This window comes from Camellia sinensis, chromosome 7 (genome assembly GCF_055761805.1).
Source record: "Camellia sinensis isolate YWXY chromosome 7, ASM5576180v1, whole genome shotgun sequence".
Lineage (NCBI taxonomy): Eukaryota > Viridiplantae > Streptophyta > Magnoliopsida > Ericales > Theaceae > Camellia > Camellia sinensis.
The window spans coordinates 116,307,463-116,451,641 of record NC_138967.1 but is presented as its reverse complement, the minus strand read 5'-3'; the positions used below and the strand labels follow the sequence as shown (position 1 = coordinate 116,451,641).

The 144,179-nt window shown below is 40.9% G+C and overlaps 2 protein-coding genes and 1 long non-coding RNA gene across 3 annotated transcripts; 1 reads left to right on the top strand and 2 right to left on the bottom strand.

The window, feature by feature from the left end:
- Positions 1-40,119: 40,119 nt before the first annotated feature.
- Positions 40,120-41,485, bottom strand: LOC145794754 (uncharacterized). Its single transcript, XR_014334695.1, has 4 exons — positions 41,417-41,485; positions 40,886-40,969; positions 40,730-40,794; positions 40,120-40,583 (listed from the first exon to the last, which is right to left on the bottom strand). It is a non-coding gene; the product is annotated as an uncharacterized LOC145794754 (long non-coding RNA).
- Positions 41,486-71,447: 29,962 nt separating this feature from the next.
- Positions 71,448-74,906, top strand: LOC114256014 (uncharacterized). The gene is made up of 6 exons (XM_082881036.1): positions 71,448-72,065; positions 72,171-72,506; positions 72,609-73,051; positions 73,829-73,952; positions 74,109-74,346; positions 74,692-74,906. Exons 1-6 carry the CDS (start codon positions 71,448-71,450, stop codon positions 74,904-74,906), a joined length of 1,974 nt encoding a protein of 657 aa, XP_082737162.1.
- Positions 74,907-87,560: 12,654 nt separating this feature from the next.
- Positions 87,561-140,519, bottom strand: LOC145796054 (uncharacterized). The gene is made up of 5 exons (XM_082881035.1): positions 140,048-140,519; positions 139,628-139,891; positions 138,947-139,168; positions 88,125-88,372; positions 87,561-88,052 (listed from the first exon to the last, which is right to left on the bottom strand). Exons 1-5 carry the CDS (start codon positions 140,517-140,519, stop codon positions 87,561-87,563), a joined length of 1,698 nt encoding a protein of 565 aa, XP_082737161.1.
- Between the last annotated feature and the right edge of the window lie 3,660 nt (positions 140,520-144,179).

Here is a 144,179-nt window from a genome sequence, read left to right as displayed (position 1 = left end):
ACATCTTGTCTTGAAAGTCCCTTGTGCTGGAGGACTCTAAACTTTCGCAACACTCTTGTGTTAAAAGGCTACAGGCCTCTGTAACATAGGTCCCTTGTGCTAGAGGACTCTAAACTTTGGTAGCACCCTTGCTTGAGATGCCTCTCTTACCTTGTCTTGTTTTGCCACTGACGGTTTACCGTGTGGATATGTTGCCGGAATGTTATCGTTTGTAATATGTTGATGCTAGTAAGCACCCCTTGAAGCTTTGAAGATTTGTTAGATGGGCAAGGACCATCCCTTGTTATTTAAAGTTTTTGACTTGTATTGTTTTGAGAGGACTTCGGCTGTTATTCATGCAAACCCTTTATTATTTATACCATTCACTGAGTATCCAAGCTCACCCTCTCTATATATATGTAGGTGATGGGCAAGAAGGCGGTAGATGTGATTCTGGAGCTTATTTTGGATTTTGATTATGTCGGCTTAACCTGTAATTACGTCGGCAGTCTTGAAAATTATGCTTCTCGATTTGTAATACTTGTATGTTACATACGTCGGCTTGAGAAGCCTTTTGATCAAGATGTGTGTTTTGTATACATGTTATGTCAGCCGTGAGGATGTCGGCAATCCTGAAGATTTTGCTTCTAGCTATATTTCATGTATTTGTTCATGTCGGCTTGTGAAGCCCTTTTGTTAATATGTAAGATGTAATTTGTACTGTGCTTCGTTTGTAATTGTGTTGTAACCCATCTGCAGATGATTGCTATTTCATTTAACTTATTGTAGACGCCCCCGCGGGAGGCCTTCGTGCCACTGTTCGGACTCAATTTGTGTCACGGTTCTTAATCTCAACCAAAGAGTCCAAATCCGGCAAATCGTTTTGAGAAACAGATTTTTTGAAAAAAAAAAAGTGCCAAACATGGACTGCTTTGCCAGATACAGAGTCGCCACCTAGATATTTTATTTTGGGAAATTTAGGAAACCCTGACTCGGTGCCAAAGGCCACGTGTCCGTCATCACCAAAGTTGCCTCGGTTCGGGAGCTTGGGTACGATTGGGGAAGGTCAGCTATGAGCACCCCCTCTCGCCTGACCCAAAGATCGGCCTCTACTAACCATGATATCCAATTTTGAAAACGTTAGGTGTTCTTATTCCGGTTATTAACCTAGAATTACTATGTTATGCGCACAGCAAACAAGTATAGACCAAATTGCCTAAATTGGAACAAAACATAGCATGTTCGTTTTGAAAATGGTTTGCTACTCGCTAACAGGCTAAAATGTAGGTTTTGCCACCCTCAAGTGGGTTTTAGAAAAGATGGTTTTGCCACTATCTAGTAGGCTTAAAACTCACAGTTTTAATGCATTATTTCCAATTTAGGTAATTCAACCTCCATCTACAGGCATTCAAGTAGTTATATCACATAAGCAGCTAGCCTCATGGTAATCATACTGTTATGTCAACACTTACACACATGCGGTATGCTAAAGCATGAATGCTTACCGAGTACTCCGAGCCAAAACAAAAACTAGTTAGTAATCATATGCATGATCCTAGTTTAAGATGGCTAATGCAACACATGCGAAATGCAACTAGAAATGGGCTCGACTATTCTAAACGTGGCATGTGAAATGCTACAACTAACACGTATTCAATTTGGAATTGAAACACAATGCAGTTAGCATGATGTGCCGAGCCTGGTGCATGCAAGACAAATGTATGAATGCACGCATGCATAGCATAAGGTATGCTAATTTAAATATGCCCTAGTCTACCATCATAAGCGGGTAAATAAAAGGAAAGAAAGACGTGGGGTTGGAAGACATACACACACTCACGCACACTTATTACACAATTGCCCTCGCTCGGAGGGTCCGAAAGAATAATACAGTCCGAATAACAAACCAACTATCCTAGCTAGTTAATTATTACAGACCAACTAAACTAGTTAAGCAAATCAACTAATCTAAGAAAGCGATAAACGGCCTCGGGAAAAGAGCCCAATGCAATGCATGCTCGGTTTTGCTCAGAAGTCCACTGCCATGCGCAAGCTGCCTCTGTTTTCCCTACTATACTCCTCTGAAAACTGCCAAAGTCTCAGGATATTCTCATTGGATGCTGGGGAATGCCACCGGCCAAAGGAGATCATCACCGGCTGTGATTTGGTGGTCATCGGCTAAAGATGAATCCATCGGCCACTGATGGATGGCCGGTCGGCACTCTGTGTAGTCGATCGGCCGAAAATTCCTGCTGGACCTGTTTGACAGCAGTAGAGGGCAAAACTTTGCATGGCAATGCAATTCAAGCGAATGTGTGCACCGACACATCCCTTGTCATGTTTGTGACTCAAAGGGATACGGCCCTTGGTTCTCGGACCACCAATCGCGCATTTCAATGCGTGATGGCCCAAGAGACCAAGTTGTGCATTTTCATTTCAAATGTCATGCAATGCACATAAACAAACAAATTGAACTCAACCTCTATCACAAGCAATTCAAGAGGCCAAGCATGCATGCTAGTACAATGCAACCTAAGCATGTGAGCCTAAGTGTGTAACATGGAGATGCAATGCACAATGCTCACTAGGCACGCAATCCATGCAAGCTAATCAAGTATGCAATGTGCAACTCAACCATGTAAACATGCAAGTCATACAAATATGCTAACAACTTGACCAAGAGGATGCATACCCAATGCAAGTGATTTTAAGCATGCAACATCAAACATGCAACCTTTAAGGACACTTAAAAGTGACAAAACATGGATTAATGGCATGCACATAAAGCTCTAGAAATAAAAATGTTATAAAGGAGCCAAACCAAGTAAATAAGGCAAGCCAAACATGCAACAATGGTCCAAGACTTAAGGCAAGCCAAAGGGGAGGTAAACCAAGGCTAGGTCAACCAGGCCTCACAAGGCCAAAGGAACTTAAAATAGGTCTAATGGAGACCTAAACAAAGCTAAGGATGTACTTAGATGGCATCTAAGTGGTCTAAAAATGCAAGCATATTCCAAGGCCTAAACAAGGGGCACAAGGCAACAACCTTTAAACACATTGAAGGGGGATCAAATGCAAGCATATGGGCACATCATGAGGTCTGAAATAACATGTCAAGTGCTTCCAAACCACTGAAACAAAGCAAAGATGGCATGCTAGAAGGGCCAAAGCTTAAGGCATACAAGAGGGATTACGGGGTAGCTATACAAAGCAAGGCATGGATGACTCAAACGACTTAAAACAGTCCCTTAGCACATCAAAATATGCATATAAGCTTCACAAAGCTTGGCCAAAACACAAAAGCATGGTAGTCTAAATGCTATGCATGTATTGAAGCAAATCATGGCATTACATGGTACGTATGCTAGACAAGCGTGGTGTACCAAAACCAACATACAACAATGCTATATTATGACATAATAAGCCTGAAAATCAGTCAAGGCATGGTCAATACATACCCAAACTATATGCTCCCTCAAGAGGCTAAAAATTGCCCTTTTCAAGGACAACAAGGAGAGGGGGTGGACCTCTCCTTCTTGGGACCTCAAGGCACCATCCTCACCACGGAAATCCCTCAAGATTTCAGTGGTGAGGAGGCCCAAACAGTATGGTCCCGGAGCTCACCAAAAAAGGCACAAAATGGGGCTAAACAAGCCTTAAGAGGGGTCAAACAACCTCAAACACCAAAACACTCTTAAACAACTATTTAGAACAAGCAAAAAAAAAAAACTTTTATATTTTATACACCAAGTCTAAAAAATAGTTTTAAGGTAGTCAAAAGAGCTATGCAAAAATGGGGTAAAAAGGGACAAGTTTCTTACCCTTGTAGACCTTCTTCACAAATGAAGCTCCAGTAGCTTCTTTGGCTCCAAACCAGCTCCAAGAACTCCAAGAACACTTCTCTGGCCCTCAGCAACCAAGAAAAGTTGTGATACTATGTGTTTGTGTGCAATAATAAGACTAAACACACACTTAGAGCTAAAGAGGGGGAGAAATAAAGATAGGATGGATACAACACTCAAACCCTAAAACTCAAAGCTCTCTGAAAATGTTGTCTAACCTAGAGGAGGGAGAAGAGCCTCCCTCTTATAGGAGTTCCCTCTTGTAAGGCTTCCAAAACAAGCCATCCAAGAGAGAAATCCCTCCATACACGTGTATGGAGGGGAGCAGAGTGGGTGCCAGCTATCACAGCTGGCACAAAAATATCTGCAAAAGCAGATGAACAGTGGTCGGCCAGCCAAAAATACAATTTGACCAAAATAGATGGCCGGTCGACCATCCATAGTGCCGGTCGGCCAAATATTTGGCTGGTGGCAACAAAACACAGCCGGTGGCTTCAAGCCATAGCCGGTGGAGTGTGGGGATGACCAACAAGCCATTCCCTGCCCTCCAAAGCAAAAACACAAGTGTTTGGTGCAAAACCAGACACAAAACAGTCGAGTCGAGAGATTCTGAGGCAAGGCGTGCAACCGGGGCCTCCAGGAACTCAAGACGAACACAAACATGGATGATCACCGAGTATTCACGTGGTGACGCCCAAGTCTTGAGGACGGTCAAAAATGGGGTGTATACAGTTGCCCCTCTTTGAAAGAACTCGAAAGTCATAACAATGACGGGAGTGAATGTCAAAGCCCAGAGACGACCCATTTTTGACAAGGCCGAAGACTTAGACAAACAGGCAAGACAGACAAGATATGTGCCCGAAGGCAGGGGCAAAATGCAAGACAATGCGCAAAGCCGAATATAACTTATGATCATGTAAAGAAAGCTGTAACGAAGCATAACATGCGACAGTTTTAAGCTAGCATACACCAAACTACACTACAATGCAGAAAGGATGTAAGAGAATTATGTAATTCTCGATACGTCTCACTCGGAGAATACAATACCTGTGCGGTTCGCCTGGTTGTACCAGCTTCAAATGAACTGTACATACAATATCGTGCCTGAAAGAAAGAAAGCTTAACAGGTACAGATATTGTTAGCAGTATGCAAAATGAATACAAAATGATATGCGATATACAAAACTATGTATAGTAATGCAGATGAAAATGCAATGCAATTGAATCATAATCAAATCATGAGCGGTTCAGAACCACACAAATGTCAAATAGATTGATGGAAGTAACAAGTCCGTCTACCATAGAAAAGGTTCCGTAACCCTCAAACCAACATAGGGCGTACACATGCAGAACTATGAGTGATGTAGACGGACACAAGAATAGGTAATTGGGTGGAATGACATAGGTGGGGAAATGACCCGCTGAAGAAAGACCAATGATCCTAATGCTGGATGCAAAAATTACACTACAATATAATATATATAATGGATATGGCAAGCAGCCAAACCAAATCTTGCCGAGGAAAGGCATGGACACACACACAAACCACGTCTAACATAGAACGGTCATACAGAACTATGAGTGTATAGACGTAAAAAGTATGGGCACATACCAGACCAAGCTCAACATGGAAAGGCGCAAGCCCTAGATGGAAGTGATGCAGTGAATGCATGCAAGCTACAATGCACTATTTACAAATATGCAATGGATGGGCGTAAATGTAATATTTGCAGTCAGACGCATGACATATGCATTATTTACAGTGGTATGCATGACATATGCACTATTTACAATGAATGCATGACATATGCACATATGTACTATTTACAATGATGCATGACATATTCATGTTTACAATGATGCATGACATATGCATTTTTTGTTTTGTTGTTTTTGCAATGATGCATGATTTTGAAATGCGAGACAACACGCGGCTTTTGGGATGCATGACAATGCATGAACTTTAAATGCATGGCAACGCGCGATTATTGAGATACATGACAATGTAAATGGACTGTGCACATCAATGCACTAAAGGTCTTGCACCTTCCGAGGATTTAAGGTCTCCTAGATCGTCGTATGTACAGGATGGTGTGATGCGTAAAATAGCGCGATTGAATGCATGCAAAATGCAATGAGATGTGCAAAATAGCGCGATTGAATGCATGCAAAATGCAATGAGATGCGCAAGATAGCGCGATTGAATGCATGCAAAATGCAATAAGATACGCAAAACAGCGCGATGCGTTAGACAACGCGAGTGCACAAGACAGTGCGATGCGCAAGATAGCGCGATGGAATGCATGCAAAATGCAATGAGATGCGCAAAATAGCGCGATTGAATGCATGCAAAATGCAATAAGATACGCAAAGTAGCGCGATGCGTTAGACAACGCGAGTGCACAAGACAGTGCGATGCGCAAGATAGCGCGATGGAATGCATGCAAAATGCAATAAGATGCGCAAAATAGCGCGATGAGTTGGACAACGCGAGTGCACAGAACAATGCAATTGATTTGAAATGCACAAGACAGTGCGATTGACATGTGTATGATACTTACAAGATATGTGCGCAACAATGCGAACTAGATAACGCATAACCAGCGCGCGTTCATGACAAAGCGTCGTAATGCAATGCAAGTAAGGAAACTTTCACATCTTGTAAGGGACAAAAGGATACAAAAAGGATACTCCTCGCACATATTTGAGTGCCACACACAGAAGACACGGTCCAAGGCCAAAACGGAGGCCGATTGAGCTTCGAAAATGCCTTTTCATGTACTATCTTGAGCAATGAAGGCCCCAAACTACATATCTGACCCAAACAAGGTTGTAGGAGGCTCACCGGCCAGAAGGGGGAGTCACCGGCTGTTCATCGGCCATCAAAATACATCACCGGCCAAATATTTGGCCGGCCGGCCAAAAATGTAGCCGGCCGGCCAAAAATGCCTGAATCTGGGCAGTTTTGACTTTTCACCTCGGGTCTTTTAAAATAGGGTTTCAAACCCTATTTTTCTCATTTCTCTCTAGCCAAAAATGCTTCCTTCCTCTCTCTAGGACATTTTTCTTCCTTCGTTCCTCCTTTTTCTTGTGTTTTTGCGCCCGTTTCGTCGTTGGATTCGCGAAGTTCTTCGCGTTTCGTACATTTTGAACCGAACATTTCTTTGTTTCGGTGCTTCTTTTGCCATTTCCACTTTTTGGGGTTTGTTCCCTTCGTTTTCCTCTCAATTCCTATACCTTTTTCACTTCCCGGCTTTTCCGGCCATTTTCCACCCTCCCGGGGTTGACTTTTTGGTTGACTTTTCATATTCTTGCCCGATTTTCACTCCTTCGGTCAGTGTCGCACCACTTTTGACATGGCGGGTGATATTCCACGGGGCGGGACTCCCCCAGAGCATGAGATGGATCCAGAGGCCGAGCTCCTCCCCTTGAGCGTCCGTCCGTTCGACCTGGCGACCTACCGGCCGGCGATTCACATCTTGCCTCCTGATGGACTGCACTAGTTCAGGAGCTTCGAGAGGGGCGTGCCTCCAGAACTTCTCTTGCGCGAGCCTACATCTCATTTGTCCTTCGGCGCTTCCGAGGTAACATTTTTCCCTCTGCTTTGCTTTCCGCAATGTAGAACACTTAGCTGCCATAACTGATTATGCTCTTTAACTGCTTAGCCCAAATGCACTGAGGCACTGTACACTGTAATCGACTGTGAACACACTTGCAACTGTTATCTGTTTGAATCTGAACGCGTGCACACACACTGCACTCGCCCTGAACCACTCAAATACACTGACACGTCAGTCACTGTAGTTCACTACGAGCACACCGGCACCCGATATCTGTTTGAATCTGGAAAATGCGCACACATGTTGTATCTACAACAAACCACGCAAACACACTGACATATCACATGTTGTAGTTCACTACCAAATCTGAATGCTTTTCAAAACTGTACTTTAAGCGTTTCTTCGCCATTGTCTGCTTGAAAACAGAGAGATTCCCATACCGTCCGGGGGTATGGGAATATTGCTGCTCAGGATTAGTATGCAGAGTTACCCGACGCGGTTCACCACATCGTGGACCAGGTCGGCTTCGGCACATTCTGCAGAGGGCTTTCCAGACTGACAACGAGCAGGCCTCTCCTTGCCGCTCTAGCAGAGAGGTGGTGGGACACCACCGACTCGTTCCACCTTTCTGCCATGGGAGACATGACGATGACTCCCTACGATTTCTCGATGCTCACAGGCATCGGGGTAGGGGGTGATCCGATCCCCTTTGATACTAATATGGATGAGTGGACAGCTGCTCAGATCGATCTGCTCGGCAAGGTGCCGCCTCTTGCGCGCCCCGGCTTCGTTCGATATTCCTGGTTCGAGGTCCAGTTTATGGTCTAGCCAGCTTTGACCGAGGAGGCTCCGATGACTCAGGAGGCTGTGGAGAGATACGCACACGGCTTTCTCATGTTTCTGTTTGGGACTACCATTTTCGCCAACCGGGCGAACACTGTGCCTCTCTGCCTGCTTAGTGCACTAGTGGATGTCAGGCAGATCCTGCACTACGACTGGGGCGGCGCCGTTCTGGCCACTCACTATGGGTACATGAGCTCAGCTTCCCGTGGCAGTGGACAGTTGCTCGGAGGCTATTGGCGCGCTTGGGAGGTACATTTTCCTTTTTCTGCTTTACATTTCTGTACTCTGTACACTGTACACACTGTACTTTCTGTTTCATGCTAATCGTATACTGCACAAACGGCACACACATATACCCTACTTTATATTGACTGTACACTGCTCACACTGTACACTCTGCTCAACACACTGCACAGTACGCGGTCCTACAATTTCTGCTTTATTCTGTGTTCTGCTTTATCTGATAACCCTTATGGTATTTGCTCTGCAGTTGTGGGTCTATGCCTACTTTCCGAGCCTCGCCCCAGTGCCAGACGTAGAGACCCCTCTCGTCATCCCATTTTCGCGTCGCTTTGACGTGAGGTGCGTGCGGAGGCCGCGGGAGACATTCATCTTTTTCCGCCGCTACTTTGACACTATTACCCCCACAGAGGAATGTTTTACTTGTGGTTTATTTAAGCTTCGCTTTACATTGTATTGTCAATATCAGTAGATAACAAACTACATGTCATTTACAGACCACTTGGCAGCCTTGGGCTCCATTGCCTGCAACGATTCGAGATCGGTTTGCCAGGGCAAAAGAGACTGCACGTCTTCGGATCCTGCTGGAGGGCCCGATCTGTCGGGCTTGGTACTTGGGTGAGCCTTTCCTACGCCAGACCCTGGGCTTGCCAGAGCAGATAGTTCCAGGTCTGCCTCCTATCCACTTGAGAGACATCGAGAGGTTCACCGCCAAGGAAATGGCCGATTACACGATCGGCTGGAACGCGGAGGGCTTTAGGGGCGAGGACGACTACAGAGAGTATGTCCAGACCTACATTATGCGGCCTCTGAGTGGTGACCGTCGAGCTGAGAGAGAGAGACCCGCGGTGCCGGTAGCTAGGGCAGGAGCATCGATGAGGGCTCGGGCCTGCAGCAGGAGTGGAGTTCAGAGAGGGCGGGGAGCTGGTTGGCCAGCTCTGTCCACGGCGATGACATGCAGAGGGCGCGGTGGGGCGACCTACTAGATCCCTATTGCTCCCCCTCCGCCTGATCACGAGTTGGTCGGTTTCCACGACCTGCCTCCGGTATGTACTACTACATATTGCATTCTGCATAGTTAGTTCATTTCATTTGATTTGATATTCCGCAGAATATTGATGCTTCTTAATACTTTTGCAGGCCTCTTCTGAGTACACTCGCCAGTCCTTGGAGCTGACCGCTTCAGTGATGGGGATGCTCCAACAGAGCCTCGACCTTCTATCCATTTATAGCATTCCGGTATGTCCTTCTGACCACGGTCTCGAGCCATACATAAACTGTTTCGCATGCTCTGACACACAAAACGACACCTGACATACTGCCCTCACAGCATCTGATGCATCGTATTCTGTACTGATAAACTACTCATGGCATTCACACACTGTACTCATACACTGCATTCCGCATTGATACTCTGTTCACAGTATTCACACACTGTCCTCATACACTGCATTCTACACTGATACTCTGTTCACAATATTCACACACTATACTCATACACTGCATTTTGCACTGACACTCTGTTCACAGTGTTCACACACTGTACTCATACACTGCATTCTGCACTAATACTTTGTTCACAGTACACTGATGCATTCGCTTTTTGTACTTTTCAGCATCCCTTCCAGATCCCTGCCGTTGGAGGTGCCCCAGCTGGACCTTCTGTTCCTACTGGAGGAGATGGGAGAGTATACCCCCACACCAAGGCGGGACGCACCCATGTCGGGAATAGCTCACGGGCGCTAGTTCCAGGCGATGACGAGTCTGAGGCGGAGACAGAGATAGAGGCAGAGTCGTCATCGGAGGAGACCGGAGACGGCTCGGACTCGGACTCAGATGACAGCGCTGATGATGCTCCTGGACCTTTGTCCAGGAAGAGGACGAGGACGGACCCCTAGACCCACGGCCTTTTGTCATTAATCCAGACTTTTGCTATTTTTTTTCTTTTCTTTTCTTTTCCTTTTCTTTTGCTTTTGTACCTTTTGCTGGTAGCTAGAGTACCTTGTACTGCCGCAGGCAGATTTTTATTTCCAAAACCATGTACTTGAAAAAGATGATGAAATGAAACAAACTTTTTGTCTGAAAAAGTGTTGCATTTGTACATTTCATATATTGCATCGCATTGCATCATGTTATATCTCAAACGAAATGAAATTGATCTGTTGTCTGAAAATTGAACACTTGCATTGTAATAATCAGATAACAAACCAGTCAACAGCAAAAACAAACCATACCAACCACTGCACATTCTGAACACTCGGCTAATACTCTACTGGGGATTAATCTGCATACAGCTCATAACACAGTGCTCGGTTCATTTTGCACAAAGCGGATCCTGAACAATCAGCCCAAATCTGACAAGACAGACTACGAAGATTGAATTTACTGAAGTTGAAGCACACTCAGATGCGATCCAGAGCCCAAAAGCTTCAGAGAGGCCCATGTTTTTTTTCCTATTCACACTTATTGGGGGGTGGACCCTGCAATTGCGTGAAAGAACCAAACCATGTTTTTGCACAAATATGGAGAATGACACAGCATTCTGAGCACAAAATGATTAATTTTTGAAATTGAAGAAGGTTTTTTCAAACTGGGGTATTGAGTCTACAACTGAACTCAACGAGAAAGACTCAACAGCGAAGACAAAAGGGTAAACAACCTAAACACAACGAGACACACTCGGAAAAGACTCAAAACAAAGGTTGAGGTAAATAAAACAGAAGACACGACATACAGATGCGTTAACGGAGACGGGGGACCTCAAATCACAAGGAGCCAGTTTCTCTGGGTATTGTTTCCCACCCTTTCCTTATTTGTGATTCTCACATCACTCGGCCCTCAGGCTTGGTTTTTCTCTCAAAACCCTTTGGCTCGCTTTTTCTCTCAACTTACACCTCTATATTCTTTATTCTCTCATTTTTATCCCTCCCCAAGATTTTTAATGGATAAATAGGAAGTTGTGGGTTCACGCCCAACACTGTTAGCTCGCGGCTATTTCCTCCGGGGATGTCTGGTCAATGCCCTGGATGAGGCAATGGAGTGTCTTGATCCATCTTGATTCGTGTTTCGCACATGGTTTGATACCTTGTTGCTTGGAGGAATGTTGAGAGCTTTCAGCCTTTTAATGACAGCTTCAGTAATGCCCTTCTTGGCAAGTATGTTGGTGATGGGGGAGAGACAGGAAGCCCAACTCAACTGTGCCCCTAGTTCATCATTATGACCATTTTTTGTTTTCTTCCTAAAACAGTTTTGACCAAAATAAGAGTTAGATTAGCACACTTGTTCGATTTTTGATTCAAAATCATGCAAGTCAGGCTATGAGCACTGAAAATTTTCCTTTTTGGGTCCAAAATGGTCTAAGTTTTGGAAAGATGAAATAGTTTTCGAGAAAATAGTCAACCTTAGTAAAAATTTTCAAAAACTATTTTTGGCAAACGGCCGCCGCCCAACGAGCGCGGAGCTTACTTTTGAGATGCGCAACCTCGGATCGGAGGCAATGGAAAATTGCCCCTTGTTTGAAGGACGCTGCACGGCAACGGAAAGTTGCCCCTGGTTTGAATGGCGACTCATGGCAACGGAAAGTTGCCCCTTGTCTGGATGATGCCGCAGCATATTGTAAACAGTCCTCACTAGTGATGATCACGACCGAACTTTCTCGGATACAGAGAAGACGAAGATGGTCAAAACCAATATATGGACACAGTCACTTTGAAGGTGTTAGGGGCTGGACTTCGGGATGAAGTTGCCTACGTATCACGAACATGGGAATCAAGCCCATATGGTCCATGTTGTCACAACCAAACTGTCGGATTCAGAGAAGGCAAGGATGATCGAAACCATTACATGGACAAAATCGCTTTGAAAGCGTTAAAGGCTGGACTTCAGGATGAAGTTGCCTACGTATCCCAAGCATGGAAATCAAGCCTTACGTAGTTCCGGTTAAGGTACACTCGGGTATTTTAATCTTCACTTCTTAGGCTCTAACTTTTGCCAAGGCGCCCGTTGCGGGTTTTCGACCTTGTGAGCTTCTTTTTTTTTCTTCTTTTCAATTTTTGATTTTTTTGTATATATATTTTTTCTTTTTTGTATTTTTCTTTTTTCTTCTTTTCCTTTTTTTGTATTTTTCTCTTGCTCTAACTTTTGCCTGGGTCGCCCTTCCAGGTTTTCGACCCAGCGAGCCTCTCAAAGGGTAAAAGTGTAACAAGTCCATGCCAAATGGTTTTAAGATCCTGAAATCATCTGAATTCAGGAGAATGGCTGTTGCGGTGATTTGCAGAAGGATCCATCACGGTTGCTTCACACACTTCTTCCGGTGAGATCTGATCTTCTTAATCTGATTTTGGTGCCTCTTGTTCGAGGGCTGCTTCTAATCTGGCCACACAGACCTTACATGGCGGTTGACCGTTGAACGTTCTGAATGGGTTCAAGGTTCGAAAATGAATGGGTTGAATCTTGAGACTGAGAGCGATCCTAGGCTGCACAATCTCAAGAGCGATTCCACACAGGTCTTCACAGGGCCGCGCAAAACATTTGTTTTTGAAAGTTTTTAAGAAAGCGAGAAATCGCTTGCGCCGAAGATAGTGTGGAACCAATTTGGATCAAGCCAGGGTCCTTCTCAGTACTCACGCTAACAAGCATGGTTTCATTCATTAAAGGCTTAGCATGCCTCTCTTTTTCTCAAATTGATCAAAGTTTTGCAAAACTCGAGGAATTTCTTCCTCTTCGTTTTCACCGCAGTGTTAAAGAGGTTTTGAAAAACATAGGTCAATGCAATGATTTTCAGGGCACAAGAGAGCAGGTGGAATGCACGGCCGTTCGATTCAAATCCTTTGGCACAACTAGCTCAAAATTAGCAATAAACATGGAAATATGATAGCCTCAGCTGCTTCATTCAAATTCCCTGATTGTAACTGGCTCCACAACAGAGACAGACTCAAAATAAAAGGGTATTTACAAAACCAAAACGGTGTTCGAGGCAACAACCCTAGAATCACCTGACATCCTATACAACGGGACTGACTCGGTACCACAAGACAGACCCAAAAATAAAAAGACTGACTCAAAGCAAAGAGGCAGACTCAAAAAAAAAACAGAGAACTGACTCAAAACCCAAGCCAGAAGCTACAAAACTGCATTTACAAATGCTCAAAAAGTGCGTGCCAGACGCCACATCCAAAATACACCGAGCGCCGCCCGCAGGTGATCCAACCCCTGATCACATACTCGCAGTATCCTCAAAGTCCAACAGCTCGGTGGTAACAGACTTCGCTGAGGTAGGTGGAAGAATGACCTCATTATCGATCAGATCCTGCACTTCATGGCGAAGACGGAAACAGTTGTCGGTGGCGTGACCGGTCTGTTGGTGGTACGCGCAGTACAAAGCAGCATCATGTGTGAGAGGGAGATTGTTCGGGAGAGGCCGAGGTTCAAGGGGTTTGAGGTGCCCCCTTTCGGCAAGAATCTGAAGTGCCTTAGACAGAGGCATGTAAAGAGCATGAAAGATCCTGCGCCCTCGGGGCAAGTACTTTGAAGTCTGAGTATTCTTACTAGATGTACTAGCAAAAGGGTTGGCAGGCACTGCCTTGGTTTTCTGATCTTTCCCAGGTGCAGGGTTGGGAATAGGAGGAACTGTTCTGGCATGACGGGGCCTATCCCGATTTTCTGACTGACTTGAACTACCCTCAGGTGGAGTGGGGAAAGCATCCTCCACAGTTTTTGCCATAACTGCGGATATCTGTTGCTTGTTCATCCCCCCGGCTTTCAAAGCCTCAACTGCCCGCAGCAGTTGTTCAATGGGATTAGTGTCTGCCTTCATCTTGTCCTTACCCCTGGCCTCAGCCTGATCGAGGGTTTGGGTTGATGTTGATACGTCATTGTTACAACTTGAGACAGCCTCAGGTTGGCTGAGCTCAATCATAATCCGCCCCAGTAGCGGGGGCTCCTGTGGTACAAAATTTCTGGCATATGAGGTGGTTGGTGGCGAAGCCGACATCCCATAAGCAAGATCAGCCACAGGCCTCTGGAGGTCACCGATCATCCCCATTAGTTCAAATGTAGTAGGCTCGCGAGCCTGATATAACTGGGGTGTCCAGACCGGGTGCGCAACCGGTGACCTGGGCGGGTGTGGCACACTAACATTAGCTTCATCCCGCAGGTTGGTTCCTTGATCTAGCGCAGCTGTCATTACCACAATTTCCTCTGAATTCTGCGCCATGGTAAGTCCACTGTACTGAACGGTGATTGACGGCTCAGATATCTGTCTTGCCTCAGCAAGGGAGAACACTGGCTATTCTGTATCAACTCTCTGAACTGAAAGAAAAAACATGTAGCGTTTCAGCCCAACTGAACCGACACAAGGGCAGTTGAATAACTGTATTTTACCACTGATCACTGTCCTCAAAAATCACTGCCCAAAACACTGAATCTGATACCCGCAGATACAACTGATTCCCCAAAACACTGATACTGATGCCCTCGGGCCTGATTCTCAAACTTGCAAACTGGTATATGCATTCCCTGCAAAGATACACTCTAAAGCACATAGCAGATAAGTGAGAACCAAAACACCCCTATGTTGGGGTAGGGTTTCCCTGTCCTATTTTGTCAGGAGCTAGGGTTTCACTACACACGTAGCGGTTTCAAACAACCTATAATCGGGTAAGCAACCTATCCTAGTTTGGAATGGTCACTATGGATTCCGAATATGCACTAGGTCGAATGGTCAAAAGGGGTGCCCCGGTGAAATCGGGGTTTGTGTTCCCATACTGTCAGAGCCCACAACCGGTCAGCCTTATGGAATGCTTTGACAAAGTCTAGCCTCTGGAAAACTGTTCAGGAATGGCAGATGGCAAACATGGTGTCCTAGGCGCACCAATGCACATGCAATGCAAAGAGACACATAAATGAAATCAAAACAGGATATCACGAGTTCGAGTCAAGCTCTCTAAATCCCCAGCGGAGTCGCCAGAAACTGTAGACGCGCCCGCGGGAGGCCTTCGTGCTATAGTTCGGACTCAATTTGTGTCACGGTTCTTAATCTGAACCAAAGAGTCCAAATCCGGCAAATCGTTTTGAGAAACAGATTTTTTGAAAAAAAGAAGTGCCAAACATGGACTGTTTTGCCAGATACAGAGTCGCCACCTAAATATTTTATTTTGGGAAATTTAGGAAACCCTGACTCGGTGCCAAAGGCCACGTGTCCGTCATCACCAAAGTTGCCTCGGTTCGGGAGCTTGGGTACGGTTGGGGAAGGTCAGCTATGAGCACCCCCTCTCGCCCGACCCGAAGATCGGCCTTTACTAACCATGATATCCATTTTTGAAAACGTTATGTGTTCTTATTCCGGTTATTAGCCTAGAATTGCTATGTTATGCGCACAGCAAACAAGTATAGACCAAATTGCCTAAATTGGAACAAAACATAGCATGTTCGTTTTGAAAATGGTTTGCTACTCGCTAACAAACTAAAATGTAGGTTTTGCCACCCTCAAGTGGGTTTTAGAAAAGATGGTTTTGCCACTATCTAGTAGGCTTAAAACTCACAGTTTTAATGCATTATTTCCAATTTAGGTAATTCAACCTCCATCTACAGGTATTCAAGTAGTTATATCACATAAGCAGCTAGCCTTATGGTAATCATGCTGTTATGTCAACACTCACACACATGCGGTATGCTAAAGCATGAATGCTTACCGAGTACTCCGAGCCAAAACAAAAACTAGTTAGTAATCATATGCATGATCCTAGTTTAAGATGGCTAATGCAACACATGCGAAATGCAACTAGAAATGGGCTCGGCTATTCTAAACGTGGCATGTGAAATGCTACAACTAACACGTATTCAATTTGGAATTGAAACACAATGCAGTTAGCATAATGTGCCGAGCCTGGTGCATACAAGACAAATGTATGAATGCACGCATGCATAGCATAAGGTATGCTAATTTAAATATGCCCTAGTCTACCATCATAAGCGGGTAAATAAAAGGAAAGAAAGACGTGGGGTTAGAAGACATACACACACTCACGCACACTTATTACACAATTGCCCTCGCTCGGAGCGTCCGAAAGAATAATACAGTCCGAATAACAAACCAACTATCCTAGCTAGTTAATTATTACAGACCAACTAAATTAGTTAAGCAAATCAACTAATCTAAGAAAGCGATAAACGACCTTGGGAAAAGAGCCCAATGCAATGCATGCTCGGTCTTGCTCGGAAGTCCACTGCCATGCGCAAGCTGCCTCTGTTTTCCCTACTATACTCCTCTGAAAACTGCCAAAGTCTCAGGATATTCTCACTGGATGCTGGGGAATGCCACCGGCCAAAGGGGATCATCACTGGCTGGGATTTGGTGGTCATCGGCTAAAGATGAATCCATCGGCCAACGATGGATGGCCGGTCGACACTCTGTGTAGTCGATCGGCCGAAAATTCCTGCAGGACCTGTTTGACAGCAGCAGAGGGCAAAGCTTTGCATGGCAATGCAATTCAAGCGAATGTGTGCACCGATACGTCCCTTGTCATGTTTGTGACTCAAAGGGATACGGCCCTTGGTTCTCGGACCACCAATCGCGCATTTCAATGCGTAATGGCCCAAGAGACCAAGTTGTGCATTTTCATTTCAAATGTCATGCAATGCACATAAACAAACAAATTGAACTCAACCTCTATCACAAGCAATTCAAGAGGCCAAGCATGCATGCTAGTACAATGCAACCTAAGCATGTGAGCCTAAGTGTATAACATGGAGATGCAATGCACAATGCTCACTAGGCACGCAATCCATGCAAGCTAATCAAGTATGCAATATGCAACTCAACCATGCAAACATGCAAGTCATACAAATATGCTAACAACTTGACCAAGAGGATGCATACCCAATGCAAGTGATTTTAAGCATGCAACACATGCAACCAAAGCATGCAACCATGGAATAATGTAATGACATTTGAATGGCATGCAAGGAAGGGACTAACACTAATTGGATAGCGCTAAACTAGGTCCAAAACAGTAGCCAATGCTATGGAAATGAGGGCCAACACACACACACACACATGCACATGCTAATGGGCCAACACTCAAGCATCAAACATGCAACCTTTAAGCACACTTAAAAGTGACAAAACATGGATTAATGGCATGCACATAAAGCTCTGAAAAAAAAAATGTTATAAAGGTGCCAAACCAAGTAAATAAGGCAAGCCAAACATGCAACAATGGTCCAAGACTTAAGGCAAGCCAAAGGGGAGGTAAACCAAGGCTAGGTCAACCAAGCCTCACAAGGCCAAAGGGACTTAAAATAGGTCTAATGGAGACCTAAACAAAGCTAAGGATGTACTTAGATGGCATCTAAGTGGTCTAAAAATGCAAGCATACTCCAAGGCTGAAACAAGGGGCATAAGGCAACAACCTTTAAACACATTGAAGGAGGATCAAATACAAGCATATGGGCACATCATGAGGTCTGAAATAACATGTCAAGTGCTTCCAAACCACTGAAACAAAGCAATGATGGCATGCTAGAAGGGCCAAAGCTTAAGGCATACAAGAGGGATTACATGGTAGCTATACAAAGCAAGGCATGGATGACTCAAACGACTTAAAACAGTCCCTTAGCACATCAAAATATGCATATAAGCTTCACAAATCTTGGCCAAAACACAAAAGCATGGTAGTCTAAATGCTATGCATGTATTGAGGCAAATCATGGGATTACAAGGTACGTATGCTAGACAAGCGTGGTGTACCAAAACCAACATACAACAATGCTATATTATGACATAATAAGCCTAAAAATCAGTCAAGGCATGGTCAATACATACCCAAACTATATACTCTCTCAAAAGGCTAAAAATGGCCCTTTTCAAGGACAACAAGGAGAGGGGGTGGCCCTCTCCTTCTTGGGACCTCAAGGCACCATCCTCACCACTGAAATCCCTTAAGATTTCAGTGGTGAGGAGGCCCAAACAGTATGGTCCCGGAGCTCACCAAAAAAGGCACAAAATGGGGCTAAACAAGCCTTAAGAGGGGTCAAACAACCTCAAACACCAAAACACTCTTAAACAACTATTTAGAGCAAGCAAAAAAAAACTTTTATATGTTATACACCAAGTCTAAAAAATAGTTTTAAGGTAGTCAAAAGAGCTATGCAAAAATGGGGTAAAAAGGGACAAGTTTCTTACCCTTGTAGACCTTCTTCACAAATGAAGCTCCAGCAGCTTCTTTGGCTCCAAACCAACTCCAAGAACTCCAAGAACACTTCTCTGGCCCTTAGCAACCAAGAAAAGGTGTGATACTATGCGCTTGTGTGCAATAATAAGACTAAACACACACTTAGAGCTAAAGAGAGGGAGAAATAGAGATAGAATGGATACAACACTCAAACCCTAAAACTCAAAGCTCTCTGAAAATGTTGTCTAACCTAGAGGGGGAGAATAGCCTCCCTCTTATAGGAGTTCCCTCTTGTAAGGCTTCCAAAACAAGCCATCCAAGAGAGAAATCCCTCCATACACGTGTATGGAGGGGAGCAGAGTGGGTGCCAGCTATCACAGCTGGCACAAAAATATCTGCAAAAGCAGATGAACAGTGGTCGGCCAGCGAAAAATATAATTTGACCAAAATAGATGGCCGGTCGACCATCCATAGTGCCGGTCGGCCAAATATTTGGTCGGTGGCAACAAAACACAGCCGGTGGCTTCAAGCCATGGCCGGTGGAGTGTAGGGATGACCAACAAGCCATTCCCTGCCCTCCAAAGCAAAAACACAAGTGTTTGGTGCAAAACCAGACACAAAACAATCGAGTCGAGAGATTTTGCGGCAAGGCGTGCAGCCGGGGCCTCCGAGAACTCAAGACGAACACAAACATGGATGATCACCTAGTGTTCACGCGGTGACACCCAAGTCTTGAGGACGGTCAAAAATGGGGTGTCTACACTTATGCACAGCTCTTATGGACTAATCTAATTGTATGTATCGCTTCCGTACTTGTGAGCCCCAGATATTTATACTCTGTTGTGTGTGAATTTTGAAAGTTGGCCTTCGGTAATCTCGGATTACTGGCCATCACGGCACCAAACTATTAGAGGCGGTTTGGGGTCGTGACACTCATTGTGCATTTTATTCTATCACTTCATCATTTTGGCCACTGTTTTTGGAGTAGTTGAGGCCTATCCATTTTCAATGTAAGTCCATGGATCATGTAGTTTGTGTGTCGTTGCATGCTTATCGCATTGCATGTTGTCACATCCTTGTTATTGGTATTGTCGTCGCATGCCTATTACATTTCATGTTTGTACGTTTAGGTTGCATGCTTGCATGCTTCCTAGTTTGCTTTTTGTGACATGCTTGATTAGGTTGCATTGCATTTGGCATGCTTGTTACCTTAGCCTTGTGCATGCTTAGGTTGCATAGCATTACATTTCCATGTTGCATTGTATATGGCATACTTGCATGCATTGCATTGTGTTTGGTTTGGGGTGTCAAACCAAACACGAGGAGCGAGGAACGTTCGCACTTGAAGTGACGAAACGTGCCTCAATCCTTTGTCACCGATGCTCTTGATCCAACATGATAGAGTATGAGGCCTTCATGTGTTTTGTGCATTCATTCCATATTCATTTGCACACTTGGCTCCTTTGGCCATCATGCGTTGAAATGCGTGATTGATGGCCCGAGGGTCGAAGACTACACTCCCTTGAGTTCATAACATGATATGGAGGGTGGTTGTGCAAACATTGTCTTGAAAATGCATTGCCATGCTCTGTTTGTCCTCTGCTGTAGCAACAACAACATTCTACAGGAATAGATGGTCGGTTGACCATATTCAGTGCCGATCAGCTAAATGTGTCTGGCCGAGAGCCCCATTATTGGTCGATGACCAGTTCCCCTTGGTCGATGGACTTTTCACTTGGTCGATGGCCTCTCACGGCACCCAGAAGGTGATTCAGAAGCATCCTTGAGACTTGCATAGTTTTCAGAGGTGCGGAGCTGTGTAAACAGAGGCAGCATAAGCATGGCGATAGATTTCCGAGCGGAGCCGAGCATGCATGCATTTGTCCCTCTTTTTTAGGCCTCTTTACCGCTTTAGTAGCTTAATTAATTTGTTTAATTAGTTAAGTGTTGTGTAATAATTAATTAGTTAGTTAGTTAGTTAGTTAATTAGTCTATTTGTATTATTCTTTCGGACCCTCCGTCGGAATGACGAACTTTGTAATAAGTGTGCGTGAGTGTGTGAATGTCTTTCAACCACACGTCTTTCTCCCTTTTACTTACCTGCTTTCATTGGTTAGTTTTAGGTCATGTTTCAATTAGCATCCTTATACTATGCATGTTTGCATACATTCATTTGTATTGCATGCACCGAGCTCAGTGCATCATACTAATTGCGTTGTATTTCAATTTCGAGTTGAATACATGCATCAAGTGTTACATTTCGCATGCCATTCTTAGAATAGCCGAGCCTATTTTAGTTACATTTTGCGTGTGTTGCATTAGCCATCTTAACATAGCTAGGATTATGCATTGATTTCTAACTAGCTATTGTTTTGGCTCGGAGTACTAGGTAAGCTTTTATGCTTTAGCATCTTGCATGAGTGTGAATGTTAACATGACAGCATGCTTACCATGAGGCTAACTGCTTATATGATATAACTGCCTGAATGCCTGTGGGTGAAGGTTAGATTATTTGAATTAGAACAATTCATTAAAATGCGAGTTTTTAAACCCACTTGATTGTGGCAAAATCATGTTTTCTTAAGCCCACTTGAGGGTGGCAAATCCACGTCTTAGCCTACTTCCGAGTAGCACCTTCAAACCATTTTCAAACAAACATGAGATGTTTTGTTCCAACTTAGGCGATCTAGTCTATACTTGTGTGTTGTGCGCATCACATAGTAATTCTAGACTAATAACCGGAATAAGAACACATGTGTTTTCAAAAACAAGATATCATGTTTAGTAATAGCCGATCTTTGATCGGGCGAGCGGGGGTGCTCATAGATGACCTTCTCCAATCGTACCTAAGTTCCCGAGCCGAGGCAACTTTGGTAATGACGGACACGTGGCCTTAGGCAACGAGTCAGTGTTTCCTAAATTTCCCCAAAATAAAATATTTAGGTGGCGACTCTGTATCTGGCAAAGCAGTTCATGTTTGACACTTCTTTCTTAAAAATTAGTTTTCCAAAACGATTTGTCAGATTTGGACTCTTTGGTGATTTATCGATCTCGCATTGCACTTTGCGGGATTAGATTCAGAACCGTGACATACGAGTCTGAACTGTAGCACAGCATGAAGCCCTCGGGGCGCGTCTATAGCACGTTTATGATTCACCAAATTCAACTCAATTCTTGTCATTGATTACCTTATAACTTGAACTCACAGAATTACAAACTCAAACTCATGAACTTATGCTCAGTTACTCACCTAGGAGCTTCAATCTTCCAAGTTCTAGTTAATTCTTGTGTTGATCTTCAAGATCTTCAAGCCTCTTGTTCATAGCTTCAATTGTCTTCACTCTCTCTCTCTAACCGACCATCTCTCTCTGTCTCTCTCTCTCTCTCTCTAGAGTAATCTCAACCAAGCAGAGAAAAATGAGCTCAAAAACCATAACATGAAGCTATATAGGCCTTTATATAGGATGGCCTAATTAAATTTGATTATGGCTAAATAATAGAGTCTAATTTAATCGTTCTGAATCTAATTATTTTTATCCGAATTGATTTTCAATTAAATTTCACCATAGGCTCTAAAAATTTCGCCAATCGCAATGGCGTAGTCAATTTCTGTTTCTGTGGCCAATAAAGCCTTCAATTTAAATTCTAAAGCAGATAATCAAACAGATTTTTCTACGGCGAACAGATAGAAATTCAAAACCACATATATTCATATAAATGACACTCAAAATCATATCAAACACTAATCATAATCATACTTAAGATTAATTAGCATATTACGGACCAGGGTTATCACAATATAGCTTACTCAGCATTCTATTCTCAACGATTAATTATTAGTAGAGTTATGTTAACATCCAAGCTTTGTTTGGAGCCAATATTTTTTTTATGTTTTTAATGGAAATTTTTTATTTTATTTCCTAGGATTTAATATTAGTTTTTGGAATAAAATTTTTTACACAAAACTCAACCTAATAAAAAAAATTAAAAATAAAGTGGTATTTTGAGAAGTTGGTAAAAAATTATTTTTTTGACTTTTTTAATCTATTTTTTCTTTTGTAAATAAAAAACATAAAAAGTAATATAACCCAAAATAAATAAATAAATTAAAAATTATTATTATTATTATTTTTCCTTCCCAAAAGACTCCAAAATGTCAATTAACAAATAACAATAATACAAAAGAACCATTAAAAGAGCTAGTTTTCAAGCCATGATGTCTCCATTATAAACTCCAAAAGGTGAATACGGAGAGCACAAAAGTCACGTACATAGGAATAACGATAGGGACTTAGAGGGGCCATCTATCCTTTCATGATTTTCTATTTTTTATTTTTTATTTTTATAATAGTAGAAATATCTATTAATTATATTTAGGTCAAGTTTGGGAAGACTAAATAAGTATATTTTTTGACTTTTTTTGTATTATGTGTAGAAAAAATAGAGAGGAGATGTTGATTGATGTGACTCAAAAAAGATAAAAAGATGAAATAAGTGCACTTTTTTAGGTTAGTCAAACTTGGCCTTAAGTTACATAGTTTCATTCTTTCTATATATTTATTTTATTTTATTTTTTACAAATTTTAAGTGGATATATTTTAGGGCAAATTACACTAAAGATCCCTATAGTTTAGGACTTTTGTCATTTTGGTCCATGACTTTTCAATTGTGACACATTTGACTCTGAATTTTGAATCTTGTTTCAAATAAGGACAATTGAAGATGTCATTACTTAATTTCAAGAGCAAAGTCGTCAATTTGATAAAATATAAACTAATTTGACAAAAATAAATGTCAAAAAATATTTTTTATTTTTTAAAAATTATTTCTATCCACCAATGATAAAATTATATAAAATTGATAAATCTTCTACACATTTATTTTTTTTACCAAATGAATTTTTATTATATATTTGGATGATAATCATGTAATGGGTTGTTGTTTTTATTTTCATTAAATTAGTTTCTATTTTTTCAAAAGTCAAATATGGCTAAACTTTGATATCATTATTAAACCAATTCATTAAATCAAAAAATTCAAAACTAAAAGCATTTCATATATTAAATATATCGATTACACATAAAAAGCCTAACAACTATTCATTACATGATCATCATCTAAATACATAATGAAAATTAATTTGGTAAAAAAAATAAATAAATGTGTAAAAGATTTATCAATTTTACATAATTTTATCTTTAGTGGGTAAAAATAAGTTTTAAAAAATCAAAAATATTTTTTTGACATTTATTTTTGTCAAATTAGTTTATATTTTATCAAATTGACAACTTTGCCATTTAAATTGAGTAATGGCATCTTCAATTGTCCTAATTTGGAACAAGATTCAAAATTCAGGGTCAAATGTGTCACAATTAAAAAGTCATGAATCAAAATGACACAAGCCCCAAACTATAGAAACTGTTAGTGTAATTCGCCCTATATTTTATAGATTAAAAAAAAACTAAAGTATTTAGCTCTCATTTGGAACAAGATTCAAAATTTAGGATCAAATGTATCACAATTGAAAAGTCATGAATCAAAATGACACAAACTCCAAATTATAAGAACTGTTAGTGTAATTCGCCCTATATTTTATAGATTAAAAAAAAACTAAAGTATTTAGCTCTTTATATCTATAGCATGGATCGAAGTATAAAATTTAAAATTTTCAACCAATTATAACAATATATATATATATATATATATAGTTTATCATAATTAATGTTGATTACAAACCGTAGTATGTAAAGACGGAAGGAAGGTGGAGTTGGAAAAATGAACTAGTTATTAATCACATTTATTTATTTATTTTTATTGGCAAAAGAAGAGAAACAATATCCATGAGATAAATACACAAAGTATATATAAAGAGGTCTTTTGAGGAGCACTAAAAAAATAAGTTTTTAGTTTTTTATTTATTTTGGATCACATTATCTCTCACAGTTTTTATTTACAAAAAGAAAAAATAGATTAAAAAAAATCAAAAAATCAATTTTTTACTAACTTTTCAAAACACCACAAAGATACATCAATAAAATAGGAAGAGTACAAAAAAAATATCAAAATATTGTAGTACGATTTGAGCCCTGATTTGGCTATCATTTTAGACTAAAAAAAATATATATATAAAATGACAAAATAAACTAAATAAAATAATAAGATAAAATATCACATTCAAATCATATTAATTACATTTTTTTTCTTACAAAAAATTTAAAAATAAAAACCAAACAAAATTTAAAAAAATTTCAACATAAAAAAATTAACTTCCGCAACTAATGTCAAACAACATCAATTAAAATTAGCACCGCGAAACCTATCTAAACTAATATTGGGACAAGCCGGTTGGCGAGGAACCAACCAGAAAGAACAAACAAAAAAGCAAAACACAGAACAGTTCAAAGACGACACAACAATCGATACATCATCAAAGATAAGAACCAGCAGCAAGTTGATTCAAATTTTAATATGTGTAATACTATATAAATAAATAAAAAATTAAAAATAATTATTATATATAATGATATGATTTATTATAATTTTTTTATTTTAAAATAAAATATTATTAAATATAAATTTATTTATAATAATAGTACTATCATGATTCATATATTTCACTTTAATAGATAGATTATCTTATAGTTACTATTATTATTATTATTATTATAACTCAACTCGAATACAAAATATATATATATATATATATATATTTATATGTTTTTATCTTCTTCTTTTTAAAAAAAAAAACTGTTTATATTGATAAAATTAATATTATATTTGATACTCTTTTTTATTTTAAATATTTACTATATATTTGAATTTTAATTGTTACACCTATGCTAAATTTTTATAGGTCTATTACATGGGGGACAAAAAAAAGTAAACAACAACAAATTAACTTTAATTAATGAATTTACTTTCTGTCTACGGTATTGAATATTCAATCTTGACCGTTGATGCACATGATGGAGGAAACATTTAAACATGTAAGAAATCAAATTTTGGATCCACACTTTGTCCCCACTCCCATGTGTGAACCCTTTTATATTTATTTTAAAAAGTTGGTCCCTGTTCACTTCAAAATGATCCATTTATTTGAATTTAAAAATATACTATTACTTTGTTTGGGAAAAAACTGGATAACACAATGTGACAAATTAGATTAATTTTATTCAAATAATATAAAATTAAAAAAAATTAGCAATCATAATAAGATTGGTAGTTACTCAATCAAGTCTGATTCAATGGATCTAACTCTTATCAACCATTATCCTCTTTGTTTAAGAATTCATGCATTTTAATGTCTTAAATTATAAAGATATAGATGATTTTCATCCTCGTCAAAATAAAATATTTGTACAAATTTTTATAATTAAGGAGCAAGACATATAAATTTATAAATATAGATGATAAATTGATATCCCCAAATTGAGGAGGTGTTGGTATATTAGTAGTGGTGGCCACGGGGACAATGGCCCAACCTAATTCAAATTTCTTAGAGCTTGAAAAAAAAAAACAATCTACTAATCAGTCTTATTTTATCAATTTATTATTCAATACTAAGTCCTTAAATGCCTTTAATATTCTCATTAAATATATTTTCTTCTTTACTCTCTTTAATATTTTGCAGAGAACGTTCTCTCTCTCTCTTTCTCTCGTCACACTACACATCGCCACTATCACCACACATCCGCCACCATCCATTGTTGCTCACCTCAACAAACGTCCTCCTCTATCACCATCAACGTTGCTCGTCTCAACCACCCGTCTTACTTCATTGATGCCAATATTAATCGCCTCAACAACCACCTTTATCCTCATCTCTCACCGCTGTCGTTGCTCACTTCATACCACTGTCATCTTCTCTTCTTGCTTGCCCTCGACATCGCCACTACTGCCATAATCATCCATCATCAATCTATTATCTTTGATGATGAACTTCATCGATGGCTTCAGATATAGGTATTTTCAATGTCGATCCACTATCTTCGACACCAATCGTGTACTATACATGGTCGCCATTAAGATCGAGACTTTTTTCAAATATCTTTCTTCATCTCTCCTCTATGTTTCTCTTTATTTTTCAAAGTAGATCTATTGCAAATTGATTAATCAGTGATAAATTTATCAGCCTATCTTGTTATGTATGTATACAAAAGTAGGTGTCTTATGAGTGTGAGCGTGAGTGAATTAGTCAGATTTGGCATATGTAATTTATTAGTCAATCTTGTTCTGTATGTTTGTATAAGAGGAGATGTCTTGTGAGTAAGTGAGTGTGAGTGCGAGTGTGAGTGAGTGCATGAGTTAGATTTAGAATAGACAATGTTTTACAAATAGTGATAAATTTATCACTGCATATGTTTTTGATTAGTTTTTTGATATTGTATTGATCTATAATAGTAAAGATTGATTGTGAATGTTTTTTTGATAATTTTTTTATTTTTTCTCTTCATCTTTCTCCATTATCTTCTCTTTTGCTCTCTCTCTTTTTGTGTTGTTGCCTTTTTTTTTTTTATCAGCAAAAGAAACAACTTTATTGATAAATATACGAACATATTATATCAATAAAGGAAGCAGATGAGTGCAAAGAACATCATAGTGGAACATCGCAATCCCAACTAGATCTGAGTAGGTAGTGGTGGAGATGAACATTGTTTTTGTTAGAGAATGGTCAAAAAAATGTACTAGGAAGTTGTCAGAGATGGTTGCCGGTAGTTAGAGATAGTGGCCGGAAGTGGCTGCCAAAGGTTAGAGGTGGTCGTCGGAAATCATTACAGAAGGTTAGAGGTTGTCACCAGTGACCGAAGGTAATTGCTCTTAGTAATAGTTGATAACGGTAATATTGTGGTTCAATGTTGAATGAGATAAAGTGAGGATATTTTGAGATATTGATAGTTGAAAAAGAAACAGGACTTGTAAGTAAGGCCAAGTTTGGCATCTCCCCAAAAAGTCGAAAAGTCAAAAGTTACTCAAAAAGTTAAAAAGTTATCATTATTCACCAAAAAAAAAATATTTAAAAATTAATTTTTCACACAGCCATACAACTCAACAATCATGTATATTGTACGGCTGTGCAGCGTTTGTTAAGAAAAGTAGCACAGTTTGGGTGCACTTTATTGTTCACCCCGTGGGGGCCCATCATGGGTCCCGTTTTGATAATCTGAACTGTTCAATGTATAGAACTCGTTGAATACTATATGTCTGTAAAAAATCTCATTGGTCGAATATCGATAATTACATGATTAAATCAGTTTTGTATAAAAAAATAGATAACGATTGAAAAAAAAAACAAACATGATCAGATAACTATCGATATCTGATCAACATGATTTTTTATAGGCATATAGTACTCGACAAGTTCTACATATTGCATGGTTTAAATTATCAAAATGGAACCCGTGATGGCCCCCATTGAATGAGTTCTACATATTTAACGGTTTTACAAAACCGTTCAGTGCAATGCCTGAAAAGTAGCTAATAATTTTTTACCATCAATTCAATCCCTTAGATTCTGCGGCTGTACAACACACTTTTCTAATCTTCTCCTACACACTTCTTCATATAATTTTTTAATACACATTTTTTCATAAAAAGTCAAAAAGTTATTCCAAACATCCATATTTTTTTCCTCAACTTTTTAGTCCAAAAAGATAAAAAGTACATTTATTTAGGACACCCCAAACAATCTCTAAATAAGTCCGGTCAACAGGATTGGCCGGTAAGTGCCTCGAAAAAAATAGGGTATACTTCAAATATGTCTTAATAGTTAGACTTATTGAAAATTAGTCATATTAAAACGTCGCTAAAAATAATTTTGTATGTTTATTTTTTGCATATGTCGCGAAACACAATTTTTCAAAATTGTCACAAAAACTTATAATTAGTGATGTTTTTCTATGACCAGTTTTTCAAATTGTCGTTAAAAACTAAAAACTAGTTACATTTTTTTGTGACAATTTTTTTGAACTGTTACTAAAATTTATAATTAGTGACATTTTTTGTGATAAATTTTTGAAATTGTTGTTGAAAATTAACAATTAGTGACTTTTTTAATAGTATAGTATATGATGAAAAATGTCATTAATTATCACAGGACCTATTGAAAAATAAATTTACCTATTATGATCTACACGTAAGTCCTAAAAAAAATAAAAAAAAGAGCAAAATAAAAATAAAAATAAAAGCAAAAACATATAGCCCATACGATTAAGTTGGGTTAAAGGTTCATTTAATTTTCTGATTGCCTTGGGCTAAAAAGTTTTAACTTGATGTAGTTTATAAAATATTAATATTAATATTTATATTATTTAATTTGAATACTACAAATGTAATTAAAGATAAGAAAAAAAATATCTATACTTTATCAACTGCTTAAATAAAAATATTTGTTTAATAGATCATATTTATTTTATAATTAAATTTTCTTAATATTTTAAATTTAACTAATTATTAAAAATATTTAAATAATTTAATAGTCAATCAAGAAAAAAAAATAGTTCAAGTTTGGAATTTAAGAAAATTCTTTTAAGATTTGAAAAATTTAAACTCGATGTCGGGCCTGACCAAATTTAATAGTTCAAGAAAAAAAAAGTTAGTAGTTTGGAGTTCAAGTTTGGAATTAAAAATATTTAAATAACTTAATAGTTCAAGAAAAAAAATTTAAGATTTGAAAATTCTTTTAAGATCAAGTTTGGAATGAGTTGGTTAAACTCAATGTCGGGCCAGACCAAATTTAAGGTGACATATATGCTCTTATTTTGAGAATTAATTATTATAATTAATTTTTTTTTTATTTTTTTACAAAAAGACATAAAAAAATAAAAGAATAATTTGATTAGATGTTTTAATTTTTTGACTATTTTAATTAAAAAGTCAAACATTTCAAACACTCATTTATTTTAGAAAATAGGGTAAAATGTAACATTTTAATTTTTTTTTGAATTTTTTTAAAATATATATATAAATAAATAAATAAATAATATAATTTCAAAAAAGTTAAAGAGATACTTTTTCCATTTGTCCTTTGGGGAAACAAAAAGGACAAAAAGGCAAATCCTTTTTATTTCTATGTAATGTATCATGACTTGGCTTGTACTATGATTGATGAGGTCAGCACTATGACGTCACCTGAAACATGTCATGAGTGAAATAAATTACTTGCAGAGGTGCTAGAGACCCACGACCCCCAACACTTCGTGATCTAGTTGGTAGAATTGTGTAAAAATGATTACAAATTATGAGTAATGTTAGAGATTTCAAATATTTTATCAAAAGTTTTACCAAATGTCTCATATGGGTGTGGGACCCACACAATGTGGGTCCCATGTGGGTCCCACACCCATGTGAGACATTTGGTAAAACTTTTGGTAGAATTTTTGGGGCCTCTAGCATTTTTGATAAATTATAGTTTAATAAATTATAATTTATAGTTGTGAGTATAAGTTGTTAATTTGTTTGGTGTAACTGTGAGATTATGGATTTAAGCAACAGAGTAGCATTTAGTTAATAAGCTATAAAATAGCTTTTTATTGTATGATTATCCTTTCTGCTTTTATATAATATAAAAATGATTATTTGTCATTTTTTTCAGTTTTAATTTTAAAAAAAAAATCATTAATAAAAGTTAATATAATTAGTATCAATTAATATAAAAATTGATACATTTGCTAAAAATATAATGGAAGTATTATTGTCACAATTATTTTTCATTGTAAATTAATTAATATCAATTAATTGCTTAATTAGTATCAATTAATACTAAAATTATTAATTAGTATCAATTAATAATTAATTCATTACAAAAGTTTACAGTATTATTTTATTAATAATTAATATCAATTAATATTGATTTTTTTATTTTTCTTCTGAAATATACAATTTTTTATTTTTTAATTAATATAAAAATATACAATATGAATTTATTAATAATTAATACCAATTAATATTTATTTTTCAATTAATATTGATTTTTTTCTTTTTCTTCAGAAATATACAAATTTTTATATTTTAATTAATATTAATATTAATTAATATTAATATTTGGGTATTTAAGTAATTTTAGGCCCCCACACCAACTGGGCGCTTAAGTCAAAAATTTAAGCACTCCCTGACCAGTTTTTGAGATAAGCTGAGAAATAACTTGATTTAAGTTATAAGCTAGTTAACTTAAGTTGCACCAAACACAATATTTTAGCTTAAATTAAGCTAAAAGCGGAAATAAGCAGCTTATAAGCTCTATCAAACAAGCCTATTGTGAGTGTTTGGGAAATTGTTATTTTAGTAAATTTTTTAAATTTTTGATTATTTTAGGAGGTTAAAATTTTTATATTTGGGAATATAGTTGAGTTTTTTTGTAATTGATGTGATATTTGTGAGAGAAAAAGTAAAATGATTATGGATTTGATGTGACATTTTGTCTGGATTTGTTTTTTTATTTTTTAACTAATTTTGTCTTTTAGTATTTTTTTTAGCAAAAAAAAAAAAAAAAAAAAAACTTCCCAAACACCACCATTGTGAGAGAGAGGAAGGAGTAAGAGAAAAATAAATAAATAAATAAATAAATGAGTGGTTATAAATCAATTGAAGGTTATGGAGGTCCCAAGTGTTATTTAGTACTTATTATCTTAATAACAATTGAACCATAAGAATATCAAGAACATCTTACAAAAGATGGTTGAGACCTATAAGGACTAGCTAGATAAATTGTCATTCGCACTCTGGGTTTAAATGAATAAATTGGTGATAAATTCAATTTAAATAGTATATAAGGTATTACGTCAAACAAATATTTTTTTTTATTAGTGAGAAGTTCATCATTTGTGAGATAGTTTGGTTAAAAATCCTTTAATTGATTTTGGAGGATAATTTGTTTTCAATTTTACCCCTTATTTTCTCTATTGAATTTTTTTATCTGTTGATTTTTCGTTGACTATTTGTTCAAATTTATATCTATCTATTCAAATTATAATCTATCTGTTTAAATTTTTTTGACTATTTGTTTAAATATTTGTGAAAATTTCATTATCTGTTTAATTTTTTTCTATATGTTAAAATAACAATTCATTTTTCTATCTGTTGAGCCTATCTATTCAAATTTTTATTTTTATGCTATCTGTTCACTTTTGGTATCTATTAGAAACATGTGTGGTCTATTAAAAAAATCTACTCTTTTTGTTTCATCTGTTGAAATGAAACAACTCTCTCTTTCTCACCACCACCACCATCTGAGAACACATTCACACTTACACCATTACTGCCAACTGCATCTATCAAACCACAAACAAATTCATTTCCCGATTTCCATAACAACAATCACAACAATAACAACAACAATAAGAAAAGCAAGATCTATAACCAAAAAAAAAAAAAATAGATCAACACATGTAAATCAAATAGTAAGATCTAGACACAGATCTAAAACACAAACACATATATATAAACACACACACACACACACACACACACACACACACACACACACACGCACGCACGCACACACACACACAGTGTTGACATGTTCATAAGCACTGTTGATCCGATGGAGGAACCACAGTGCTGTCGACCATGGTGACACCGAGATTTAGGGTTTCTTCTTCAGACGGTGAACTGGAGATTATAAAGAGATGGTGGTTGGCTAGATTTGTAGCGGCAATTTGACTTCTTCAGCAGTGGCACAAGGTAAAGGAAGACAGCAGAGTCCAGATCTGAATCATCATCATCATTAAACATAGAGAAATAAAGATCGATAATACTTTGATCGATGACAGTGGTGCTTCAATCGACGAGGGTGGTCAATGGTCGGGAAGACAACAATAATGGTAAGGAGGTGAGGAGAAGCAAGAGATAGAGAAGACAAATGATACAAATTTGAGGGTTTGTTTTGGCGAGGATGATGACGGCCAAATAGAAGGACTGTGACAGTGGGACGGTGTTCGAAGTCGCTTTGTTTTGGTTTGTTTATCGTATAACATACATATATATATACATAGGTTGTTTGGCCTTTTTGTATGAACTTGTCATTGTGGACAAAGAAAATCAGCGTATAGCACCCCGAAATAAATGCAATAAACCATCTAAGGCGATAGGTAAATAACAATATGAATTAAGGTATGATGTACTTCTATTACATAAGATTCGGTTGTACAAAAGGGTGACACATACAATATACATTTATAAAATAATACATCTTGAATCTGCAGTATGTGTTACCAAGCAGTAAAAAGAAATAAAAGTTAAAGAGATAATCCTATGCCCTAAAGGCTTATATCTTTCTAAGTCAAGGCTTGGGCACATTAAAGTGAGTCTTAAGCTTAATACAAAGAATGCCCTAGGCTTGTAAAAAAATGAATACAAAAGAATAAAACTAAACTTTTAGCTCCACAGTCCTCCCAAGCTAAGTCACTGGTGGAAGGCATATCAGTAGCACCTGAAAATGGTTTTCTCTAAATAGAGTGAGCCAAAGCCCAGCAGAAATAATCTGACACAATATATAAATCTTAACAAATATATACATTTCTTTGCAATGCATATGCAATGCCCATGTCAAAATGATTTACATTTCTTTCTTAAAATCATGTCATGCTCAATTTATATCACAATTCTCAAATCATATTCTTTACCATAGGAAACAAGAGAGAATTTCTCAAACCGATACAACCTTTCTCGGACATTTTCGTCCACGGGAAACCGTCAAACAGTATCCATGTAAACGTAACCTATACAAGCACAACTATTGTCATTTTACAGATACTTCGTCCACAGGGAATCGGCACCCATGTATTCGTGTATTTTTTGGGATTTTCACCTTAGACGCATAAGCCAACATAATCTGGTGATATACACATTTTTTCAACATTTACCAATTTTTCTCAAAATTATATACATTTACAATGTATTAAATGAGCAACAAATGTTCAATGCACGTGAATGAGAAATTAGTTTCAATTTACCTAATTCTTATGCAATTTCTACAACAATTATAATTATTCTCCACCGATAGCCCAAAATAGATACTTCTAAACAGATATAAAATCTCGAACGCAGATAAGCTTTCCAAAATTTAAAAGGTGAGCGATAATACATATCCAACTCCATCATCTATATTAACATCCATCCAATTTCACATTTTCATCATCAATTCTATTTATTTATACAAAATAAATATTTGGGACATTTAGAGCAGAACCTCTTTTCTTCCAAAATTCAACCCAAATGTCAAAATCAATGATTTGTTCACAACTTAAACTCATTTCCACTCCCATAACCATTTTCCGTACAACCGTTTGAAAAATCTTCTTTTAATTTTAAACCAAAACCCTAGGTTTGTTCAAAATTCTTCAAAAGTCACAATATTGTTTATGAAAAACAAATAACTAAGTTAAAAATCATAAAACAGTGTAGAAAATCCCTGCATCGAAGCTAGAAGACGAGAAGGAAAGAGATGACACTTCAACAATGTCAAAACCCAACTCTATTTGGATGACAACGAAGCTCTAGGTGAGCTCAACCTTTTTAACAAATGGAGTAGGATGAATAAATGGGTAAATCTTGGTGTATTTGTAGAGAGAGAGTAAGTTTTAGAGAGAGAGGGTCTCAACTTAGGTTTTTAAAAAGTTTAGAGAGAGAGAGAGAGATGTGAAAAAGTGATGTAAAATGACATTTTTACGAACTAAAATACGAACAGTTTGCTTGAGTGCAAGAAGTGACGCTCGAGCGTAGAATACACACTTCCAGTAGTTTTGCAAACAAAAGACCAACGCTCGAGCCAAGATTGCTCGAGCGCAGAAATGGCCACTTGAGCCAAGACCGTTAGAGCATAGAATACACTTTCCTGGTAATTTTGCAGACTTGCAAAAGTACTGAGAATTCACAAAGCCCGCTCAAGCGTAAGAAGTGAAGCTCGAGTGGAGGAGTAAAATTCTAGGCAACAAAAGTTTGAAAACCAAGCTATCAACCTGTTCCAAACGCAACCAATACAACCCAATAACCAAACTCATCAATAAAATATAAGGGTAGTAAGACATGAACGACAATACAAAACCATAAAACCAGAATTGCTATACAATGCTTGGACCTTTGGACAAAAAAAAATTGATTCTGGCCTTTTGGCTCGAGCACCCATAACAAGTTGACCCATGTGGTCTACGATTTTATCTATACTATTATACTAATTATATTGTGTGTAATATTTAAATGGTTAGTGTGTTTTTTATTAAGAGTATTTAGATACAAATTTCATTTTATGAACTTATATTCCATTAAATGCTACATAAGATTTTTTGCTCTTCTAAATTCCATTAATTTTTAATAGACAAATTATGTTCAAACAATGGTCGTACATCATTTGTAATTATTTAGAAAAAATGTATGATGATGTGACATTTATTTTGATTTTCAAAAGGAAGCCGCTATTCTCATTCCACTTTACTCCAAATATGCTCTTTTATTTGTTCTTATTATACATAGTTACATTAATATCTTTAGAATTTTGTTTTTTTTTTTTTCAAAGAATCACTGCTGGAAATTGATCTTTTAGTGGCGTTTAAAAAACGCCGCTATAGTTACTAAAAACGCCGCTAATTGTTTTTGTGACGTTTAGTACCAAACGCCGAAGATGCGGCCGTCGCTGTAACTTTATGACGTTTTAAAAGCGTCGCTATATCAGTATAGGCGGCGTTTGCTAAATGTGTTGCATAATTATACAATGACGTCACTACACATTTAGCGACGTTTTAAAAACGTCGTGATAGGTCATTTTTATTTTCAAAATATAACCGTTGGCATTCTATAGTTACGTTTAAAAACACCGTTATAATTTTATTTTTTTAAATAAAAAAAAATACCTTTTATAAAGATGAAAAATATACAATATATTGACTAAATTTAGGTAAACATAATACAAGATCAATTCATGCTTCTCAATATGCAAAAATATTTCAATTTCAAGATGAAATAAAGTTAAACTAGTACCTAGTAGTAAGTTGAAAGTTATTACAAAACAAATCAGCACAAAAGATGCAATTCAAACTAACTATATATACAAGTACTATGAAAGCATCTACTAAGAAACAAAAATTCCTGGGTTCTATAATGAAGATGATGGTCCTCTGTTCACATCTCAGCATTGTTGATACATCTTGTGCTGTCACCTGCCAAGCATTCACCAAAATAGGTGTTAACAAGGACAAATTCAAAGCAATGAATCCCATTACTACAATCCCTTAAGTTTATAATCCTTTATATTGTGCATGTTAGGTGACATAAGATGAAGATATACAAACATCAACGTAGGAAGTATGTCCAATACAGTATTCATAAGATTAGGAGAATTTATAAAAATCAAAAGTATATTATATACAATGAAGAATGAAATGTATGCATAATTACCTGGAAGCTACCGTCACCAATGGAAGCAATCACTTGCTTATTTTGTGCAGCCTGTGCATATCCAAGAGTCGCACCTACAGCCCAGCCAATTGATCCATATTGCATCTGGAACTCATACCTGCAAACCCCAATTTCATATTATTTTTTGTATCATAAAACATAATAAAACCAAAAAAAAATGCAACATTCTCTCCACAACTTACCCGCATCCCTTAGGCAACTTTAGTTTCTGCCGCTTTGCTAGAGCTCTTAGAAAAAATAAATAAATAAAATTAAAAATAAATAAATAAATAAATTATCACAGGCATATCAATATGCAAACAGAAATCTAGTGTATGTCCAAATATTTAATATTTACCTCCCCTAGTGTGTTCCCTAATGTTGGCTTTTTTTGTATACATCTCTACATTTACATTTACACATACATGTATTCTTGGATCATTGTCTTGCTTAATACATGATTTTCTAGCATGTGGTAGCAGGGTTGTGTGACAAATATGCTGCTGTCAAGAATACTTATGGCAAAATGGATTAACTCTGTGCTGTATCATAGACCTGTTTGAAGGTACATTATGCTTCAGAAATTATATAACCTTCATATTTGGGAAGAGAAAACCATTTTTGATAATCATTATGTGCCAGAAAACAAATGAACTTCTCAACTTACATATAGTTTTTCGATAACAGCACTTATATTCTAATTAAACTGTGGGTTGTTATGTAAGATGTACTTACATATTCAGGAGAGATATACTCTTTTGTGCAACTCTTTTGTGCAGGAAGGGTACCAGTTAATTTATTATTCCCAAGAAACCTGGGCATAAAGAAATTAGTTCAAGCAATAAACAGTATATGTTGGAAAGATTCTAAAATAATACAGCACAAGATGTTTATTACAAGTAAGAGAGAGAGCTCAAATTGAACAACGAATCAGGAATCTGTCCAGTTAATTTGTTGAAGCTAAAATCCCTAAAAAATTATACAAACCACGGTCAAGTAAATTCATTATATAATAACGTAAATACATTAAAAGTGTTTGCTTCATAGAGTTGGTTGTCTGGTTTTGACCCCATCTTCCGCCATCTGGCTCTGAACTGGCCAAATTTCAGGTTGAAGCATATGGGAGCTGACCTGAAATTAATAGCAATAACTTACAGTTGTAACAATCTTTGATAATCTCCAATATTGGATAGGATAGATCCAGAAATATTGTTATTCCTCAGAATTCTGCAAGACATGAAACCACATGGTTATATTAGTTTTGTACAAGAGCAATTAAGGAGCATGAAAATGAAAAATTAAAACAGAATAGATTTGCCAGCAATAACCATATCGCCTTACAAGAGATTCAAAGACTTCATATCCTTAAGAAACGCCAATGAAGAACTTCCATCAGATAAATCACTTATCCTTCTAGATGAGCATGGGTATGTTATAAAAGAGAAGACTAGCTTTATTGATATGCTAATATGAACAAAAGCCGTTGAAAGAGTTAATGCTCACAAGTCCTCCATCAAGGTTAAGTTGGAAAATGTTGTTGGTATTGAACCTCCAAAGGAGTTTCCCTGAAATCTCCTACAAACAAAAAAAAAAAAAATAAAATAAAATAAATAAAAGAAAAAAAAGAAAAAGAAAAAGAAAAAGAAAAGTGAAGTGGATTGCTGAAGAGTGTTATACATCTCAGTTACTACACATTGCTATTTTAAAGTAAGGCTATAATTTGAGTGTGATTGTCAAAATAAAGAGAACACAACATCGAAGATTGCTTACAAGCTTTTAAGCTTTGACCAATTCCCAATGAATTCAGGTATGCTACCAGTGAGTTCATTGTCTGAAGCCCACCTGAGATCCCCAAAATTCTTCCTCAGTAAAATTGATAACAAAAACAATTAATCTAAACACAATTTTTAGTTTCTCAGATATGCAAAAAGGATACTTCAGAAAGCTCTTACACTGTCTACAGATTTCGTAGAGCAGCAAACATTGAAGGTATAGCACCACTAACTCCAAAGCTACCAAAGTAACTGTCAAGGTGGATAATGTTCAAGATACAAATGCAAAACTTTTTTGTCCTCAATACCAGATTTAAATTTAAATTTTGTTCGTTGATGGTAAATCACGAGGTGACAACTCATGAGATGGGTTGCAAGCAATCAGCTAATCAGTAGAAAGGTACATGATACATATAACAGATCTTTATATCTAGTGACTATGACATTTCTTAAAAAAAAGGATCGTGCTTACTGCTTAGTATGCCCACAATGTGTTTTGGAATTATTATGTGATGTAGACTAGCATAGCTCATTAAATAGCCAGATGGATGAAATGTTTATTTCAGACTAGACTGGATGACACTGTTTTATAGATCATGATAATTACGAGTCTGGTGCACCTTACCTGTGCGATACAACAAGGGGCATTAGAATAGTTCTGTATTCTATGTGTGGGCCTGTTTTATTATTTTAACAATTCTTTATGGGCTAGCATTGGTTGGTTGGCTCAGTTTGTCTCTGCTCTCACTCACAAACAAGTTGCAGTCTTCCTTTGGACTTACCAATGTAAGATTAGAGAAGAGAGTAGAAGACTTCCCTATGCTTCCGCAGGAATTCTCTTCTAATTAAAGTCAACAGAAGGGACTGTCTTGACGAGGGAAGAAATGAAAAGTCGAGGGAAAAGTATTTGGTTAGCTTTCTCATCTAAGCAGTGAGCAAACTAGGGATATCTTCAATATACAGCTCAATTGCAGTAACACAAGAATTCTTTGCTACTAGAATCTAGTACACACTAGTATGAAAGTGGCATTCTTGCACCATTTCCCAATTCTAAGAGAAGCAGCATTTTTCTGGATAACAAAATCAAAAAGTGAGCAAATGTCTCAGCACTTACAGTTATTTGTACCAAAGGCCCTGGAAAAGTAGCAAGTCAACAACATCAAAATAATTCAAATAAGGTAACATTTGAGTGGTATGCACAAAAGAGGAATGTCTTTTAGTTATTTGTGAATGTTCGAAAAATCCCTGGAAAGAACCCCACTGATTCAACAAAATACAAAGTCCAAGCATCTGTTCTAGAATGAGAATAAATTCACTCAAGTTCTAGATATCCATTGCATAAGTCTTCCAAAGTTTGATTGGCTGTGTAGGCAGATTAGAAATCAACTAAATAATGCAAGCCAAATTTAACCTATGAAGAACTAATAACAAATGCAGAAGATGAAACTCACTGCTCGTTTTGGCAGACCAACAGCCCAAATGACAAGACAATAGACCGCACCAACTAGGAGATGTATAACTGAGACAAAGCTGCAAAATGGGAAAAATGATCTTTTAATTATCACAACGTTTGAGAGCTGCAAAGAGAGCTTAATAACACAATCTAACTTCACTATTTATAAGGGGCCCTAATTCATTCAGTAAGCAAAATTGGAAATCCAATAGAATGAAAACTGATTTTGTAAACGTCTGAAGACAAAGATGGTAAATGCAGCTGTTTTAAGTCAGGTTTGTCAATTTCAATAATTTAAATTAGTGATATGTTGTAAGTGTAATGTTACTAACATAAAACTCTAAAATTGCATGTCATACCAAATGAAAAAAAGAATAGAAGAGAGAGAGAGAGAGAGAGAGAGAGAGAGAGAGAGAGAGAGAGAAGAGAAACAGATATAAAACAAGAGTTTCACAATTATGATGTAAATTGATGAGAATTTGATTTCTGCATTGTAAGCATAAGGTTTGAAAAAAAATAAAAAGGAAAGTTTAGCATCTTAATAGGTCAATTACACAACAAAGTTGAGTAGCAAAGCACATTGGTTTTATCAAAAATTGGAAATAAACACCAAAATGTTTATGAAAACCCTCAAACTGAGGCCAAGAATTTCAATTAGCAAAGTGCACGTTATGCGTCCACTATTGCAGAGATATAAAATGGATTAAAAAATGATAAGCATGTACAATGCAATGTTTGCAAGTTTGTGCCATTCAACTCAACAAAATCTTGGTCCCAATTGTTTTAAATCAGGATAATTTAAAACTGGTGTATTTTCATGAATGGACAACCAATTCAAAACTGGTGTGTTTAGGATAATTCAATTTTCAGTATTTATAATTAGTTGTCCATACTGAAAATATTTTTAGTATTATTTTCATGAATGGACAACCAATTTTCAGTATTTAGGATAATTTTCAGTATTCAACCAATTCATGAATGGACCACCAATTCAAGTATTTTCAGTATTAAAATAATTCCATTATACTGATATTTAGGATAATAGTATAATGCCTGCTGAAAATACTTGACTGGATAATTTAAAACTGAAAATACTTGACAATAAAACATGTTTGTTTTTATATAATTCATAACTAATCTTCATTCATTAAGCAAAATTACAGGGCAAACTTACACATTTTAGCTAACGAGAGTCAATATTGATTAAATATGAAAAAAAAAATCAAGTTATAAAAATTCATCCTACCTGTTCTGTAACTTTGCTCTTGAAAGGCCTATATAAAGCTGAGAGCATCTTACAAGATTCATATAAAGCTGAGACCATCTTACCTCTCTTTCTGTAAAAGTCAAAGAAATATATATAAAGAGAAGAACTTGAAATCATGTGTGAGAAGAGGGAAGGTAATTGAAAAGAACGCACATGAGAGAAACAGAGAGTGAGTTCCCAGCTTGTGAGATATCTCCCCTAAAAAGGACACAATACCTCAAAGATGGGCTCTATGGCAAGGTATGAATTTGGGTCTTGGAATGCATCCTTAAATCTCGGTCCTGCTCAATAGTCATAACAAAATTCAGTTTAAAATCAAGGGATCTATAAATGTAGAGCTGCAGCAGGTTGTGTTATCTACATGACGCATACCAAGAACAATAGGACTATCTTTCGACCATGGAAAACTAAATATATTTTCCATTCTATTTCCCTTTTGTAGTGTTGGAACTCTCCCTGCAAAACAATACATAGCACAATTAAGCCACTAGTTATTAAGCGGAAGGCATTTGTTTCAAATGAGGACCACTGTGGACAAAAAAGAAGGGGGAAAAAAATGTAATCGAGACCTCCCATATTCAATTATGTGAATGGACGTAGTAACTTTCTTCTAAAGTTTTTATACACTGAATTGTTGAATACATTGAGAATAATGACAATATAAAGTTTTATGAGACAAAATAACTATAAGTGAATAAGTGAATGCATGCGGCAAATTGATTAGCATTAAACATGATTACTACTTTACTACCTCATTTTCTTGATATCTAGCAGAAACAATAGATAGACAACGAATGACTATGTTTAACAGTTCCCATCGTGACAAAACATCATATTTAAGTACTAAAAAATAGTAAAAGAAAAAATTATTCAAATAAGAATAGCAATTAAGAAGCATCAGACCTCCCATATTCATCAACAAGCATGCCTTCCATATCTCTAATTGGATCATCTACAGCACGCTCAGCTCGAGACGGACGTGGAAGGAAAAATCCAGCAGATGCATCGTCATTTGAAACTCCAATGTCATCCATATATTGGCGAAGAAGAGACTCAGGTAAGATTTTCCTCTCAAGCCATAATCGCAAAACCTATGGGATACAATTAATTCAATTTATCAGGTAAGATTTTCACTGGTATGAAGTGTTACAATTTCCTTGAGACACTGAGGGTGATTTTCACGAGCAGCAACTCCAGGAGAAGCAGCAGCTCCTAAAAGGCGAGGCAGTGCTGCTTGAACTGTAGGAATGTATCAATCGTATCAACACAACAGTTTCAGCCATCAAAACCATGGGTGGGTCTATGACCCAAAACCCAAAAATTCCTCCTTACAACAAGACAATCAATATCACACAATTAACAAAACCCACCAACTTCCCCCCCCCCCAAAAAAAAGAAGGGTATGTGCAATTCAAGTTAAAGTATTACAACAAGCTTGTATTGTGATGTTTTCAAACTATAGCCTATATGTTGATCAAATGGTAGACTCATGTTATATTGTACACACAACAGCAGATTTCTGGGAGGGATTTGTGCAAATTAAAGTGAACAAATTTAAGCTTCTAGAATTCTCATTTCAATAGAACCATTTGGCCCAACTAGAATTGTCATTTCAATGCTATAACACAGGTCCTTATAGGCAAACTAATTGCAAAAAAGAAGCAACAATTCTCACCAGTGATTAGCTACTCCAGGAAATGCACAAGCAAGATACCTAAGAATTGCAGGACTGCAAAGCATATCAAATGCATAAGATAGTCAATATAAGCTTAAAAACAGAATGTATAATTTAGAACCTTAAAAGAACAAAAAGATTGAAGAGCATCATCCCAAAAATTTGTAGATGCAGCAGTGACCAACAGTCTACAATTCATATATGAAAAAGAACACTAACACTAGGGGAATGTGCATAACAGTGCCTTTAATACCTAGAGTCCAAGTACTACGAAAACTACGCAAAGAACACTTGAACTAACCCGAAGCCATGGAGGGATAAGCAAACTAAACTTTGCATTTTGAACCAGATACATATCTTATGGCTTTGTAAGATATGAAACTCCTAGAATTTCATCATTCAATTACAGGAATGACACAGAAACAAGGGCCAACTATCTAGGAATGACATCAAATTTGCTAAAAACAACATATTAAGGAAGAATGACAAAGCAAGCAAAAGAAGAAATTGAACAGGTTTCCAAGCAAATAAATACCAAATTGAGAAATTGAGAGAGACAGGAAGGAAGGGCTTGAGAGAGAGAGAGAGAGAGAGAAATCGATACCTCGCTGGAGCTTCGAAATCGCTCTGAGATGAAATCACTGAGACCGATCTGAATCTCTGAATCTCAAAGATGAAGAGAGATCTAGAGAGAGAGAGAGAGAGACACTGCTCTGGAGCTTCGAAATCGAAATCGCTCGCCGATGGTGGTCGCTGCGTCGCCAGTGGTGGTTGTGGAGCTTCGAAATCAAAATCGCTCTGAAAGATGACATCGTTCTGGAGCAACATCGTGAGAATGATAAGGGTTTAGAGAGCGTTGAGAGAGATGCGAGATTTGAAGGCGTGAGGATTCAATATAAGGGTTTACAAAGGCTTTAACAAATATTCTAAGATTTAAAATAAGCTTCGAAATTGAGAACGAATCACCCAAACATAGATTTCGAAATCGAAATCGAAATCGAAATCGAGAGAGAGAGAACTTCGATTAGGGCTACAGCGAGAGATGAAGGAGAGCGAGAGAGTGAACGAGAGGGTGAGAGACTGAGAGATTAGGGCTATTATATTTGATATTCACCCGCTCGCCGAGGAAGAGATATAGGACATTCGAAGGCGTTTTTAAACGCCTTTGGTTAATGAAATGGTGTTGTTTTGATTTAAATAAAAAGCGACGTTTAAAAAACGTCGTTACATATTATAAAATGTGGCGTTTAATAAAACGCCGTTAAATAAACGTCGTTAAAAGTTATATTTCTTGTAGTGAATGTGCTTTGTATGAAAGGAGATTGATGTAACTATGTATAATAAAAAATAAATAAATAAGAGAATGTATTTGAAGTAAAGTGGAGTGAGAATAATAGTATTTTTTTTCAAAACTTCAAAACATAATAATTTTTACAACATACATTTCCTTTTTTTATAAAATGTATATTTGTAAAATCAACACAACAAAATCAATCAAGAAGACTAATATTAAATATAAATTATATAAAAATAAGAATATATTTTTTTATTCTAAATTTACAATTTAAATAATTTTTAATAGTAAGTTTTCTTAATTTACTTAATTAACAATATTTGCTTGGTCGAAGCATTTTCCTATAAAATATATGGAGTTGGTTGAGTTATTTAAGAGAAAACTTCATACACAATTGAAAAAGTTTCATACTTAAACGAGGAAGTTACATTAAAAATATTATAACTTTTATCTAAAAATTAAAAACAAATAGAGTGAAATTATGAATTTTATCTAAAACATATGATTCCTAATATTTGAAAAATGCTTTAGTTTGAAAAAACTTCTTAGTTTCAAAAATTAAAAAGTAAGTTAATTTACAATTTTCTTAATTTCTAAGCACAAATTAAATTTTAAACAAATAAAGTATCTCTTTCACACATAAATAAATTGAGAAATTTTCTTAGTCGATGAAACAATTATATGAACTATTTCTGTGCAAAATTGAAAATATTTTTTTCTGATTTTTTTTAATTTTAAAATTAAGAATATTGTCAGTTTAAAATTGAAAAAAATTATAATATTGTCAATTTTAACACTGGCAAAGCTGAGAAATTCCTCAAAAATTGATAATATTCTCAGTTAATACTAGAAAAAAAATTTAGATTTTTTTTAATTTTCCTAGATAATTTCGCATACTGAGAAATTGTTAGTTTCATATAGCTAAGAAAATAACATTTTCTTTTAATAAAATCTTATATTAAATATTGGTCTTGTTTGATAAATCTTTTTGTGTAGATTTTAAAAATATAATTTTTATTGAAAATAAATGTGTATAATACAGCGATTCTGGTTTAAACTCGACCCATTTATTGTTTTGGATTTGGAATTCCTTATCTTGATGGTTGTTCATATCCTTATTCACCTTATTCCTTGTTGAATTGGATTGTTTGAATATTGCGGTTGCGTTTGAAACAGGTTGGGAATTCATTTTTCAAAGGAGTTATTGCCCAAAATTCTGCTTGTTTGCTTGAGCGAATTTTCTTGCGCTTGAGCGGTTTTCGTGAACTCCCAGTACTTTTGAAGGTCTTGGTTCGAGTGCCTAATAATTTTATTATGTAGTGCACTTAGAGCACCTAATAATTTTTTTATTAGCACTGAATTGACGTTTTTCAAATCGTTCTGCCTTTTAATAAGGGTAAAATAGTCAAATACACAAATACACAAATATTGACATTTTTGAAATTGTTCTACCTTTTAATAAGGGTAAAATAGTCAAATATACAAATATTTTGAACATGGTACCTATTGATTAAAAATAATGAAGTAGAATTTAATGAAGTACCAACCTTACAAATAGGACTGTGAGTAATTAATCCTTTTTTCATCCCTAAAGTCTTATGTTCAAATCTTACTCTCTTCTTTATTTAATTAATATTTTATTTTTGAATGGAGAAATATACGCTTGACATAAGGAAAAAGAAAGGCCTCTAAACACTAACAAACTTGTTCACTTTATATAATAGTATAGATATGTCAGCATAAAACTCATGTTATGTACGACCTTAAATAAATAATTAAAATTTTGTGTAAAAAATTAAGGTAATAATTTTAAGATTTAAAAGAAAAAAAATAATTAAAATTATTTGAATAAGTTTTTTTACTTATTTTAATTTAAATTGCATTAGTCGTGTTTTAATTATGTTATTATTAATATTTTATTGTAAGCATTAACTAATAGGTATGTATTTTATTACGTGGATCAATGATATTGTAGAGGAAAAAAAAAATTGAAAGAATTATAAAAATTACGTAGCATAATATATATATATATATATATATAGCATTGACCTCTTTCCGGAGTCATCTCAAATAAAATCATCTCTAACTCGCATCTGGCTCCACTTCTAAATCATTTCGCACCTCTTACTTTTGTAAATATTTTTGAAATTTGTGATATATAAATATTGAATAACAATATTCTTGTGGTCTAATAAATATGGAAAAAAATTAAGGCATCTTGAAAAATAATTTGAAAAATTATTCAAAAATAAAGTGTATGTAGTAAATTCAAAATTAGTGTGATGCATGAACACAATCACAGTGCATCTGGTCGACATATTTTATTTTTTGAAAACTTTTAGATATATTTTTTAAATACTATTTTGAAAAAATTGATATATACATATTGAATAATAATATCAACGATGGTTATTAAGAATTGTTTTTTTTAAAAAAAATATAGAGTTCAAAAAAGTAGCTAGAAAAATCATCAAAAAAATAAAGTATTGTGTAAATTTAAAATTTGTGCAACGTGGGTTATAACGACAATAAATTTGGTTCATATGTTATTTTTTTGACAATTATTTTAGATATATATTTTTTTTCGTAACGTGAGGTAGAGAGACACCACTATAGTAAAATTTTATAATCTTATATATTAATATTTATAATAAATATCATTAATTTAAAAATATTTCTTTAGATATAGACTGAAATGATTTTTTTCCCATTAAAAAACAGTGTTAAAAGCATAATAAAAGCATATTTTTTTTAAAAAGTAAATGGCAAATATAATTTTGATATATATATATATATATATTTTAAAATTAGAACTCGAACAGAGGATTACGAATATTTGATTAATTAAATTTTTTATAAAAAAAATATTAAACAAATTTTACAATACAAACGGTTCAAATTACAAATATCCAATTAATTAAATTTTTTATAAAAAAAATATTAAACAAATTTTACAATACAAACGGTTCAAATAATCATAATAGGCCAAAAAGCCCCGCTCAAAGCAACTCACAGCAACAACCATCAATCCATCAACAAAGCCTTTTTTTTTTTTTTTTTTTAAGTAAGGATGAAATATCACTTTGTCACGTGAAATTGTGATTTCAAATTTTACCTATTAATAATTAATAATTAATTTCTATTGATATATGCAGCACGACAAAATATATACTCTCTTATCCAATATGAAAAATGAGAACCTCGTACTAAGTTTTTTAAATTGTTTGTCACTAATTGAAAGATCTTATTAAATACTTTTAATTTGCAATTTTTTTATAAAAAAAATTATACAAAATATTTTATTTTTAAACTTTTATTTTTTCTCGACAAACAATTTGGATAGAGATGGTATACCTACAGTCTCTTATCTCTTTCTTTAGTGTCTAGTCACAAGTCAATGCCATCACACTAATTTATTATAATGTGGTCCTGCAACTTGTTTGTAACAGTAATGTTTAAGAGTGTAGATGTATCCACGAAATTAATTAGTTATGGTTCTCTATCAATTCTGACATTTCATTTGTTATGGTTCTCTCTATCAATTGTGACATTTCATCTTGGTCGCAACAAAGAGAAAATTTTACTTTTGTCCCTGTACTATATTTCGATAGTTAATTATATTTTTAGATTTTGAATAATTTTAATTTTATTTTTAAAATTTTTGAAATCGTATCAATTTTACTCTTATCGTCACATTTAAAACGGAAAAGGTTTTAAAAAAGAAGATAAATTACAAATTCTCTCCGAAATTATTAATTGAAACATATTTATAATATCATTAAAAATTGTTAATTGATTTGATGATTTATTATTAAAATGAGCGATTTGTTACGAAATTCGAAATCTCAGGGGGCGAAATGTAATTTCTAGTAGGGGTGCTCAACGAATATATGGATTCGTCCAATCCAATTGAACTAAACCGATCCGTTGTATTTTGGATGGATGTATGATGATAAATGGACAGATATGGATTGATTTTCTCCAATTCACCTAGTTTTGGATGGATGACAGATTGGAGGTTCTCAGGCTACAACTGAACCGCGAACACCCCTAGTTTGTAGTCATTGTTAACATAGAGGTTTGTTGGATTATTATCTATGTTTGTATTCATTATTAATAAGACAGCTTGGATTGTTATCCAAAAAAAAAAAAAAAAAAACAAAAACAAAACAAAACAAAGCAAAAAAAAAAAAGCAAAACAAAAAAAATTTGTCAACAACCTTTATTATGTTGAAAATCTGTAAAATGTAAACCACTAAACCAATGCGCATCCATCCGCTAATCTGCCAAACCGCTCAATCCGTATCTGCCAATCCGACAAATGGTTGCGAATTGATTTTCTCCAATTCGCCTGGTTTTGGACAAATGACGAATTGGAGGTTTCCAAGCCACAACCGAACCACGAGCACCCATAATTTCCAAAACCACATGGGACAATTCGTATTTTAATCAAACTTCAAGGGGGGTATTTGTAATTTACCCAAAATATATATATATATATATATACACACTTTAGCCTCAAATTTCAAAAGAAAGATGCAAATCTATCTTCTACTACCCAAACTCGCCATCTCTTTTCTTCCTTCAATTATTCCCTTTCTCTTCCGGCTTTACAAGTGTTACCACCACCATCAACCACTACCGCAATCACTCAATTCTCCAACTCAACTTCTCTCAAACCCAAATTCACTCACTCAATCCAGCTTATCTCAAACCCAACTTCCACTAATCAAAAATTACTCCACAAGCTCTCTTTCTCTCTCTCTCTCTCTCTCTCTCTACCAGAGCAAAAAAGAAAATTGTGAGAGGTGGTTTTACAATAATCCTTGACTCCAAAAAAGCCCTTGAAAGATCCTCACTCCAATACCTGAAACAGAAAAATAGTTCGGTCGGGGTGTAGTTGGCTTTTTGTGCTCCTCAGAGGGGTTTAGTCTCCTTGAATATGATAGCCCTACAGTCCAGACTCTCGTGGTTCTGAATCTGATTTCACAAGTGCAATGTGAAACAGTAAAAAACAATTGAGTCAAAATCTGGCAAATCTTTAGAAAATTGATTTTTAATCAAAAATGCCAAAAATGGACTGCATTGCCAGATTTTAGTCTTCACCTAAATATTTTTGAAAAATTTAGGAAACCCGTAACTCGTGCCAAAGGCCACTTGTCCATTATCACCAAAGTGTCTCGGCTCAGGAACTTAAGTATGAGGACGGAAGGTCATTAATTGAGCACCCCACTCACCTGATCAAAGATCAATTAACCATGATGTGATTCATGTGTACAGTATATACTCTTATTCCGATTATTATGCTATCATCTCTACGTGAAGTCAAACAAATATAGACCACTTCGCCTAATTTAGAATGCTTTGATTTCAATGTAATTTTTGAAAGAGTTTTTGAAATATGCAACTCAAAGAAAATGAGTCGGTATATGCAATAATCAAAGTCATCCTAATTTGGGCAAAATAACCTTCATCCACAGGCATTCAAAGAGTTATTTCAAATAAGCACGTAGCCTCATGGTAGTTATGCTCGACATGCTAACAAGCCTTATAGTAGTTATGCTAGACATGCTAACAAGCCTTATGGTAGTTATGCTCGACATGCTGACAAACGCATGCATGCAATATGTTAAAGCAAAATTGCTTACCCCAAATATCCGTGGTGAGCTAAAAGAAATAAAATAGTTTGAAAAAATGCATGATCTTAAACAATGCAACATGACTAATGCAATGCATACAACATCTAATTAATAGGTTCTGCTACTAGCATGGCATGTGAGTCAATTCAAGGAATGCAATAAGGCACGTATTTGGGCGAGGAATTTGAAATTGACATTGGTTAGTATGATGAGCTGAACCCTTATGCATGCAAAACGAATGGATGTGAGTCATGGAAAATGCTAAAGGAAATATGATGCTATACAACCACGGTAAGAATGTAAATAAAATGGAGAAAGAAATGAGAGTTGGAAGACATACACAAATTATTACATATTCGCCCTCATGCAAGAGGGTCTGAATAAAAATCTTAATTAAACTAACTATTACAACACCAAATTAATTAACTAAGTTAACTAGCATTATAAATTCAAAGGAAAACTAATTAATTATAACACATTAATCTAAGAGTTATTTAAGCTAATTAATTCAACGAGAGTCGAAGAACCACGCGCGCAACCGAGAACATCCTCCCGAAAACTCCTCTATTTTGCTGCCAGATTTTGTTCTACTTCCAATCAGAAAATAATTCTGTTTTTGCCCCAGCTTCTACTCTGTTCTGTCATGAAAATGACACTGCTTGGTTAAAATGAGGTGGCCCGGCTGGCCTTGGAAAGTAGTAGGCTGGATGGTAGGGTGGCCGGCCAACCAATATTCTTAGGTGCTGCCCTGCTGTAGCAGAATGGAAACAGAGCAAAAATAGAGTGTTTCCAGGGGATGTTTATCCTCTCTGCCTCTCCCTATCATGAAACTAATCGAGTGAGGGATAGATTCGATTCACAGACCATCAATTTGTGTGATGATCTATGAACCGATGGGAAAAACGCTCAATGAATGAAAATAAACACCAACAAAACATCCTTCCTATCATGGAGTTACCTCAAGGGAAGCAGTAGACATTGATTCTTGAATCATTATCATCACTAAAGAGTGTGAAATGACTCAAGACTCAATGGGTTCGATGTAACATCTGATTGAACCCAATTCAATTTTATTATCTTGTGCCTCTTTTAGCCCAATTTTATTAGCCCTTTTTATTACCTTTCCATTCTTTAATCATTTTGTCCAAAAGTGATAATTACATCCACTAATGAAGAGAAGTGTCAGACAAGAAGTTGTTCTTAGCATGAGAGAGATGTAATACCTTGGTAATGAACCTATGAAGAGATTAAACCATTAAGCATGGAAGGTCTCTTCCGCATGTCTTAAACAACAATTGTTTGAAGCAACTCTTAAACAAAGAAAACCAAGAAAGGAGGCAGGTTGTAGAGATGATTATTACAAGTGTAAGTATATATATGACAACTATGAAATAAAAGCTATCAACTCAAATAGGTTGGTGTCTAAGGCCTAAACCACCAAACCTATGAGGACTTACAACAACACAAGCCTAAAATACAAAGCATAAACGAAGTAAACACACTAAAGCAGTCCCAAAATGAGTAAAATAATGCTGAAAATTATCTTGGAAAGCTAGAACAAGTAAGCAAAATGGAATAGAATTAAAAACTAGTAAGCAACCCTAAGGAGGGGTGGCTAACCCCTCCACTTTTTGGACCTTAAAACTACATATTTTAGCCTCTTAAAACTCTGAAAAACAGTGGCCAAAAGTTGAGAAACAAGTAGGAAACACAAGGATAAAAGCTTATGGAATAAGGTTCAAGAAAGGGTGGTTATCTCCTCCACCTATGGTAGCTTTAAATCACAAGTTTCAGCCCACCAAAAATAGTCCAAAATAGTATAGAAAACCAAGAAAAAGATGGAAAAAATAGTAGGCAAAAGATGGAAAGAGTTATACCTTTGAAGAGAAGGCACTCTTTTGTTCACAAACCACAAGATGCTCACTCTCAAGTACTGATATTTTAGTTCAATAACCTCAGCAAGGAGCCTCAAAATATTGGTTTGGGAAGTGTATGTATATTGCAAGATAGAGAGGGAGAGTGCTTAATAAGTTTTTGAGCTTTGGCAAATTTTTCTAACCTAAAACCAAGAGGGATGGTCAAGTATATATAGAAAAATAGGTTCCTATCTCGAAAATATCTGCATTAAGTCAGTTGGTGCAGTGCATGCACATGTGGAGGGGGGACAGTTGGCAGCAAATATCTTCCTGTCGGGAAACCTGGCTAGTCAGCTGTATAGGGGGACAGCTAGCCACTAAGCTTTGGCTAGCCGGCCACCTGTTGGTCAGTAGGCCTTTGAGTTGTTAGGCTATGAAAAATCAGGTTTTGGTCCAAAGTGGGTGCAATGTTCTAGGCTTCTGAAACTCAAAACCGAGGCTTCTTGTTGAAGAAATTGAGCGGTTGTACAGCGTACTAATTCATCATTGAGTGTTCACCGTGAGGCACCTAAGTCTTAAGGGCGGTAAAAAATGGGGTGTCTACAGTTTTTCCTTTTTGATAGAGCTTGAAGTCATGAAATGACGTGAGTGAATGTCAAAGTCTAAAGATGACCCATTTTGATAAGGTTGTAAGACTTGGGCAAGCAATCAAAATGTAGATTAATTGGTTGAACCCGAGGGTTGCCTACGTATCCCTTTGCAAGGAATTAAACCAGCGTAGTTCAGGGAGCAGAATGCAAAATGATATATAATGAAATGCAATAGTTGAGAACACAGACAAGCATACCGCTCGGGAAATTATGAAGATGAGATTCAATGCAATGCAACAATTGAAACCATAAACGAGCATACCGTCGAAAAATTAAGAAATGGGCATAAGCCACACTTTGCGAGGGCAAATAAGAAAACGATCTTAATTACCCTGCCATGTAGAAAAGTTAACAAGAAACAATCCTAACTAAAATTCTGCGTAGAGAGGGTAACAAGAAACAATCCTAACTACACTTTCGGATAGAGAGATTAACAAGAAACAATCCTATCTACAATTTCGCGTAGAAAGGGTAACAAGAAACAATCTGCACTACACTTCCGCATAGAGAGGTTGACAAGAAACAGTCCTTACTACACTTTTGCGTAGAGAGGTTGACAAGAAACAGTCTTTACTACACTTCCACATAGAGAGGTACAAGAAACAATGCTAACTACACTTCCGCGTAGAGAGGTTCACAAGAAACAACCCTATCTACACTTCCGCATAGAGAGGGTAACAAGAAACAATCCTCATTACACTTCTATGTAGAGAGGTTAACAAGAAATAGTCCTCACTACACTTCCGAATAGAGAGGTAGAAGAAACAATCCTAACTACACTTAAGCATAGAGAGGTACAAGAATCAATCCAAACTACACTTCCGCGTAGAGAGGTTATGAGACAAAAGGTTCAAGACACTTCGTGTAGAAAGGGAAAGGGGTACAAGCCACATCACACTCATGTGACAAGAATGAACACAATAAATGAAAAGCCCGACACTTATAAATGCAACATAATACGACATAATTGATGCGAAATACAAGACGATGCATGTTTTATGCGATAATAGGCAACAAAATTGAAAATGGTATTTTGAAAACACCTTCTAAAGATCTCCGGCTTACTGCTCGGAGGTCCTCAAATGCTCAAAAAGGATACAACTTGCTCAAACTTGAGGTTGGAGCACTTCTTTCTTTAGAGAAACAACGGGACTTGAAACAACATATTTGGAGTCACATTTCACAATTTTCTGTAATAGTAACAAAACCAATTTCTTCAATTCCTCACTTTAGGATGCATATAGGACCCTCCACGCATAGAATAGGTAGGCCTCAGCAAAAACCTGCTCTAGACTAGCTGAAGAGCCGGCCGACTACATGACCTGGACGGCCGACCACTAATTAGCCGGCCGACCACTTGATGTAATTTCGGGGGGCAATTTCGATTTTTTACCTCATGGCTTATTAAAACAACATAAGGGCTCATTCTCTATACACAAAATAGTTTGAAATCCCACACTCTCTCTAGGTGTTTTCTCTCTCTAGATTTGCGCTTTATTCGTACTACCCAATGCCCTACGCAAACATTTTTCGTAAAACACCTTTGGCCCTCTACATTTTGAATCGATTGGATTTTGTTTTGGTTGAGTTTTTGTGTTTTTCATTGCTTTGGGCATACTTCCCTCATGTTTTTCTTGGGTTTCATACTTTTTTTAAGGTTTTGACTCTCTCTCTTTTTCTCTCTCCTAGGTTTTGACTTTTGACATTTTTGCCATTTTTCCTCATTTTTCATCATTTTCACCCACCACCGACAATCTTCACATGGAAGATGACTTTTCACATGATGGTGCCCCTCTTGAGGTACTCGTACTTCCACCTGTTGTAGAGATCGAGAAGCTTATGGCCGATGAAGCTGACGGGGCGGCGGAGGAGATATGTTCTCCTGATTATGAGCCGGAGTTGCCACCGTTGAGGGTAAAACCTTTTGACCCGGCCACTTACGATCCCCGGACCCATGTGATGGCCCTTGGGGGGATGTTGCAGCCATGGGCGTGCCTGAGGATTTCCTGTTGAGGGAGTAGGCCTCCCATCTTTCTCATGACACTGTTGAGGTGAAAACTTTACTTTCCTGCACTTTGCTCACTTTGCCATTTCATAATTGTCTTTCATTCTGTTATGCACCTGACATACTCCTCTTTCCTTTATAACACAGGGTGTCGCTCTTTCTTGGAGAGGATATGGGGCTGTGAGAGTGAGGGATTGGTACCAGGAGCTCCCCGCTCAAGTCCGCGAGGTAGTTGACGCGGCAGGCTTCGGCCTATTCTGCTACAAGTTTTCGCGACTGTTGGCCAGCCGGGCCCTACTCGGAGCTTTGGTGGAGAGGTTGTGGGACACCACCAACTCCTTTAACTTCTCTTTCACCAGGGAGATGATGATGAATCCCTACAACTTCTCGATGATTACTAGCTTGAGAGTAGGGGTGATTCGATTCCTTTCGACCTAGACATGGGTTAGTGGGAGGCCACTTAGATCTATTTGCTCGGTGCACGCCCTCTTCTGGATAGGCTGACTATGGTCAGATATAGCTGGTTCTACGACTGCTTCCACTGGAGTCATCCAGAGATGTAGGAGGAGTTGGAACAATACACTCGGGGATTTTTGATCTATCTCCTCGGTACCATCTTGTTTGCGAACATATGGAATACTGTACGCTTGTACTTGTTGAGCGCCTTGGTGGTCCTACTCCAGGTACGATTCTATGATTGGGGCGGTACTGGTCTCGCGACTCTATATGGCTACATGAGCTCTTGGTTCTTGTAAGAAGGGAAACATGATCGGAGGCTACTGGAGAGCTTGGGTAGTACACATTGCACTTTCATTTTTAGTTTCTTCTATTCCTTATGCTTTCTGCTTTGCAGTTTCTGTCTTTACCTCTGTTCATACATTGTGCTTTCTACTTTGCACTTTCTGTCTTTATCTCTGTCCATGCATTGTGCTTTCTGCTTTGCACTTTCTGTCTCTGTTCATGACTGACACAAACTGATCTCTTTTTGCAGCTATAGGTCTACGCATATTTCCCTAGCCTTGCCCTGGTTTCGAGGGACGAGGTATAGCCGGCAATGCCTTACTCTTGGCGATATGACGGGAGATGCCATCCCCGGAGCCGCGTGTAGACATTCCATTTTTGACCGTCCTTAAGACTTGGGTATCATCGTTTGAACACTCGATGATCAACCATGTTTCTGTTCATCTTGAGTTCTTGGAGGTTTCGATTGCGCGCCTTGCCTCAAGACCTCTCGACTTGCCTGTTTTGTGCTTGGTTGTACACCAAACACTTGTGTTTTGCTTTTGGGGGAATAGGGTGGCTTGTCAACCATCCTTACACCCCACCAGCCGGGGCTTGAAGCCATCGGCCTCCTTTTCTTCCCATCGGCCAAGAGTGTTGGCCGATCGACACTATATTTAGTCGACCGGCCATTGTGTTGGTCGATCGGCCATTCTTGCTGGCCGAACCCTGTTCATCTGCTTTATGCAGATATTTTGTGCCAATTGGCACAACTGGCACCCACAATTAACCCCCTCTATACATTTGCCTCTTGTTTAGCTTCTCTTAGAAACTTTAGAATTTGAGCCTCTATAAAGAGGGAGCTCCTTCTCCCTCCTCAAAGGTTCAGAAAAATTGGTTCTTGAGAGGATAAATATAGTGTTGTATCTATTTTTCTTGGTTTGGTCTTGTTTTGTGACCTAAAGTGAGTTTTGTCTTACTTTTGCACTAGAACACCTAGCATTGCACCATCCTTGGGTTGTTGAGGCCTTAGAAGGTTGTTGTTAGGGTTCTTGGACTGGTTTTGACCAAAGAAAGGTGCTGGAGCTTTGTTCCTAAAGAAGGTCTACAAGGGTGAGCATCCTTACTTTAGTTACCCCTTTCTTGCTTAGGCTTTTAGACCTTCTTGCTTATTGTTTTGAGCTTTGACTATAACTGATAAAAGTTCTGATTTTGTGTGCTTTAGAACTTTGTTTAAGGTCACTTTGAGGTTTGGGGTTGTCCCCCCCCTCTCCAAGGCCTTGTTAAGCCTTGTTTTAGGCCATACCTTTTGGCCATTGTTTTGGTCTTTGCATGACTTCTCTACCACTGAAATCTAGAAGATTTTCAGTGGTGGAGAGGTGGTTTTGAGGTCCTAAATAGGAGAGGGTCATCCCCTCTTCTTGTTGTCTTTAAGGCTTGCATAAATGGCTTATGTGGTAGCATGTGTGTTCAGCTTGTTTTAGCTTCATTTCAGTATATATTAGGCTTTGTTTTGCCATGATACACCTCTATTTTGAGTTGGTTTAGACATGCCATGTATGCTTCATACACTTGTCTTGTAATCCAATCATTTGGCCTAAACATGTATCATGTTGTAACATGTGTTTTTAGCATGATTTTGGCCCAATTCCTTGAAGCTTTTAGCCTTGTTATAGCATGCTTAAGCTCTCTTTTCCATTTTTTTGGTTATGCTTGACATGCTTTGTATAGCCTCCATGCATTCTAGCTTGTTAGCTTCGGGTATGTGAGTCACTAGCATGCTTTATTCGGGCCATTTCAGTGATTTGGCATCACTTGTCATGATATTTCAGTCCATATTCCATGCTTGTATGCTTGCATTTGCCATCCTTTTAATGCTTTGAAGAGTTATTGTTTTGTGCTCCATGTTTGGACCATTGCATATGCTACCATGTTTAGGCCTTTGGGTTGCCATCTAAGCTGGTTTTTTGGGCTCATTTTGACATGCCATGACTCTGTTTTTGGTTGCTTAAATCATGCCATGTTTGGTTGTATTAGGTATAGTGTAACACCTCTTTGGTGGCCTTGCATGCCTCATGATTTTCCCCATTTGTCTTAGCTTGTTTTGGCTTTGGTTGTTGCATGTTTTAGGCTCACTTTAGCATGACTTAGGACTATTTTGGGTCATACTTGCCATATGCTCTTTGTTTTGTGTAGCTTTGGTTCAAGTCCCTCAACTAGTCTTAGGCTTCAGTCTTGAGCATGCAATGCTTGACTTGTTTATGTGATTTGGCATCACTCCTAGCCTCATTTCAGGGCATTTAATGTTGTCACATTTGCATGCTTTCCATTCCTTTTAAGTGTTCTTAAAAGTTGCCCTTTTATGATTAAGTGTTGGACCATTTAGCATACATGTTTGTATGTGCATTTGCCCTCATGTCCTTAGCATTTTGGCCACTAATTTGGACCTATTTGAGAGCTGTCCATTTTGGTTTAAGTCCATCCTTTGCATGTTGTTGCATGCTTGCCTTGCATGTTGTTGCATGCTTGTTGCGTATTTAGTACCTTGCACATTGTTGCATGCTAGTATGTTGTATGCTTGTTGCATACTTGTCCCTTTATATGTTGTCACATGTTCGCCTTACATGTTGTTGCATATTTGTTATTGGCATTGTTGTTACATGCCTTACATGTTTATTCGTCTGGGTTGTATGCCTATTGCACATTGCTTGTTTGCATGCTCATGTTGCATTGGCTTGCTTGCATGCCTAGGTTGCATAGCATTAAGCATGCATCCTTTGCCTCTTGATCAACCATGATGGAGGTTGGGGTCCCCTTTACGTGTTTGTGTGCATTTCATTTGATATAAATTGCACACTTGGCCTTTTTGACCATCATGCATTGAATTGCGTGATTGGTGGTCCGAGGGCCGAGAGCCATACTCGCTTGAGTTCATAGTGTGATAGGAAGGGTGGTCGTGCAAACATCGCCTTGTAAATGCATTGCCATGCTCTGTTTGTCCTCTGCTGCAGCAAAACCAGTGTTCTGCAGGAATAAATGGCTGGTCGGCCATTTTCAGTGTCGACCGACTACCAATATCCAGCCGATGGCCCCATCTTTGGTCGATGACTATCCTTCCATGGTCGGTAGTCCTGTCTCTTGGCCGGTGACCTCCCACAGTGCTCAGAGAGTGGTTCAGAAGCAGCCTTGGGACTTGCGCAGCTTTCAGAGGCATGAAACAGTGCAAACAGAGGCAACAGTTGGCATGACAACGGGTTTCCGAGCAAAGCTGCCCGAGCATGCATTCATCCCTCGCCTCGAGGCCATTTCAATGCTTTAATAACTTAGACTGGTTATTTAATTTGTTTTGGTTGTGTAATTAATTAATTAGCTAGGGTAGTTAATTAGTTAGTTAAATTGTATTATTCTTTTGGTCCCTTCGTCGAGAGGGCGCAATTGTGTAATAAGCGTGCGTGTGTGTAATGCATGTCTTCCAATCTCCATTTCTTTCCCCCTTTTATTTAACCACTTACGATGGTTAGATTTAGGGCATATTTTAGTTAGCATCCTTATGCTATGCATGTTTGCATCATTCATCTATTTTTGCATGTACCAGGCTCGGCGCATCATACTAACTGCATTGTATTTCAATTCCAACTTGAATACATGTATCAACTGATGCATTTCATATGCCATTTTAGATTAGCCGAGCCTATTCTAGTTGCATTTTGCCTGCGATGCATTAGCCATCTTAACATAGACTTGGATCATACATTGATTACTAACATGTTCCTTGTTTTGGCTTGGAGTACACTGTAAGTGTTTATGCTTTAGCATCTTGCATGTGTGTGAGTGTTAATATGACAACATGCTTGCCATGAGGCTAATTGCTTATGTGACTTAAACTGCCTGAATGCCTATGGGTGAAGGTTGGATTGCTTGAATCGGGACAATCCATCGAAATCCTTGTTTTAGCCTACTTGCGGGTAGCAAACTCCAAACCATTTTCAAACAAACGGTTATGCGATGCTTTGTTCCAAATTAGGCGATCTAGTCTATACTTGTGTGTTGTGCGCATCACATAGTAATTCTAGCTAATTAACCGGAATAAGAACACACATGTTTTCAAAACAAAATATCATGCTTAGTACAGGCCGATCTTTGGATCGAGTGAGCGAGGGTGCTCATAAATGACCTTCCCCAATCGTACCCAAGTTCCCGAGCCGATGCAACTTTGGTGATGACGGACACGTGGCCTTAGGCAACGAGTCAGGGTTTCCTAAATTCCCCAAAAATAAAATATTTAGGTGGCGACTCTGTATCTGGCAAAGCAGTCCATGTTTGGCACTTCTTTCTTAAAAATCTATTTTCCAAAAATGATTTGCCGGATTTGGACTCTTTGGTGATTTATTAGTCTTGCATTGCACTTTGCGAGATCAGATTAAGAACCGTGACAAATGAGTCTTAACTGTGGTAGCATAAGCCCGAGGGCGCGTCCACACCGCGACACTACTTTTGCCTACTACTGCTGGTTTTTTGACACGGTGGCCGCGTATGAGATAAGATACTGCTTCGATCCATTCTGTTATACTGCTTTGATCCACTCTTTAACAACTAACGATAACTAATCAACTGTGAATTATCCATTTGCAGATCACATAGCAGCCCTGGGCGATGATGTCGACCGGGATACAAGATTAGTATGCTGGATTGTGGGACACCTCCCAGATGCGGATCTTACTAGAGGGCCCTTTCTACTGGACCTAGTATTTGGGAGAGTGGTTTGTACACCAGACCCCGGGCTTACTTGCCTCTGTTGTTCCTGCTCCGCCTCTAGTATCCATGAGGATAACTGATGGTCTCCCAGTTGAGGCCATCGTTCAGTTTATGGTAGGGCAGGACGCTAACTAGTTCCGTGGGGTTAGAGTCTAAGTTGGGTTTATCAGGACCTGTCTCATGCCGCCCTTATCGAGAGGGCATGCAAGAGGTGCTGCTCGTGCAGCAGAGGTTGATGCTGGTGGAGCTCTGCCTGTATTACGTGTAGCTGGTTCACTAGCAATTCCAACCGCGATCCCATGTTGGTAGTTGAGCGGGATGGCCTATCAAATTTTGATAGAGCCGCCAAAGGTGGAGCCGGGTTAGTAAGGGATCCTGACGCATAACAGGTATGGACCTTGCTTTATAGTTTGCATTTCGCATTCTCTTTTTGGATACTGATTGTTCAAACTCACTTACAGGTGCCTCTGGAGTATGTAGACAGCCTCCTCGAGTTGGTCGTCTCGTTGGTCCCGATGGTACGGAGGAGAGAGACATTGCTGGCTCTCTACAGTTACCAGGTACCCTTTCTTTTCTCATTCATTGAACTACTTACCCATACTGTTCTACACCACACTATACCGATATGCCATACTCATATTGAATCTGTGCATCATACTCATACTGAATCTATATTCTGCATCATACCCATACTGAATCTATATTCTGTATCATACTCATACTGAATCTGTATCATACCCACATTATGTATTCTGCATCATACTTATACTGTATCCTGATACTTTGATTATTGCTTTTAGGTTCCATTTGTACCTGTGGTATCGGCAGCATTGGCAACATCAGTGGTGCCTCCTCCAACTGTAGAGAGGAGAGGTAGGCAGGCTCCTATTCGCGATAGGGATGAGAGTAGAGGCAGGGGCAAAGGCAGGGGTTTCTGCAGTAAGAGCGAGGAGTTTGAGGCGCAGTGGACCTTTTCATCCTCAGAGCCGCCTTGAGTGAAGACGATGCTGAGACCAGCGGTGCTAAGGAGACAAGGAGCAGGGATGATGGTGTTGGCTCTAGGTCAGGGAGTGGAGAGGATGATACTGATTCTCAGTCCGATTCCTTTGAGGATAGTGGTACTAACAGAGATAGTGCCCCTGAGTCCCCTCCCCAAAAGTGGACAAAGAGGGCCTCTCGAGCTTGATGCGATTAACATTGATTTTTGTACTCTTTTTGCTTATTTTCTTTTGTTTCAATAGTTAGCACTTGCATAGCTTTAGATAGGACTATTACTTTTTGTTTTAAAATACTTGTACTTCCTCATTTGTAAAAACTATGATCGGGGTAAAACCTACAGTTTTATAAAAGGAGTTTTATTTTGCATCTCGAGCATGGCACCACACTTGCATAAAATTGGAACTGACGTTTGTATTGGAATGATGTTTGTAACCAGATATTGAGTTGACAACCAACCCAAAATGCAAACTACAACTCGATAAAAAAAAAAATGAAGTACAAACAACCTAAACACAGTTATTTATACTTGCTGAAAACAAAAGACTCAAAACAAGACCTCAAAGCAAAAAGACCAGAACAAAACACCACTACCCAGTTGCCAATCCAACATAATTGGTCGGTTGGCCACCTAAAGGGACGACCGGCTAGGAGAGGTGGCCAGCCAGCTAAGTGTTGTGGCTGGTCAGCTGGCAATAGCTGTCAGCCACTCACACAACCTTATCCTCTATAAAGGCCTTCCTTCGCTATTTCTTCGACATAACTTCATCTTTGCTGCTGTTTTCTCTGAAAATGGATATATTTCTTGTCGAGAGACTCTAGGATTGGATAGCAACTTTGGACGGCACGGAAAAGGTAAATTTCTAGGGTTTTAGCATAAATGTTCTTTTTCTGTTGAGCCGTACTTCGCTTTATTTTTCGTTCCTTCACGCCGTGGTCTGATGCTAGAACCCGGTTATACATGTGTTTCGCTTCAGAGTGCAAGAGATGTGCCCCATGCTTGAAGAATTTCAAGCATTGATAGAGTCTCGGTATGATGAAGAGATTATGCTTCAACCCCGTTTTGGCCATGCACGGGCTTTGGAATGGATGTGTGGGCTTACTTTACACGAGGCTCGGTCCTTGGGTCATAATGGGGAGTTGGATATACCCAGCTTGATTCATTGGTTTTCTGGTATTGGAGACAGAGATGACCTTCTTTGGTGAGGTTATCATCAACATGCCCTCTGTTTATGTTTGTTTGCACACTTCCTTCTTGCCCCTAGTTGCGGCGGAGCTAGCATTGGGTTGATCGAAGTGGGGCGGAGCTAGCATTGGGTTGATCGAAGTGGCCTAACGTCTGAAAGAGGGTAAGAGTTGCATTAGATTGGCACTTGCCGAGACCTTGATGGGTTTAGATGCTTTTCATCGGTGAGAGACTACTCGGTTTGCAGGGAGTCCACTGCTTCTCCAGGTATTGTTTCCCTTCCTTCTTTCTTATTTCTGATTTCTCACATCACTCGACACTCACTCTCTATTGTCTCTCGAAGCCCTTTCCTTACTTTTGTCTCAACGTATATCTCTTTATTCTTTAATCTCTCTTATTTTTCATCATTTCTTAGGTGTGGTTGATGGATAAGCTGCAAGTGGTGGACCTTTGAGCCGAGTATGTTGTCGGATCCTACTTCTTTCATCCACAGCTTGTAGATTTTCCCTTAGAGAGATTATGGTGCGACTGGATATGCAACAGATCTGTGGCTAACATTTCTTAGCGTTGCCCCTGGCTTCACTTGACCGAGATGGGCTATAGTATGTCTTGACAGTCGGGTATACAGTTGATTGGCCTTACGCATTGTGTGTTCTATTTTTCCTTCAAGTTTAGACGCCAATTTGGACATGATTAGACTTGCCAAGAGGAAGGGGTAGAATACCTAGCTCTATTTCTAGTTCATGCTTTGCACTTGGCCCGGTACCTCACTGCTTGGTGGAGGAGAGAGATTTTGACCCCTGCTATTGGCTTTAGTTACACCTGTTTTGGTGAATACTTTGCTTGCCTTGGCTTGAGGACGAGGCACAGGTTGGGCCATCCTTGGTTGTAGAGACTTCCGCGACTGCGAGCAGAAGACATAGGACCACCTGACCTATCTATGCCCTTAGTTTATTGCTTTGACTTTTCTTTTTAAGTTTTATGATATAAAAGCAACTTTGATTTTACCAGAGAGGTGAAGAATGCACTTGTGTTTGTGTTGAAATCAATGGAATTAAAGTTGTGAGTACTGAAAGTTTTCCTTTGAATGGTCTATTGTTGAAAAAGGTAAAATTTGAGAAAATCAACTTTATTAAAACTTTTCAAAACAATTTTCGCAAACGGTCACTACCTAACACACATGGAATCAGTCCTTAAGATGTACAACCCCAAATCAGAAGATCATAATTGCTTATAACTGCATGCACCATCATCGCTTTGCCTTGCAACTGACCCTTCTGCCAAATGGAGGTAACACAACCAAGCTAACAGATGATGGAAAAAGATAGACCGATCAACCAAATGAGTAGGATAGTGGAGTTAGAGATGATTATGGCTGAACTTCGGGATGAAGTTGTCTATGTATCTCAAAGATAGGAATCAGACCTTATGTAGTTCGGTTCGGGTTTACTCGAGTATTAACTCTCTCTTTTTGTGCTCTACCTTTTGCTAAAGCCGCCCTTTCAAGTTTTCGACCTTGCGAGCTCTGTTTTTCTTATTTCTAATTTTTCATGCTCTTACTTTTGCCTAGGTCACCCTTTCAGGTTTTCGGCCTAGCAAGCCTCTCAGGGATAGTATTTCTTCAACTTGTCCATATTAATCAGCTGTGTGAATTCTAGGCCATCTAGATCCATGAGATCGGCAGAACAACTTCCATCCCGTACACTAGAGAATATGGGGTTGCCCCTATAAATGTTCGAATTGACGTTCTATAACCCTAGCAAATGGCAATTTATCTGGCTAGTCTTTGTAAGTTTCAACCATCTTCCGCATGATGTTCTTGACATTCTTGTTAGCGGCCTCAACAGTTCCGTTGGTTTGTGGTCTATACATTGATGACTTATGAAAAGTCACCTTGTATTTCTTAAACAAATCGACCACCTCTTTCTTGAAGTGCGAGTCATTGTCTGAGATGATCTCATTTGGTACCCCGTACCTGTAGATGATGTTGTTTCTGATGAACTTGGACACATGTGACGCCTTCAACACAGAATAAGACTGGGCTTACACCCATTTGGTAAAATAGTCGATCGCCACCAAGATGAATTCATGTCCATTTGAGCCCTTTGGCGAGACTACCCCAATGAAGTCAATTCCCCAGACTGAGAAAGGCCACGACGAAGTCATGTTGTAAAGCTTTGACAGTAGTATGTTCTTGCGATTAGCATGAATTTGGCATTTGTGGCATCGCCGAACAAAGTTGATACAATCCTCCTCCAAAGTTGACGAATAATAGCCTTGCTTGAGGATCTTCCTAGCCAGCATTATACCATTCATGTGTGCTCTATACTTTTCCCCATGGATGGCCTCCATGAGATGTTTTGACTCTTCTTCTTCAATGCAAAGCTTGTGCATTCCCAGATGGCCTCTTTTATACAACTTATTTTCGTAGATGATGAATTGGACGGCCAGATGTCATATTCCCTGTTTATCTTTGGCGTTTGCTCTTGGTGGATACATATCCTTCTCTAGAAAATTCCAAATGTCGTAATAGCAGGGATTCTTGTCTTGAACCTCATCTATCGCAGCAATGGTCTCATAAGTAGGTGTATACTTCTGTTCAATGATAATCAGACGCATCTTGACTCCAAGCGGGATGTCTACCATGAAAGATAGAGTTGCTAATACATCAGTGAACCGATTGTTCTCTCTCAACAGATGTGTAAATGTCAGTTTGTCAAACCTCAGAATAAGAACATCGAAGGTCTGATGATAAACCTTAATTTTCTCTTCCTTGACCTTCTAGTCTCTGTTGGCTTGAGAAGCAACCAAGTTCGAGTGTCCGATGACGTCCAACCTTATTGCCCCTAGTTCTAGGGCAGCTTCCAATCTAGCAATACACGCCTCATATTCTGCTTTATTGTTGGACACTTTGAACTGGAGTTTGAAGGCTAGGGGTATATGGGAATCATCGAGTGCTATCAGCAACACACCTACCCTATAACCGTATTGATTAGCGGCTTTGTTAAGTACATTGTCTATGTTTCCTCTTTTATCTGCAGAATGTCTTCATCTGGGAATAGATACTCGACTGCTTCATCTTCTTCCACTGGGTGGTCTGCCAAAAATTTCACTACGGCTCTCCTTTTGACGGACTTGTGCGTGACATATTTGAGGTCAAACTCAGAGATGAGAAGCAACCAATGAGCTAGCCTACCTGTAAGTGCTGGTTTCTTAAAGAGATATTTGATGGGATCTAATCTTGAAATTAGAATTACGAAGTGAGCTAACAAGTAGTGCCTCAACTTCCTGGTAGCCCATACCAAAGCTAAACAAGCCTTCTTAAGGAAAGTGTAGTGGATCTCGTAATCCAGCATCTTCTTGCTCAGTTAGTAGATGGCCTTCTATACTTTAGCTTTTGATTCTTGACCTAGCATGCACCTTATGGTCGAATTTGTTACTGACAAATACAAGATCAATGGTTTCCTTGGCTCTAGCGGCGACAATACAGGTGGATTCTGCAAGTATTGCTTGACCTATTCGAAGGCGAACTGACATGGATCATCCCATTGGAACTTCCTCCCTTTCTTTAAGAGACCAAATAGTGGTTCATAAGTCAAGGTTAATTTTGAGATAAACCGTCTTATAAATTGCACTTTACCCAGAAGGCCGCGCATCTCATTTTCAGTCCTCGGTGATGGCATTTCTAAGATGGCCTTGATTTTGGAAGGATCTACTTCAATTCCCCTCTGTGTAATCCATTTCTCTATAGCCACCCCAAAGGTGCATTTCTATGGGTTCAATCTCAGTCTGTACTTCCTGATTCGTTTAAAGAATTTTTCCAGTGCAGTGTAGTGGCCTTCTCACTCCTTAGACTTAACAACCATGTCGTCCACATACCCCTCAACTTCTTTATGGATCATGTTGTGCTAGATGGTGGTTGCAGCCCTCTGATATGTAGCCCCAGTGTTTTTCAACCCAAAAGGCATAACTCTGTAGCAGTAGGTACCCCATGGCATACTGAAGGCAGTATTTTCTTTGTTTTCTGGTGCCATCAAGATCAGATTATACCTAGAAAACCAATCCATAAATGATAGCAATGCATGGTCTATGGTGAAGTTAACTAGTTCATCGATATGCGACAGTGGAAGTCGTTTTTCAGACTAGCTCTGTTCAGATCTCGAAAGTTGACGCAAACCCTAATTCTGCCGTCCTTCTTCGGAACTATGACGATATTGGCCAACCAGGTCAGGTACTCAGACACCATCAAGAAACCCGCATCAATCTGCTTGGTGACTTCCTCTTTAATTTTTAGTGCCCGATCTGGACGGATTTTGTGCAGTTTCTGCTTGACTGGTCGGGCTTCGGGGTCAAGAGGAGTCCGGTGCTTTACAATCTTAGGATCGATTCCAGGCATGTCTTTGTAGGACCACTCGAAAACATCTTTGAAATCTATTAATAAAGTGATTAAATGCTCGTGCTCCTCCAAAGACAACGTGGACCCGATCTGGATTAAGCGGGGATCATTCTCAGTATCCATGTTAATTGCAATGATTTCATCTATGTCGGCTTAGCATGCCTTTCCTCTTCTTGGTCAATCAAGTTTTTCAAAGCTTGAGGAATTTCTTCCTCTTCGTTTTCTTTAAAATTTTGAAAATCTTGGTCAATGTAATAAATCAATGGCACAGAGAAGTAAACGGAATTTGCAGCGTTCTCATTTATAAGCTTTGGCTCTTCGGTTACAACGAACTCGAAGGGAAAGCAAAAGGGGACCTAGGCATGACCTTGGCATCCGGGTTACCACTCCCGGAAATGCCAGACTCAAACTCTCCGAACTAACTCGAATCTGATTTCAACTCAACAAACTTGATGGAATCAGATTTCGGCTCATCATCCTATTCAGAACTAGAAATGAGGCCCTTCTCCAACTGCCAAGTGAGGCGTGGCACCGTCGATACGTCCAGAATACCATTGGCGGAGTCTACAACCAATTCCTCTTCGATCATAGAGATAGTAAAGGTATCCTCTAAGTTCTCCATGTTGGTCATGGGATCTATCAGGGGATCGGCTAGTGCTGCCCCTACTCTAGCGTCACTGTTGTCTGAGTCATCCTCTTTGCTTTGGCAAGCGTTAATGCTTTATTCAATCCTTTCTTCAACATTGTCTTGTAGTTGGTGGTCAAAGAAGATCTCAAATTCGATGATACGTTTCTTTGTTAAGGAGTGCACCCAAGGCTCAAGAAAGCCACAGAAGGGGGAATCCTTGCCTTCTCTGATAAAGCACCCATTTAATGTTCCCCAAATTGGCCTGTGGACCAGCTCGTGCGGATTATGTGGCACCTCAGCAAGTGCCGCAACACCTTTTCGACCTCTCCTTCCGAGATCCATCCTTGGAATATGCAACAACTTGTTCATGAAATAGATGGACTGAGCACTAACATACATACCTTTGTCCACATCCAAGATAATTTGCACCACTCAGGCTTCCGCCAAAGTGAATCCTGAGAGAAATACATTGATTGATTTCCAGCAATGGTGTAGTTACCTCGGGCGGTGGATGTATGGATTAGTTTCCAAGAAAGTTGTTACTTCTCCCTCATGAGGGTATTTTAGAATTTGACGGAGGGTGAAGGACACAACCTTCATGTAATGTAACATGGCCTCCCTAGAAGTAGGTTAAAGGTAGCTGGTACATCAAGTACATGGAAGTCGATCTCATGCTCGAAAGGGCCCACTTGGACTTGCACTTTCACTATCCCCATAACTTCTCTGCTCGTGTTGTCATATGCCTGTATCACCTGGGCTGTGGGGACAAAGTCTACTGGTTTCAAACCTATCGCATAGGCAGTACGAGAAGGACAAACATTAATAGTAGAACTAGTGTCCACTAAAGCCACTGGCACCCACTTTCCTTTACATTTAATGGATATGTACAATGGCTTGTTGTGAGCTGACCCTTCTGGTGGCAGCTCTTTATTGGAGAACATGAACATGGGCTTGGTGCTACTTGGGAAGATTAGGCCCATAAGCTTCACTGGGGTATTATCAATGGACAATTTAGCCTTATCCATTACTGACAATACTGTCTGTCGGTGTACAGGCGAAGCCATGAGGATGACCTAAATGGATATATCAACTTGGATTTTCTTGAGTTGCTTCAGAACCAGCTCCTTTTCCAGCTTCTTTTCCTTCTCTTTCTTAAACTCTTGGTCTTTTCTTGATGGTTCTGCCTGATCCAAGTGTGGAGGTTTGAAATACCGTCCACTTCTGGTGAAATGGTCTATTTCTTTAGAATACCATGTACTGTCTGAGATGTGATCTCCCCAATCTTCATCGGTATGGGCAAGATGTAGATCACTATCTTCCTACCACTCACCATCAGCTGCTGACAAACAGTTGTTTGGCTCAACTTGGATCACCCTTACAGTACAAGTGTCCGCCTCAGGGCAACAAGCTGTTGCGGTTTTCTGGCTGTCTTCCATTCTCTCTCTTTCAAACTGCCTTATCACAGCCTCCTGTTCAATATCTGTAGTTTCCACAACACCCAATTCTTGGGTTATTTTTCCCACACAAGTATCCTCTGGTAGTTTCCTCTTCTCCTTAGCCTTCTCGGCTACCACAGTTATCCCGACTTGCTTTCCCTCCAGTTTAACTCCAGTTTCTTTTTTCTTGTCAGTTTCATCACTCAGCCATCCAGTATTATCGGTTGACCTATTGAAATCAAACCAACCGATCTTTACATTGCCTTGATCATGTTCATTGAAGAATTGTAGGTTCTCCAAATCTTCTTCAAGATTCGCAAGGTCATCCAACCCGTTGCTTGGGCCATCTTCTCGAACCACATTAATGTCAACTGAGGTTGGCAGTACTACCTTAGGCTTGGGTTGAGTAGCATGAACAATGTAATGGCTCGGGTCATACTCCCCTTCAAATAAGTCCCCGAGACATTCTGATGACAGACTAGTACCTCCCTATGAGGTCAACACCTCCTTTGTTGCAGGCATTGTCACCACTGATTTGTGAGGCTCAGGTTCTAGGGGTTTTAGATGCCCCTTCTTGATTAGCACCTGCATGGCTTTGGATAGGGACATGTAGAGCTGGTTGAAAGTCCTACCCAGAGGTCGGGTAGGGTTAGAAGTTTGTGGCCCATGTTGGCAAAGGGGTTGGCAGTTTTGGTTATGGTGACAACACACACTCCTGATGGCCTCGCAGCTATGCTACCCCTAGCAGCATTGGAATTACGAACAAACAGAGTGTCTAATCAGTACGGTTATGGGATAGGTGTGTTGCTGATAGCACCTCGATGATTCCTATATGCCCCTAGCCTTCAAACTCTTGTTCAAAGTGTCCAACAACGAAACAGAATACGAGGCATGTATTGCTGGTTTGCAAGCTGCTCTAGAACTAAGGGCAATAAGGTTGGATGTCATCGGAGACTCGAACTTGGTTGTTTCTCAGGCTAACGGAGACTGGAAAGTCAAAGAGGAGAAAATGAAGGTTTATCATTAGACCCTGGATAATCTGATTTTGAGATCTGAAAAGCTGACGTTCATACATCTTCTGAGGGAAAACCTGTAATAACCCGACCCTCGTACATGATTCTGGTATATTTTCAGTCCCTAATTCTGCGCTTTTAAATGCTCATTATGAAATTTTATGTGGAATTAAGCTTAATTAAGTGAATCCTATGATTATGGATACATATCTGTCTAATAAGAGAACAATCTGTCACAATTATAATGTTTGAATCAGAAATGGAAGGCCTTAGAAGCTTAATACTCTGAAATTGATTTTACATTTGGGATCTGCATGATTTTTAAGTCTTAAAATGATTTTCTGTGAAATTTTGATTAGGAATGATTAAACTGATTGATTTTCATCTTATTCACCTTATACGTAAATATCAATGCTCTTTAACCATTTGACTTGGGAAATTCATTCCAAAATATCTCCTGGGAGAGAAAAGAGAGAGTGTGGAGAACAAGAATTACGGGAGAAGAAATTGAACAAGGAAGATTTGGCAAATTGAGGAGAGTTGTGGGATTTAATTCAAGGCAAGCTCAATCCAACCTAATTAACCTTCACTTGGACTTGAGGAAGGGTTTGTTTCATGTTTTTACAACTTGGGGTTTGTAATTGAGGATTTTGAGTGATTCATGCTTGATTGGAAATTGTTCTCATCATTTGGTTGCTTTGAGACTTAATTTAAGTGTTGTGTTGGAATTACCCTTTACTCTTTGGTTTTCAAGCCAAACTCATATAATTATACATATGTATTGTATATATTTTGTGAAGACAAGGAAATTGGATTTTGTAGATGAAATTAGGAAGGATTGTGGACTAATTAAGCTTCTAATCATGTCTATTTGTGATATTATAATTGTGATTCATGTTATGAAGATGTTGGGTTAACTTATTGAATTACTCATCTTTATTTTGTACTTAGAATATGTTGGTTATGCTGGATTTTGGGCTAATTTCGGACTGCCCAAAACAGGGGCCACGGCCGCACGTGCGGAGGTCATGGTCGCACGTGCGGACAAGAGGGAAAAAATGGGAATTACATTCTGCTTTTGGCCGCTCGTACGGGGAAGGGGGACCGCACGTGCGACCCATGTCCGCTCATGCGGAGGGGACTGTCGCACGTGCAGCCCAGACCAAAAAAAAATTATCTGCTCCGTTTTGCATGCTCGACCTTCTGATATTTTTAAAATAATTTTTTGATGATCTTAGGATGGTTGTAAATTCATTCGAAGCGTAATGACTCAGAAAATGATTTAACAAGAAAAAGGAAATTAATTTGTGACTTTGTATGTGTGTAGTGGTACACCATACTTATCGCTAATGATTACCATTAGCATTCTGTTATCACATATCAATTATGTTAACTTATAAGAATGATTGAAGGAATTTGAATACTTTCATATGACTCTGGAACTCTGTACAACTCTGAAACTAGTCTGCTCTAATGATATCTGGGCCTATGGCCAATCTGTGAAATCTGTTAGGCTTATGGCCATTCTGTATAATCTGTTAGACCCACTGATTTCTGGTATGAAACAAAGTTCTATACGGAACTAAGTGCTACAGTGTGAGTCACCTCTAGAATCCGTATGAGACACCTCTTGGGTTCATACATGCATGAATTGGGCCTGAGGCCGTTCTGCATTCTGGGCTTAAAGCCCATCTGTATATCTCTGGGCTTAAAGCCACTCTGTTTGAAGACTGGGCCCAAGGCCACTCTGAAATTAGTACAGAATCAGATTAACCATATAATCTCTGCATTTATATACGCTTTGATGTATATTATAATTTAAGTTGAACATTGAATTGTTTATGTACTATTATTTACTGAGCCTGGCTCACTCTGTGTTATGTCCGCTTTTGTAGGTACCCAACCGGGAGGTCAGTCCTAACCCATGATGCCCGTTCTCTTTTGTCAACCTCTGTGTGTCCTGGCACTAGATGAAGCCGCTTATTTTTGTGGAGTTTTGTTAAGCTGTTGGCTTGTACTCTAATTGTCTGTCTAAGGTTGATTGTACATATCTCCCCTAACCTCCAATGTTTTTGTTATACGCCCAGTCATGGGGCTAGGTCTGTATATTTGTATGTGTATAACCGATGCACAAGTGTATGTTTACTGTATATTATTCACCTGTTGCGATGTTTGTGATCCTGGCATGTTAGTGGTAGTTCAATGGATATTATTTTATGATATTTAATGCTTCCATTCAGGCCCCATATGTTGTGTATATCGAGTTAAGTGTCCGTTTCTGAATGGGTCATGCCCAAACTTTTAGGGGCGAGTTTGAGGCATGACAAGTGGTATCAGAGCACGAGTTGCTATCTCACACACGGATCCATTGAGCTTTAGGGTGTCTAGAAAAGACTTAGGCATCGTGCATGACATCCTGAAAGCATATGAAAAGATCGATGGCAACGTCAAATGTACTCTGCTAATGCTAACAATTTTGAACTATGTCTGTTGTATATAATTGATTGTCTTGTAGGATATGGTGAGAACAAGAATGGAAGACCCGGAAGATGCTACTTCTGCACGGTTGGACAGCAATAGCAACAACCTCAACCACAACCGCCGCCACTACCGGTACCTCCGCCTACGGTTCAAGATTTTCATGCTGAAGACCAAACCATTACACTCACAAAGGAGTTTAAAAAGATGAGGCCGCCATCATTCAATGGAGGAATAGAACCGATGAAAGCTAAAGCGTGGGTGTTGGAAATAGAAAAGTTGTTTGAAGTTTTTCCTTGTACCAAAGCCCAAAAAGTGCAACTGGATACCTTCACTCTTGAGGACGAGGCACGGAGATGGTGGATGCTTACGAGAACTATACACCAAGGATTGACATGGGACAAGTTCTTGGAATTGTTTTATGATAAGTATTTTCCTCAAAGTATGCGAGATAAGAAGGTGGCTGAATTTGAAACTCTTAGACAAGGAAATAAAACCGTTGCAGAGTATGAAGCTCAATTTGCAAAATTAGCTCGGTTTGCACCTCATATGGTGGACACAGATTATAAGAAAGTACAAAAATTTGAAGGGGGATTACGGGGTGCTATCCTGGACCAGGTTAACATGTTAAAGTTACCCACTTATGTTGATGTGTTGGAGAGGGCTGTTATAGCTGAGGGAAACCTTGTTGCTCAGAATCGGATTTTCGAGTGGAAAGGAAAGAGGCAGAATATTCAATGGTCAAAGGGGTCAACTACTCCACCAAACAAGAAACAAAATTCAGGGACTTCAAATACTTCTACCCCTAGTCGGGATTCAATTCTTGTTTGTTCAGAATGTGGAAAGAAGCATCGTTGAACGTGTTATCGGAAGTCTGGAGCCTATTTTAGGTGTGGCAAAACGGGTCATTTGATAAGGGATTACCCTTAGAGGAACCAACAAAATGGCAATAGGGCTGCTACCAGTTCAACAGGGTCTACACCAACTTCCAACACCAAGTCAGTTTCCAAACCTGCTAACAATAAAGACACTGCGAGACAAGGCACAGTATTTGCATTGGTTCCGGGAGATGTGCAGAATGCGGCAATAGTGGTGTTAGGTACATTTATTGTTCACGGTCACTCTACTCATGTATTGTTTGATTCTGGCTCTACCCATTCCTTTGTGTCAAAATTATTTGCGCAAAATTTAGATAAGTCTGAGGAAAAATTGTCTTATATGTTATGTGTGTCTTCACCTTTGGGAGACTCTATGATCTGTGCTTCTGTATATTTTGCTTGTGAACTCCAACTTGGGGATATCCGGATATATGCCAATCTGTTACCTCTCGACATGAGTTATTTTGATGTTATTCTGGGAATGGACTAGTTGAGTGAATATGGTGCAACTATAGACTGCTTGACTAAGCAAATCAGTTTCCACCCTCCGGGACAATCAGAGTCTATTTTTCAGGGGCAGGGAGTGACTTCTCCACCTTATTTGATTTCAGCAGCAAAGGCTTGTAAATTAATTCAGAAAGGGTGTCAGAGGTATTTATGCAGTGTTTTGAAGGGGCAAGTGATGAATGGGGATACTGACATGATTCCAGTTATCCATGAATTTCTAGATGTCTTTCCAGAAGAATTACCAGGGCAGTTAATAGACTGTGAAATTGAGTTTACAATTGAAGTAGCGCCGGGAACTCAACCCATTTTTAAGACTCCGTATAGAATGTCACCAGCTGAAATGAAGGAATTAAAGGTTCAGTTGCAAGATTTACTTGATAAGGGGTTCATCTGCCCGAGTGTGTCTCCTTGGGGTGCACCAGTTCTGTTTGTGAAAAAGAATGATGGAACACTCCGACTTTGTATCGATTACAGGGAACTCAATAAGGTGACGATCAAGAATAAGTATCCACTACCGCGGATTGATGATTTATTTGACCAGCTACAAGGGGCACAAGTCTTTTCGAAGATTAATTTAGGATCCGGATACCACCAATTGAAGGTCAAAGCTGATGATGTTGAGAAGACAGCTTTTCGAACCTGATATGGCCATTACGAATTTCTGGTTATGCCTTTTGGAGTTACTAACGCACCAATAGCGTTTATGGATTTGATGAATCGTGTTTTCAAACCCTATTTGGATGAGTTTGTAGTGGTTTTTATTGATGATATCCTTATATGCTCAAAGAGTGCAGAGGCTCATGAGAATCATCTTCGTACAATCCTTCAAACACTTCGAGAGAAGAAATTGTATGCAAAGCTGAAGAAATGTGAATTCTGGCTACAAGAGGTGGCATTTCTGGGGCATGTTATAACAAAGGAAGGAGTCTCTGTTGATCCATACAAAATTGAGGTGATCGTGAATTGGCCAACTCCTACCAATGTGATTGAGGTGCATAGTTTAATGGGATTAGCCGGATATTACAGGAGGTTTGTTCAAGATTTCTCGAAAATCGCAGTACCGCTTACACAACTGACTCAAAAGGGAGTTGCGTTTGAATGGTCAGAACAGCGGGAATCTACCTTCTAGGAATTGAAAACGAAGTTAACTACAGCCCCAGCCCTTGCCTTACCATCTGGTAATGAAGGATTTATGATCTACAGTGATGCTTCTCATAAAGGACTTGGTTGTGTGTTTATGCAAAACGGAAGGGTTATTGCTTATGCCTCTCGACAGCTTAAACCCGATGAGAAGAATTATCCCACGCATGATCTTGAGCTAGCAGCAGTAGTTTTTTCTTTGAAGATATGGAGACACTATCTGTATGGCACTACTTGCGAAGTCTACACCGACCATAAAAGTCTCAAATACCTTTTCGCCCAAAAGGAGTTGAATATGCGACAGCGATAGTGGTTGGAACTTATCAAAGACTATGATTTGCAGATCCATTACCATCCTGGTAAAGCCAACATGGTTGCAGACGCGCTTAGTCGAAAGAATGTGGGAAATTTGGAAAATTTGTTTACGGAGCAAAAGGAGTTAGTGATTGAATTGGATAAAATGAAGGAAGATTTTGTGGTGCATGAACAGGAGGCCATAGTGGCAGCAGTGATGGCCCAACCGACCTTACTCGAAGAGATCAAACTACGTCAAATGGAAGATGACACTCTAAGGAAGATATGTAATGAGATGGAAACAAAACTAAAACCGGAATTTAGTTTGATGAACTCGGTACTCAAATTTCAAAACCGAATATGTGTCCCCAATGTGTCGGAACTTAAACGAAAATTAATGGAAGAAGCACATGCCTCGAAATTTTCACTGCATCCGGGGAGTACTAAAATGTACCAAGATTTGAAACAAAACTTTTGGTGGCCAAGTATGAAAAAAGAGATCGCCGAGTTCGTCTCTAAGTGTTTACAATGTCAGCAGGTAAAAGCGGAGCTTCAGAGACTAGCAGGCTTATTGCAACCCCTTTCAATCCCAGAATAGAAATGGGAACATCTGACCATGGATTTTGTTGTAGGGTTACCACGGACTCCTCGGGGTATGAATTCTGTATGGGTCATTGTAGACCGGTTAACCAAGTCCGCCCATTTCCTACCTGTGAAGATTCAGTACAATGCGGATAAACTTGCGGTAATTTATGTGAACGAAATAGTGAGACTTCACGGTGTTCCAGTTTCAATAGTATCAGATAGAGATCCAAAGTTTGTATCTAGATTCTGGCAGAGTCTGTAGGAAGTGATGGGTACAGAATTAAAGTTCAGCACAACTTTCCACCCTCAGACTGACGGTCAATCTGAGAGAACAATACAGACTCTAGAGGATATGCTCCGAATGTGTGTGCTGGATTTTCAAGAAAGTTGGGAAACCCATCTACCGTTGGTAGAGTTCGCATACAACAATAGTTACCATTCGAGTATTGAAATGGCACCCTATGAGGCTCTGTATGGAAGACCGTGTCGTTCCCCCACGTGTTGGGCCGAAATTGGAGATAGATCATTGCTAGGGCCCGAAATTGTTCAGTTGACGACTGGAAGTTAAAATTATTCGGGAAAGATTGAAAACTGCTCAAAGTAGGCAGAAGAGTTATGCGGATAACCGACGAAGGAATTTGGAATTTAAAGTAGATAATCATGTTTTTGTGAAAGTCACTCCGATGAAAGGACATTCAAGATTTGGGAAAAAGGGTAAGTTAACACCTCGATATGTTGGTCCATTTCCAATTTTGGAAAGAGTAGGTCTGGTAGCTTATCGAGTTGCCCTTCCGCCAAGCATGAGTCAAGTACATAACGTATTCCATGTCTCTATGCTTCGAGGATATCTTTCGGATCCGTCTCATGTCATAGATTACCACCAAATTGAGTTGGATGACAAGTTAACTTATGAGGAAAAACCAATTCGAATTCTGAACCGACAAGTGAAACAGTTACGAAACCGAGAAATTCCAATGGTAAAAGTTGAGTGGCAAGAACATTACAGAACCAAAGCAACTTGGGAAAAAGAGGAGGAAATGCAACACCAATATCCGCATCTGTTTCTTCCCTTAGGTAAAACAAGTTTGAGGGACCAAACTTATTTAAGGGGGGGGGGAGAGTGTAATAACCCGTCTCTCGTACATGATTCTGGTATATTTTCAGTCCTTAATTCTGCGCTTTTAAATGCTCCTTGTGAAATTTTATGTGGAATTAAGCTTAATTAAGTGAAACCTGTGATTATGTATACATATCTGTCCAATAAGAGAACAATCTGTCACAATTATAATGTTTGAATAAGAAATTGGAGGCCTTAGAAGCTTAACAATCTGAAATTGATTTTACATTTGAGATCGACATGATTTTTAAGTATTAAAATGATTTTTTGTGAAATTTTGATTAGGAATGATTAAACTGATTGATTTTCATCTTATTCACCTTATATGTAAATGTCAATGCTCTTTAACCATTTCACTTGGGAAATTCATTCCAAAATATCTCCTGGGAGAGAAAAGAGAGAGTGTGGAGAAGAAGAATTAGGGGAGAAAAAATTCAACAAGGAAGATTGGCAAATTGAGAAGAGTTGTGGGATTTAATTCAAGGTAAGCTTAATCTAACCTAATTAACCTTCACTTGGATTTGAGGAAGGGTTTGTTTCATGTTTTTACAACTTGGGGTTTGTAATTGAGGATTTTGAGTGATTCATGCTTGATTGGAAATTGTTCTCATCATTTGGTTGCTTTGAGACTTAATTTAAGTGTTGTGTAGGAATTACCCTTTACTCTTTGGTTTTCATGCGAAACTCATATAATTATACATATGTATTGTATATATTTTGTGAAGACAAGGAAATTGGATTTTGTAGATGAAATTAGGAAGGATTGTGGACTAATTAAGCTTCTAATCATGTCTATTTGTGATATTATAATTGTGATTCATGTTATGAAGATGTTGGGTTAACTTATTGAATTACTCATCCTTATTTTGTACTTAGAATATGTTGGTTCTGCTAGATTTTGGGTTAATTGCGGACTGCCCAAAACAGGGGCCACGGCCGCACGTGCGGAGGTCATGGCCGCACGTGCGGACAAGAGGGAAAAAATGGGAATTACATTCTGCATTTGGCCATTCGTGCGGGGAATGGGGACCGCACGTGCGGCCCATGTCTGCTCGTGTGGTGGGGACTGCCGCACGTGCGGCCCATACCAAAAAAAAAATTATCTGGTCCTTTTTACATGCTCGACCCTCTGATATTTTTAAAATAATTTTTTGAGGATCTTAGGATGGTTGTAAATTCATTCGAAGTGTAATGACTCAAAAAATGATTTAACAAGAAAAAGGAAATTAGTTTGTGACGTTGTATGTGTGTAGGACACGCTTTAGGAGGAACTAGCGCTCCGCCATAACACTGTGAGTAGTAGTACTGTAGTGGTACAACATACTTATCGCTAATGATTACCATTAGCATTCTGTTATCGCATATCAATTATGTTAACTTATAAGAATGATTGAAGGAGTGTGAATACTTTCATATGACTCTGGAACTCTGTACAACTCTAAAACTAGTTGTAGACGTCCCCGAACGCCCCCGGGAGGAACGAGTCCCCCGTTCCGTTCGATATTGGGGTCACTACAGCTCAGGACTCTAAAATTGTCACGGTTCTTAATCTGAACCAAAGAGTCCAAATCCGGCAAATCGTTTTGAGAAAACAGATTTTGAAAGAAGTGCCAAACATGGACTGCTTTGCCAGATACAGAGTCGCCACCTAAATGTTTTATTTTGGGAAATTTAGGAAACCCTGACTCGTTGCCTAAGGCCACGTGTCCGTCATCACCAAAGTTGCCTCGGCTCGGGAACTTGGGTACGATTGGGGAAGGTCACTTCGTGAGCACCCCCGCTCGCCCGATCAAAGATCGGCCTCTACTAACCATGATATCTAGTTTTGAAAACTTTATGCGTTCTTATTCCGGTTATTAGCCTAGGTTACTATGTGATGCACACAGCATATAAGTATAGACTGAGTTGCCTGAATTGGAACAAAACATTTCATGTTTGTTTATTTGAAAGTGGTTTGATGGTGCTACCCGCAAGTAGGCTAAGACGTGGATTTGCCACCCTCGGGTGGGCTTAGAAAACATGATTTTGCCACTATCTAGTGGGCTTAAAACACACATTTGATGAATTATTCCAATTCAAATAACCCAACCTTCACCCACAGGCACTCAGGCAGTTATATCACATAAGCAATTAGCCTCATGGTAAGCATGCTATTCATGGCAGTCACTCACACGCATGCAAGGATGCTAAAGCATAGAACTTACCGAGTACTCCAAGCTAAAATAGAAACTACATTAGAAATCATGCATGATCCTAAGTATACAAAAATGCCTAATGCAACACATGCAAAATGCAACTATAGCAGGCTCGGCTATTCTAAGATGGCATATGAAATGCTACAACTATCATGTATTCAATTTGGAATTGAAAGTACAATGCAGTTAGTATGATGCGCCGAGCCCGGTGCATGCAATACAGATGAATGATGCAAACATGCTGTCATACTGCATGCTAATTGAAATATGCCCTAATCTAAACACCATAAGCGGATAAATAAAAGGGAGAAAGACGTGGGGTTGGAAGACATACAACACACTCACGCACACTTATTACAATTATGCCCTCGCGCAGAGGGTCCGAATAAATATACAGTCCCAAATAAAAGAATATTACAGTCCAAATAATATACAAATTCATAATTAATTAACAAATTAACTAAGAAAATAAATAAAATTGGCATGCAAGCCAGGGACTGCCTTGCTTCTGATGAAAGATGTATGTCTGGGCTGCCTTGCGCGAAAATCCACTGGGATGCCCCGATTAGCCTCTGTTTTGCAGTTATTCTTGGAAGGCGTGCCAAGCTCCGAAAAGTTACTGATTCTTCATTTTGCTGCAACAGAGAGCAGGAAAGGGGCATAACAATGTATTTTCACAAATATATGCATGCCTCGATCCTCGTGCCACCAATCACGCATATCGATGCATGATGGCAGAGGAATCGAAATGTGCAACTCAATATAGAATGAATGCACGTATAAACACAACAAGAACCTAACTCCATCATGGATGATCCGGAGTGTCGGTGACTAGGGAATTGAGACACGTTCCGTCACTCGGAGTACGAGACGCACCTCGCTTCCCGTGCCCGGGCTAACTCCTATCCCGAACACGATGCAATATGCATGATATGCATGAAATGCAACTAAGATACAGCCTAGTATGCACAATGCTATGAAAATGAGATGCCTCGAAATGCGTGCACACAGGCACGCAAACCGAGAAAATGCATGAATGTGATCTAAGATACAACCTAGCATGCACTATGCTGTAAAAAGGAGATGCCTCGAAATGCGTGCACACGGGCACGCAAACCGAGGCAATGGCATACGCAATGCAATATAGCTAAAATGGCACATAGATGCAACATGGACTTATACTAACATGGGAGAGCCTCAGCCACACTCACATAAGAGGCCGATGGATGAAAATGAAGTGCCTCAAAATGCGTGCACACGGGCACACAAATCGAGGCAATGGCATACACAATGCAATATGGCTTGGAAATGGCATATAGAATGCAACATGGACTTACACTAACATGAGAGAGCCTCAGCCACACTCACATAAGAGGTCGATGGATGAAAATGAAGTGCCTCGAAATGCGTGCACACGGGCACGCAAATCGAGGCAATGGTATATGCAATGCAATGGCATGGAAATGGCATATAGAATGCAACATGGACTTACACTAACATGAGAGAGCCTCAGCCACACTCACATAATAGGCCGATGGATGAAAATGAAGTGCCTCGAAATGCGTGCACACGGGCACGCAAATCGAGGCAATGGCATACGCAATGCAATATGGCTTGGAAATGGCATATAGAATGCAACATGGACTTACACTAACATGAGAGAGCCTCAGCCACACTCACATAAGAGGCCGATGGATGAAAATGAAGTGCCTCGAAATGCGTGCACACAGGCACGCAAATCGAGGCAATGGTATATGCAATGCAATGGCATGGAAATGGCATATAGAATGCAACATGGACTTATACTAACATGAGAGAGCCTCAGCCACACTCACATAAGAGGCCGGTAGATGAAAATGAAGTGCCTCGAAATGCGTGCACACGGGTACGCAAACCGAGGCAATGGCATACGCAATGCAATATGGCCAAAATGGTATGCAAACATGCTAATGGATTTTCAGCAATGAAAAGTGGGGGAAAACAGCCCCGAAATGAGGCGAAAACACACCCGATGCATGGAATCTCTCCCGAAATGCAAATTAGGCGCATAGAATGAACTACAGCTATACAAAGCATGCATAATTGGTACACGAGATGAAAAGACAGAAGCAAGGCAGCCTCAAAATAAGCATTTTTACAGTACAAATCATGGCCAAACAGCAAGCAAAGATAGGGCAACAATGGCATGCAAAAATGGCCCTAAACATGAGATTATGAAGCAACTCATAGCTGCTAATTCCAAATAGGTTAGGGCCCTTCAACAACATTGAAGAGAGGCCAAGAATAAGCCACTTTACAGAACTGTAAAAACCCTAAAAACAAACATAGATATGGCTAAGCTCTTATGCAAGAAAAAGGGCCAAAATGTGGCCAAAGAGGCAAGTGGTATATGCAAAGCCCAAACTGAAAAATTCCCTTCTACAACATTGAAGAGGGACCAAAAATAAGCATATTTACAGAAATGTAAAAACTCCAAAACAGTATAAAAACATGCTAGAAATGCAATGCAAAATGAGGCTCAAAAGAGGCTATAACACAAAGTATACAAAATATTCCACAAAGGTCAAAATAAGACTATTTCTAGGCCTGTAAAAAGACCAAAAACAGAAGCATGATAGGCTTCCAAAGCATGCAAGAAAATGGCATTCAAGGAGGATATTGAAGCAAGTGCAATATGGAGGGCTCAAACCGGGTTGAGCCCTTAATGAAACAAGAAAATGAGCTCAAAAAAATGACCTTTTCAGTTTTGGTCGGAGCTTAAATCAATAAGCATGTATGGCTTACAAAATGTGCAAGAAATGGACCAAAAAGGAGGAAATCCTACTCACCCCTTGAAGACCAATGCTTTTGTTGCTTCTTGGACCAACTTTGATGATTCTAAGCTGCTGGAGTTCCTCTCCTTGCTGCTGAAATGGAGTGGTGATGGTAGATCTTGAAGATGATGAAGAAATGGAGCCCAAAACTTGAAGGAAATGGGGTGATATGTGTGTATATCTTCAAAGCAACTCTTGTAACCCCTTTTCTTGAGTTGGGAGGCCAGCAAAAAATGCAAGAGAGGGAGAGAAGACCCTAGGCCAAAGTGGAGCCAAAATGAGCCTTCTTTTCCCTCCAAAAGGGTCCCCCAGATATAGATATTTTTGGGGGAAAACCAAGGCACAGCTGGAAAGCACACACAGTGAGGAACATGGCCGGCCAGGTATTTTGGCTGCAGGTGGCCGGCCGGCCACTTCCCCTAGCCGGCCGGCTAGGTCAAAGAAAAAAAGTGGCCGGCCACCCCCTAGGATGAATCCCCAGAAGTTAGCTTTCCAATGGCGCAAACCTTGCATTAAAATTCCTCCTGTAGAAAAAGTTATGCCCTTTTCCATGAAGCCGCGCAGATTCGGTCCAACTAGACTTCAACCAACCACATCTCCCCCCTTCGGACTTGGACTTGGGAGATTCTTGAGTGCAAAATGAAGCCCCGGAAGTAAGATTTCAAATGGTGGTGGCCTCATATCTTAATTCCTCTTTTACAAAGAGTTACGCCCGTTTCGGTGAAGCCGCGCAGATTTTTCTCCTTCCCGGATTCATGCTGAACCACTTTTGACCAAAAAGAAGTTGGCTTTTCGGAAAAATTGCTGGCCTCCCACCAACTTTTGGTGTCCTCCCATGTGTGTACATCACAAATATGTGGTTTGGGGTTGAAGGAAGTGGCCCCAAGGTGTTCAACATTGGCTCGGAAGTTAGAAAAACGGGCACTGGAGGGCGAAAATGGAATATAACTGGTTGCTAAGATAATTGCTGGCCTCCCACCCTCCAGTGACCTTCCTGGTGATAAAACAGAGGTACCTGCCAAAAATGAACAAAAACCGATACAAAACGGATGCTCGGGGGCCAAAACACGCAGTTCGGGGTCCCGAAAATGGGCTGTTAAGCACCGAAAGTGGCATTCGGCCATGAAGTGGGTTTCTGAGACCCCAGTGTCCCTCAAAAGGGAGCAAACAAGATGTATTCCAAAAACTGGAGCAAACGGAGACGATTAGGCGGTCCCGAACTGAGGCATACGGCCAACGGTCCCGAAAAACCGGAACCGGGCTCCGAAATGGGCAAAATGGCCTACGGCCACAAAATGTAGCCCATGGCCACTGAGAGATGGTCTACGGGACCTCTCCCTTCCCTCAGGAGAAGAAACAGAGAAAACTGAGTCTGGTTCGCAAACCGAGGCAAGGCACAGAAGAGGGTTCGGAAGTCCGGAGGCAGGGCTCGCAGCCAAGACTCTGAAACTTCAGAACGAGCACATTATGCAATATCACCAAGTGCTCAACTGGTGACGTCTGAGTCTCAAGGTCGGTCAAAAATGGGGTGTCTACACTAGTCTGCTCCAATGATATCTGGGCTTATGGCCAATCTGTGAAATTTGTTAGGCCTATGGCCATTCTGTATAATCTGTTAGAGCTATTGATTTCTGGTATGAAACAAAGTGTTGTACGGAATTAAGTGCTACAGTGTGAGTCACCTCTAGAATCCGTATGAGACACCTCTTGGGTTCATACATGCATGAATTGGGCCCGAGGCCGTTCTGCATTCTGGGCTTAAAGCCAATCTGTATATCTTTGGGCTTAAAGCCACTCTGTTTGAAGACTGGGCCCAAGGCCGTTCTGAAATTAGTACAGAATCAGATTAACCATATGATCTCTGCATTTATATACGCTTTGATGTATATTATAATTTAAGTTGAACATTGAATTGTTTATGTACTATTATTCACTGAGCCTGGCTCACTCTGTGTTATGTCTGCTTTTGTAGGTACCCAACCGGGAGGTCAGTCCTAACCCATGATGCCCGTTCTCTTTTGTCAACCTCAGTGTGTCCAGGCACTAGATGAAGCCGCCTATTTTTGTGGAGTTTTGTTAAGTTGTTGGCTTGTACTCTAATTGTCTGTCTAAGGTTGATTGTACATATCTCCCTTAACCTCCAATGTTTTTGTTATACGCCCAGTCATGGGGCTGGGTCTGTATATTTGTATGTGTATAACCGATGCACAGATGTATGTTTACTGTATATTATTCACCTGTTGCGATGTTTGTGATCCTGGCATGTTAGTGGTAGCTCAATGGATATTATTTTATGATATTTAATGCTTCCGTTCAGGCCCTATATGTTGTGTATATCAAGTTAAGTGTCCGTTTCTAAATGGGTCATGCCCAAACTTTTAGGGGCAAGTTTGGGGCGTGACAAAACAATTGTTTCGCTAATGCACTAGCAACTCTATCTTTCATGGTAGACATCTGTGTCCAATCATCATCGAACTGAAACATACGTCGACTTATGGAACCATCGCCACAATAGATGAGGTTCAAGACAAAAACCCTTGGTATTACGGCATTTGAAATTTTTAGGAAAAGGATACGTATCCACTAGGGGTAAATGCTAAGGATAAATGGGGAATACGACGTCTGGCCGTCCAATTTATCATCTGCGAAAACAAGCTGTATAAGCGAGGTCATCTGGGAATGCACAAGCTCTGTGTTGAAGAAGAAGAATTGAAGCGTCTCATGGAGGCCATCCACGGATGAGAATGTAGAGCACACATAAATGGTGTGATGCTAGCCCGGAAGAACCTCATATAAGGCTATTGTTGGTCAACTATGGAGAAAGATTGTATTGGTTTTGTATGACGATGCCACAAATGTCAAATCCATGCCAATTGCATGAACATCCCACTGTCAAAGCTTTACATCATGACTTTGCCATAGCCTTTCTTAGTCTGGGAAATCGACGTTATGGGTGTAGTCTCGCCAAAGGGATCAAATGGACACGAGTTCATCTTGGTGGCGATTGATTATTTTACGAAGTGGGTGGAAGCTCAGTCTTATGTTGTGTTGAAAACGTTGCATGTAGCCAAGTTTATCAGAAATAACATCATCTGCCGATACGGGGTTCCGAACGAGATCATATTAGATAATGGCTCTGTCACGACCCAAACTTGCCCCTAAAAGTTTGGACATGACCGGCCTGACTCGAGGCCTTAACTTAGTTATTTTAAACGATATTTAATCTTGGGGCCTGGACGGAAGCAAAATAATAGAAGAATAAACATTCATTGAGCTGTGTCTAGATACCAGGATCATGTTGCTTTACTGTATATGCATAACGTTTCATGCCATTCACATTACAGAATACAAAAGGGAAACCAGCCCAAAATGTTTAGTGTTGACGACATTTACATACACATCTAATTTTTCCCTTTACAACAAAACATGCCGTCACAGGGTTTTTCAAAATAGAACAAAGAGTCATCTTGGTGACTCAACAAAATGGGTTCAGCTACATGCTTCTGGGCTGACCTAGGGTTGATCTGCAAGCTGGTTACCTACAAAATGTTTAGGAAAGTAGAGTGAGAAAAACTCAGTGAATGATAGTAGTACAATAAATTAAAAGCACGAGCATGAATTAATAGTGCATATTTTCAATTCGTAACCTCACTTGTTTTTCCTTTTCTGGATGGCCTCGAGCCCACACAAGACAGAATGGCCTCAGGCCTATCAAAATACAAAATGGCCTCAGGCCAATCAAAATATAGAATGACCTCAAGCCCATCATGTTAAAAAAATGACCTTGGGCCCACCGTATTAGCAAGCAGAATGACCTCCGGTACATATCTCACATATTCAATTTTATACATGTTTCAGATATATTACATATCATACAGGGTACTCACAGAAGTGAATAAGATCTTGTATCATATATACCAACACAAACGTGAACAGAGTATAACACTACGCTACTATCACTCACAGTGGTGTGGGTACGCTGGTTCCCTTCTGCGAATGCCCTACACATAGCACATAAACCGTAAGTACAACATCATTTCCTAGTTTTCTTTCAATTCACATCATTTGATTCGTTATGTTTCATGTAATTAAATGCATTATAGGAACATCAAACAGACATAATAACACGTTTGGAGGGTCGAGAAGGGCGAAAGAAGGTTCCAGAATTTTCTAACTTGGGCCGCACATGAGAGAAGGTGCGCCGGATGTGCGGGCTGCACGTGCCTTTTTAGCAGAATACCCCCAACCTTATCCCTTGTTTTCCGCATGTGTGGTTGTGAGCCCCGCACGTGCAGCTGTGCCTCCCGCAGGTATGGCCATGGGCTCCGCACGTGCAGTCGGTTGCTCTGTTTGGCAGTTCGAAAACATAGTAAATTCAAGCCCCTTTTCAAGGCATTCTCAAGGTTTGGTTCAATCAATTACACTTCAACAACCTGTTATATAATCATAATAACCATGAATCTTAAACTCATATGAATTATAGCTCACTTAAACTTTCACATTACTTCATCTTTCTATAATGTGTTAAGAGGAAATACAATATAAAGGATTCAAAGTATGCGAAACTAGAGGGTTAGAAAGTGTACCCTCTCAAGCTACTCAAAACACACCCCAAATTCATGTATTCACCTTCTATGGCCCAATTTCAAGATTAGGTATGTAATCTCATAAATAAGTTAAGCTATGATAATATTCCATAACCCTAAAATTTATCACAAGGCTTGATTTTAAAGATAGAGATGGAGGATCAAGAGTAGTTTAGCCAATTCTCACATATCTTAGAAGCTAATCTTTACTTTTGTCCAACAATTGCTTCAATCTCTAAATCTTCCTCTTTCTCCCTCTCTTCTCTTTTCTCTCTCTCTCTCTCTCTCTCTCTTAGGTGCTCTCCAAAATTTCCACTCAATGCATATATGAAGATGAGTTCAAAAAGGGACTTGTATAACACATGATAAGTCTTTGGCTTCAAGACTTGCCAAACGAGCCTTAGCGAATCAGACAAAAATAAATTTTCAATTAAACCTCCCAAGTAGCTTTAAAAATTCCTATTTGCATGTTCATGTACTCAATTTTGGTTTATCGCGCCCATACGGCCTTAAATTTCCTAATTAACATCTTAATTTTAATAGATGTATTCCAGTAATGAATAGATAGAAACACATGTTCAAATGATTTGCACATATAAGCATAACTTAGCATGGAATTTCACATTAAACAAGTAATTTCTCATAGAACTGGGGATGTAAGGCATATAAGAGGGTCGGGTTATTACACTCTTCCCTCCCTTAAATAAGTTTGGTCCCCAAACTTGTTTTACCTTATGTCGAAAATAACTTTGGATATCGTTGTCTTATTTCCTCCTCTCGCTCCCACGTAGCTTCCTTTCTATAATGCTCCTACTATTCTACTTTCACCATAGGAATCACTTTACTTCGTAATTGTTTCATTTGCCGGTCCAGAATCTGAATGGGTTTCTCCTCATAAATCAATTTATCATCCAAGGAAATTTGCTGATAATCTATAACATGGGATGAATCTTGTAAATAACCTTGTAACATTGAGACGTGGATTATGTTATGCACTTGCTCCATATTCGGTGGAAGAGCAACACGATAGGCTACCGGACCCATCCTTTCCAGGATTTGAAATGGACCTACGTATCGGGGTGCGAACTTACCCATTTTTCCAAATCTTGAGTGCCCTTTTATTGGTGTGACTTTTACAAAAACATGATTACCCTCTTCGAACTTCAAGTCCCTTCGTCGATGATCTGCATAGCTTTTTTGTCTATTCTATGCAGTTTTTAACCTTTCTTGAATAATCTTAATTTTCTTTGTTGTTAATTGCACAATTTCTGGCCCGATCAACGATTTGTCACCAACTTCAGTGCAGCACACGAGAGAGCGAAATTTTCTTCCATATAGAGTTCCATAGGGTGCCATTTCTATACTTGGGTGATAACTGTTGTTGTACGCAAACTCTGCTAATGGTAGATGAGTTTCCCAACTTCCTTTGAAGTCCAAAGCACACATTCGAAGCATGTCTTCCAGTATTTGTATGGTCCTCTTAGATTGACCATCTGTTTGAGGGTGGAGGGCTATACTGAATTTCAATTCTGTTCCCAAGGCATCCTGAAGGCTTTGCTGAAATCTTGATACAAACTTTGGGTCTCTATCAGACACTACTGAAACTGGAATGCCATGTAGTCGCACAATTTCATCTATCTATATAGTAGCCAGTTTGTCCGCGTTATATTGAGTCTTTACATGTAGAAAGTGAGTTGACTTAGTTAGTCTATCAACAATGACCCATATGGAGTTTATACCCCGAGGAGTTCACGGTAAACCCACAATAAAATCCATAGTTAAGTGTTCCCATTTCCATTTTGGAATTGGGAGGGCCTGGTGTAATCCCGTTGGTCTTTGGTGCTCCACATTTACCTGTTGACATTGTAAACACTTTGAGATGAATTCCACAATTTCCCTCTTCATACCAAGCCACCAAAAATTATGCTTCAAGTTGTGATACATTTTTGTACTGCCAGGATACATTGCAAATTTGGATCTATGCGCTTTCTCCATAATTCTTTACTTGATTGTTGGCACGTTGGGAACACACCACCTACCTTGAAATTTCAATACCGAATTTTTAATTATGAATTCGGGCCTTGGTTTCGTTTCCAGTTCATCGCAAATTTTTTGTAGGAATTCATCTTTCAGTTGCCATTGTTTAATTTCTTCCATAACTGCCGGTTGGGCTGCTATCGCTGCTACCATTGCATCTTGATCATGTTACACAATTCCCACATTCATTCTTTCCAAGTCACGTAGTAACTCCTTCTGCCTCGTGAGTAGATTTGCTAAATTCCCCGCACTCTTTTGGCTAAGGGCATCTGCAACAGTATTAGTCTTACCGAGGTGGTAATGAATTTGCAGGTTATAATCATTATTAAGCTCTAACCATCGTCTCTGACGCATATTCAATTCCTTTTGAGTGAAGCAGTATTTGAGACTCTTATGATTGGTATAAACCTCACATCTAGTCCCATACAAATAATGACGCCATATTTTCAAAGCAAAAACCACTGCAGCCAACTCAAGGTCGTGTGTGGGGTAGTTCTTTTCATGGGGTTTAAGTTGGCGAGAGGCATAGGCAATAACTCTCCCATTTTGCATAAGTACATAGCCTAAACCTTTGTGAGAAGTGTCACTATAAATCTCAAATCCCTCATTACCAAACAGTAATGCTAGAACAGGTGCTGCAGTTAACCTTGTCTTCAATTCCTGAAAGGCAGATTCCCGTTGCTCCGACCATTAAAACAAAACACCTTTCTGGGTTAACTGAGTAAGCGGTACCACAATCTTGAAAAAGTCCTTAACAAACCATCGGTAATATCCAGCCAAACCCAAGAAACTACACACTTTTGACACATTTGTAGGCGTCGGCCAATTCACAATAGTTTCAATCTTGTGCGGATCAACAGTAACACCCTCCTTTGCTACCACATGACCCAAAAAGGTCACTTCATGTAACCAAAATTCACATTTCTTTAATTTTGCATACAGTTTCTTATCCCGAAGAGTTTTGTGACGCCCCAAAAAATCTGGAACATCAGATAATATATTAACCATTAAATACAGGGTTTATCTAAGGTTACAAAAGTAGGAAACGTCACTAATGAGTCCTTTAGCTAATAACCAATCAAGATCCCAGGAAGGTCGGAGGAGTCAAAATAGCCTCCCTTCTAAGTCCAACCACCTTAGATAGCAAAGCTACATTTTTGACAGATCTTGACAAGGTATTAATACAAGGCCTACATGAGTTGATGCAGTATAAGGATAGGTTACAAATGTTATATATATACAAATTACAAAATCATGTCTTAAATACAACATGGGATCTATCACTTACAATCTCAAAACACGTTTAACATAACTAGTTCCTAACTCTCATAGGATAGCCATATGTCCTTAAATACTTTAGCTTTGCCTTCGACCAGCCTAATAGTCTTCAATACCTGACATGAAATGCCGTGAGCTTTGAATGCCCAGAAAACGCACACACACCCCGTCCTTTTTCCCAATCCAATACACCATCATATTTATAGTAAGCAAGTAGTAAAGCATGATATTCAAGTCAATAATAGCAATTTCAATAATAGAGGAAAGAAACATGTCATTCAAATAGATAACAAGGTTATAATGTTAGTGGTTAGTATTCTAGAAATCCCCAAAAAAGATTTCATCCTCCCAACCACAAGAATTGGACATCGGACTATTCGAAACTCACCTTTTTGCTGCTTTGTTGCAGAACTAATCTCAAATGCCTACCAACGGTTATATATCGTGTAGCGCCAACCGCAGGGCCTTAAAAGGGACAGCGAAAAGAAAAAGGTTTTATCTTCTGAATCTAACTTTATCCTTCCAAAAAGTTTATCCTCCTGAATGTCCCATCCGGACCCAACCTTATCTCACCAATCAAATCATCACAAAGAGTCTGAATACGTCCGTTCCATTCTAAGGTTTACACAAAAACCGCTTGCGCAAGACTTAAACTTCAATTAGGGAACACATCCCATCAATCCATACATAACACATTATCATTTCTTCAATATTCAAGTGATCAAAAACCCAATGCCATCCCAATTAAGTTTTCCATTTGGATAAATGTTTTAAGTCAAGCTAGAACAAACGCAACAAGACAGTAATATCCACATAAGCATGAGGATCATTAAAATGAAAACGATAAGGAACATAACCATAACACATGCAATATCATACCAAGACATGATCATAAACTAATAGCATATTCATGTACACGAGCATAAAACACCCATGCAAAACTAAATTTGCAGATTCAGTACCATTTAAAGATTAAAATGAAAAGGGCTATTTAAATTTTTACCAAACTCGGCCTTCCTATGGTTCGTAGAGAATTTAATCTAGTTTTCAGAACATGTTTCATAAATGTGATAGGTTTTCTAGAGTTTTAGTTATTTAAGAAATGCTCCAGCGTTGTCCAGACTCGTCGACTGTTACGAAAATCAGATTTTCTCACAAACCGCTCACTCGTTTTCAATGAAACCAATTTTAGTCGAAAGATAACTCCTTATGGAAGATTTTTACATAAAATGGAGGTCCATAAGATCTTTTCTACATTTTTCTAGAAATTTCAAAAGTTGGATGAAAAACAGATTTTTCTGGCACAGTTCTTGAAAATAGAAATTTGGTGAGAAAAGAGGTCAACTAGGAGAAATTTTCCACTTATCTTGTGATGAAAATTTGCTAAATAATATGTATTAAACTTAGAAATTTAAGGTGAAGGTGTGCCTTTGGAAATTTTGAGAGTTTGATATGGAAAACGGTAGTTTTATACCAATTAAGAGAAATACAAGAAGGGTAGAATCAAGGCTCAACATCTTTCATTTCTAACACAAGAATACCATCAAAGCACATCTGAAATGAATGTTTAAAACTTCTAAGAGAATATATTTGAAAAAGGAAAATAAAAGAGAGAGTTGTGTTGTGGCTTACTTGATTGCCTGGTGAAATGTTGCATAATTTCTTCTATTTTCCTCTCCTTTACTACCAAAGTTCACTCTCTTCCTCTTCTTTCTTTCTCTCAACTGAATGTGTAGGTGTGTGAGTGTATGAGATGTGTGACATGTGGAGGGTGGTGGTGTTTTATATAATAAAATTGGTGTAAACGGTCCAAAATGCCCATTGGTTGAAATGGAATGGAATTGAGATGTATTTAGTTGGAATGTAATGGAATGAAGGATCATTAGGGAGCCTAATCATGTATTAAGGCATGATCTAGTTAGGTTTAGGGCTAATTTAAATACCTTCTAGTTAGAAGTACACACATATATATAGCAAATCTTTATAGGTACCAAAGTCATTATTGCTCCAAGATTTCAAGGGATTTCTTTGTACTAAAGTACAATGATTATAGCCTAGGAGTTATGATGGCTAGCCATGTGATGGTGAATTGATGGGCTTGCTTTATATATATATATTTTTTGTGTACAAATCTTGGAAATTGTAAAATATAATGTTAAAAAAAGATTTTAGGGTACAAGTGTATATATAAATATATAATGGTACTTGTTTGGGATCAATTTGTGATTTAATAAAAATGTGAGGGCTTGGGCTTAATTAAAGTATCTATTTCAAGTGTAGAGTTAATAAATTAGTGTTAGGAAAAATAATTCGGTTTGTATTATCTTGCTTTGAATTGAAAGGTAAATAACCGAACGAAGACTGTGAAAATCGGAAGATAAGGTTTAAAGAGATTAATCTAAAATTTGAGAGTTAAATAATTAATATTAGAGTGTTGGAAATGATTTTTAAGCTTCTAGGGTCGATTAGGGTTTGTATGGGTTCGTCCGTGATGCGTTTTCGGTTCTAGGGTTTAATTTGTGAACAATCAACGAATTAAGGGCTTTATTATAATAACTCAAAATTTAGGGGTCTCACAAGTTTGAAGAGTTAACCATAGATGGTTCTCATGAGCCTCCTCACTTGTTGAGTAAATAGGGATATTATCAATAAACACAACTACAAAGTCGTCCAGGTAGGGCTTAAAAACTCGGTTCATCAAATCCATGAAGGCCGTTGGGGCATTAGTGACCCCAAATGGCATAACTAAAAACTCATAATGCCCATAACGAGTCCGAAAGGCTGTTTCTCAATGTCTTCAACTTTAACTTTTAGTTGGTGATATCCAGACCGTAAATCTATTTTAGAGAAGACTTGTGCACCGTGTAATTGATCAAACAAATCGTCGATCCTGAGCAAAGGGTATTTATTCTTTATAGTTACTTTGCTGAGCTCTCTGTAATCTACACACAATCGGAGGGTCCTGTAAACACCCCATTTTCGACCGTCCTCAAGACTTGGACATCATCGTTTGAACACTTGATGATCATCCACGCTCGTGTTCGTTTTGAGTTCTGGAAGGTCTTGACCATGCACCTTGCCTTGGAGCCTCTCAATTTGTCTGTTTTGTGCTTGGTTGTGGACCAAGAGCTTGTGGCTTTGTTTCTGAGGGAAGAGGGTAGCCTGCTGGCCAGCCCTACAACCCATCGGCCAGGCCCCGTGCCCATCGGCCATTAGTGGTGGCCGGTCGGCCATTTTTTTTGGCCGAGGCCCTTTTCTTTGCTTTTGCAAATATTTTGGTGCCAGCTGTGCTAGCTGTTGGGCACAGAAGGCATCCTCCATACACGTGTATGGAGGGATTGTAACAAGCTTCTAGCTTGTCAAACAAGCTTGAGGCTTGTGATTCTATATAAGGGGAGGCTCCTCTCCCCTTTCAGAGGTTCAAAATTTTGATTAAGGCCTCGTTTGGCAAGAGGCTATTTTAGCCAATTAGTCAAAAAGTTACTAAATTAGCCAAAAAGCCAACAACCCATACCAAAAAGTCAAAGATTCTCTTTTTTCTCTAATTTTTGCACATCTTTTTGTAATTAGCCAAAAAGTCATCCCAAACATACAAGTTTTTTTTACCTACCTTTTTAGCCAAATAGCCAAAAAGTTACTAAATTAGCCTGTTCCCAAACGAGGCCTAACGCAAAAACATATCCCTCTCTCTCTATATTTCTCCCCCTCTCTCTATATTTGTACTAGTTTGTGCCTTAAAGTTAGTTTTCTTCACACTTTTGCACTAAAGCACTTAGTGAAACACCTTCACTCTTGTGCTGAGGTTCTTGGACGTTGCATTTGTGTGATTGTGGCTTGGTTTTGCCTCAGAAGTGGCTGGTCTTTGAAGTTGTTCTTCAAGGGTGAGTAGTTACCCTTTTTAAGCCTTGTTTTGCTTAAGTATTTGGCCATCCTTGCATGCTCTTTTAGGCCTTACTTTCAACTGCAAAAACTCTTGTTTTTAAGTGTTTGAAATGTTTGTTTGAGGCTTTGTTTGAGTTAGGGGTGGCTTACCCCCTTTGGTGGCTTATTTTCCTTTGCTTTGTTCTATCTCTTAAGGCCTTTCAAACCACCTTGTTTTGGCCCTTTAACCACTGAATTCCAGACGAATTTCAGCAGTGAAAAGTGGGTTTTGAGACCCAAAATGGATGGGGGTGGTCCCCCTCTCTTGTGTTTTGTTTGCATGTGTTGTTGGCTTAACACTTTGGCATGCTTTTCTACCTTCATAAGGCTCTATCTTAGCATATTTTAGGCTTTATTCTAACAAGATATAACTCTGTTTTGGGTTAGTTTGGTTGCTTCTTACATGCTTCACGTACTTGTAGTGCAATCCTCTTAGTTAGCCTAACATGCTCTATGCTTTGGACCGCCATTTTAGCATGTTTTGGCTTCACTGCAGGATTTTACTCATATTTTGGCATGCCTTAGCTCTGATTTTGGTCGACAAGGTCACCTCTTGCATGGCTTATGCACTTGTAGTGCAAGCTTGTTCATTAGCCTAGCTTGTTTGGTGTTTTGGCCTATTGATCTAGCATGCGTATGCTTTACTCCAGTACATTTTTGGCTTTGATTTAACATGCTTTAGGTTTGATTTGAGTGGTCTTGGTCATGCATGCTTGGCTTTGCATAGCTATAGTGCATTTGGCTTTGCTAGCCTTAAGCTTTGAGACCTCTAACATGTCATATTTGAGCTTTTTGCATGGTATGGCATCATTTGGCATGTTATTTCAGACCATGTACCTCTGCTATATTCTCACATTTATCATCCCTTTGTTGTGTTTCAGGGTTGAGCCTTATGCTTCACTTATGAGCCAATTTGTATGCATGCTTGCCTAAGCTTTTGGGGCTACCATCTCAGCATGTTTTTGGTGTTATTTTACCATGTTACAACTCTGATTTTTGTTGGTGAAGTCACCTCATGCTTGGTTTTGGTATGTGTAGTGTAATCCCATTTGTTGGCCTTGCATGCGTCATGCTTTATGCCTTCCATTCTAACATGTGTTAGCTCTACTCCATGCATGTTTTGGCATTGTTTTGGCCTGCCTTGGGATTGTTTTGAGTCATCTTGGCCCTTTAGGGCTTGCTTGATGTGGCTATGGTGTAAGTGCCTTAGCTAGTCTTGAGTTTTGGACACTTTTGCATGCTATATTTGTGATGTGTGCATGATATGGCTTCATTTGGCATATGATTTTGTGGGAATGTAGTTTGAAAATACTCTTCTAATCCTGGGGGATGCTTGTGATCCTCAGGAAGTCACCTGAAAAGGAATAAACACTCCGGTCGGGGGTGCCGGAATTAGCACTCCGACAGACAAATTAGTCTCTGCACTCAAGATTACTTATATTCTAAGTTAAGCATAGCAATTCCCACCCATTTTCGTTGACTGGCGTACGCTTCCGATTCTTCTCAAAATTCGGCTCCCACAATTGCCCCCCAAACTCCCCGTTGACGGCAGTTAATTGGTGTGTTTGGTTTCGAATTTGAGAAGTCAGGAGAAATATAAATTAGACGGCCTCACCTATCCCAATGTGGATGTCAACTATCCCAATGTGGATGTCAAAATACACACGCCTTTCGGTCATCATTATTCATTCCTGCCTCATTCGTGCATCCTTTGTATTTATTACGATTTGAAGCGCCAGTCTCTTAGAACACATACTTTTTGAATATTAGAGCCTCCTGGATTGACAACCGGTGTCACTCCTCTATCCCTCGTCTTCTGCAACTTTTTTGCCTCTCGTAAGTTTTCTTTTCTTCTTTTAGTAATCCTATTTTCCATGTTCATTTTTGATTTAGAATATCCGAATCCTTACTAAAATGGCTAAGCATTTGAAAGACCTCCTTTCTGAGGGTCGTATTTCTGGTTTCGGAAACATTTTTCTATCCCTGAAGATGTCCATATATCTTTAGTGACGGACAATACCCTTGATATGGAGAGGGAGGACCAAAATACCATCATTTTTCCTCTCCTATCCAATGTGGAGGGCGGGGTTTGCTTTCCCCTACACCCATTTCTTAGGGCCGTCCTCTGCCATTGTGGTCTGATTCCTTCCCAACCCAATGTGAATTTCTTTCGAATCATAATGGGAATCGTAGAACTGAACCGGCGCCTTAGGATCAACCTTGGTATTCCGGCGATTCAGCACTGCTACGCTTTAGCCAAATCCTCCAGTCGGCTCGGGCGCTACTTTCTCAGGGCTAAGGACACTGATCATCATTTGGTAACCATGCTTGCCAGTTCTGGCAAACGAGTTGACGATGTAATGGTCAATGTCCGAGGCAACTGGGAATTTGGCGAGGGCGAAGATCGCCTAGACCTTGTTCCCAGAAAGAGGGGTGAACCAGGTTGCCGTGTAATTCCTTATGTTTATTCATCTTTCTTTTATTCGACATTTTCTTCAAGTCTAATCATTTGTTTTTGCAGGCAATAAGTTAAAGAAGATTCTGACGTTGGCTGATGACGAAGTCCTTACGTAAATTAAGACCGCACTTAAGTATTTTGGCCGTCCAAACGTACAGAAGCAAGGGAGAGCTACCTATATACTCTTGCGGTACGAACCTACTTACACTATGTTCTCGGCTGCGGACGGTATTCTGATCCCATCCAGCGAACAACATCTTACGGCCCTTATCTTTCCCAGCTTTAAGACCCTTAGGCAAATTGGTTTTGAAGCTTCCGATTCGGAACTACACTTAGAACCGGTGGTCGAGGAAATTGCTGAACCCACGAAAGAGTTTGCTACAGAGGCCAAAGAGGTCGACGAGGTTCTAAACTTGGCGTTTGAGGCAGCCGGTCTTATCTAGCCTAACTCACTATCCACTTCGGGTCGGGTAGAATTTTCCTTCGGATATATTTTTACAAATTTGGAAGACCTACTCGACGATTTTTTTGAAGGTATGGCTGGGAAAAATCTCACGCAGATGGTATGAAAGAGAAACGCTGAACGAATGGCCGCCCGAAAGAAAGTCGAGGCCGCTCGTTCTGTACCTGATCCGAAAGAGAGCTGAGAAGAAACGACTCAAGTTGTTGTGGCCGAGACGGGAAAGGAAGCTGAACAGCAGGTTACAGAAGGACGACTAATTCCAGAAGAGCGGGGCGAAAAACGTACTGTAGAGGGAGCGTCCGGCTCGGGGACTGCCCTGCTGACAAACGGCCTGGCGTAGAGGAGTCGGACATGGTTGTTCCTTTCGTTGTTCAACCAAGGATCAAAAACACGCCGATTTCCTCTGAGGCGTCCACCATGAAGGATCCAGCCGTAGCGTTGAGCTTGGCCACCTCGGTCTCGCTGCCGGCTGACAAGGACACCTTTCGATCAGAGCCAGATTTGGTGGCTATTGCGTTAGCTGCCCAGTCGGCCCTTCTGGTATGATTTGATCTTTTTCTCGTTTGGTTCAGTTTGCATACGATATTTCTTGGTATGTGATGCTCCCGACTATTTGTTTTGTAGACAATTGGAAGGATAGCCGAACTAGGCCGCCGCCAGCATGATGCCATTGAAAGAATTGGTCGTTTGAAGTCTGAAGCTGAAGGTGAGAGGAGCAGGGCCGAGTTCGAGGAGATGAGAGCCGCAATGGAAAGTGCTCGAGCCGAAGCTAAGAAGGAGAGGGCTCGGACTGCTGACCAGCTCAGATCCGACGCCGAGGATAGGGCAAACACGAGCGAGGAATCACTCAATTTAGCCAAGGGGGTGCTAGCTAAGGTGGAGGCCGAGTTAGAAGAGTTGAAGAAGGCCAAGGAAAAGGCCGACTCTGAGGCTTCTACGGCATTTGAGGCTGGAGGGAGCGTCGCCTTTAAGGAATACGTAGATGAAGTCCCCAAATTTGAGAATCGGCGATTCAAACAAGGGTGGCTGAAAGCCCTTGCTGCCGCTGGAGTTATGTTGGGCTTGCCAATTCCATACGAGTAAGTGGATGTTGAGCCACTTGAGTTTGATCCTGAGGATTGATCTGGGAGACATTCTAGTTTTATTAAGTATTTTCAATTTCGATGTACATTTTTGTTTAGTGGTTTTTTGTTAGTTCAAGGTAATTTTCATGTATAAATTAGCTACTATCTGCGCCCAATTTATTAATGAAAATTTTCTTTTCATTTCACTATTACTTGTACGCAGTTTTTGATATTAATGAAGAGTTTTGCCTTTCACTGCTTTGGGTAAAATGATTATTGTTTGTTGTGCTTTCTAACTATCGATTCGATAGGAAGTAGGATCATAAGATGAGTAGATTGAATATCCCATTGCATGGCTGCCGATTGGATAACAGTGTAATCTTGGCAATTATATTAACCTTAATTTATCCGAACGAGTAAATCGGATTAGTTCATGGGTGTTGTACTAGTAAATCGATTAATAGAGCGACTGGGGCACTCATGCCGAATAGATTGGTGGATCTGCCCTTGCCCCAGCTGGTTCATGAACATAAGATACCGAATATCAAGAGCTTATGAAGTACTGATGAATCGATTCATGAAGGGGCTGGGGCACTCAAGCCGAATAGATTGATGAATCTGCCCTTGCCCCAGCTGGTTCATGAACATAAGATACCGAATAACAAGAGCTTATGAAGTACTGATGAATCGATTCATTAAGGGGCTGGGGCGCTCATACTGAATAGATTGATGAATCTGCCCTTGCTCCAGCTGGTTTATGAACACAAGATACTGAATATCAAGAGCTTGATAGGGCGATTGGGGCTTTTGACCGAATCGGCGTCGGGTTGTTCAGGTTTTGGTATTAATGAATGCTGCCTCGTAGGGAATAAATGAACGAGTACGATGTGAATGAAGGGCCTATTTATAACCTCAATCAGCAACTCAGTCCAACTCTTTGTGGAAAGTTAAACAAGTGCAAATGTCAAGTAGACTTTTCTTCAACAGCAAAGGGGAAGCGCGGAAGCTAGCTAAGCTAGGAGGAGATATGAGTCAAACTGGTGAACCGTCGCGCATGGGAAGTAGGACATCGAGGGATCAGGAGATACACCAATCTCCTCATCATCGGAGTAGATCGCCTAGGACGGATAAGCAGCCCCGGGGCAGAGCTCCTCAACCTAGTTCTGGAAGGGAGTCCGACGCAACTTCGCGTCCATTGAGTTTTGCGGTCTTCGTGGGGAATAAACCAATGACACAGGCAGACTCGATTGTTCGAGATCCAAACATGGTAATCAAGTTCGCCAGACAGATTTTTTCACCCGAAGTCCAGCAGTAAATGGTAGGTCGGCAGGACTTCAAAGTGTTTCGCGAAGGCGTTCATAGGGCGGTGAAGGGGCTATACACAACTTATGAAATCGGCATGCGTCTTTGCGCCGCTCGGCGCGATATAGAGCAAAGAGATGAATGCATTAAGAAATTAGAAGCTCGCGTGTAGAAGGTCGAGCACGTGCTAAGGAAAATCAAATCTGCTGAGCCTCAATCAGCTAGTCAACCCATTCCGGTTGTTGAAGAGAGGGTGACTCAATAGTTGATTAGTGATGCTATTGCCGATCGGAACACGGCTAACATGTTCGCGATTGAGGTTGCGAGGGGCGCGGCCTATGAAAAAGGTTTCCATGATGGCCGAAAGGTCGGTATTCAGAAGACCAAGGAGAAATTCCCCGAAGAGGTTTGCCGATGTGAAAATCGTGGTTTTAAACATGGTTGGATGAAGGCATCTCAAGCCGCAGAAACTCCTGAGCGTCGGGCATTGATTTGGTATTGCCACTCTACCAACGTAATCATTTTTCATTTTCCGCCTTTGAAGTCGAGAAGAGTGAGGATGAGGGCGACCCCGTATAAAAATACTATGTAATTATGTAATTATTGCCTGATTGAATAAAACATCCTATTTTAAATGTTTCATTGTAATTCGCGTTCGGCACACGTGTTTGCATGTTTTGTGTTTCATTGTATAACCATTGACCGGCCCGAGTCAACTAGGCATTTAATTCTGAACGGTTATATGCCAGCTTGTCACGAGCATGCTTCATTAAATATATATTTGGCATACATGTCACGTGCGGTCAATGCACCGATGAGGCTCCGAATTTAGAGGCTTTTATCGGCCCAAAGGCGTTATGCGTCGATGATGCTTTGAATTCGGAGGCCTAATTGGCCCAAAGGTGTCATGCACCAGAGGGGCTCCGAATCCGGAGACACAACCCATCTATAATGGCCGTTTAGATAATTAGGCCATTATCAATCGACGTCCATCTTTTAGAGTTCAGTGTTAATGAAATCGCCTCGGGGTCGCTGCAAGGATTAGAAATAAATCGCCTCAGACTCTTCGCGCCAGTAACTTCACTTACTGTGTTCAGACTCGATTTAAAACAATTTTGTTGCGTGGTGTTAGATGAGTGTAAATGTCAAATGGAGTTTTCTTCAACAGCAAAGGAGAAGCTCGAAGTTTGGCTGAGCTTGATACTGTAATGAATTGCAGTAGAGAACTGTAGACACCCCATTTTTGACCGTCCTCAAGACTTGGACGTCATCGTTTGAACACTCGATGATCATCCCTGTTCGTGTTCGCCTTGAGTTCTCGGAGGTTTCGGCTACGCGCCTTGCCTCAAAACCTCCCGACTTGTTTGTTTTGTGTTTGGTTTTACATCAAACACTTATTGTTTTGCTTCTGAGGGTGGGAAATAGCTTGTAGGCCATCCCCACACCTCACCAGCCATGGCCTGAGGCCACCGGCCTTGTTTCCTTGCTACCGGCCATGGTCTGAGGCCACCGGCCTTGTTTCCTTGCTACCGGCCATTGGTGATGGCCGGTCGGCACTATTGATGGTCGGTCGGCATTCTGTTTGGTCGGCCGGCCACTGTTTTTGATCAATCGGCCACTTTTCCTGACCGAGACCTTTTCTTGAGGGAGCTTGACCCTTTTGAACCTTTTTTTAGCTTCTCCAAGAAGCTTGACCCTTTTTAGCTTCTCCAAGAAGCTTGACCCCTTTTTTTAAAGCTTCTTGAAGAAGCTTGAACCTCTTGACCCCTTTGCCTAGCTTCTCCAAGAAGCATGGCCCTTTTGCTCCAAGCTTCTAAGAGAAGCTTGGCCTTTTTGCTCAAAGCTTCTAAGAGAAGCTTTGCCCCCTTGGTTTCTCTATATAAGGCGAGCCTCTCCTTCCATTTTAGGGGTTAGAAAAAATCTGATATATATCACATATATATATCACTCCCTCTCTATATCTCCCTCTCTCTCTACATTTGTGTGGATTAGGGGTCCAAAAGGGGCTTGTTCTTGGCCTATTGCACACCACTTCATAGCCACACACTTCCATCATCACTTGGAGGTTCTTGGAGCTTGTTTTCAGAGGTTGAGGACTGGTTTTTGAGACCTAAAGGCTGCTGGTTCCTGCTGGTCTTCAAAGGTAACTTCTTACCCTCTTTATTCCCCGTTTTTGCACACCCTTTTAGCCTGTCTTACTTGCGGATTTGGGCTTTGTGTATAACATAAAAAAGTTCTGTTTTTTTGTGCTTAAGATACTTCATTAAGACCACTTTTGTGTTTGGGGTCGTTTACCCCCTCTTAGGCCTTGTTTGACCCATTTTTGTGCTATTTTTGGTGAGCTTCGGGACCACCTTGTTTGGGCCTCCTCACCACTGAAATCTTGAGGGATTTCAGTGGTGAGGATGGTGGTTTAAGGTCCTAAGAAGGAGAGGGCCATCCCCTCTCCTTGTTGTCTTCAAAAAGTGTCATTTTAGCCACATGTGTGAGCACCATTTTTAAGTTCATGTTGGCCATGTATTAAGTGTTATTTGTGCTTATTTTGCCATGATATAGCACTGTTTTTACTTGGTTTAGACACACCATGCTTGCTTTGCATACTTGTCTTGTAATGCCATGAAACTGCCTTAACATGTATCTAGCATTTAGACCACTATGCTTACTTGTTTTGGCTTAGCTTTGTGAAGTTTTTATGCATGTTTTAGTGTGCTTAAGGTCTGTTTTTGGTCATTTGGGTCATCCATGCTTTGCTTTGTATAGCTACCATGCAATCTCCCTTGTAGGCCTTGAGTGTTGACCCCCCTAGCATGCTTTACTTGCTTTGTTTCAGTGGTTTGGAACCACTTATCATGCCATTTCAGTCCTTATAGCTTGCTTGTATGCTTGCATTTGATGCTCCTTTAATGCTTTAAGAGGTTGGTATCTTATGCTCCATGTTTGGCCCCTTTTGTATGCTTCCATGTATAGGCCATTTAGATGCCATCTAGGTGTGTCTTTGACCGTAATTTGGCATGATTTGGGACTGTTTTGATTCACTTTGATCATTTGCGTCGTGTGTCATATGATCATAGTTTAAGTCCTTGGGCTTGGATGCATGCTTTGCTTGCATTGGTAGGTTGATTTGACATCATCTTCTACATGTTTTTCAAAGCTTATCATGTATGCTATGTGCCAATGTTTGCCCCTTTTAAGTGTGCTTGAAAGTTGCTTCTATATGCTTAGGTATTCAACCATGTTTGCATGCATGTTTGTATGCTTAGGTACTTGGCTCATGACATTTTGTTGCATGTTTAAATGGTGTTGCATTTGGCATGCATTTCTTGCTACGTTTCCTAACACGTTACATGCCTTGCATGTGTGCATGGTTAAGATTACACTTTGCATGTTTGCTAACTTGCACACTTGTCCTCATGTTCATGTTGCATACTTAGCCGCCATGCCTAGGTTGCATTGCATAGAGCATGCATGCTTTGCCTCTTGAATTGAGTATGATAGAGGTTGGGCTTTATGTGTTTAATTGGTTTGCATGTCATTTGAAATCAAAATGCACAACTTGGTTTCTTGGGCCATCACGCATTGGTGGTCCGAGGGTCAAGCACCATCCTCCTTTGAGTCATAAACATGATAAGGAGTGTGGTTGGTGCAAACATTGCTTGAAATGCATTGCCATGCCATGTTTTTCCCTCTGCTGCTGTCAAAACAGGTTTCAACAGGAAGAATTGGCCGGCCGACCGGCAAAACAGGTTTGGCCGAGAGCATAATGTTTAGCTGATGACCATTCTAAATGGCCGGTGATGATCTCACTCAGCCGGTAGTGTCCCACAACACTCAGAGAAGCAACCTTAGAAGTTGTGCAATTTTCAGAGAAGCAGAACAGTCAAAGCAGAGGCAAACTTGTGCATGGCAGTGACTTTCCGAGTGGAGCCGAGCGCGCATTGCATTGGGCCCTCTTCCCGAGGCCGTTTACTGCTTTCATTAGATTAGTTAATTTGTTAATTAATTAATTGGTCTGTAATAATTAATTAGCTTGTAGGTTAATTAATTTGTATTATTCTTTTGGTCCCTCCGAGCTAGGGTAAATTTGTAATAAGTGTGGGTGCGTGTGTGCATGTTTTCCAGCCCCCACTTCTTTCTCCCTTTTACTTACCTGCTTTTGATGGTTAGTATTAGGACATGTTTACTTTAGCATACCTTATGCTATGCATGCGTGCATCATTCATCAGTATTGCATGCACCAGGCTCGGCGCATCATACTAACTGCATAAGTATTTCAAATCTAACTTGAATACATGCTACTTGTCCATTTTCACATGTCATTTATAGACTAGCCGAGCCTACTCTAGTGACATTCCGCATGTGTTACATTAGCCATCTTAACATGAACTAGGATCATGCATATGATTAATAACTAGTTTCTGTTTTGGCTTGGAGTACTCTGTAAGTCCTTTTGCTTTAGCATACCGCATGCGTGTAAGTGTTGCCATAATTGCATGATTACCATGAGGCTAGCTGCTTATGTGATATAACTGCTTGAATGCCTGTGGATGGAGGTTGAATTACCTAAATTGGAATAATGCATTAAAACTGTGAGTTTTAAGCCCACTAGATAGTGGCAAAACCATCTTTTCTAAAGCCCACTTGAGGGTGGCAAAACCTGCATTTTAAGCTTACTTGCGAGTAGCAAACCATTTTCAAAACCAACATGCAATGTTTTGTTCCAATTTAGGCGACTTGGTCTATACTTGTTTGCTGTGCGCACAACATAGTAATTCTAGGCTAATAACCGGAATAAGAACACATAATGCTTTGAAAACAAGATATCACGGTTAGTAGAGGCCGATCTTCGGATCGGGCGAGAGGGGGTGCTCATAGCTGACCTTCCCCAATCGTACCCAAGTTCCCGAGCCGAGGCAACTTTGGTGATGACGGGCACGTAGCCTTTGGCACCGAGTCAGGGTTTCCTAAATTCCCCCAAAATAAAATATTTAGGTGGCGACTCTGTATCTGGCAAAGCAGTCCATGTTTGGCACTTATTTCTTTCAAAAATCTATTTTTTCTTAAAGTGATTTGCCGGATTTGGACTCTTTGGTTCAGATTAAGAACCGTGACAATTTGAGAGTCCGAATTGTAGTGAGCCCAAATGAACAAAACGGGAGTCATCCTCCCGGGGCGTTCGGGGACGTCTACAGTTTCTGGCGACTCTGCTGGGGATTAGAGAGCTTGACTCGAACTCGTGATATCCTGTTTTGATTTCACTTATGTGTCTCTTTGCATTGTATGTGCATTGGTGCGCCTAGGACACCGTGTTTGCCATCTGCCATTCCTGAACGGTTTGCCAGAGGCTTGACTTTGTCAAAGCATGCCATAAGGCTGACCGGTTGTGGGCTCTGACAGTATGTGAACACAAACCCCGGTTTTACCGGGGCACCCTTTTCGACCATTCGACCTAGTGCATATTCGGAAACCATAGTGACCATTCCAAGCTAGGACAGGTAGCTTACCCGATTATAGGTTGTTTGAAACCGTTGCGTGCGTAGTGAAACCCTAGCTCCTGACAAAATAGGACAGGGAAACCCTACCCCAACATAGGGGTGTTTTGGCTCTCATTTGCTTGCTATGTGCTTTTTAGAGTTGGCCTCTACAGGAATGCATATATCAGTTTGCAAGTCTGGGTATCAGGCCTGCGGGCATCAGTGTTTTGAGAATCAGTTATATCTGCGGGTATCAGATTCAGATTTGGGGCAGTGATTTTGGGGAACAGTGATTAGTAGTAGAATACAGTTATTCAGTTATGCCTATGCCTGTTCTGATGAAATTGGGCTGAGATGCTGCCTGTTTTCTCTTTTGCAAGGTGGTCTTGGAACCATAGCTTCAGAAGGCTCCAATATCCCCCGAGGTTCACTGGACTTGTACTGATAGACTTTGTTAGGTCATAGACTCAGTTCAAGGGTAATCAGGGCCGGAGAAGGCTAGTCAGGCACAGACCACCAGTACAACAGCTACCAGATCAGTGATCTTTGAGCAGTCGGGCTGAGATTTCCGAGCCTATTGCCGACACAGATATACCGGTTGCTCAGTTAGATTAGAACAGTATGTCGAGTCTGGAAGAGATGGTGCGCCAACTCCAGGATAGTATGAAAGCCATGCAGCAAGACACTGTCCGTCAAGTAGAATTCACCAAGCAACAGGCTGTGGTCATAGTCCAACAGGCAGAGACAATTTCCAGATTGGAGCAGCAAACTGGAGTATCTACTTCGCACCAGGCTCCTTCCCCACCAAGAGTTCCCATACTCGGGGAGGCAACCCACGTCCAGGATGATACGAACATTCCAGTCGGGCCAGCTCCGCCCCCAGTTCTACCCCAGCTATCCAAGACACCCATCAACCTACCGGACTCCCCTTTTGAGTTAGAGACGGATCCAACGGCACTAAAGATGAACAAGCTTGAAAGGTTGTTCAAGAAGGCTCAAGGCATGAAATCCGTCCCGGACATCGAAGATGGGTATACCGATGCAGCTGTGACGCTGCCAGACAGATTCAAGATGCCACATATTGACCGTTTCGATGGGTCCGGGGATCCCATGGTGCACTTGCGGCTGTTTTCAGACATTCTAAGGCCGATGGGCCTCACCAGATTACAGAAGCTATCATTGTTTGGTTGGACCCTGTCTGGGATAGCCGCAATCTGGTATGCGAAATTGGAGAACTCTGTGAAACAGAATTGGGAAGAGATGGCTGAGGCCTTCAGTGATCAATACTCCTACAACACACAGATTTAGGTCACAATTCGTGATCTTGAAGTCACCCGCCAAGAGCTAAAGGAGGGTTTTTTAGAGTTTGTGGCGAGGTGGAGAGCAAAGGCCTCAAAGATGGCTACAAGGCCTTCCGACAAAGACCAGATAAGGATGGTTGTGCGCAACCTCCAACCCAAACTAATGTAGAAAATGATCATGCTCCCCTTCCCTACCTTTTCGGATCTGCATGAGATGGGGGTACAGATCGGGGATGCTATGAAGCAAGGCCTTATTGATCAGGAGAAGGAGCAGCCCAGGAGGGTGTTTACCCGTAATTCGAATGCGACCACCAGCGGTGACGCAGCTGCAAGATCTTCTGAAGTGGGCATGGTCGCCACCACCACACCAAGAACAACCACCCCTTTTGTTGGTGCATCCAATCCAAACCCCCGAACTTCGGACTATCTACCCCGAGGCAAGAGGGTTTTCACCCCACTTTTTATGCCTTTGTCTAAAGCCCTGGGGGTCCTACTCAGGAAAGGACATCTGAAACCGTTGGAACAACGGCCTCTACCCGATCCTCTCCCTCCAAAGCATGACCTAACTAAGTACTGTGCTTTTCATCAACAAACCGGTCATGACACCGACAGTTGCGTCCGTCTCCGCCACGAGATGCAAAATTTGATTGACAACAAGGTCAACCCCGCACCAGGTGCTGCAAAGTCTATCGGCACTTGATCGGTGAACTTGTGGGGGATAATGTGATGTGATCGAGGGATGAACCACCCGCGGGCGGCGTTCAGTTTATTCCAAGATGTGGCGTTTGGCACGCATTGTTTTAAGCATTTGCGAATGTTAGTTTTGTACTTTCCGACTTGGGTATTGGGTCAGTCTTGTCATTTTGTATTGAGTCAGTCTTTTCATACTGAGTCGGTTGGGTCTGTCTTGTTGTATCGAGTCAGTCCTGTTTTGTTAGAGTCAGGTAAATTCGGGGGTGTTACCTTGGATATCACTTGCTTGTTTTGCGTTTGTCCTTTTGCTTTCCTTTGAGTCTGTTTCTGCCGGGAGCCAGTTGTGCCAACAGATTTGAATGGAACAGCAGTGATTTTCACATTCTTGTGTTTGCTTCTGCCGTGTGCTAGTTGTGCCAGAAATTCTAAATGAGATGGCAGTATTATGCCTCTGTTTTTTGTTGGTTTTGATACACCATGCATGTTTAGCATACCTACCATGTAATGCCATGTTGTTGCCTCAATGTGCCTTAGGTTGTTAGCCCTTGTTGGAGCATGTTTTAGGCTTAGTCTTGTGAAGATTTTGTGCATATTTTGCCATGTTCTAGGTCTGTCCATGGTTGTTCGGGTCGGATTTGGCATGCATCATATAGCCCCTTTGCATTTTGGCTTGTTGGCCTTAAGCATGTGAATGTATAGCATGACATTTTTGTATTGATTTGGTGATTTGGAATCATCCACCATGTCATTTCAGTCCCATTTGCATGCCTATATGTTTACCTTGGACGCATCTTTAATGCTTTGGAAGCTTGTGTAGTATGCTCCATGTTTTGGTACTTATGCATGCCTTTGAATTTGAGCCATTTAGATGCCATCTAAGTGGTCTTTTGGGCTTTATTTTAGGTGCTAAAACTCTATTTTTAATCATTTAGTTCATGCCATGTTTGGTCTTGCTAAGTGTAGTTCAATACTCCATTGGTTTGCTTTGAGCACTTAGGCCATTTGTTGCATGTGTGGCTTGATTTATTGCTTGGTTTGGCACCATGTTTTAACATGATTTTTAATGCTTATGTTGCATGCTATATGTCCATGATTACCTTCTTTCAAATGTGTTTGAGAGTTGCCCCATTTGTGCTTAAGTGTTGGCTCTCAATTATGTGCATGCGTGTATGTATTTGGTCCCTCATATTATAGCACTTTGGCCGCTGTTTTGGGCCTATTTAGAGTTGCCTAAATCGTGCATAAGTCCATCTTTTAATCCATTAGCATTGCCTCATGTTTGCTTGTATGCTTGCATAAGTGCCTTGCCATGCCATGTTGCATCCTTAGCTTGCATGCCTAGGTTGCATTGCATCTCGCATGCATGCCTTGTTCCTTGACTTGGTGATAGGAATTGGGCCTTGATTTGTGTGTTTGGCTTGCATTTCATTTGACATGAAAGTTGCATACTTGATTCTTTGGGCCATCATGCATGGAAATGCGTGATTGGTGGTCCGAGAATCGAGACACATGCCCCTTTGAGTCACAAACATGATAAGGGACATGAATGGTGCATATATGCTTTGAATTGTGCTGCCATGCTTTGCCTTGCCCTCTGTTGCTGTCAATTGCAGATTCTGCAGGAACACTTTGCCGACCGGCAGTTTCAAGTGCCGACCGGCAATCCCTTCTCTGCCGACAGCTCCATTTTGTGCCGATGGCCATAACACACTGCCGGTGACAGTTCCATTCAACCGGTGGCACTCCTTAGTGTCCAAGGAACCAGTTCTGAGATTTTGGCAGCCTCCAGAGGAGTAAAGGAAGGAAAACAGAGGCAGCCTATGCATGGCGGTGCGTTTCCGAGCAGGACCGAGCATGCATTGCATCGAGCTCTCCTCCCGAGGCGGTTTACTGCTTTTCTTAGATTAATTAATTTGCTTAGTTGGTTAGGCAATTTGTAATATTTAATTAGCTTGCGTAGTTAATTAATTTGTAATATTTATTCGGTCCCTCCGAGCGAGGGAAAATCTGTAATAAGTGTGTGTGAGTGGAGTGTATGTCTTCCAATCCCCACTTCTTTCTTCCTTTTTACTTACCTGCTTTGATGGTTAGTATTAGGGCACGTTTAATTTAGCATACCTTATGCTATGCATGCGTGCATTCATGCATTTGTATTGCATGCATTAGGCTCGGTACATCACGCTAACTGCATTTGTACTTCAATTCCAAATTGAATACGTGCATCAAATTGATCGCATTTTCACATGCCACGACTAGACTAGCCGAGCCTATTCTAATTGCATCCTGTATGTGTTGCATTAGACAATTGACATGAACTAGGACAATGCATGTTTGCTGACTAGTTTATTGTTTTGGCACGGAGTACAATGTAAGTATTTTAGCTTTAGCATCCCGTATGCGTGTGAGTGTTGCCATGACAGTATGCTTGCCATGCGGCTAAATGCTTATGTGATAAATTGTTTGAATGCCTGTGGGTGAAGGTTGGATTGTTTGAGTTGGAAAAACTCGTTGAAATCCGTGTTTTAGCCTACTTGAGAGTAGCAAATTCCAAAGCGTTTTCCAAAACAAACGGATATGCAATGCTTATTTCCAAATTAGGCAATCTAGTCTATACTTGTTTGTTGCGCGCATAACATAGTAATTCTAGGCTAATAAATGGAATAAGAACACATAACGTTTTCAAAATCGGATATCACGGTTAGTAGAGGCCGGTCTTCGGACCGGGCGAAAGAGGGTGCTCATAGCTGACCTTCCCCGATCGCACCCAAGCTCCCGAGTCGAGACAACTCCGGTGATGACGGACATGTGGCCTTCGGCACCGAGTCAGGGTTTCCTAAATTTCCCCATTAAAAAAATATTTAGGTGGCGACTTTGTATCTGGCAAAGTAGTCCATGTTTGGCACTTCTTTTCAAAAAATCTGTTTCTCAAAACGATTTGCCAGATTTGGACTCTTTGGTTCAAGATTAAGAACCGTGACACAAATCGAGTCCGAGCTGTAGTGACCCCACAAATGAACAAAACGGGACTCACCCACCCGGGGCGTTCGGGGACGTCTACAATTTCTGGCGACTCTGCTGGGGATTTTAGAGAGCTTGACTCGAACTCGTGATATCCTGTTTTGATTACACTTTTGTGTTTCTTTGCATTGCATGTGCATTGGTGCGCCTAGGAACACAGTGTTTGCCATCTGCCATTCCTGAATGGTTTTCCGGGGGCTTGTCTTGTCAAGGCATGACCATAAGGCTGACCGGTTATGGGCTCTGACAGTATAGGAACACAAACCCCGGTTTTACTGGGGCACCCTTTTGACCATTCGACCTAGTGCATATTCGGATCCATAGTGACCATTCCAAGTTAGGACAGGCTGCTTACCCGATGTTAGGTTGTTTGAAAACTGCTGCATGCATAGTGAAACCCTAGTTCCTGACAAAATAGGACAGGGAAACCCTACCCCAACATAGGGGTGTTTTGGCTCTCTTTACATGCTATGTGCTTTTAGAATGTATTTCTACAGGGAAAGTATATCTCAGTTTGCGAGTTTGAGTATCAGATCTGAGGACACCAGTATCAGTGTCAGTTATGAGAATCAGTTATCTGTGGGTATCAGGGTTCAGTCTGCGGGAACAGCGATTTCTGGGAACAGTGATCAGCAGTAGAGTACAGTTGTTCAGCTACACCTGTGTTTGATCTGTTTGGGCTGAAATGCTGTATGTTTTTCCTTTCAGTTCAGAAGGTCAGAGAGTTGATACAGAATAGCCAGTGTTCTCCCTTGCCGAGGCAGGGCTTATGATGACGCAGAATTCAGAAGAGATCGTAGTTATGACGGCTGCATTGGAGTAGGGGATCACTCTGCAAAGTGAGGCCAACACTGATGTGTCACATCCACCCAGGTCGCCTGTTGTGCACCCGGTCTGGGCACCCCAGTTATATCAGGCTCGCGAGCCTACTACATTCGAACTGATGGGGATGATAGGTGATCTCCAGAGGTCTGTGGCGGATCTTGCCTACGGAATGTCAGCTTCACCCCCAGCGGCACCGTATGCCGGGAATTTCATACCACAGGAGCCCCCGCTGCTGGGGCGGATTGTGATAGAGCTCAGCCAGCTAGAGGTGGCTTCCAGCTACAGCCACGACATGTCAGCAACAACCGGGCTTCGCTCTGAAGTAGCAACCCAAACCCTTGACCAGGCTGAGGCTGGAGGAAAAGACAAAATGATAAGGTAGATGCCGATCCTATTGAACAACTGCTGTGGGCAGTCGAGGCTTTGAGAGCCGGGGGGATGAACAAGCAACAGATATCCGCAGTTGTTGCAAAGACTATGGAGGATGCTTTCCCCACTCCACCTGAGGGTAGTTCATGCCAGTCAGAAAATCGGGATAGGCCCCGTCATGCCAAGGTAGTTCCTCCTATTCCCGCCCCTGGATCCGGGAAAGATCAGAAAGCTAAGGTAGCGCCTGCCAACCCTTTCGCTTGTGCAGCTAGTAAGAGCGCTCAGACCCCAAAGTACCTGCCCCAGGGACGCAAGACCTTTCATGCTCTCTATATGCCTTTGTCCAAGGCACTTCAGATCCTTGCCGAGAGAGGGCACCTTAAACCCTTGGAGCCTCGGCCTCTCCCGAAGAATCTCCCCGCTACGCATGATGCTGCTCAGTACTGTGCGTACCACCAGCAGACAGGCCATGCCACCGACAATTGCTTCCGCCTCCGTCATGAGGTGCAAGATTTGATTGACAATGAGGTTATCCTCCCACCCACCTCAGCGAAGTCTGTTACCACCGAGTTGTTGGACTTTGAGGACACTGCAAGTATGTAATCAGAAGGTGAACCACCTGCGGGCGACATCTGGGTGTATTTTGAATGTGGCGTCTGGCATGCATTTTTGAGTGGCTGTGAACGCTAACTTTGTAAATCCTGGCTTGGGTATCGAGTCAGTCTTTTGTTTTGAGTTTGTTTATTTGCCTTGAGTCAGTCTTTTTGCTTAAGGGTCTGTCTTGTTGTATCGAGTCAGTCCCCTTTGTATATAACACCAGGTGATTCTAGGGTTGTTGCCTCGAACACCGTTTTGTCTTGTAATTATCTGTTTTTGTTTTGAGTCTGTTTCTGCCAAGGGGCCAGTTACACCAACAAATCTGAATGGAACAGCTGTTGCTATCTCACTTCCGTGCTTGCTTTCAGTATAAGTGCCGGAGGATCTGAATGGGCCGACAGTACATCTCGCCTACTCTCCTGCGCGCCAAACTCATTGCATTAACCTAAGTTTTTCAAAAAAAAAAAAAACCTTTGAACACTGCGGTGATGAAAGCGAAGAGGAAGGAATTCCTCGGGTTTTGCAAAATTTTGTTCATTTTGAGAGAAAGGGAGACGTGCTAAGCTTTTATGAATGAAACCATGCTTGTCGGCGTGAGTATTGAGAAGGATCCTGGCTTGATCCAGATTGGTTCCACACTATCTTCGACGCGAGCGACTTGTCGCTTTCTTAAAAGCTTTCAAAAACAAATGTTTTACGCGGCCTTGTGAAGACCTGTGTGGAATCGCTCTTGAGATTGCGCAGCCTAGGATCGCTCTCAGCCTCAGGATTCAGCCCACCCGTTTCGAACCTTGAACCCGTTTAGAACATTCAATGGTCGACCGTCAAAAGAGGCTCGGGTGGCCAGTTTTGAAGTAGCCCTCGAGCAAGAGGCACCAAAGCCGAATCAAAACGAGTAGATCTCACCAGAAGAAGCTTGTAGAGCAACCATGATGGATTCTTCTGCAAATCAGTGCAACAGCCGTTCTCCTAGACACAGAGAGGCTTCAACTTCAAAAAAAAAAAACATTTGGCATGGACTTGTTACACTTTTACCCTTTGAGAGGCTTGCTGGGCCGAAAACCCGGAAGGGCGACCCAGGCAAAAGTTAGAGCAAGAGAAAAATACAAAAAAAAAAAGTGCAAAAAAAATGGAAAAGAAAAGAAAGAAAAAAAAAATGTGAAAAAAGAAAGAAAAAGAAATGAACAAAGGAAAATAAAAAGAAGCTCGCAAGGTCGAAAACCCGCATCGGGCGCTTTGGCAAAAGTTAGAGCCTGAAAAGTGAAGGTTAAAATACCCGAGTGTACCTTAACCGGAACTACGTAAGGCTTGATTCCCATGTTTGGGATACGTAGGCAACTTCATCATGAAGTCCAGCCCCCAACGCTTTCATAGCGTCTCAGTCCATGCAATGGTTTCGACTTCATCCCAAAGTCTAGTCGCCAACGCTTCCAAGGTGACTGTGTCCATATATTTGTTATGACCGTCTTCGTCATCGCTGTGTCCAAGAGCTCGACCACCGCCAATGAAGACTGTTTGCAGACTGCTGCGGCACCATCCAAACAAGGGGCAACTTTCCGTTGCCACGAGACGCCGTTCAAACCAGGGGCAACTTTCCGTTGCCTCCCCCCCTTTCAAACCAGGGGCAATTTTCCATTGCCTCCGATCCGAGGTTGCGCATCTCAAAGAGTAAGTTCCATGCCCATTGAGCATTGACTGTTTGAAAAATAGTTTTTGAAAATTTTTACTGAGGTTGGCTATTTTCTCGAAAACTGTTTCAATTTCCAAAACTGGACCATTGTCTTGGACCCAAAAAGGAAAATTTTCAGTGCTTGCAGCCTGACTTGCATGCTTTTCAAATAAAAAATCGAACAAGTACGTTAATCCGACTCTCATTTTGATCAAACTTGTTTTAGTAGAAAACCAAAACGAAAAGAATGGTTAAAATGATGAACTAGGGGCACAGTTGAGTCCGGCGTTCTGTCCTTCCCCCGTCATCGACGTACTTGCCAGAAGAGCGCTCTGCCCGCCAGAAGAAATAGCCGTGAGCTAACGGTGTTGAGCATGAACCCCCACCTTTCTATTTATCCATCAATCACCCCGGGGAGGGATGAAAAATGAGAGAATAAAGAATAGAGATGTGTAAGTCGAGAGGAAAAGTGAGAAAAGGGTTTTGAGAGAAAATCCGAGCTTGAGAGTCGAGTGATGTGAGAATCGCAAATCAGAAGGGGGTGGGAAACAATACCCAGATTGAACTGGCTCCTCGTGGTCCGAGGTCCCCCATCTTCGCTAACGCGTCTGTATGTCGTGTCTTTTGTTTTGTTTATCTCAACCTTTGTTTTAGGTCTTTTTAGAGCGTGTCTCGTTGTGTTTAGGTCGTGTACCTTTTTGTTCGAGTCCTCCCCGCTATGTTCAGTTGTAGGCTCGATCCCCCGGTTTGAAAAACCCTCGTCTAATTTCAGAATTGTTTATACCCAGAATGCTGTGCCATTCTCTACATTGGAGCATGCTTCAACTCCAACCGGTTCCGTCTTTGAGCTCCGTCTTGTCAGATTGGGCCGTTCACTCAAGTTTGCTGTGTGCAGGATGAACCGAATGCTGTGCTAAGGGCTGTATGCAGATTAATCCCCAGTAGAGCAAGGGCTGTGTATCCAGAATCAGGCAGTGGGCTGCTTGGGTTATTTTGCTGTTGGCTGTTTAGTTATCTGATTATTACAGTGCAAGTGTTCAATTTTCAGACAACCAATCAATTTCATCTACATTGAGGTGTAACATGATGGATTGCGATGCAATGCATGAGATATGTAAATGTAACACTTTTTAAGCAAAAATTTGTTCATTTCATAATCTTTTTCAAGTACAAAGTTTTGAGGAAAACAAAATCTGCCTGCGGCAGTACAAAGTATCCTGACTATCAAAAAGCAAAAGTACAAGAAATAAAAGAAAAACAACAAAAACCAATGACAAGCGACTCCAAGGGCCATCAGTCTGTCCTGGTCCTCTTCCTGGACGAAGGTCCAGGAGCATCATCAGCGTCGTCGTCAGAGCCCGAGCTAGAACCGCCTCCGGTCTCCTCTTCCGATGACTCGGACTCCGCCTCTGCCTCCGCCTCTGACTCCTCGTCATCATCATCATCCGGGACTGGAGCTCGCGAGCTACTCCCGACATGAGTGCGCCCCGCTTTGGAGCGGGGGAATACTCGGCCCTCCTCATCTCTCCCTCGGGCAGGGACGGAAGGTCCAGCTGAAGCACCTCCTGCCATGGGAATCTGGAAAGGAGGCTGAAAAAGCACATAAAAAGGGAAATGCATCAGTATGCCGTGAACAGTTTATCAGTGCAGAATGCAGTGTATGAGTACAGTGCGTGAATGCCGTGAACAGTTTAACAGTGCAGAATGTAATGTATGAGTACAGTGTGTGGATGCCGTGGGCAGTTTAACAATGCAGAATGTAGAGTACAGTGTATTATTACCGTGAGCAGTTTACCAGTGCAGGGTACAGTGCAGAATGCAGTGTATGCAGTGGGTCAGATGCTGTGAGATCAGTGTGTCAGATGTGATGTCATGCATCAGATTATGTAAAGCAGTATATGAATGGTTTGAGGCCAGTGTCAGAAGAACGTACCGGAATGCTGTAGAGGGCCATGAGATCAAAAGTCCGCTGGAGCATCCCCATCATGGAGGCATTCATCTCCAATGACTACCGGGTGTACGCAGAAGAAGCCTGCAAAAATATCAGATGCATCACTATTCTGTGGAATATCAAATAAATTGAAATGAAATGACTATACAAAAGTGCAGTAATACATACCGGAGGCAAGTCGGGGACACCGACGAACTCGTGATCAGCTGGCGGAGGGGCGAAGGGGATCTGATAGGTCACCCCACCCTGCCAGCAGGCAGGGCGGGCCAACCAGCCCCCCGTCCTCCCTGAGCTCCGCCCCTGCCACGGACTCGGGCCCTCCTCGAAGCTCCAGCTCCAGCTCCTGCTCCTGCCCCAGCCGCTGGCGCCGCAGGCCTGGCCCCTCCGCTCGACGGCCGCCGCTCAGAGGTCGCATCAGGTACGTCTGCACGTACTCCCGGTAGTCGCCGATGCCTCTGAAGCGGGCCTCCTCCCAGCCAGTAGTGAAATCGTCCATCTGCTCGGTCGTGAGCCCCTCGGTCTCCCTCATATCCGCAGGAGGGTGAACCGGGACTATCTGCTCAGGTAACCCTAGGGTCTGGCATAGGAAAGGCTCCCCCAGGTACCAAGCCAGACAGACCGGGCCCTCCAGTAAGATCCGGAAACGTGACGTCTCATCGGCACCGGCAAATCGATCCCGCGTCGCCGCTGGCAATGGAGCCCACGGCTGCCAGGTGATCTGAAAATGCAACACAGTTTGTTATCTACTGTTATTGAAATATGCAGTGGAAAGGCAAAGCTTAAATAAACTGTAAGTAAAACATACCTCGGCGGGGGTAATGGTATCGAAGTATCGGCGGAAAAAGCCGAATGTCTCTCGTGGTCTCCGGGTGCATCTCCCGTCAAAGCGACATGAAAAGGGGACGACCAGAGGAGTCTCTCTGACTGGAACGGGAGCGAGCCTAGGAAAGTAGGTGTAAACCCACAACTGCGAGGTAAATACCAGTGCATTTATCAGATAAAGCAGAATACAGAATAAAGCAGAAATGACAGAGCCGTGTGTTGTGGAGTGTATTGTGTACAGTGTACAGTGTGAGCAGTGAACAGCAAGTGTAAAGCAGAGCGTATGTGTGTGCCGTGTGTACAGTATACAGCAAGTGTAAAGCAGAGCGTATGTGTGTGCCGTGTGTACAGTATACAGCAAGTATAAAGCAGACTACAGTGTGTGCAGTGTACAGGATACAGAAAAGATAGAAAAGCAGAAATGAAAAGCGGAGAAGAAATGTACCTCCCAAGCCCGCCAATAGCCTCCGAGCAACTGGCCGCTGCCGCGGGAAGCCGAACTCATGTACCCGTAGAGGGTGGCCAGAGCGGCACCACCCCAATCATAATGCAGGATGTCTCGGACGTCCACCAATGCGTTGAGAAGGCAGAGAGGCACGGTGTTCGCCCGGTCAGCGAAGATGGTCGTCCAGAATAAAAACATGAGGAAGCCGCGAGCGTACCTCTCCACGGCCTCCGGGGTCATCGGATATGCATCACCGAGAGTGGGCTGGACCCTAAACTGTTCCTCGAACGAGGAGTACCGGACAAAGCCTGGACGAGCAAGAGGTGGCACCTCACCCAGCAGATGGACCTGAGCGGCAGTCCACTCATCCATGTCGATATCAAAGGGGATCGGATCACCCCCTACCCCGATGCCTGTGAGCCTCGAGAAGTCGTAAGGGGTCATCGTCATGTCCCCTGCTGTGGAGAAGTGAAATGAATCGGTGGTGTCCCACCACCTCTCCGCCAGAGTGGCAAGTAGAGGTCTGCACGTGGTAAGCCTGGAGAGTCCTCGACAGAAGGCGCCGAAGCCCGCCTGGTCCACTATGCGACAGACCGCGTCAGGGAGCTCGTCGTACCACTCCCGAGCGCCAGTGTTCCCATACCCGCGGATGGTATGGGAATCCTCCTGTAAACAAAAAATAACAATTGCAAAAAAACATTCAAAATGCAGTTTTAAGAAGCATACAGATGTAGCATGCGTACAAGTTTAACAGATTTAAACAAATACTGGGTGCCAGTGTGCTTACAGTGAACTTCAGCATGTGGTGCGTCAGCGTGTTCGGGTGGTTCAGTACAGTGTAGCATGTGTGCATACGTTCAGATTCAAGCAGATATCGAGTACCAGTATGTATACAATGTGCGCCGTGTGTTTGGGTGATTCAGGGCTAGTGCAGTGTATGTGCATGTGTCAGTTTCAAGCAGATATCAGTTGTGTGTATGTTTACAGTCAACTATGGTATACGGTATATCAGCTAAAGCAGTTAAAGAGCATAAATAAGCTACGACAGTTTTTGTGCCCTACATTGCAGAAAGTAAAGTAGAGGAAAGAGAGTTACCTCGGAAACGCTGAAGGACAGGTGGGAGATAGGCTCGCGCAGCAATAGCTCGGGTGGCACGTGCCTCTCAAAGCTCCGAAACTGGCGGAGTCCGTCGGGGGGCAGAACATGGATCGCCGGCCGGTAGGTCGCCAGGTCGAACGGGCGCTCGCGCAAAGGTAGAAGCTCGACCCCGGGATCCATCTCGTGATCCGGGGGAGTCCCGCCGCGTGGAATGTCGTCCACCATGTCCAGAATGATGAGAAAATAGCCGGAGGAAGGAAAACCGGGCTAGAATACGAAGAGTCAACCGAAAGGTCAACTCCCGAGAAGGTCGAAAATGGCCGGGAAGGCCGGAATGTGAAAAGGCACGGAAATCAAGAGGAAAGCAAGGGAAACAAACCCCAAAAAGGCGGAAACGCCAAACGAGGCATCGAAACAAAGTTTTGTTCGGTTGAAAATGTCCGAAACGCGAAGGAAATCGCGAATCCGACGACGAAACAGGCGTAGAACGCGAAGAAACGGGCGAAAGAGGAGAGAAAAACACTCTAGAGAGAGAGGGTTTGGGTTTTCGGCGGTGGAGGAAATGAAAAATAGGGTTTGGAAGCCCTATTTTAAAACACCCGAAATGAAATCTCGAAACTGCCCCGACTCAGCAACTTTTTACCGGTCGGCAATGTTTTGTGTCGGCCGGCATAAAATTGTGCCGATGGAGTTATTCTGCAGCCGGTGGACAGCCGGTGGCCTCCCCTCCCGGCCGGTGGTGTTCCCACAGCCTTGTTTAGGCCATATGAGAAGTTTCTGGTCTTCATAGCTCAAGAAAGTGCAAGAAAGTGCATCTCCGACGCTCAATCGGTCTCCACTTTGACATCGGGTCGTGTCTTCTGTGCGTGACGCTCGAATTTGTGCAAGGTGTATCCTTTTTGTATCCTTTTAAATTCAAAAGTTGCCCCATGTGCGTTGCATGCGTTCATCGCACTACTTCGGTGCATTACATCGCGCTGTCATGAGCCTCGCATTCGCATTGTTATGCACATACTACATGCGTTGTAACACGCACCCCTTGCATTGTCATGCACATCTCTCATGCATTGTCATTCCATTTTTTATTTCATGCATTGTCATGCATTCCGAAACACGTGCGTTGTTACACATTTAAATCCATTTACATTCTGCGTGGCATGCGTGTCACACTCGGCATCGTTTCACATTCCGTGTGGCATGCGTGTCACACTTCGCATCATTTCACATCCTGTGTGGCATGCGTGTCACACTTCGCATCGTTTTACATTCCGTGTGGCATACGTGTCACACTGGGTTTCATTTTGCATCTTATGAGGCATACGTGTCTCATTTGTCTCACTTTGCATCTTATGAGGCACGCGTGTCTCATTTGTTTCATTTGTATCATTTGCCTCAGTCGCATCGGCACGTGTGCCTCATTTGCATCGGCATGCGTGCCTCATTTGTCACCAGCATGCGTGCCTCATTCTCATCGGCATGCGTGCCCCACTTTCGTTGTCATGCGTGCCTTATTTGCATTGTCTCACTTCCGTTGTTACTTGCGTAGACCGCATGTTAATTACATTACCTGCGTAGACCGCATGTATGTAATCATTTCCTTACTTGCGTAGACCGCATGTTAATTACATTACCTGCGTAGACCGCATGTTTGTAACCATTTCATCACTTGCGTAGACCGCATATTTATTAATTTCATTACCTGCGTAGACCGCATGTATTGCTTGCGTAGACCGGATATTTATTAATTTCATTACCTGCGTAGACCGCATGTTTTGATTGCGTAGACCGCATAATTGTTCAAATTCATTACCTGCGTAGACCGCATGTATTGCTTGCGTAGACCGCATAATTGTCCAATTTCATTACCTGCGTAGACCGCATGTATTGCTTGCGTAGACCGCATAATTGTCCAATTTCATTACCTGCGTAGACCGCATGTATTGCTTGCATAGACCGCATAATTGTTCAATTTCCTTACCTGCGTAGACCGCATGTATTGCTTGCGTAGACCGCATAATCGTCCAATTTCATTACCTGCGTAGACCGCATGTATTGCTTGCGTAGACCGCATAATCGTCCAATTTCATTACCTGCGTAGACCGCATGTATTGCTTGCGTAGACCGCATAATTATTCAATTTCTTTACCTGCGTAGACCGCATGTATTGCTTGCGTAGACCGTATAATTGTTCAATTTCTTTACCTGCGTAGACCGCATGTATTGCTTGCGTAGACCGCATATTTATTAATTTCATTACCTGCGTAGACCGCATGTATTGCTTGCGTAGACCGCATAATTGTCCAATTTCATTACCTGCGTAGACCGCATAATTGTTCAATTTCTTTACCTGCGTAGACCGCATGTATTGCTTGCGTAGACCGCATAATCGTCCAATTTCATTACCTGCGTAGACCGCATGTATTGCTTGCGTAGACCGCATAATTGTTCAATTTCTTTACCTGCGTAGACCGCATGTATTGCTTGCGTAGACCGCATAATTGTTCAATTTCTTTACCTGCGTAAACCGCATGTATTGCTTGCGTGGACCGTATATTTATTAATTTCATTACCTGCGTAGACCGCATGTATTGCTTGCGTAGACCGCATAATTGTCCAATTTCATTACCTGCGTAGACCGCATTCATTGCTTGTGTAGACCGCATTATTGTTCAATTTCATTACTTGCGTAGACCGCATGTTTTGCCTGCGTAGACCACATTATTGTTCAATTTCATTACCTGCGTAGACCGCATGTATTGCTTGCGTAGACCGCATATTTATTAATTTCATTACCTGCGTAGACCGCATGTATTGCTTGCGTAGACCGCATATTTATAAATTTCATTACCTGCGTAGACCGCATGTTTTGATTGCGTAGACCGCATAATTGTTCAAATTCATTACCTGCGTAGACCGCATGTTTTGATTGCGTAGACCGCATATTTATTAATTTCTTTACCTGCGTAGACTGCATGTTTTGATTGCGTAGACCGCATATTTATTAATTTCGTTGCTTGCGTAGACCGCATTAATTGCTCAAATTCATTGCTCGCGTAGACCGCATGCTTATGATCAATTTCATTGCCTGCGTAGACCGCATGCTCCACTTACATGTCTGTATTTTCACAGCATCGTTATGCTCCCCACTTGCTTTGCGCTGTCACGCATTTCGAGTACACTACTATGCATGTTGTTAACAATATTGTACCTGTTAAGTTTGTTTTCTTTGCAGGCACGATATTGTATGTACGGTTCATTCGAGGCTAGTGCAACCAGACGAGCCGCACAGATATTGTATCCTCCGAGTGAGACGTATTGAGAATTGCATAATTCTCTTACATCCTTTCTGCATTGTAGTGTAGTTCGGTGTATGCCAGCTTAAAATTGTCGCATGTGTGCTTCGTTACAGCTTTCTTTGCATGATCATAAGTTATGTCCGGCTCTGTGCATTGTCTTGCATTTTGCCCCTGCCTTCGGGGGCATACCTTGTTTGTCTTGCATGTTTGTCTGAGTCTTCGGCCTTGTCAAAAATGGGTCGTCTCTGGGCTTTGACATTCACTCCTGTCATTGTTATGACTTTCGAGTTCTGTCAAAGAGGGGCAATTGTAGACACCCCATTTTTGACCGTCCTCAAGACTTGGACGTCACCGTTTGAACACTCGGTGATTATCCATGTTTGTGTTCGTTTGGAGTTCCCGGAGGCCTCGGCTCGCGCGCCTTGCCTCAGGATCTCCGAACTCGACCGTTTAGTGTCTGGTTTCACACCAAACACTTGTGTTTTGCCTTGGAAGGGCAGGGAATGCCTTGTGAGGCATCCCCATACACCACCGGCAGTGGCTAGAGGCAACCGGCTGGTTTTTGCTGCCACCGGCAATGTACATTGCCGGCCGGCACTATTTGTTGGCGGTCAGCACTATTTAGTGCCGGTCGGCACTCTTTTTTGCCAAAATGGCATTTTTGGCCGGCCGACTACTGTGCATATGCTTTTGCAGATATTTTAAGACAGCTGTCTTGCTTTTTGCTCCCCTCCATACACGTGTATGGAGGGATCTCCCTCTTATGAAGCTTGTCTTGTAAGCTTTACAAGACAAGAAGTTCTATAAAGAGAGGGGCTCTCTCTTGTTGCAAGGGTTAGACACTTGAGATATTTTAGAGAGCTTAGACAGCCATTTTTAGGGTTTGAGTTCTAGGGTTAGGGTTTGATACACATTATCTCTCTCTTTTTCCCTCTTGTGTGTGTTAAAGTGTGTTTGTGTCTTACTATTGCACACAAACACATAGTGTTTCACCTTCCTTTGGCTCCTGAGGTTCTAAGGGGCTGATTTTGGTGTTTGGTGTTGGATTCAAGCCAAGGAAGGCCATTGGAGCATCATTGTTGAAGAGGTCTTCAAGGGTGAGAATCTTACCCCTTTTTACCCCAATCTTGCATTGTATTTTTACCTATCTTAAATTCGTTTTTGAGCTTGGTGTATAATACAAAAAAGTTCTGTTTTTTAGCCCTCTTGATTGTTTATTAAGGGTGTTTTGTCGTTTGAGGGTGTTTGACCCCTCTTAGGCCTTGAAAGGGCCCATTTTGTGCTAGTTTTGAGACTTTGGTGTTTGGGCCTCTTCACCACTGAAATCTTGAGGGATTTCAGTGGTGGAGATGGTGCCTTGAAGTCTCTAAAAGGAGAGGGCCATCCCCTCTCCTTGTTGTCCTTGAAATGGACCATTTTTTGGCCTCTTGAGAGAGCACCTAGCTAGGCTTCATGTTGACCATGCCTTAGTTGTTTTTTGTGCTTAATATGTCATATTATGCCTCTGTTTTTTGTTGGTTTTGATACACCATGCATGTTTAGCATACCTACCATGTAATGCCATGTTGTTGCCTCAATGTGCCTTAGGTTGTTAGCCCTTGTTGGAGCATGTTTTAGGCTTAGTCTTGTGAAGATTTTGTGCATATTTTGCCATGTTCTAGGTCTGTCCATGGTTGTTCGGGTCGGATTTGGCATGCATCATATAGCCCCTTTGCATTTTGGCTTGTTGGCCTTAAGCATGTGAATGTATAGCATGACATTTTTGTATTGATTTGGTGATTTGGAATCATCCACCATGTCATTTCAGTCCCATTTGCATGCCTATATGTTTACCTTGGACGCATCTTTAATGCTTTGGAAGCTTGTGTAGTATGCTCCATGTTTTGGCACTTATGCATGCCTTTGAATTTGAGCAATTTAGATGCCATCTAAGTGGTCTTTTGGGCTTTATTTTAGGTGCTAAAACTCTATTTTTAATCATTTAGTTCATGCCATGTTTGGTCTTGCTAAGTGTAGTTCAATACTCCATTGGTTTGCTTTGAGCACTTAGGCCATTTGTTGCATGTGCGGCTTGATTTATTGCTTGGTTTGGCACCATGTTTTAACATGATTTTTAATGCTTATGTTGCATGCTATATGTCCATGATTACCTTCTTTCAAATGTGTTTGAGAGTTGCCCCATTTGTGCTTAAGTGTTGGCTCTCAATTATGTGCATGCGTGTATGTATTTGGTCCCTCATATTATAGCACTTTGGCCGCTGTTTTGGGCCTATTTAGAGTTGCCTAAATCGTGCATAAGTCCATCTTTTCATCCATTAGCATTGCCTCATGTTTGCTTGTATGCTTGCATAAGTGCCTTGCTATGCCATATTGCATCCTTAGCTTGCATGCCTAGGTTGCATTGCATCTCGCATGCATGCCTTGTTCCTTGACTTGGTGATAGGAATTGGGCATTGATTTGTGTGTTTGGCTTGCATTTCATTTGACATGAAAGTTGCATACTTGATTCTTTGGGCCATCATGCATGGAAATGCGTGATTGGTGGTCCGAGAATCGAGACACATGCCCCTTTGAGTCACAAACATGATAAGGGACATGAATGGTGCATATATGATTTGAATTGTGCTGCCATGCTTTGCCTTGCCCTCTGTTGCTGTCAATTGCAGATTCTGCAGGAACACTTTGCCGACCGGCAGTTTCAAGTGCCGACCGGCAATCACTTCTCTGCCGACAGCTCCATTTTGTGCCGATGGCCATAACACACTGCCGGTGACAGTTCCATTCAGCCGGTGGCACTCCTTAGTGTCCAAGGAACCAGTTCTGAGATATTGGCAGCCTCCAGAGGAGTAAAGGAAGGAAAACAGAGGCAGCCTATGCATGGCGGTGCGTTTTCGAGCAGGACCGAGCATGCATTGCATCGAGCTCTCCTCCCGAGGCGGTTTACTGCTTTTCTTAGATTAATTAATTTGCTTAGTTGGTTAGGCAATTTGTAATATTTAATTAGCTTGCGTAGTTAATTAATTTGTAATATTTATTCGGTCCCTCCGAGCGAGGGAAAATCTGTAATAAGTGTGTGTGAGTGGAGTGTATGTCTTCCAATCCCCACTTCTTTCTTCCTTTTTACTTACCTGCTTTGATGGTTAGTATTAGGGCACGTTTAATTTAGCATACCTTATGCTATGCATGCGTGCATTCATGCATTTGTATTGCATGCATTAGGCTCGGTACATCACGCTAACTGCATTTGTACTTCAATTCCAAATTGAATACGTGCATCAAATTGATCGCATTTTCACATGCCACGACTAGACTAGCCGAGCCTATTCTAATTGCATCCTGTATGTGTTGCATTAGACAATTGACATGAACTAGGACATGCATGTTTGCTAACTAGTTTATTGTTTTGGCACGGAGTACAATGTAAGTATTTTAGCTTTAGCATCCCGCATGCGTGTGAGTGTTGCCATGACAGTATGCTTGCCATGCGGCTAAATGCTTATGTGATAAATTGTTTGAATGCCTGTGGGTGAAGGTTGGATTGTTTGAGTTGGAAAAACTCGTTGAAATCCGTGTTTTAGCCTACTTGAGAGTAGCAAATTCCAAAGCGTTTTCCAAAACAAACGGATATGCAAGCTTATTTCCAAATTAGGCAATCTAGTCTATACTTGTTTGTTGCGCGCATAACATAGTAATTCTATGCTAATAAATGAAATAAGAACACATAACGTTTTCAAAATCGGATATCACGGTTAGTAGAGGCCGGTCTTCGGACTGGGCGAAAGAGGGTGCTCATAGCTGACCTTCCCCGATCGTACCCAAGCTCCCGAGCCGAGACAACTGCGGTGATGACGGACATGTGGCCTTCGGCACCGAGTCAGGGTTTCCTAAATTTCCCCATTAAAAAAATATTTAGGTGGCGACTCTGTATCTGGCAAAGCAGTCCATGTTTGGCACTTTTTTTCAAAAAATCTGTTTCTCAAAACGATTTGCCAGATTTGGACTCTTTGGTTCAAGATTAAGAACCGTGACACAAATCGAGTCCGAGCTGTAGTGACCCCACAAATGAACAAAACGGGACTCACCCTCCCGGGGCGTTCGGGGACGTCTACAGTATGAGTACTGACAAGGATCCTAGCTTGATCCAGATTGGTCCTACACTGTCTTCAGCGCGAGCGATTTGTCGCTTTCTTAAAAGATTTCAAAAACTGTTTTGCGCGGTCCTGTGAAGACTTGTGTGGAATCGCTCTTGAGATTGTGCAGCCTAGGATCACTCTCAGCCTCAAGATTCAATCCATTTGTTTTCAAACCTTGAACCCATTCAGAACGTTCAACGGTCAACCGCCATGTGAGGCCTGTGTGGCCAGATTCAAAGCAGCCCTCAAACAAGAGGCAAGAAAATCAGATCAAGAAGATCAGATTTCATCAGAAGAGGCTTGCGATGCTAGAACAAAAGCACCCCTCAAACTAGGGGCAAAAATGTCCGATATGCTCGAAGAGCCGAAGATGGATCCTTCAGTAAATCAATGCAACGGCCACTCTCCTGGATACGGATGGCTGCAAAACCCTAAAACCATTTGGCATGGACTTGTTGCACTTTTACCCTTTGAGAGGCTCGCTGGGCCGAAAACCCGGAAGGGCGACCCAGGCAAAAGTTAGAGCAAATAAAAAAAAAAGCAAAAAAAAAAAGAGAAAAGAAAAAAAAATGAATGAAAAAAAGAAAGAAAAAGAATGAAAAGATACAAAAATTGAAAAAAAAAAAAAAGAAGAACAAAGCTCGCAAGGTCGAAAACCTGCAATGGGCGCCTTGGCAAAAGTTAGAGCCTAAAAAGGAGAGGTTAATACCCGAGTGTACCTTAACCGGAACTACGTAAGGCTTGATTCCCATGTTTGGGATACATAGGCAACTTCATTCTGAAGTCCAGCCACAAACACTTCTAAAATTGATTGTGTCCATGTAATGGTTTTGATTGTCTTTGCCTTCTCTGTATCCGAGAGTTCGGTTGTGATCGTCACTCTGAGGATTGATTGCAGTGCGCTGCGGTGCCATTCAAACAAGGGGCAAGTTTTCGTTGCCATTCAATGCGCTGCAGTGCCGTTCAAACAAGGGGCAACTTTCCGTTGCCATTCAATGCGCTGCGGTGCCATTCAAACAAGGGGCAAGTTTCCGTTGCCATTCAATGCGCTGCGCTGCCGTTCAAACAAGGGGCAACTTTCCGTTGCCATGCAGTGCCCTTCAGACAAGGGGCAATTTTCCATTGCCTCCGATCCGAGGTCGTGCATCTCAAGAGTAGGTTCTGTCCTCGTTGAATAGTGGCCGTTTGCAAAAACAATTTTTGAGAATTTTTACTGAGGTTGACTAATCCCTCGAAAATTATTCCATCTTTTCCAAAACTGGACCATTTCTTGGACCCAAAAAGGGAAAATTTTCAGTGCTCATAACCTAACTTGCATGATTTTCAAATCAAAAATTGAACAAGTATGTTAATCTAACTCTCATATTGGTTAAGATTGTTTTAGTAGAAAGCAAAAACAAAAAATGGTCAAAATGATGAAATAGGGGCACAGTTGAGTCAGGTGTTCTGTCTTTTTCCCGTTGTCAACATGCCTTTGCCAGAAAGGGCACCATACTTGCCAAGAAGGGCACCGTATTCGCCAGAAAAAGGGCACCACTGAAGCTGACCGCAAAAGGGCTGAAAGCTCTCTCAATCCTCCAAGCAACGAGGTATCAAGCCAAATGCGAAGCATGAACCGGAATGGGACAAGATATTCCACTCCTTTATCTGGACAGATCTGATCACGTCCAAACTCCCCAGCGGAGCATCGTCAACCGATGTCAATTGCAGATCTGCTGCGCGTCTGGCCGCATTGCAACCCCTCTGTGGGAGAAACTCATTGTTGTGAACAAGAAGAACAATCTAGCAGAATGCTAAGGCCAAGAGCCCGCAACTTCCTGTTTATCCATCAAACTACCCGGGGGAGGGATTAAAAATAAGAGATTGAATAATAGAGAGATGTGCGATGAGAGGAAAAATGAGAAAAGGGCTTTTTCAGTAAAACAGAGCTTGAGGGCCGAGTGATGTGAGAATCACAAATGAGAAAGGGTGGGAAACAATACCCAGAGAAACAGGCTCCCTATGCACGTCTGAGTATCGTGTCTTTTTGTTTTATCTCGATTGTTGCCTTGAGTCATTTTCAAGTGTCTGTGTTTATGTTTAGGTCGTCTTACCTTGCCTTTCTCTTTCTTGTTGAGTCGTGATGTGCTGTGTTCAGTCGTCGGCTCAATACCCGGTTAAGAACTCATTTCTCAATTTCAATCAAATCATCTTGTGCTCAGAGTGCTGTGCCATTCTCCACATTTGTGCAAAACAAGAATTTGTTCTTTTTTAAAACCGCAGGGTTCAACCCAGGTCATGCAAGAACAGTAAAACAAGGACCTATTTGAAGCTATATGGGTTCCAGACTGCAAAGCAAAAGAAAAGAGGAAAAATCGAAGCATCTAAGTGTGTTTCACCTTCAGCAAATTCCGTGATTGTACTCCGGATGTACCTCCTCAGGGCTTGTCACTACTCTGAAGCATGAGTGTATCTCGGCCTCGAGCTTAAGCCTACTCCAAGTCAGAATGGCAATTAAAGCAGCAGCAGATGTTATCTCTCTCTGGTATGAACAGGGTGTGCCCCTTTGAGCTGAGTGTGTTGCAAACCCCTCCGAAAGGTAAATCAGAGGTCCCGTTTGGATTTGGCCTCGTTAAGGCTTGTATTTCCTCATTCGGCATTTTGTTTCAAACGTGCTTTTGAAGTTGCACCGTTACACCTGCATTGTTATGCACATTATAGTTGCATTGTTATGCACACTTCACTTGCATTGTTATGCATGGTTCCAGTTGCAATGTTATGCACCTTTTCACTTGCAATTGTCGTTCTTTCTCCTCGCGTGTGCGACGGGTTAGACCTCCTTTGGTTTAGAGCATTTGGAATACGTTCCAATACTTATACCATTCCGAAACACTGGGATACGTCCCTATGTTTCTTCCATTCCGAAACAACGGGATACGTCCCTATGTTTCTTCTTCATTCCGAAACACCGGGATAAGTCCCTATGTTTCTTCTTCATTCTGAAACAACAGGATACGTCCCTATGTTTCTCTTTCCATTCCGAAACAACGGGATATGTCCCTATGTTTCTCCTCCTCTCCGAAACACTGGGATACGTCTCTATGTTTCTTCTCCTTTGTCGAAACACCGGGATACGTCCCTATGTTTCTCTTCCTTGTTCGTAACACTGGGATACGTCCCTAACCTTTGGGATACGTCCCTAATGCTTGGGATACGTCCCTAATCTTTGGGATACGTCCCTAACCTTTGGGATACGTCCCTAATCCTTGGGATACGTCCCTAACCTTTGGGATACGTCCCTAATCCTTGGGATACGTCCCTAATCCTTGGGATACGTCCCTAACCTTTGGGATACGTCCCTAATCCTTGGGATATGTCCCTAACCTTTGGGATACATCCATAATCCTTGGGATACGTCTCTAATCCATGGGATACGTCCCTCATCCTTGGGATACGCCCCTAAGCTTTGGGATACGTCCCTAATCCTTGGGATACGTCCCTAACCTTTGGGATACGTTCGTAATCCTTGGGATACGTCCCTAATCCTTGGGATACGTCCCTAATCCTTGGGACACGTCCCTAATCCTTTGGGACACGTCCCTAACCTTTGGGATACGTCCCTATGTTTCTCCCTCTTCGGTTAAAAGCGTTCGGAATACGTTCCAATGCTCACATCATTTCGAAACACCGGGATACGTCCCTATGTTTCTTCTTTCTTTCCAAAACACCGGGATATGTCCCTATGTTTCTCCCTCTTTGGTTAAGAGCATTTGGAATACGTTCCAATGCTCATACATTTCCGAAACACCGGGATACGTCCCTATGTTTCTTTGCATGATCATTAGTCATGTTCGGCTTCTTGCATTGTCAGTTGCATTTTGCCCCTGCCTTTGGGCGCATATCTTTATCTGTAGCTTGTATGCTTTGTCTAAGTCTTCGGCCTTGTCAAAAATGGGTCGTCTCTGGGCTTTGACACTCACTCCCGTCATTGTTATGACTTTCGAGTTCTGTCAAAGAGGGGCAACTGTAGACACCCCATTTTTGACCGTCCTCAAGACTTGGACGTCATCGTTTGAACACTCGATGATCATCCCTGTTCGTGTTCGTCTTGAGTTCTTGGAGGTTTCGGCTACGCGCCTTGCCTCAAGACCTCTCGACTTGTTTGTTTTATGTTTGGTTTTACATCAAACACTTAGTGTTTTGCTTCTGAGGGTGAGAAATAGCTTGTAGGCTATCCGCACACCTCATCGGCCATGGCCTGAGGCCACCGGCCTTGTTTCCTTGCTACTGGCCATTGGTGATGGCCGGTCGGCACTATTGATGGTCGGTCGGCATTGTGTTTGGTCGGCCGGCCACTGTTTTTGATCAATCGGCCACTTTTCCTGACCGAGACCTTTTCTTGAGGGAGCTTGACCATTTTGAACCTTTTTTTAGCTTCTCCAAGAAGCTTGACCTTTTTTTAGCTTCTCCAAGAAGCTTGAACCTTTTGACCCTTTTTAGCTTCTCTAAGAAGCTTGACCCTTTTTAGCTTCTCCAAGAAGCTTGACCCTTTTTTTTAAAGCTTCTTGAAGAAGCTTGAACCTCTTGACCCCTTTGCCTAGCTTCTTCAAGAAGCTTGGCCCTTTTGCTCCAAGCTTCTAAGAAAAGCTTGGCCTTTTTGCTTAAAGCTTCTAAGAGAAGCTTTGCCCCCTTGGTTTCTCTATATAAGGAGAGCCTCTCCTTCCATTTTAGGGGTTAGAAAAAATCTGATATATATCACATATATATCACTCCCTCTCTATATCTCTCTCTCTCTCTACATTTGTGTGGATTAGGGGTCCAAAAGGGGCTTGTTCTTGGCCTATTGCACACCACTTCATAGCCACACACTTCCATCATCACTTGGAAGTTCTTGGAGCTTGTTTTCAGAGGTTGAGGACTGGTTTTTGAGACCTAAAGGCTGCTGGTTCCTGCTGGTCTTCAAAGGTAACTTCTTACCCTCTTTATTCCCCGTTTTTGCACACCCTTTTAGCCTGTCTTACTTGTGGATTTGGGCTTTGTGTATAACATAAAAAAGTTCTATTTTTTTGTGCTTAAGATACTTCATTAAGACCACTTTTGTGTTTGGGGTCGTTTACCCCCTCTTAGGCCTTGTTTGGCCCCATTTTGTGCTATTTTTGGTGAGCTTCGGGACCACCTTGTTTGGGCCTCCTCACCACTGAAATCCCTCAAGATTTCAGTGGTGAGGATGGTGGTTTAAGGTCCTAAGAAGGAGAGGGTCATCCCCTCTCCTTGTTGTCTTCAAAAAGTGCCATTTTAGCCTCATGTGTGAGCACCATTTTTAAGTTCATGTTGGCCATGTATTAAGTGTTATTTGTGCTTATTTTGCCATGATATAGCACTATTTTTACTTGGTTTAGACACACCATGCTTGCTTTGCATACTTGTCTTGTAATGCCATGAAACTGCCTTAACATGTATCTAGCATTTAGACCACTATGCTTACTTGTTTTGGCTTAGCTTTGTGAAGCTTTTATGCATGTTTTAGTGTGCTTAAGGTCTGTTTTTGGTCATTTGGGTCATCCATGCTTTGCTTTGTATAGCTACCATGCAATCTCCCTTGTAGGCCTTGAGTGTTGACCCCCCTAGCATGATTTACTTGCTTTGTTTTAGTGGTTTGGAACCACTTATCATGCCATTTCAGTCCTTATAGCATGCTTGTATGCTTGCATTTGATGCTCCTTTAATGCATTAAGAGGTTGGTATCTTATGCTCCATGTTTGGCCCCTTTTGTATGTTTCCATGTATAGGCCATTTAGATGCCATCTAGGTGTGTCTTTGACCTTAATTTGGCATGATTTGGGACTGTTTTGATTCACTTTGATCATTTGCCTCGTGTGTCATATGATCATAGTTTAAGTCCTTGGGCTTGGATGCATGCTTTGCTTCCATTGGTAGGTTGATTTGACATCATCTTCTACATGTTTTTCAAAGCTTATCATGTATGCTATGTGCCAATGTTTGCCCCTTTTAAGTGTGCTTGAAATTTGCTTCTACATGCTTAGGTATTCAACCATGTTTGCATGTATGTTTGTATGCTTAGGTACTTGGCTCATGACATTTTGTTGCATGTTTAAATGGTGTTGCATTTGGCATGCATTTCTTGCTAAGTTTCCTAACATGTTACATGCCTTGCATGTGTGCATGGTTAAGATTACACTTTGCATGTTTGCTAACTTGCATACTTGTCCTCATGTTCATGTTGCATACTTAGCCGCCATGCCTAGGTTGCATTGCATAGAGCATGCGTGCTTTGCCTCTTGAATTGAGTATGATAGAGGTTGGGCTTTATGTGTTTAATTGGTTTGCATGCCATTTGAAATCAAAATGCACAACTTGGTTTCTTGGGCCATCACGCGATTGGTGGTCCGAGGGTCAAGCACCATCCTCCTTTGAGTCATAAACATGATAAGGAGTGTGGTTGGTGCAAACATTGCTTGAAATGCATTGTCATGCCATCTTTTGCCCTCTACTGCTGTCAAAATAGGTTTCAACAGGAAGAATTGGCCGGCCGGCAGTGTTTGGTGCCGACCGGCAAAACAGGTTTGGCCGAGAGCATAATGTTTAGCCGATGACCATTCTAAATGGCTGGTGATGATCTCACTCAGCCGGTAGTGTCCCACAACACTCAGAGAAGCAGAACAGTCAAAGTAGAGGCAAACTTATGCATGGCAGTGACTTTCCGAGTGGAGCCGAGCGCGCATTGCATTGGGCCCTCTTCCCGAGGCCGTTTACTGCTTTCAGTAGATTAGTTAATTTGTTAATTAATTAATTGGTCTGTAATAATTAATTAGCTTATAGGTTAATTAATTTGTATTATTCTTTTGGTCCCTCCGAGCGAGGGTGAATTTGTAATAAGTGTGGGTGCGTGTGTGCATGTCTTCCAACCCCCACTTCTTTCTCACTTTTACTTACCTGCTTTTGATGGTTAGTATTAGGACATGTTTACTTTAGCATACCTTATGCTATGCATGCGTGCATCATTCATCAGTATTGCATGCACCAGGCTCGGCGCATCATACTAACTGCATAAGTATTTCAAATCTAACTTGAATACATGCTACTTGTCCATTTTCACATGTCATTTATAGACTAGACGAGCCTACTCTAGTGACATTCCGCATGTGTTACATTAGCCATCTTAACATGAACTAGGTTCATGCATATGATTACTAACTAGTTTCTGTTTTGGCTTGGAGTACTCTGTAAGTCCTTTTGCTTTAGCATACCGCATGCGTGTAAGTGTTGCCACAATTGCATGATTACCATGAGGCTAGCTGCTTATGTGATATAACTGCTTGAATGCCTGTGGATGGAGGTTGAATTACCTAAATTGGAATAATGCATTAAAACTGTGAGTTTTAAGCCCACTAGATAGTGGCAAAACCATCTTTTCTAAAGCCCACTTGAGGGTGGCAAAACCTGCATTTTAAGCCTACTTGCGAGTAGCAAACCATTTTCAAAACCAACATGCAATGTTTTGTTCCAATTTAGGCGACTTGGTTTATACTTGTTTGCTGTGCGCACAACATAGTAATTCTAGGCTAATAACCGGAATAAGAACACATAATTCTTTCAAAACAAGATATCACGGTTAGTAGAGGCCGATCTTCGGATCGGGCGAGAGGGGGTGCTCATAGCTGACCTTCCCCAATCGTACCCAAGTTCCTGAGCCGAGGCAACTTTGGTGATGACGGACACGTGGCCTTTGGCACCGAGTCAGGGTTTCCTAAATTCCCCCAAAATAAAATATTTAGGTGGCGACTCTGTATCTGGCAAAGCAGTCCATGTTTGGCATTTCTTTCTTTCAAAAATCTATTTTTTCTCAAAGCGATTTGCCGGATTTGGACTCTTTGATTCAGATTAAGAATCGTGACAATTTGAGAGTCCGAACTGTAGTGAGCCCAAATGAACAGAACGGGAGTCATCCTCCCGGGGCGTTCGGGGACGTCTACAAGAACCCACTCGCACGAGAGGTAGGGCGTTCAAAAAATGGGAAAAATGTCAGCCTCTAAGTCGTCGAAGCAGATCACCCCGAAGGGAGAAACAGCAACGGGGAGGTTCTCCGCAACCGCGACCGAGAAATGAGGCCGATGTGGCGCCGTGACTGTTGAGTTTTATTGTTTTCGTGGGGAATTCCTTTCTTGTCCTGGATCTTGGCCTTGACGTTGTCTATGGTGTCAGAGCTCTCCACTTCGAGGGTGATTGTCTCGCCGGTGTGAACATCGTGGATTCAAGCACGGTCAGATCAAAGCATTTCAAACTGCGGATGCCTTCCGAGCAGCGGGCGATGATTCGGCGCTGTCGCTGTACGAACGCGATCACTTCTCCTTTTTTTCCTTCGAAGTTGAGAAGGGTGAGGACAAAGGCGACGCCATACAAAAATAGATATTGTAATGCTCGAACGCGTATTGCGTTTATGTAATTACTGTTTAATCAAATAAAATGTTTTATTTTAAATGTTTGCATCTCATTCTGAATTTTTATACGCTTAATTAAGCATCTTATTTCGAATGTTGGCACGTTTTGTTTTGTTCATGCGGTTGTGCCGGCTCAACTTACATATCCCTGCTTTGATGTGTAAATGCTTTTTCATTCTGGAGGGCGCTCTGAATTCGGAATATTACTTGGCCCTTGAGCGTCGCCTGGTGGGACACTATTTGGTCAGCTGAATTTGGAGCCTTTATCGGCCAAAGACGTCATGTGCCAATGAGGCTCCGAATCCTGAGACCTAATCGGCCCAAAGACGTCATGCGCCGATGGGGCTCCGAATCTGGAGACTTTTTCGGCCCAAAGACGTCATGCGTCGATGGGGCTCCTAATCTAGAGACTTTTTTGGCCTAAAGACGTCATGCGCCGATGGGGCTCCGAATTCGGAGACTTTTTCGGCCCAAAGACGTCATGTGTCGATGGGGCTTCTAATCCGGAGACTTTTTCGGCCCAATGATGTCATGCGCCAATGGGGCTCCTAATCTGGAGACCTTTTCGGCCAATCGTGATATCCACGAAAGGCGCTCCGAATCCGGAGACTTTTTCGGCCCAAAGACGTCATGCGCCGATGGGGCTCTGAATCCGGAGAATTTGGGCAATCGTGATATCCACGAAGGGTGCTCCGAATCCGGAGGCTTTTTCAGCCCAAAGACATCATGCGCCGATGGGGCTCTTAATCTGGAGACTTTTTCGGCCAATCGTGATATCCACGAAGGGCGATCCGAATGCAGATATTTTTTCGGCCCAAAGACGTCATACACCAATGGGGCTCCGAATCCGGAGACTTTGGCCAATCGTGATATCCACGAAGGGCGCTCCGAATCCAGAGGTTTTTTCGGCCCAAAGACGTCATGTACCGATGGGGCTCTGAATCCGGAGACTTTGGCCAATCGTGATATCCACGAAGGGCGCTCCGAATCCGAAGGCTTTTTCGGCCCAAAGACGTCATGCGCCAATGGGGCTCCTAATTCGGAGACTTTTTCAGCCAATCGTGATATCCACGAAGGGCGCTCCAAATCCGGAGACTTTTTCGGCCCAAAGCGTGATGTGCCGATGGGGCTCCGATTCTGGAGACTTTGGCCAATCGTGATATCTACGAAGGGTGCTCTGAATCCGGAGGCTTTTACGGCCCAAAGACGTCATGCGCCGATGGGGCTTCGAATTAGGAGACTTTTTGGCCAATCGTGATATCCACGAAAGGCGCTCCGAATCCGGAGATTTTTTCGGCCCAAAGACGTCATGCACCGATGGGGCTCTGAATCTGGAGACTTTGGCCAATCGTGATATCCACGAAGGGCGGTCCAAATCCGGAGGCTTTTTTGGCCCAAAGACGTCATGCGCCGATGGGGCTCCGAATCCGGAGACTTTTTGGCCAATCGTGATATCCACGAAGGGCGCTCCGAATCCGGAGGCTTTTTTCGGCCCAAAGACGTCATGCCCCGATGGGGCTCTGAATCCGGATACTGGCTAATCATGATATCTACGAAAGGCGCTCCGAATCCGGAGGCTTTTTTCGTCGTAGCATTTTTCAACTGGATTTCGCAGTGGGTGGGATTACAACTTTTCAACACGAATCCTTGCATTACAAAAGTAGAATGTGTACATGGCGAATCATTTAGAACTAGGATCATTCCCCATAAGTCGGGTTTAATGACAAAATTTTTGCAAGTGCGTCGAATTCCAGGGCCGTGGCAGACTCCTCCTTGACATATTTCTGAGCCGATATGGAATCTATCTGATAATGGCCGTCTCAGTTAGGTCCCAATTTTCCATCAACCGGTTTCTTGTCATCCGGGAGTACCTTCAGGATCAACTCTCCCGGTGTGTAGCAGCGCAGCTGAACGCGTTAATTATACGACTTAGCAAGCTACTGCTAATATCGCCTAGGGTTTCCGTGGCTTTTCGCTAGGGAGCTGTCTAACATCGTCTAGGCTGTTTCGATTCGGCACTTCAGTGGAGTTGACCTGCGACTTCGTTGGTGTCTTTCTAGAAAGGAGATAACATGTTTGTGCGGATTACTGGGAACCACGGATTTGCTCAATGCCATGTTTAGTCGGGAAGCGTAGCAGCTGATGATAGATGCTTGGCACGGCCTGAATAGTATGCAACCATGTCCACCCCAGAATGAGATTATACAACGATGACAACTTTACGACCAGGAACTCTACATGCACTGTTTGGGAGCCCGCCCGGACGGGGAGTGTGATTTTTCCCAACAGGTACTCTGGATTGGCGTTGAAGCCAAATAGTGGATAAGGGGCCGGGGAGAGGTTCGATTCAGAGAAGCCGATTTTGGTGAAAGTTCTGTAGTACATAACCTCTGAAGTGCTCCCCTGGTCTATGAGGATGCGTTCAACGGTAAATCGGTTTACGTGTAGTTCAATGACCAATGGATCAATGTGGGGGAGTGTTATGCCGATAAGATTAGAATCGTCGAAGATAAAACTTGAAGCTTCGTGGGGCCGTTTCGTTGGTGCGCGTTGCCTCTGGGGGCTGACTGAATTGCGTGTACGGTAAGAGGCACTGGAAGGCTGTATATCATATGAATGACGCCGAACGGAGGCTGTATATCATATGAATGATGCCAAGCAGAGGTGAATCCTGCCGAAGGGCAACTATTTTGATTGCGCTCTTTCAGACATGTTGCTGGAGCCGACCATCTTGCATCAATTCCTCAAGGTGGTCTTTCAGAGCATTGCAACTGTCGGTATCATGATCGTGATCTTTGTGATATTCACACCGCCTATCCAGCCTTCTTGTGTCAGGAGGTCCCACCATTTTGGACGTCCATTTGAAGAACGGAAGATGTTGGATTTTGGACATAACCGAGTTGATTGGCTCTGACAGCTCCGTATATTTCTTGTTAGCGTGCTTTGCGCGCCTACTATCAACTTGCAGTTGCTCATTTGCTTGGTTTGAGCATTGATTGCTTGATCAGCGAGAATCCCGTCTCTTGTCTCGTTTAGCCTGCTGTCGTGGTTCAGGGCTCTGAGGTGATACTGAACTTATTGGCTGAGCAATTTCAAGAGGGGCCGTTTTGTTGGCCATGTGTTCGGCTTTAACCCGCAAGGCATCATCTTCCACTTTGCAGTATTCTTCTACTTTCTTCATCAACCCCCAAACTGTTTTGGGGGGTCTTCTAGTCAAGGAACTGCGGAGGGCACAATCTGGATGTAATCCCATTTTGAAGGCGGTGATGGCCATGGAGTCGTTGCAAACGTCATCAACAAGATTAAATCATTCCAAATATCGCATCGAATATGCTCTCAGTGTTTCTCCTGGCAGGATTTGCATTGCCCAGAGAGGGTTGGCTTGTTTCGGCTGGAGCTCGTTGGTGATGAATCTGGCTATGAAGGATTTCTGTAATTGGTGGAAGGTTTTGATCGAAGTCGGTTCCACTTTATAATACCACCTGACAGCCAATGGTCCCAAACTGTTGGGAAATATTCGGCACATGAGGGCCTCGTCGTCTGCATGCAAAGTCATGGTTTGCTTGTAGTGGCGGATGTGGTCGGTGGGGTCTGATTTGCCGTCGTACAAGGTGAATGACGGTGCTTTGAATTTCTTGGGTAGCACTGCCTTTGCAATCCGTCGTACGATGGGATCATGTTGATCTTCGTCCGAACTGTTCCTTCTTTGCTTATGCCTTATACGGGGACTTTCTTCAAAAGAACTGGTAGTTTCAGGTCATCTCTTCTTCTTGGGCTCTGGGGATAACGAGTCAGAGTCGCTATCAGTGTCGTTTTGTTGGGCTCGAGGTCGTCGACCACCTACCTTCAGAGATCGTTCTAGATTTTGGCATACAGCTTGTTTGGACTTCGCCACTTCCAAGGCCAAATCATCACGAAGACGTTCGTTCTCAGCGATCATGTTCTCTAACCTCTGTTCTATTTGTTTTGCTTGTTCCATGATTGCCTGCTTTGTCTCATGCTCCGAAGTCGAGGGTGAGGTGAAGTTCAAGGCACGTCTTGTGGCGATAGTCTTCGATTCAAGCATGTTTGTTGGAGTGAGGTCGTCTTTTTGCGTGGTTTCATCAGTGGCTACTAGAGGATCTGCTGTTACGCTTGCCATGGATATATTTGATTATTCCCACAGACGGCGCCAATTATGGGAATGTAGTTTGGAAATACTCTTCTGATCCTGGGGGATGCTCGTGATCCTCAGAAAGTCACCTGAAAAGGAATAAACAGTCCGGTCTGGGGTGCCGGAATTAGTACTTCGGCGGACAAGTTAGTCTTTGCGCTCAAGATTACTTATATTCTAAGTTAAGCATAGCAATTCTCACCCCTTTTCTCTGACTGTCGTTCCTTTATTTATACTCGTTTCCAGGGCCTCGGGGCCTGGTCCACTTTTCGCTCACAATCTGCTTACTTATTCGGCCCCATAGTTTAATAGTTACTTAGCCTCTTAATCGTGCAGGTTAGAGTCGAGTAATGTCTTCCTTCCGGAAGTGTACGCTTCCGATTCTTCTTAAAATTCAGCTCCCACAGATTTTAGAGCTTATAACGTTGTCATACCCTCATGTTTATCACTCTTTAATTGCGTTTAAGAGTTGTGCCTTTATGCCTTGCTTGCAAGCCATGAGTTGAGTATGCATTTCTTGCTTTTCGTGCCTAAGTTTTGTTGAGTTTTGGCCGCTGTTTTGAAATATCTTAGGTCTGTCCATGTGTGGTTTGACCATTCAAGATTGATAGTGCATGCCTCATATGTAATATACTTCACTAGCTTTGATGCCTTAGCTCCTTAACATGCCTTGCATGCGCTGTTTACATGATAGAGCCTTGTGCATGCCACTTTAGCATTGGTAGGTGAGCATGTTGTTTGCATGTGTGTTGTATTGCATTGTGCTTCGATCGGATGTTAATCCAAACACGAGAAACGAGGGGCGTTTCATACTTGAAGTGATTAAATGTGCCTTATTTCTTTGTCGCTGTCCCCCTTGATTGTGCATGATAGGGTGGAGGTCTCTCGAGTCCTATGTGTTATTTGTACATTCATCAACATTTTGCAAGCTTGACTCTTCGGCCATCATACATCGAGATGCGTGATTGGTGGCTTGAGAGCCAAGTACTACACTTCTTTGAGCTTGAGACATGATAAGGAGTGTGGTTGTACACACATTCCCTTGCAAATACACTGCCATGCCCCTGTTTGTGCTCTGTTGCAGCAAATGGAGAAATTGTAGGAAGTAGTGGCCGATCGGCTATCAAAGCTGCTGACCGACCGCCAAGGCTGCCGATCGGCTATCAGAAGTGGCTGATGGACATCAACTTTGGCCGATGGCCACCATCTCTGGCCGATCATCCCTTAGCATGTTCCTGAGATCAGTAAGAAGCAATCTGGAAGTTGGCACAATTTTCAGAGGTCTAAAGGTGTGCAAACAGAGGCATCTTGAGGCAAGGCGGTGGATTTTTGGGAGGACGCGACCGAGTATGCATGCCTCCCTCGCCCGCGAGGCCATTTTAACGCTTTACTAGCTAGTTGTAGTTAATTACATGTTTTGTAATTAATTAGTTTAATCTATGTTGTAATATTTAATTAGCTCAGATTAGCTGGTTATTCAATTCCTTTCGCTTTGTAATAATTAATTAGCTAAATTGGTTAATTAGTTAGCTTAATTAGCGTAGCTAGTTAGCTTTCATTTCATTCGGACCCTCCGTCGAGAGGGCACAATGTTATAATAAGTGTGTGTGAGTGTGTGCATGTCTTCCAGCACCATTTCTTTCTCCTTTTTACTTATCAGATTTTGATGGTTAGTTTAAGGACATATTTCAATTAGCATCCTTATGCTTGCATGTGTGCATCATTCATCGGTTTTGCATGCACCGGGCTTGACGCATCATTCAAACTGTATTGTATTTTAATTCCTATTTGAATACATGTATCAAATTGTAGCATTCATATGCCATCTTAGAATAGCCGAGCCTATTTAGCTGCATTTTGCATGTGTTACATTAGGCATCTTAATATAGCTATGATCATGCATTGATTTCTAACTAGTTTTCTTTCTTTGGCTTGGAGTACACTGTGAGTGTTTATGCTTTAGTAGCCTTGCATGCATGTAAGTGATTGCCATGACAACATGCTTGCCATGAGGCTATTTGCTTAATTACTGAACTGCATGAATGCTTGTGGATGAAGGTTTCATTGTTTGAATTGGAACAATTCATCAAAATGTGAGTTTTAAACCCACTCTGTGGAGTGGCATATCATGTTTTTCTAAGCCTACCTTGTTTGGTGGCAAAATCCGCATTTTAGCCTACCTGTGAGTAGCATCTTCAAACCACTTTCAAAATTAAACATGAGATGTTTTGTTCCAAATCAAGCGATTTAGTCTATACTTGTGTGCTGTGCGCATCACATAGTAATTCTAGATTAATAACCAGAATAAGAACACATGTGTTTTCAAAACAACATATCATGATTAGTAGAGGCTGATCCTTTGATCGGGAGAGCGGGGGTGCTTATTTCATGACGTTCCCCTCTCGTACCCAAGTTCCCGAGCCGAGGCAACTTTGGTGATGACAGACACGTGGCCTTTGGCACGAGTCAGGGTTTCCTAAATTTTTCAAAATAAAATATTTAGGTGGCGACTCTGAAATCTGGCAAAGCAGTCCATGTTTGGCGCTTTTTGATTAAAATCAATTTTCCAAAACGATTTGTCAGATTTGGACTCTTTGGTGATTTATCAGTCTTACATTGCACTTTGTGAGATTAGATTCCGAACCGTGATAGGAGTCCGAATTGTAGTAGCTAGAACCCAATTCGCGTCCTCTCCCGAAAGGGGGGTGCGCGGAGCGAGTTTGGGCAGTCTACAGGTCCCATCTTTTTTTTTTTACAAAAAGGACTGGTGCACCCCAAGGGGAGGTACTTGCGCGGATAAATCCTTTGTCGAGGAGGTCTTGCAGTTGTACCTTCAACTCTTTTATTTCAGCGGGAGACATTCTGTAAGGAGTCCTGGAAATGGGCTGAGTTCCTGGTACAATATTAATGGTAAACTCAATTTCACGATCAATTAGCTCTCCCGGTAACTCATCTGGAAACACATCTAGAAAATCCCGCACAACTGGAATTGCATCAACGCCCCCACCCACTAGTTGTTCAATCAAAATATTACACAAATACCCTTGACAGCCCTTTTGTAACAACTTGCACACTTTCATTGCAGAAATTAGGTAGGGTGGGGAAACTGCCCTCTGGCCTTTAAAAGTAAATTTAGATTGTCCTGGGAATTGGAAAGTAACTTGTTTTGACACACAATCTATGGTCGCGTGATACTTGCTTAACCAATCCAGCCCCAAATTATGTCAAAATAAGCCATATCAAGAGGCAATAAGTTGGCATCTACACAAACATCTCCGATTAGGATTTCACATGCACAATAAATAGATGTACAAACCATGGACTCCCCCGATGGTAAGGACACACACAAAACATAAGGTAGTGGTTCCATTGGCCTATTTAGATGACTGGCAAATGCTTTTGTTATAAAGGGATGGGTAGAGCTCAAATCAAATAACACGTGTGGAGTGACCATTAACAAAAAACATACCAGATACCACAGCCTTGGTATTTTGTACATCGCCCGGAATCAGCACAAACACCCTTCCTTGTTTGGCAGTATCTTTAGCGTTGGTAAATTTCAGAGTTGCCTTTGTAGTTGAGGTAGGGGTTGACCCAGCTGAACTTGCGGTGGTTCTGTTCCCATTCTGTCGATTCTTTTGCGGACATTCTTTGGCCAAATGACCAGTCTTTCCACACTTGAAGCAGGCCCCTGTTACCCGGTAACAAATCCCACGGTGTCTTTTTCCACAATCTGGACAAATTGATGTAGAGTTGTGGGTAGAAGTGGATGTACTAGAAGCTCCAGAATTCAACTTCTTACTTGGCGGTGTCACCGAGCCCCTAGAGGTTTGAGTATTCTATCTTTTCCATCTCCAGTCCGAGACCCGACTTTCAGCAGTAACATTACCTTCAGCAATCACTGCCCTTTCCAACACATCAACATACGTAGGTAGTTTCAACACATTAATTTGATCGAGAATAGCTGCCCGTAACCTACCTTCAAACTTTCTTGCCTTCTTATAGTCCGTGTCCACCATGTGTGGTGCGAAACGGGCCAATTTAGGAAATTGAGCCTCATATTCTACAACAGTCCTATTCCCCTGTCTCAAGGTCTCAAACTCAGTCACCTTCTTATCTCGCATACTTTGAGGAAAATACTTGTCATAGAACAGCTCCAAAAATCTATACCATGTTAATCCTTGATGTACAGTTCTCGTGAGCATCCACCACCTCCGTGTTTCGTCTTCGAGAGTGAAGGCAACAAGTTGCACTTTTTGGGCTTCAGTACAAGGAAAAACCTCGAATAACTTTTCTATACCCAACACCCATGCTTCTGATTTCATTGGTTCAATTCCTAATTTGAATGAAGGCGGCTTCATCTTTTTAAATTCTTTTGTGAGTATAATTGTCCGATCCTCAGCCTGATAATCTTGTTTATATGAGGTTCCAGACAAAAATGGGGACATTTGAAATTTATTCGAGGAAAAGGATCCTCAGCCTGATAATCCTGATAATCTTGGTTCAATAGATGAGGTTCAAGACAAAAACCCTTGGTATTACGACATTTGAAATTTTTAGGAAAAGGATACGTATCCACTAGGGGTAAATGCTAAGGATAAATGGGGAATACGACGTCTGGCCATCCAATTTATCATCTGCGAAAACAAGCTGTATAAGCGAGGTTATCTGGGAATGCACAAGCTCTGTATTGAAGAAAAAGAATTGAAGCGTCTCATGGAGGCTATCCACGGATGAGAGTGTAGAACCCACATAAATGGTCTGATGCTAGCCTGGAAGAACCTCGTACAAGGCTATTGTCGGTCAACTATGGAGGAAGATTGTATTGGTTTTGTACAACGATGCCACAAATGTCAAATCCATGCCAATTGCATGAACATCCCACTGTCAAAGCTTTATATCATGACTTTGCCATGACCTTTCTTAGTCTGGGAAATTGACGTTATCGGTGTAGTCTCGCCAAAGGGGTCAAATGGACATGAGTTCATCTTGGTGGTGATTGATTATTTTACGAAGTGGGTGGAAGCTCAATCTTATGTTGTGTTGAAAACGTTGCATGTACCCAAGTTTATCAGAAATAACATCATCTGCCGATACGGGGTTCCAAACGAGATCATATTAGATAATGGCTTTGTCACGACCCTAAAAGTTTGGACATGACCGGCCTGACTCGAGGCCTTAACTTAGTTATTTTAAACACTATTCAATCTTGGGGCCTAGACGGAAGCAAAATAACAGAAGAATAAACATTCATTTCTAGATATCAGGATCATGTTGCTTTATTGTACATGCATAACGTTTCATGCCATTCACATTACAAAATACAAAAGGGAAACCAACCCAAAATGTTTAGTATTGACGACTGTGGGGATGTAGTTTGGAAATACTCTTCTGATCCTGGGGGATGCTCGTGATCCTCAGCTAGCCACCTGAAAAAGAATTAACCCTTCAGTCGGGGGTGCCGGAATTAGCACTCCGACGGGCAAGTCAGTCTCTATTCTTTGAATTTCTTGTATTTTAAGTTAAGTGTAATGGTTCTCACATGCCTCTTTCTGGCTAACGTTCTTCTATTTATATACTTTCTTTCTTGGGCCTCGGGGCTAGGCCTACCTTTAGTTTTCCATTCGGTTTCTCTTAAAGCAAACTGTTTTTCACTCGGCCCCTTACCCAACCGGCCTTTCGACTGAATAGAATAGGATTTGAAATTCCGGGGCGAAGCCGAATACTATATTTATACTCCTACTACCCAAGTTCAGCCATTCGGCCTCTTTATGATCCCAAATATTCGGCCCCCACAACCACATTTACATACACATCTAATTTTTCCTTTTACAGCAAAACATGCCGTCACAGGGTTTTTCAAAATAGAACAAAGAGTCATCTTGGTGACTCAACAAAACGGGTTCAGCTACATGCTTCTAGGCTAACCTAGGGTTGATCCACAAGCTGGTTACCTACAAAATGTTCAGGAAAGTAGAGTGAGAAAAACTCAGTGAATGATAGTAGTACAATAAATTAAAAGCACGAGCATGAATTAATAGTGCATATTTTCAATTCGTAACCTCACTTATTTTTCATTTTCTGGATGGCCTCGGGCCCACACAAGACAGAATGGCCTCAGGCCCATCAAAATACAGAACGACCTCAGGCCCATCAAAATACCGAACGACCTCAGTCCCATCATGTTAACAAAACGGCATTGGGCCTACCGTATTAGCAAGCAGAATGACCTCGAGTCCATATCTCACATATTCAAGTTTATACATGTTTCAGATACATTACATATCATATAGGGTACTCATAAAAGTGAATAAGATCTTGTATCATATATACCAACACAAACGTGAACAGAGTATAACACTATGCTACTATCACTCGCAGTGGTATGGGTACGCTAGTTTCCTTCTGCGGATGGCCTACATATAGCACATAAACCGTAAGTACAACATCCTTAGTTTTCTTTCAATTCGCATTATTTGATTCGCTATGTTTCATGTAATTAAATGCATTATAGGAACATCAAACGGACATAATAACACGTTTGAAGGGTTGAGAAGGGCGAAAGAAGGTTCTAGAATTTTCCAACTTGGGCCGCTCATGCGGGAAGGTACGCCGGATGTGCGGGCCGCACGTGCCTTTTTAGCAGAATACCCCCAACCTTCTCCCCTGTTTTCCGCACGTGCGGCTGTGAGCCCCGTACGTGCGGCTGTGACTCCCGCACGTATGGCCATGGGCTCCGTACGTGCGGTCGGTTGCTCTGTTTGGCAGTTCGAAAACATAGTAAATTCAAGCCCCTTTTCAAGGCATTCTCAAGGTTTGGTTCAATCAATTACACTTCAACAACCTGTTAAATAATCATAATAATCATGAATGTTAAACTCAGATGAATTATAGCTCACTTAAACTTTCACATTACTTCATCTTTCTATAATGTGTTAAGAGGAAATACAATATAAAGGATTCAAAGTATGCAAGACTAGAGGGTTAGAAAGTGTACCCTCTCAAGCTACTCAAAACACACCCCAAATTCATGTATTCACCTTCTATGGCCCAATTTCAAGATTAGGTATGTAATCTCATAAATAAGTTAAGCTATGATAATATTCCATAACCTAAAATTTGTCACAAGGCTTGATTTTAAAGATAGAGATGGAGGATCAAGAGTAGTTTAGCCAATTCTCACATACCTAAGAAGCTAGTCTTTACTTTCATCCAACAATTGCTTCAATCTCCAAATTCTTCCTCTTTCTCCCTCTCTTCTCCTCTCTCTCTCTCTCTCTCTCTCTCTCTTAGGTGCTCTCCAAAATTTCCACTCAATACATATATGAAGATGAGTTCAAAAAGGGACTTATATAACACATGATAAGTCTTTGGCTTCAAGACTTTCCAAACGAGCCTTAGCGAATCAGACAAAAATAAATTTTCAATTAAACCTCTCAAGTAGCTTTAAAAATTCCTATTAGCATGTTCACGTACTCAATTTTGGTTTATCGCGCCCCTACGGCCTTAAACTTCCTAATTAACATCTTAATTTTAATAGATGTATTCCAGTAATGAACGGATAGAAACACATGTTCAAATATTTTGCACATATAAGCATAACTTAGCATGGAATTTCACATTAAACAAGTAACTTCTCATAGAACTAGGGATGTAAGGCATATAAGAGGGTCGGGTTATTACAAGCTCACACTTCAAGAAAGAGGTGGTGGATCTGCTCGAGAAATATAACGTGGCTTTTTATAAGTCATCAACATATAGACCATAGACCAATGGAGCTGTCGAGGCCGCTAACAAGAACATCAAGAACATCTCGTGGAAGGTGGTGGAGACCTACCGAGAATGGTCGGATAGGCTACCATTTACTTTTTGGGGTTACATAACATCAATTCGAACATCCACAGGGGCAACCCCTTATTCGTTAGTATATGGAATGGAAGCTATTTTGCTGATTGAGATCGAAGTACCGTCGTTGCGAATTATGGCTGAGTGTCGAATAGTAAAGTCGGATTGGTGTAGAC

Coding starts and splice junctions, on each gene's coding strand:
- LOC114256014 (XM_082881036.1), top strand. CDS start 71,448: ATGAGGCCGCCATCATTCAATGGAGGAATAGAACCGATGAAAGCTAAA. Junction 72,507..72,608: donor ACTCTATGATCTGTGCTTCT/GTATATTTTGCT, acceptor GGAATGGACTAG/TTGAGTGAATATGGTGCAAC. Junction 74,347..74,691: donor TGACACTCTAAGGAAGATAT/GTAATGAGATGG, acceptor ATTTTGTTGTAG/GGTTACCACGGACTCCTCGG.
- LOC145796054 (XM_082881035.1), bottom strand. CDS start 140,519: ATGAAGCCGCCTTCATTCAAATTAGGAATTGAACCAATGAAATCAGAA. Junction 139,892..140,047: donor AAGGGCAGTGATTGCTGAAG/GTAATGTTACTG, acceptor CAATTTGTCCAG/ATTGTGGAAAAAGACACCGT. Junction 139,169..139,627: donor TACCAAGGCTGTGGTATCTG/GTATGTTTTTTG, acceptor TTGAACAACTAG/TGGGTGGGGGCGTTGATGCA.